At 48.3% G+C, this 143,090-nt stretch overlaps 2 protein-coding genes across 3 annotated transcripts in view; one reads left to right on the top strand and one right to left on the bottom strand.

The window, feature by feature from the left end:
* The first annotated feature begins 38,388 nt into the window (after positions 1-38,388).
* On the top strand, positions 38,389-133,703 carry CLCN2 (chloride voltage-gated channel 2). Of its 2 annotated transcripts, XM_054983982.1 has the most exons (24): positions 38,389-38,456; positions 74,241-74,397; positions 91,585-91,716; positions 92,871-92,999; positions 94,247-94,380; positions 94,610-94,687; positions 96,115-96,193; positions 99,285-99,410; positions 100,431-100,515; positions 101,992-102,093; positions 103,528-103,612; positions 104,036-104,191; positions 105,038-105,107; positions 106,464-106,574; positions 108,576-108,789; positions 110,663-110,796; positions 115,677-115,858; positions 117,686-117,791; positions 118,240-118,316; positions 118,493-118,552; positions 123,773-123,811; positions 129,444-129,548; positions 130,956-131,042; positions 132,736-133,703. In XM_054983982.1, exons 1-24 carry the CDS (start codon positions 38,403-38,405, stop codon positions 132,928-132,930), a joined length of 2,697 nt encoding a protein of 898 aa, XP_054839957.1. In that variant the 5' UTR covers positions 38,389-38,402; the 3' UTR covers positions 132,931-133,703. The 2 variants fall into 2 exon arrangements, with proteins under 2 accessions (XP_054839957.1, XP_054839958.1); XM_054983983.1 differs by lacking the exon at positions 118,493-118,552.
* Positions 133,704-142,019: 8,316 nt separating this feature from the next.
* Positions 142,020-143,090, bottom strand: part of LOC129331814 (heat shock protein beta-7-like) — a 3,239-nt gene continuing 2,168 nt past the window's right edge. Inside the window, exons 2-3 of the mRNA XM_054982369.1 lie at positions 142,839-142,993; positions 142,020-142,193 (exon numbers count right to left, since the gene is read on the bottom strand). Coding sequence (XP_054838344.1) covers positions 142,020-142,193; positions 142,839-142,993 — 329 coding nt within the window. The remainder of the gene's footprint in view (positions 142,194-142,838; positions 142,994-143,090) is intronic.

Genomic DNA, 143,090 nt, shown 5'->3' with positions numbered 1-143,090 from the left:
TGGAATCAAGGGCTAAACTAGGGGTGCTGCTTTTAGAAGGGCTGGGTCTGGATTGCCTGGGCCCAACACAGCCATGCAGCAGCTGCAGGGAACATTTGTTAAAAAATAAAGGAGAGCCCTGAGCATGGAAAGCTGCTCTATGCGGCGCATTCTCTGCGCATGGAACAGCAAAATTTCCCCCCAGCACCATTTCCATTAGGGGGAAATTGCTGGGGTGAGCAAGGCAGGAACTCGTCTTCTCAAAAAAATAGGTGTTCCCTGCAGGTGTCACTGGACTCGAATTCTGCCCTTCTTTATTTATTATTTATTTATTATATTAGATTTTTAGTCCGCCCTCCCCGCCAGGCAAGCTCAGGGCGGAGTACGACATTTCAATGTACATAAATAACAGTTAAAAACAGATAAAACATTATACAAATAACATTAATACAACTTTATACAATAAATACAATACAGCTTCTCTTCAGACGGCGACAATAAAGTACTACATTTCAGGGCCTAGCTCATATATAGGCTCATCTATAGGGTGGTGGACAGGTCTTTAGTGTGGCCGGTGGGGGCCCACCCTAGCCTCCACCATTTGCCTGGCGGAACATCTCTGTCTTACAGGCCCGGCGGAACAATAACAAATCCTGCTGGGCCCTGGTTTCCTTAGACAGTTCCACCAGGTCGGTGCCAGGACCGAAAAGGCCCTGTCTCTGGTCGAGGCTAGGGCCTTCACTAGGTCCCATTCATGCCACATCCCCAAAGTCCAGATCTGTTCTCTGTTCCTCGAATTCATCCGGCCTTCTTAGCCTTTGTTGTTTCAATAGCATGTAGCCTCAATCGTTAAATAGAGCCTGCAGGTACAGAGGCAGTGTACCTCTGGATGCCAGTTGCAGGGGGGAGATAAAGAACAGAAGAGCTTTCTTGCTTTCATGCTCTGCTTCTTGAAGGTATCTGGCCACTGTTCGAGACGGGATGCTGGTCTAGAGACGCACTTTTGGTTGTGATGTTCAGTAAACTTTACAACAGGCAGCTTCTTTTTTTCCAGTAATAACAACAATAATAATAACCGTGTGCTTATATACTGCCTTCTGGACAGATTAATGTCCCACTCAGAGCAGAGAACGAGATCGGTGCTGTTATCCTCACAATACAGCTGGGGAGCTGGGCTCGTCGTAGGGTTGTGTAGGAAAATATAGCAGAGTTGGTGCAAAGATTGTGCATTGGAAGTAATGAGAATAGACTCACGCACTCCAGTGCAGCTCTGTAAGAATACTTTACTAAAGGATAAAAATAGGGTTACATTTGGAGAAAATAATAAATTGCTAAGCTGACAACATCTTGCATGAGAAGTAACTGAGAGAAGACAGAGAGAGAGAGCAGTAGAGAGTAGACAAAGAGCAATAAAACTTCTGTATATAGGACCACTTAATTGCCCTCCCCAATAAACAAGCTGCCAGATAGAAAATCCTAATTCTACTTCATTATGCTTAGAGACTCCCATCTCTAGGGAATCCAACTTGGAGGCCTAAGTGGTTACATGCAAATAAGTGTACTAATTAAGTAAGTAACACGAATAGTTTAACTCTTTCATGACTGAAACGAAAACACTTGCTAAATCCCAACAGGTTGCCAACCTCCAGGCAGGGTCCAGAGAGCTGGAATTCCAGCTGATCTCCAGACTACAGGGATCCATTCCCCTGGAGAAAATGGCCACTTTGGAGAGTAGTTATTAATAATAATATCAACAACATTCAATTTATATACCGCCCTTCAGGACAACTTAACGCCCACTCAGAGCGGTTTACAAAGTATGCCATTATTATCCCCACAACAAAACACCCTGTGAGGTGGGTGGGGCTGAGAGAGCTCTGAGAGAGCTGTGACTAGCCCAAGGCCACCCAGCTGGCTTCAAGTGGAGGAGCGGGGAATCAAACCCAGCTCTCCAGATTACAGTCCTGCGCTCTTAACCACTACACCAAGATGGCTCTCACACCAAACTGGCTCTCGGTTTGGTGTGATTTTACGGCCTTATACCCTACTGACGTCTCTCCTTCCCCAGGCTCCACCCCCACATCTCCAGGAATTCCCAAACTGGAGTTGGCAACCCCATGCACTTGCATTAAGAGCTGAGGAGTACAGCCGGGGAAGAAAGTTGGCAAGCGCACTCACTCCGCTTGAGCTGGTATAAAAAGGACAGCAGGCCTATCCCAGAGAACTGACAAGCTGGCTTTGTACCCTTGCAGAGGTCTTTCCCCCACCCCACCCGGCGGGATGAGCATCCCAGACTGATGTCAAGGGCACAGCTGCGCAAGCTGGCAAAGTCTGGCAAGGGGGATGAAGAAGTCTCGAATGAATGGAAAACATTATTCAGCTCATTGGGATGATTGCAAAAAGTCTGGCCAAGGCTCCAGTGAAACCACCTGCGCTGGCTGCAAACTTCCCCCTCCCCAACCTCTCTCTTTTCCCGACATGTCCGAACCACAGCCCGACTGTCCCTTCCTACCACAAGAGGGAGCCAAAGACCAGCAGATGGCGGAGAATCCTACAAAAGGATGCAGTAAACAGAGCCTCAGAGCCAAGCTACAAGTGATGAATGACACTTGAATGGCAAGTGAACAGACTCACGTGTATTCCTCCCTGTTCATTTGCCATTCACTTGCGCTCCGCTTGACCACATAGTGATCAAGTGGAGCGCAAATGAATGGCAAGTGAACAGGGAATACACGCAAGTCTGTTCACTTGCCATTCAAGTGTCATTCGTCACTTGTAGCTTGGCTCTCAGAGTCTCTCTACACAAGATATCTTGCATGGGGTGAGGGGGGCTCAAGTGTAGGGAGATGCAATATTAGCTGGGAAGTGTAGTTTAAAAAGAAAGAGCCAGTGGAGATCACTCCTCGGAGGGTTTGTTAATTTCATCTTTGCCTCCTTGTAAGGAAAGTGAAATTGACAGAGCCTTCTGAGAGGCAAAGATGAAATTAACAAACCCTCTGAGGAGCAATGCCACCTGCTATGTCTTTTAAAACTACCATAGTGTAGGGAGAGAAGTGAAATTGACAGAGCCTTTGAGATTTCTTTCTCACCACAGAAGTTAAATGTCTGTAGCAAAGATAGGCAGGTGTTTTAATCGCCAGCTGCCTCTGCTGTGAATGGCCTTATCTTGGGTACATTGAGCTTTGCATAGAGATGGCATGGACGCCTACGGTGATTCTTGTATTAGCCCCGCTGCCCATCATCTCCCTTTCCCTCCTTTGCATCTTGGTCTGCCAACTGGGCTTAACATGGCATTTGAAAAAGCAGGTTTTAGTCAAGCTGTTGGTGCCCCCAAACTCAAAACTCTGGAGACTTTGCAACCTGCATCTGTGCCATTCCTTTCTGCCGACAGATAAGCTTTCCTTGCCTGCCCAGGCCGTTCAGCTTTACTGCAGGGGAACCCATCTAGGAACTGCTGGGCTGGGCAGAATATCACGCTTATTGCAGTCATTCATGAGTACTGGGTAAATTTACTCTACCATTTCCAAACACGGAGAGTACAATACTTGGTTTGTGCCCACTGACAAACGGTGCAGCGTAGAGAGAGTTTTATTGTGGACTGTTGACTTAAAGGCACGCAACCTGGAAGCAGAAAATTAGGAAACCAGGTTGGATTACAAGGTTCTTGCTAGAAATTGGGTCCTATATATTTATTTACTTCACTTACTTATTTAAGCATTTATACCCCATTTTTCCACATAGTTCAAGGCAGCTCACAAAACAGTTAAAAAGTTCCAAGTTAAAACCTAGATAGAAAATTAAAACCAAGAGTCCAGTAGCACATATAAGACTAACAAAATTTGTGGTAGGGTATTTTTATTTATTTATAGTCCGCCTTTCTCACTGAGACTCAAGGTGGATTGCATAATGTGAGATTAGTACAATCAGTGTCAAGGACATTTCCATAAGCAATGTCATAGGCTAAATAAATACAAGTTTACAAAGACATAGCATTATCAGGATCCAATACGAAGTTGAAGAATTGCTGAAACAGAACATAATCAATTCTAGGACTGACATTGGACAACATGAAGCACAGGTAGTATATCGGAGTACATATTTAAAGCAACAGATAATATGTAAGGCAACATAGTGGTGACATCTATGGTCCCTAACTCAATAGTGATGCATCTAAGACCCCCCCTCCCTACAATCCAGCCCTCCTATCTGAGTAAAGCCTTTTTGAATAATTCGGTTCTGCATCGTTTGCCGAAAGCCAGGAGGGTGGGGTCTCTCCTGACCTCCTCAGGCAGGCTGTTCCACAGGTTAGGGGCCACCACAGAGAAAGCCCGTGTACGGGCTGCTGTTGATTTCACTCATGTGCAAGCTGGCACCTGCAGGAGACCCTGTTCGGATGAGCGAAGCTGCCATGGAGGGACATGGGGAGGGAGGCGTTCCCATAGGTATTCCGAGCCAAGGCCATGAAGAGCTTTGTATGTAATAACCAATACCTTGAATTGAGCATGGTAGCTGATGGGTAGCCAATGGAGCGACTGTAGGATGGGGGTGATGTTCATGCTCCTGCTCACTCCTGCTAACAGTCGGGATGCAGCATTTTGCACCAATTGGAGCCTCCTAGTTAACTTAGCTGGGAGACCAACGTATAATGCATTACAATAGTCAAATGTTGATGTTACCATAGCATGGATCCGGGCGGCCAGGTCAGCTGTGTCGAGGTAAGAGCCAGGCTAGAGTGAGATTGTAGAAAGCATTTTTTGCAGCTGCCTTCACTTGTTTCTCTAGTAGTAGCGCTGGATCCAGTATAACCCCTAGGCTCTTAACCGAGTCGACGAGGGTCAAACGAACTCCATCGAAAGTGTGGAGTACAATGTCTTTCAAGATCTCTGCATTCCCAACAAGCATCACTTGATGTACCTGAAGAAGTGAGCTGTATTTAGTTGTATCTGAAGAAGGGAGCTGTGACTCATGAAAGCTCATACCCTGCCACAAATTTTGTTAGTTTTATAGGTGCTACTGGACTCTTGCTCTTTTCTACTGCTACAGACAGACTAACACGGCTACCCACCTTGATCTAAAACCAGGAAAAACGTTTTAAAAGCTTCAACCCACTGAGGCAGGATGCAGCCACCTCAAGTTTCGTCCTCTGCCTTCTGTCCTTACAACAACCCTGAGGTCACCCAGTAATCTTCCACAACAGAACGGGGATTCGAACCTGGGTCTGAGCTCCTTGGAAGAAGGGTGGGATAAAAGTACACTAAACAGATGTTAACCACTACCTTAGAAAAACTAGGAAATTGGATTATCTCCAATTACTGTGACTGTGAATGCTCTCTGTACCTTTTCCCCTGTTACATTTGAATTTTACAAAATCACATGCAGTCCTGTTTGGAGGCAAGACCTGTAATTCGACTGGTTGGAAAACATCTATGTCATTTACTCTCTCAGCTCTTTCGCTCTCTCCTCTGTCCTGCTGGCCTTATCTAACTGAAAAGTGTCATCAAGGTGTTAGAACAGTAAGGATGAATGACTTTTCCCAATTATTTCTGAAGTCTGCTCTTTTTTGGAAGTTGGATTAGTTTTTTTGTAAGTATTTTAAGGAGCTGAGTTCAATTTCAAGGCATATCACAAAGGCAAACAATTGCCGAGCCTCTCTAGATTGCACAGAAGAGCAACAAGCAAGGTCTGGATTTTGCCTTCTCGCTGTTTTTGCCCTGATGAGTTGCGTGGTTCTAAAACAAGCATCCCGAGGGAAACCGCAGTAAAGCTCTTGAACTCTGAACTGTTGCTGTTCAAGATGCAAATTCTACGCATGTAGAAGAAGAAGCATTCCCCAATGAATGCTGCCAGGGCTAATGCACCCGTGCTCAAATTTATGCAAACTTGTTGTGTAGTTCACTGCAGCGAGAAGGTTCCCCATCTAGATGCCTACTTTTTAATTCCGTTTTTAACCCCACCTGTTCTCCCCAGAGCAGAAAGCAATACCCACAGGATATGTTTAAATCAAGTCTTAAACACGGAGAGCCACGTTATCTCCGTTAAAACATGTTTCCAAACCAATGTTCGCTGTGAAAACAGGAAGCCTTTGTAGGGGAACGGGCAGGCAGCAGAGGTGGATTGGGGCCGTAAAACAGTACATCTACCCAATTCCACTCCAGAAACCTCGGACCCCTCCACCTCAGTTTCCCCACTTGCAGCCTTACTTCTGGTCTGCCCTGCCCACCTGGTCTGCCCTGCCCACCTGACTCTTGGCCGTTTGGGGCCTGTTTCGTCCTGGACTGGGGCCGAAACGGCCCGGATCGGGCCTCTGACGGGTTGTAGATCACTCTCCTGTTCAGCAGCGGCCCAATCCTGACCTTTTTGGGGCCCTTTTCAGCTATTTTCAGTCCCTTTTTGCCATTTTGGGCCCAATTTCGGCCCTGAATGGCCAGGATTGGGTCCAAAACAGCCAGGATAGGTGATGTCAGGGGGTGTGGCACATGCAAATCAGTTATGCCGATGACACATTTCCGGTGATGACAAGGGGTGTGGCATATGCTAATGAGTTGTGCTAATGAGTTCCTCCAGCTCTTTTTCTATGAAATGATCTCTGCTCAGGTCAGGTGACTCTTCTCGGGTTCTCGGTTTTCCTTGGGGGCAAGAAAGCCAGAGAGGGGTGCTCTCTTCCTACCAATTGGTTTATGCTGATGAAGTATTAAGGGGAGCAGAAGCAGGCAGCTTGGGCGTGGGCTTGTCCCACAGTAAGGACAGCTCCTTGCCCCTCGAAATACCAGCCCGTTGGAGCAACAAGACAGTCACCTCTGTCATTCCCCTTTTCGCAATTTTGCCCTTTCTGTTCTCTTCCAGGGATGAGTGAGAGTTCTTTGAGAAATACCAGGCCCATTCTGGTTCTCTTCCAGGGGCCTGCCAATTGCGAGTATCCAGTTATAGCTGTTTGCACAATTCTCTCCCAGCCGTCCACCCCAGCGCCTGGAAAGTTCAACCAGACCCCTGGGAGAGAGGAAGTGGGCAATCGGTCCACTTCGCATGACAGAACAGGCATGCCTCTCTCAGCCCCAGGGGTGGCCCACGCACCTGGCCGTGCCCCACATTCTTCCCCACCTCACCTGTCTAATATGCAAGGCTTGCTAATGAATTTCAAGGCAATGATGTTGTAGTTGGCTGATCCTGCCTTTGTTACGCTAATGGCCAAGGACAATCCATGAAAGCCAAGGGGTGGGAGAATATGGTCTGATAGGGAAGGAATTTGTGTTGTATGTGGCCGGCTCATCAGACTTGGAGAAAGTGGCCACCCACCCCATGTGGCTGGGAGGTGTGCACCCCCCCACACACACACACATGCTCCAACTTTGAGCTTGCTAGCAGCCTTGCATAAATGCTATGATGACCATGCGTACATCCTGCATGTATCTGTTTCTCAAGAGTCAATGCATGAAGACTTTGGGAAGGAAACCAGCGTCCAGTGTTGGCGGAAAGTGCCATCAAGTTACAGCCGACTTACGGTGACCCTGTAGGGCTTTCAAGGCAGGAAAGGAGCAGGGATGTTTTGCCATTGCCGGCCTCTGCCTAGAGACCCTGGACTTCCTTTCCGGCCTCCCAAGGATGAGCCAGTTTGGTGTAGCAGTTGAGCAGCAGGACTCTAACCTAGAGGGTTTGATTCCCCAGTCCCCACTCCTCCGGTCCCGCCCCTGTGTAATGATGTCACTTCTGGTGATGTCACTTCTGGGCAATGTCATCACGCGGGTGCAGCAGCACACTTTGCAATGAGCTGATTTGGGCCTCAAGCGGGCCAAATTCAGCCTGTTTGGGACCCAAATCAGCTTACTACAAAGCGTGTGCATGTTCTCAGAGCAGCACAATGACGTCACTCCCGGGAGCGACGTTGGCACACACCCCAGGAGGGTGCCCGGGAGGCCTGTTCCTGCGCCTTTCTCTCCCGCTTGCCAGCTGAGTAGTGGCGGGGGGTGGAGGGTCAAAGCAGAGGATCCCCCACCACCACTGGGGGAATGGGACCCCACCCCACCCATCTCGCAAGGTGATCGTCATGAGGATAATGATAGCACTTTGTACACAGCTCTGAGTGGGCGTTAAGTTGTCCTGAAGAGTGGCATATAAATCAAATGTTATCATTATTCTCCAAGGACTAACACGAAGACTTTGGAAAGGAAACGAGGCTCCAGTGTTGGTGGGAAGTGCCATCAAGTTACAGCCGACTTACAGTGACCCTGTTAGGGTTTTCAAGGCAAGAAAGGGACAGGGTTTTTTTTGCCATTGCCTGCCTCTGCCTAGCGACCCTGGACTTCCTTCATGGCCTCCCATCCAAGGACTAACCAAGGCCGCCCCTGCTTAGCTTGCAAGAGCTGATGAGGTCAGGGCAGGAACCAGTACCCAATAAACGTGGGTTTTAAACTGCATATTCAGCTGGACCCATGTTAAGTGTAAGAGAAGAATGTTGCAGTGCATGAGTAAAGAAAAATCATGCATACCACTGCACATGGTTGGTATGCGGCTGCACTATAATGTGTGCGCAGGGAGTGATGCTAGTCCTGTGCAGACAACCTGTCTTGTGTTGTCCCACTGCGTGGGGAAGGAAAGCAGGCAGGAGTAACCTGGTCCCAGCCCCTGCCTCGGTGCAATTATACAAACATGCACAGGAAGTGCCCTTGCGCACGACTCCTTCCTGTGATCAGCAACCATTAAATACTGCAAAGGTCCACGTAAGGTTCTGCTGCTCTTCTACCTGGAAGGAACCAAACTCGGTGGTGCTGCTCCTGGAACATATCTCAGTTCTGGAAAGCACAAAATGTATAACCTTCTTCTTCTTGGGCTTACAGCGAAGGGGTCCCCTGCTTCGAGAGACGGATATGTTCAAATGACTTAAAATTGGTATTTAGTACATTTCCCCCCCCCTTCCTCCAAACAGCTCAGGGTGTTCTACACTGGCCTCCTCCAATTTATGTCGATAATAACTCTGTAAGGTCAGCGAGCAAGCAGAGTGGGGATTCGAACCTGGGTCCCTCAGATCTTAGTCTGAAACTCTAACCTCTACGCCATGCTGGCTGTCAAAGAAATGTAATAGATGCAGAGGAATTAGCCGTGTTAGTCTGTGGTAGCAAAATCAAAAAGAGTCCAGTAGCACCTTTAAGACTAACCAATTTTATTGTAGCATAAGCTTTTGAGAATCAAGTTCTCTTCGTCAGATGCATGGTACAGAAACTGGTCAAATATAGAAGAGGAGGGGGGAGGAGGGAAGGAGAGAGAAATGTAATGGAACTGAACTAGCTCTCGATGCAGGCAGATGCCCTGCAGGACTCAGGTGTCAGAACCAGTGCTGTCAAGCAGGGAGGAACTGAAAGAGGAGGAAGCAAAATTCTGTGCTTGCTGCCATTTCAGGATGCTCCGAGAATTTGCCACTGCACGGGGAAATGGAGAGCATGTAAGAGTATTGGGCAGTCTTGGTAGGGTTGCCAACTCCGTGTTGGGAAATTCCTGGAGATTTGGGGGCAGATCCTGAGGATGGTGGAGTTTGTTGAAGGGGGAGATCTTAGCAAGTTATAATGCCCTCGAGTCCACCCTCCAAAGGAGCTGTTTTCTCCTGCAGAACTGATCTCTGATGTCTGGAGATCAGTTGTAATTCTGGGAGACCTCCATGCTCCAGCTGGCAGGTGCCAGCCTTAAGCTGGAGCCCCGTTTGTGGAGGCACAGGAGACACGAAGGTTGGAACCAAGATATGTTATCTGCAAGGAATGGAGCTGGGAACGTCTCAGCCAGCTGAAATGGTCCCAGGCTGAGCGTTCCCCCAGCCTCCCCCTTTTGCAGGTAACAAAGCCAGCTCTTAGCACGTGGCTTGTTTAGGCAGTAGAAGTTTCACCGTGTGGTTCATCCCCTCTTTTAAGTTTGATTGGGCGGATCTGTCAGGCTGAACGTTAAGATTTCTGTCGTTCCTCTGTCTTGGCCATTTTAAGTCTGTCAGAAAAGTGGGGTACAAACTTTTAAATATGTAAATCAAATACTAAATCTCAGTGCACAGCCACTATTTTTAAAAGCTGTGTATTATATTTACTCCCACAAAACGTTGCCTAAGTGGAGATCTGCAGTCTGGGACAGAATAAGCTGATTTTGTAACAAGAGGACTATCGCAAACTTAGCCCTAAACGACACACATTCTCTGACTTCAAATCCCAATGTGTAGTCCTCCCTAAAAAACAGCTTGGGAGATTAATATGGACCAGGTCAACGATGGTGGACAAGAGGGGAATTAATGCTGTGTACCCCATTACAGTTTTCCTGATCTAAATCACCCCCCTCCCCACACAGCTTTAGTAATAAAGACGGCCTTTTCCTTGGCCAGGTTTAAAGCAGTCCTGAAAACTGAGCAGGGGGAGGCTTTAGCTTCCATGCTCTTTCTGGTGGCCTTTTGGGGCAGCTGGTTGCCACCTAGGAAACAGGTTGCTGGAGCAGGTGACACTGTGTGGGTCTACTGCAGAACAGCAGGATCTGAGTCCAGTGGCACCTAAGAGACCAACAAGATTTTCCAGGTTTAAGCTTTCAAGAGTCAGAGCTCCCTTCCTCAGATACAAGGAGATTTGACTCTGGAACACTTATACCCTAAAAATCCTGTTGGTTTCTAAGGTGCCACTGGACTCCGATCCTGCTGTTCTGAATATGAAGGTTCCCTTTAGTCACCATGGCTAGATATTTATTTATTTGATTTGATTTATACCCCGCCCTCCCCACAAATGGGCTCAAGGGGGCTAACAACATTCATAAAACACAGTGAATTAATTATAAAATCAATAATAATCATTAAAAATTCATTAAAATAGTCCAGGTGCAGGCTATTTAAATAAATATTTGAGAGTCCATATATGGGCAGAGTAGATGGCCGAGGGCAGCCCCAGAACAAGTGGCGGTCTCCACCAAAGGCCCGGTGGAACATCTCCATTTTACAGGCTCTGCGGAACTGTAACAGGTCCCGCACGGCCCGGATCTCCAGCGGGAGAGGGTTCCACCAGGATAGATTTCTCCTCCACGAATCCGTCTAATCCCCCTTTAAAGTCATCTGTGCCTATGCCCAATACTACCTCTTTTGGCTGTGAAGTTCACATTTTAATCATTCGTGTAAAGATGTGTTCCCTTTTGTCCCTCCTAAATCTCCTTCCCATCAAAGTCATTGGATGCCCTCGAGTCCTAGTGTTTTGGGAGACGCTCTCTGTGCAGGGGCCAGGCCCTGTGGACGTGCACTTCAGCCTCACCCAATGACACTTTTCCGGCAGGACTCTGTGCCCCTAATGCCAAAGGCCTTCCCTGACCAAGAGGAGGAGGATTGTATGCCAGAGTGACTGCAGCCAACCCAGGCCGGTGCAAATGGAAAAGCAAGCAGGCGTTTCTGTTGCGGCTGAGGCCGTACCCGGAGGACAAGTCTTCCCCTTGTAGGAGGGCGGCTGTTGGGTACCAAGGAAGAGATGCCCACAGAGATAAAAGCTGGAACAGAGAGGCCATTTGTGTGCTGGGAAAGGAGCAGAGGTGGCTTGAATGGGCCGGGGCAGGCTGCAGAGGTCAGGACAAATTCCAGGCTCCTGTGGGAGGTAATTGGCATTCTCTGGACCAGGCTTGTGGGGTGGGGGCAGAAGGAAGAGCCCAGGGGACTGATCAACAACCCAGCATGTGAGGGGAGGATCACAGCTAGAAACTCTACAAGCCACAAGTAGCTCTTGTGTCTCGGAGGTAGAGCGGCGTTTATTACCCCCCTACACACCAAATGCGCCCCACCTCCAAGCCATGTGCTGTACTCTGCCTGGGAATAAGCAATTCTCTGTGTACTTTCTGGGCACAGAGCAGCAAAAATCAGGGGGAGCAGAATTCTGGGGGCCCAGGGAACTTGCAGGCGCCATCCTGCACGGGTGAAATCGACAGCTGCCCGTACAAGTGGTGGCCCCTGTCCTATGGAACAGCCTGCTCGAGGAGGTCAAGAGAGCCCCCAATCTCCTGGCCTTCCGCATACAATGCAAAACGGAATTATTCAAAAGGGCTTTTTACACGGAGAGGAGGGCTGTATTGTAGGAAGATGATCTCCAAGAGATGCTTTACTAACAAGTTAGGGACCGTAGACTTCACCGCTATGTTCCCTTTCGTCCTATCTGTTGCTTTAAGTATGACCCTACTGGGTAGTTCTATGTTGTCTAATGTCAGCCCCAGAATTGCTTATGTTCTGTTTCAGCATTTCTTCAACTCCGTATTGGATCCTTGCTAATGCTCTGTCTTTGTAAACTTGCATTTATTTACCCTATGGCATTGTGTATTGAAATGTCCTAGATCCTGACTGTGCTAATCTCACTCTAAGTAATCCGCCTTGAGTCTCAGTGAGAAACTATAATGACATAAACAAATAATAAATAAATTGTGCAGTGGAGGGATTGTAGCAATATGCCTCGTGCCATCCCAAACAGTCGCTTGGGTGGCTTGGGTGGAGTACTGGCTCTAAATATCCGTCACCGTCCCGGATTCTGCCTACCTGTGAAAATACTTGGGACGGAATGTCTCTCTACCTGCTATCTAAGGATCTCCATTGGTTGATGCTGGGTGGGGAAGCGGTCCCATGAAATCAGAGGTGTCCACAAAGGAAGGAATGGCCGGGGGGGGGAGGCTATCCCCCCAGGGCTGCATTCTCCACCCTGGAGGGGTATCTGGAGCACGGCCCATTCCAAAGAGGCAACAGGGGACCTTTTCTCCTTTCTCTCATGCCGCAAGTGTATCAGGAATGTAAGTTAGTCAAAGGCATTGATTTGGCGCCGATGGATGCGAAGATTACGCAAGACCACCGGCTGAAAAGGTCCCCAGGACACTCAGTTCTGGGCATGGCAATTCTCAAAAGGTGCTGATAAAACCAGTGGGGGAGAGAGGAGAAAGAAAGCAACAATACTGTTAAGGTCTTGGGGTCATGTGAAAAAATTAAAATCAAGTCGATCTAGCCCGGCTGAACAATGGCTAGAAGTGAGGAATGCGGCTGCTGGGCGCGACCTGAAAAGGTATTGAGCCAAGGAAGGGGAGATGACAAGCCCTTGTGACTGTGTTCCAACAGGTCTCTTTGTCGATAGCATTTTTTTATCCCCTTTTTTCTCCAAGGAGCTTTTGTGCATGCATATGTGCCATCAAGTCGCAATCGACTTATGGCGATCCCAGCAAGGGGCTCTCAAGACAGAAGTGGTCTGCCCTTGTCTTCCTCTGTAGCGTCTTCCTTGGTGGTCGCCCATCCAAGCACGGGGCCTGCTTAGCTTCCGAGATCTGACGAGATCAGGCTATACCATGCTGTCGATATACCTCTCCCCTGCCCTCACAACAACCCTATGAGGTAGGCTAGGTTGAGGAAGAGCAATTCACCCAAGATAAGTCAGCAAAACTTCATGGGTGAATAGATCTTCTTAATCTGGCATCCTCCAAGCTATACCATGCTGTTCAACATTGGTGCGGGTGGGAAGGTGTGAAACAAGACGGTCAACTGAGTCGGGTCCAGTGGGCTGCAGAGCACCCTATTGCAAAAGAAAGAAAGAAGGTTAACTCCTTAGTTGTTGTGGATTTTCCGGGCTGTATAGCCGTGGTCTTGGCATTATAGTTCCTGACGTTTCGCCAGCAGCTGTGGCTGACATCTTCAGAGGTGTAGCACCAAAAGACAGAGATCCACAACGACCATTGTTCTCTGGCCGTGAAATCCTTCGACAATATATCGTTGACTCCTTAGTTTCCGGCTGCGCTCTTGTGCCTTCAGCAACTGCAGCAGCCAGGAGAAAGTGAAATATTTTCCCTGGCATGGAGATGAAAGAGAAAGGGGAAACGGGTTTAAAACAACAACACCCCCAAGCTTCTCAAAGATCACTCCGGTCTCCTGTTCATGTTATACTCTGATAGTAAGTGTGGGTTGCTAGTAAGGTTGCCACATGTCCATTGCAAAACTAATGGCAAAGCAGTAAGCATCAAAGGTGTACCATGCAGTAGGTTGGTTGCAAGGATGGCCAAGATAATGCGTAATGAAAGAGAAGCCAAAGGGCAGCTGAAAGACTCGCCATATTTATTGCAGCATGAGCTTTCTTGAGTTGGAGCCCACTTTGTTGGACACAAGAAATGTATATTGTACATTCTGTGTACCAATGTGCAAAGGGAAATAGTCTCAGACAGGCAGGGTGTGAATGCGTTGTGATGCGACGTCCCCCCATGGGTCAGTAATGACTCGGTGCTTGCCCAGGGGACTACCTTTAGGAGGAAGAGAAGAGGAAATAGCCGGGAAAGGGATACAGGAGGAAATGAAATGACTCCTGCAAGTCTTAGCAGATCCCCCAGTTGTATTACTTATTTGCCTGCAAGCAAGTAATAAAATAACACACAAAATGTCTTTGCCTTGCAGGAGCTACAGTCAGCATACGTGGCTCTCCTCTCCCACGCTGTATCTTCAAAACAGCCTCGTTTGGCTGTGAGAGAATGACTGGCCCCGGCTCACCCGGCTTCATGTTGGAATGGAGCATTGAATCTGGATTTCCCCAGTCCTCCTCTAACCATTGCTCCATGCTGCCTATAAGTCTCGCCATAAGCCCCGAACACCCAGGCCCTTCCCTTAAGCTTTTCCCCAAGGGATGTCCAGTAGAGGAAAAGCCCTGGCTGTAATGCTGTGCACATTTACTGGAGAGTAAGCAAGCCCCATTCAGTGCAGCAGGACTGTCTTTCAAGCAGAGTCCTGCTCTCTGAATGTGATGAATGGAAATTTGGAAGAGATTGCGCAGGAGGGTGTCGGTGCAGAGAAGCACCAGTTCTGGCAAGTTCCAGAGGGGCAGACGGTCGCTTTCCTGTTCTAAATCCATTATGTTTATGGTGCCAGAGTGTAAAGAGGTAAAGTCCATCTGGAGTGATGAGAGATACACTTCAGGTTCCAGCCAGCTGGATGGAGGACACAAATACGCAGCTGTACAAAGGTGAATTGTGCCCAATGGCTGGAATGCAGGAAAAGGGAGGTGTGCAGATGCCCCTCTGAAAGGCCACTGCCCCCACCCCACCTCCCAAAAGGCCAATGGCCACTTAACCCTCTCTCTCTCTCTCTCTCTCTCTCTCTCTCTCTCTCTCTCTCCATTCATGGTGCTAGTTAGTGCTGGTTTTTAAAAAATCATTAAGTTGGTGACCAACTCTCTTGCCCTTTCTGGGATTGGAATAAAATGGTAGAGATGAGCATACTTTGGTCTGCTTGCAACTCCGCCCCTCCCAGCTTGTTTTCACTTGGTTATTTTAGTTTAGAATTGTCTATTTTTCTCATAGAATAATTCCCAAATTGTGGGCTGGAATGTGTTGTGAGAGCACATGCCATGAGAAGCAAATGACTGAAACTCTCCTGGAAGGCCAAATAAGCACAGAAGAGGCTGCCTGCTGCATCTCTGAATGACCTGCTGTTCTGCTGTTTCTGCATTTCAAACAGCCTCTACTGGAGTTAGGTGAGGAATTCATGCTCTGCTCTACCTGGATCATGCAATTTCTCCCAAAACAAAATGAGCCCACCTCAGAGGAGTCTCCCTGTTGTGTCTCTGCCTCTCAAAGCCCAAGGGCACGTGTACATGAAACACAAGGTGTGTCCTTTTTCTCTTCTGTAGCTTGAAAACTAACCTCCTGAAGTGTAAGAATGGAACTGCGCCTCCCATTGTAGTTCAGCAAAAGCTGCCTTAGAAGTTTGGGGAAATTGTTCTAATGTTTTGCAGCTACTGAAACCAGCTTCTGTACTAATAATATACAACCCTTCCACATGGCAAACGGTTGTTAGTCTTTAATGTGCCCCTGGACCTTTGTTATATTTTACCTCCTTGTGTGCAATTTCAGCTCACCTTTGTCCTGGTCCCTGTACTAATTTCTAACAATATTGTCTCCACCCAGAATTGCAGCCTCTGAGTTTATTTTGAGGCTTGTTCGTTCATGAGAGCAAGTTTGGTGTAGTGGTTAAGACAGCGAGACTCTAATCTGGAGAGGCGGGTTTGATTCCCCACTTGAAGCCAGCTGGGTGACCTTGGGTCAGTCACAGCTCTCTCAGAGCTCTCTCAGCCCCACCCACCTCACAGGGTGTTTTGTTGTGGGGATAATAATGACATACTTTGTAAACCGCTCTGAGTGGGCATTAAGTTGTCCTGAAGGGCAGTATATAAATCGAATGTTATTAATGTTATCGTTTCTGCCTGCCTGCCTGCCGAACTGGTATAATTGCACCCTAAGAAGTTTGATGCAATTTACCCAAGACCAAAAAAGGAAGGAAACCCCAAGCGACTATGAAGTCAACGTCAGCGTCTGCTAAAAGAAAGATTAGGTTCCTCCTCCTCCTTTTAAAAAACAAAAGATGTTCCTGTTCCCGGAAGGTGCAATCTGAAATAAAGATAAGCTTGCCAACCTCCAGTGAGATCTACCTGAAACATATAACAGAGGCAGGCAATTCTTTACTAGAGTATCTGCCAGATAAGAAACGGATAAGAGCCTCCTTCCTGCTTTGTTTACAGATTGCAGCTTATAAGGTTTCATTTCATTTTTTAAAAAAGCAACTCCTTTTGACTGAACGCTCCTGATACCAAGCCAGGCCATTGGTCTAGCAAGAGCAGCCCGGCCTGCTGTGGATAGCCACAGCTCGCCAGGGTCCCGGAGAGACGCCTGTCCCACCTCTTACTACCCGGTCCTTTATTTAAACTGGAGTTGACGGGGATCAAACCTGGGACCTTAGATGCTTGAGCACGGACCCACATCCCCCCTCCTCAGGAGTAGTTTAACCCCAGGTTGGGTTGCCAAGAGGTCTGGATAAAAAAAATATCCCACTCCTTTAATGTGTGGAAAGGAACAGCTGGAGCTTTTCATGGCACTGAGGTCAATAAGTCACCTGGGAGATAACCACCCTATTAAGTCTCTACTAAAGGGACAGGGCATTTTTTCTCTCCAGGCTGTTGGCAACCCTTGCTGCAACTATCATTTTCATCTGTCCAAGAGGGGCAGCCCAAGAAATGTCTGCACCTTAGAGGAAAATGGAAGCGGTGCCGCCCTCACTTAAAAATCTAATTGATAACTGATAACGCCACCCCTTTCATGGCAAACAAACTCAGCTGTTTCCTGCAATGGTCTCAGAGCCAAGCTACAAGTGACAAATGACACTTGCCTGGCAAGTGAACAGACTCAGGGCCAAGCTACACATGACGAATGACACTTGAACGGCAAGTGTATTTCTCCCTGTTCGCTTGCCCTCCACTCAATCCACTTGCCGTTCAAGTGTCATTTGTCATGTGTAGCTTGGCCCTCACGTGTATTCCTCCCTGTTCACTTGCCATTCACTTGCGCTCCACTTGATCAAGTAGAGCACAAGTGAATAGCATGTGAACAGGGAGGAATACACCTGAGGCTGTTCACTTGCCATTCAAGTGTCATTCGTCACTTGTAGCTTGGCTCTCACTTGCAGCAGAGAGAGACCTTAGGGTTGCAGTAGATAAACTGATCCATGAAATTTTTCAAGAAAGTATGCAGCAGTGGCGAAAAAGGACAATTTAAATTATTAGGAAAGGGATTGCAAATTCAATGGCCGCTATTGTCATGCTCTTGTGTAGATTGGTAGCATTGCCACATTTTCGAATCACCTCCGCACCTCTGTTGGATGCGTCTCAAAAAGAATTCATGGAACTGGGGAAAGTGCGGAAGGAGGTAACCAAAATGACGAAGGGTTTAGAGTACTTTCCCTAAAAGAAAAGGCTAAAGAGGCAGGATGTTGTAACATTAAAAAGATTACCAAAGCAGGGGACATCATGGAAGCTTATAAAACACTGTATGGTTTAGAGGAACTGGACTGAAGACGTCTGTCTCCCTTTCGCCCTGCTAACAATAGAATTTGGAATTACCCAGTGAAACCAACATACATTAGACTCAGGACAGAAAAGGGAAGTTTATTTATTCATTCTTTACCTCTTAAAAAGAATTCTATGTCACGATCTCCAAGAAAAATTGGTGACAGCCAGGTGCACCAGCGAACAGATAGGATAATAAAAACCACACGTTAAAATCATAAAAACTGGTTTTCCAACAAGTATCATAAAAGAGAGATTAAAATGAGCCACTCGACTTAAAACTCAGCATGAAAGAGAACTGTTAAAGAATACCCGAGCCAACACAGAATACAGGTCAGTGGGGTATAAAATCACAATTCAAACGCCAGGGAAATAAAAAAACATTGGTTTGATGCCAGGAAATAGACAAGCTGAAATAGTCAGGTAAATCAAGATGGGTGGCCATGTTAGTCTGTCTGTAGCAGTAGAAAAGAGCAAGAGTCCAGTAGCACCTATAAGACTAACAAAATTTGTGGTAGTGGAAAAGAGCAAGCGTCCAGTAGCACCTATAAAACTTACAAAATTAGTGGTAGGGTATCAGCTTTCGTGAGCCACAGATCACTTCTTCAGATCTGAAGATCTGAGCTGCACTTCAGATCTTGCTCTGGTCAGGTAAAGTGATAGAGGAAAGGTGCGTCATAAACAAAGGGCCACGATTCTCTTGCGACACCCCCCCCCCCCCCGATCTCAGTAAATGGGGATGTATGTGAAGGGATGAAGTCTGTGATGTTGAACCCAATGCTCAGGCAGGGTCATGTGGTGCTCTTGTTACATCTCTCAGTCCAACACATAGGATCCCAGTTAAGTATTATTTGCCAGCTAGCATCTCTGCTAAGGTCTTGGTGGAAAAATGATCATTTGTAGGGTCTAAGAGAACACAGATGAGCTAACAATATCTCTTTGCTGTTAATTTGGCAGAAACCTCAAAGGTCTCCTGAGAAGCAGGAAGCTGCACTTCCATAGTTCTTCCCACTCCTGTAAACCCCTGTCTAAAGGCACACCCAAAGGCCACCCAAAATGTTACATCCAGGGATAGCCTGGCATGTTTAAAAAAAATCCCTGCATCTTGCTGTCTTTCCACGGTCATTGAATTGGGCCTCTGTAGCTATAAGACGGAGAGTCTCCCTACACACCTCTTACATAGGGACGCTCAAGTTAAAGCACTTGTTCTCCCATTGTGGATACACATGCACTGCTAGGGACAAAGTACATTTGATTTAGGGTTTCCAGTCCCTCTTAACCTCCCGGGGGGGGGCGGGGGACTGGCTCCTTGTATTTACCTCCTGTGGTGGTGGTGGTGGGTGCGCGCACAAAGCGTGATATCGTCATGTCTGGGAAGTGATGTCATCATGTGGCCCCTGGGAGCATGCCCACGCTCCGCAGGGGCTTGGATTGGGGCTGCTGCAGAGCGCAGGAGCACTGCACTCCGCAGCGGCCCAAAATGGGCCCTTTTCGGCCCAAATTGGGCTCATTTGGGGGCTGTTTTGGCTCAGATCGGGGCCGCTGCAGAGCACAGGAGCGATCCTGTGCTCCACAGTGGCCCAAAACAGGTCAATTTTGGCCCAAATTGGGCTCGTTTCAGGCCCGTTTGGGCCTGGATCAGGGCCACTGCAGAGCACGGGAGCGCTCCTGCACTCCACAGTGGCCCAATACGGGCTCGATCCATGCCAAAACAGACCCGAAACAAGCTGATTGGGGCCGAAATGGGCTTGTTTTGGGCCACTGCGGAGCACAGGAGTGCTCTTACGCTCTGTAGTGGCCCCAATCCGGGCCAAAACAGGCCCGATCCAGGCGGCTGCTGTGCACAGGAGTGCACAGTGCCGCAGGGGAGCACGCACGGAAGGTGAGTGCCCCCCCGCTGGCCAGGTCAATGGGGGCGGGGTGTGGGGGACGGGGGATACCCCGCCCCTGCCAGTGATCTGGCATCCATAACTTGAATATAAGACCACCCAGAAGGTATGCCACTTGAGCTTCCCCGTGCAAGATGTCTTGTATAGAGAGATTCTGAGCCCTCTCCATAGGACATCAGGTACCCAATGTTTTCCTCACCCCGTCTGAGTAGGCAGAAGGCACACCAAAAGTGCAGAGTTTCTGGAGCAGAGATCCCCAACATGACGCCCATGTGCGCCTAATGACACTTTTGGTAGAAAGTAGGCGGGGCCAGATGGGGATTTTGCCTAGCAGGGCTTCTGATTGCCCCCTGGATATCTTATGGGCTGTGCAGATTTTTAAAAAGTTTCTTTGACAGCAGTTGCCACCACAGCAGAAAGATATTCACTGCATTACTGTAGATAAGCTGTGTGTAAGCCAGAAAATATCTTTAAACACTGTTTTCAGTTTAAAGGCACCCTGTTAAACAGAGCTCCGGCCTGAAATGCCAAAGAGTTACCGGGAGAGTTATGTAGGACCTTACTTTCTGACATGTTGTGGTTGGCTCCACTTCCTGTGGCAGCCATTTTTTGGTTGCGCCCACCACCCTGTATCAGAATTCCATAGGTGTTTGCAGGCTCAAAAAGATTGGGGACCCCCAGGGTTGCCAGGTCTGGGTAGGGAAATTCCTGGCGATTTGGGGGGTGGAACCTGGAGAGAGAAAAGGATGAGAAGGGAAGAAACCTCAGCTGGTATAATGCCAGAGAGTCCACTGGGGCTCTTTTTCAGCGGGAATGTGGTGGAATGGAGTTCCGGCACCTCTTGAAAATACTCATCAATAGGGCGTGAAAATAATATTATTTCAAAGAATCCCGTGTGTTTCTTCCTCATTTCCCTCTTGAGAGTTCCACCACCTCTTTCCCCTGAAAAAAACCCCTGGAGTCCACCTTCCAAGGCAGCCATTTTATCTGGGGGAACTTATCTCTGTCACCTGGAGATCAGTTGTAATTCTGGGTGATCTCCAGCTGCCACCTGGATGTTGGCAAATCCACCTGTATTGGAGAATGAAACACTCAGCTGGGACTCTATTATTTACATCACTCTCAATGGGTGGGCTTAGTGGAATTAGTAGGTCTCGCACTTAAGGGCTCAGTTTTGCCACTGATGGAGCAACATCTGTGCATGAAGCACCATGTTTTGCTGCTCCATCTGGCACATTTTTATCCCACCTTCCTCCAGCCTAATGCTTACAATTCCTTTGTAATCCGCACAACAACCCCATCAGGTAGACTAGGCTGAAAGAGAGTGATCACCCAGTGAGCTTTGTGGCAGAACAGGCATTTGAACTCCACTCTCCATCATCCTAGTCCGATGCTGTTACCGCTGCGCTGCGCTGCCTCACCGCAGAGGCTGTTTTGGACTTTTTAATAAAGACTGCCAAAGCATGTGGCTCTTGGGTCATCATCCAGCACAAATCTATGGGCTCAGCTGGACACCGCACTTTCCTAAACTGGAAGCTTTCGTCAGACTGAGCTGAAGCATTGCCCAGTTCTTACAAACATTTTTTAAAAAGAGAAAACAAGGCTACGATCTGCAGACACCCTTAGCCCCGTAGAGCTCTCAGCTAGGTGAGGGTTAGTATAAAATCGTTTTAAGGCACGAAGAAAGAGTGATTTCTTCAGGGAAACTCTCTGCTTGACCTTGATGTTTGACAAGGCTGTTTGGCAGGGAGTTGGCTGACGCTTAATTTTCATTGAAGCCTTGAGTACTTTTCTCCCATACCTGTGACAGTGATTCTGGGACCAAAATGGGCCACGCAGGGTGCATGTCAGGTATCGCACAATGACTCTACAAAAAGGGTGCGTCTGCCACCTACTCTTCCAGCTCAGCTCACAAACAGGAACCTAAATGTAGCGTTTTTGCACGTTAGCCAGCTTGCGTAATTCAAATTACACAACTGGGGTTTTCGGTTGGGTTGCAGAATTCCCAGAGCCCCAGATTTGGGCTTGCTGAATGACAGTTTCTCTATCCACTCCCCATATCCACTCTCTTCCCACTCGCCCATTCTTTCTGTGCCTGCCGAGATGACTAGATTGACCCAGGCTCTCTGAGTCGAAATTCCCTGGATGTTGACACTCGAGACACAGCATTCGGCCGAACTAATTTACAAACCAAACAGGAACTGAAAAAAACAGAGGGAGTCTGAAGAAAGAAGTGCTTAGGAAATACTGAATCAGTTTGAACTAGAAACCCAGGTTAAAAAGCATTTGCCCCTACCTTGCTTAGTTGAGATCAATTCAGAATGGCAAACCCTCCACCCCTCCCGCCCAGTTTCTAGCTATCAATCGCACTGTTATCCTCTGGATTGCTCAGGGCAGAATGGATGGGTCTTCATTCCCCAGGGGGAAAGCCCAGTCCAAATCCCTACCCACTATGGAAACTTACCAGGTGACCTTGGACCGGTCACCTCTGAGAGCCTAAACTACCTCACAGGGTTGTTGTAAGGGTCAACGAGATCCATCAGTAAAGGGATAAGAGCCATAAACTTCATTACTGTGTACTGTCTGTTATTGTGGTCTTGCTGGATGGTTTCTGTGTCGTTTAATAGTCAGTCTTAGAATTGCTTATGCTCTATATATCATCGAAGGCTTTCACGGCCGGAGAGCGATGGTTGTTGTGGATTTTCCAGGCTGTATAGCCGTGGTCTTGGCATTGTAGTTCCTGACGTTTCGCCAGCAGCTATGGCTGGCATCTTCAGAGGTGTAGCACCAAAAGACAGAGGTCATTCAGTGACACTGAGAGATCTCTGTCTTTTGGTGCTACACCTCTGAAGATGCCAGCCACAGCTGCTGGCGAAACGTCAGGAACTACAATGTCAAGACCATGGCTATACAGCCCGGAAAATCCACAACAACCATGCTTATGCTGTTTAGCAATTTTTTTTCAATTCTGTTTTCGTTTTATAGCTCTGAAAATTTGCATTTATATACTTTTTTGCACGGTTTCTTGAAATGACTTTGAAATTGACTGTACTGACTCACAGAGTGTAATCTGCCTTGAATCTCAGTAAGAAAGGAGGACTATAAATAAGGTAAATAAAGTAAGTAAATGAATAAATTTATATACCACTTTTTCCCAATGGGAACACAAAGCGGCTTACAACATCACCTTCCTCTCTTCTGTTTTATTTAGTTTTACAACAATCCTGTAAGTTGGCTTAGAGAGAGAGAGAGAGAGAGGGAGGGAGGGAGAGAGAGTGGCCTCAATGTTACTTGGCAAATTGCCCTGGTTGAGCGGAGATTCAAACCTGGATCTTCCAGGACCTCATCCTAACTGCTGTGCTATGCTGTCATGAAGTGGGCTGTCCTAATCCCCTTGACTGAATGTCTTCCAGATTCACAAAAGTAGAATATGAGGATTTAAGAAGAGAGCAAGGATGATTTATCTATTTGTAGTGCACCTCTCTAACACATTCCTAGGGTTGCCATCCTCCAGGTGAATCCTGGAGATCTCCTGGAATTACAACTGAACTCCAGACTACAGTGATCAGTTCTCCTGGAGGAAATGGGCATTTTGGAGGCTGGACTGTACGGCGTTATACCTGTTGAGGTCCCTCCCCTTTGCAAATCCCACCCTCTTTAGGCGCTACCCCCAAATCTCCAGGGATTTCCCAACCTGGAGTTGGCAATCCTTAGTCCCCTGCTAAATTCCAGTATTCTGATATAGGTGATAGTCTAAGTATCTGTAGGATGGAAATCTACCAAAATGACTCAGGGGTGTAGATGGAATATTGGATCAGGAAGAACCTGACTCAAAGTTCTGCTCAGCCTCACATCCCACTGGGAGACTGTGGGCTGGCAGCCGCACTAAGCTAAGCCTACCTCGAAGAGATGTTGTGTGGTTAAAATGGCATCAACCCATCGATAGACGGTCCATGAGGCAGCCATGGTTGTGCTGGAAAGGCAATGGGTTGAATATGGCAGCAATTTCCCTCCAATGGAAGTGGGATGATTTACAGCAGACCAAATGCTTTCTCATGCCATTCCTAGGGGTCCTCTGTCCCTGTAGGAGAAGTATTGGGGGGCATTTTGGGCTGCAGCTGGAGGACGTGGGAAAATCCCTCTCTGCTAATGGCAGTTCCTTCCCTCAGTGGAGATTCTGAGCGGGATCCAACCCAGTACTTTTCCGCAACCGTTGCAGCAACAGAATCGTATCCCGTTCAGTTATTTAGGAGGACCGTGCAGCTATTGACTCTCGGGCGGAGTCCTAAAGCGAGAAGGAAGGAATTACCTCTTCGCTGTGATCGTTTTGCACAATTCTTTGCTGATAAAATCTCTCAGAGCTGCTGCAGCGTGGACACCCTCTGCAGAACAGGGCAGTTTGCTGAGGTGTCCGTTGGACCATCCGGCCTGTTTTGGGATAGCTGCATCTTGGTACCCTTAAACAATGTTGGTAAGATCCTGGGTGCTGTGAAAATCACCACAGCCCTCCTGGCCATCTTGGCTAATAAAATCTTGTCACGACAAGATGAGAGAGCCGCAGATGGCCATTAGTAGAGGGGGAGATCCAGTTTGACCAGAGGAGGTAGTAATTTGTCCACTTTTAAAGAAGCCTTCTTTGGGCAAGAAGGATGCACCCGATTACAGAGTTTCAGATCCAAACTATCCCTTCTTTGGAAGGATAATTGGGGCAGGATTTGCTGGGTGACATCTTCTCTTGACTCATTCCAACCTTGCTTCGGGCTTGGCTATGGTGCAGAAATACCTTTGGTTGTTCTCATACAACCAATTGCGAGTGGATAGGAGTTATTTATCTGTTAATATTATTGGGTTTTTCCATAGCCTTTGACTCAGTGAACTGCTCAGCTTTGTGGAGGCCTTTGGATTTGGGTTTAGAGGAAGAGCGCTTCGGTGATTTAGATCCTATTTATCAGACTGTGTTCCGAAGGTTCTTGTTGTTGATCCTGGTTTTTCCCCCCTAGGAATCTACCCTGCAGCGTCCTACAAGGATCTGTGCTATTTCTCATGCTTTCTAATTTGAATGTAAAGCTATTAAATGAAATTGCATAGCATTGGGATTGGGGGGCCATCAATATGCTGATGACACCCACCTATATATCTCTTTATCTAAGCCCACAGGTGCAGCCATCGGTGTTGTGGGTTAGTACCTGGATGCCGCGTACAAGTTGAACAAGCTGAAGCTGAACCCCGACAAGATGAAGATGATACTGATTGGTGGGATTCATGCTTTGGAGCGGGTGAAGCTCCATACTCTTGATGGAGTTGAGTAACCTTATCTTTTGCTGATTCAGTAAAGAACTTGGGGTTCTATCAGAGTTTGCTGTTCTGTTGGAATAGCAGATGAATGGATTAGTAAGAAGGGTGTTTTTTCAGCTTTATCTAACATGGAAGTTGCCCCTCCCATGACTCAACTGGCCTGAATACCCTGACCATAGTAACCTTGAGACTAGGGGCCAAGCTACACATGACAAATGACACTTGAATGGCAAGTGGATTGAGTGGAGGGCAAGCGAACAGGGAGAAATACACTTGCCATTCAAGTAGTGTCATTCGTCATGTGTAGCTTGGCCCTATACTACTGTAATGCATGTTGCATGGAGCTGCCCTTGAAGACAATTCAGAAACTGTAGCAAGAACAAAATGCAGCTGCTCTCCAGCGGACAAAAGTGAGTCATTCACCACATTTCACCTACCTGAAGATACCTCCACTGGCTGCCTATTTGTTTCCAGGACAAATTCAAGAGTTGGTGTTTACCTTAAAGCCCTTCATGGCCTGGGATTCACTTTTTTACCGGGCCAATTTCAGGGATTGCGATTACAGAGCCCTGTCCTATCTTAGCCCAGCAACACACCATCCTGGGATAGCTGTCCAGGTTGTCCATCCTTCAGAATGATATTCCTGCTTCAAGGTTTCAGCCCCTGGACAACATTAGATTCAAAGCTCAGCAATTTTGTGGGGGAAAGTTTATGAATCCTGTAAATGAATGCTATGCAGCCACGAACAATGCTCCCTACTACATTTACCTGTTACACTCTCAAGAATGTAAGATTCAGGTCCAGTAGCACCTTAAAGACCAACTAGATTTCCAGGGTAGGAGCTTTCGAGAATCAGAGCTCCCTTCGTCAGATAACTTCATATTTGATTAAGGGTGCTCTGACTCTCAAAAACTCCTACTCTGGAAATCTAGTTGATCTTTTATTTAAAAAAAATTCACTTAATAATCATCTGCTATTACTATCATCGATAATCATTTAGATCATATATAAAATCTAAACACATCATCTGAATCATATATTTAAAAACGTCTATACCTATAAAAAGGGAGCCATGTTCCAGAGGACTCACATCTTATCCCAGAGTGCAGGCGTACCAGCACGACCCTAGCAGGGATAAGAGGGGAGTGGCTCCCCACCTACAGCAACCTGATCCAGCACCAATGGGGCCTGCTAGGGCGCTGCCCCCCCCCCCTGTGGCACTTCCCACCTGTGGTGACCGAATCTGGTCCCGGGCTCCTGGTGCCACCCTCCAGTGGTGCTCTCCACCTATGGTGGGCCAATCTGGTGCTGATGGGGCCAGAACAGGCCACTGCTGAGCACACGAGCCTGCCAGGGTGCCTGCCCCCCCATTGTGGCACTGGGGAAGGGGTGATGCTAGGCCTGGCCTTCCTGCCTCCCCCCGCCCCAATCAGGGGGAAATGTCCGGCCCAGCCTCCTGCCTTCCCCTTGATCGGGGTGCTGGGGAGGGGGCAATGCCAGACCCAGCTGCCTTGCCCTCTCCCCGACCAGATCAGGGCGTGGCAGCGGTCGCAATGCCTGGCCCACCTTCCCTACCTTTTCTAGAGCCCATTGTATTTCCCCCCCATAACCGGCTTTGTTACTAGTAATGAATAATCTACTCTCATTTAAATCATATTGTCACCAGTTAAATCAGAACTTTCTTATATATGTTATTTTTTCACTTATATAAAAATTTCTTTCTGTCTGTCTTCATATCTAATAAAAATTGTTCTTAATTATTCTTAATTTTCAACTACGTAATCAAAACTACTTCCCATTTTTTTAAAAAATTCTGAAATTGGGCTGTTGTGTATATAAGATGTTGATTTTGCCCTTGACACATATTTATATAGCTTATTCTTCCATTCCATCAGATCTGGACCGCTTTCTGCCTTCCATTTTGCGGCAAATACTACTCTTGCCGCAGACCAACATGGCTGCCCCTCTGAAATTTCTCCGGAATGTTTGACTGTCTGCTTTATATCTATCTCTTTGTCAGCTACCCTTTATCCCTTGTGTCCTCTAAGAAGCTTAGGACAGTATACATGGTAATCCCCACAACAACCCTGTGAGGTTGAGAAAGGGTGGCTGTGCCAGGACTCCCAATAAGCTTCATGGCCACGTGGGGATTTAACCCCCGGTTCATGGCCACGTGGGGATTTAACCCCCGGTTCATGGCCAAGTGGGGATTTAACCCCCGGTTCATGGCCAAGTGGGGATTTATCCCCTGGTTCAGGGCCACGTGGGGATTTAACCCCCGGTTCATGGCCAAGTGGGGATTTAACCCCCGGTTCATGGCCACGTGGGGATTTAACCCCTGGTTCATGGCCACGTGGGGATTTAACCCCTGGTTCATGGCCAAGTGGGGATTTAACCCCTGGTTCATGGCCACGTGAGGATTTAACGTCTAGTTCATGGCCACGTAGGGATTTAACCCCTGGTTCATGGCCACGTGGGGATTTAACCCCCGGTTCATGGCCAAGTGGGGATTTAACCCCTGGTTCATGGCCAAGTGGGGATTTAACCCCTGATTCATGGCCACGTGGGGATTTAACCCCCGGTTCATGGCCACGTGGGGATTTAACCCCCGGTTCATGGCCACGTGGGGATTTAACCCCCGGTTCATGGCCACGTGGGGATTTAACCCCTGGTTCATGGCCACGTGGGGATTTAACCCCCGGTTCATGGCCACGTGGGGATTTAACCCCCGGTTCATGGCCAAGTGGGGATTTAACCCCCGGTTCATGGCCAAGTGGGGATTTAACCCCTGGTTCATGGCCACGTGGGGATTTAACCCCTGATTCATGGCCACGTGGGGATTTAACCCCCGGTTCATGGCCAAGTGGGGATTTAACCCCCGGTTCATGGCCAAGTGGGGATTTAACCCCTGGTTCATGGCCAAGTGGGGATTTAACCCCTGGTTCATGGCCAAGTGGGGATTTAACCCCTGGTTCATGGCCACGTGGGGATTTAACCCCTGGTTCATGGCCACGTGGGGATTTAACCCCCGGTTCATGGCCAAGTGGGGATTTAACCCCTGGTTCATGGCCAAGTGGGGATTTAACCCCTGGTTCATGGCCACGTGGGGATTTAACCCCTGGTTCATGGCCACGTGGGGATTTAACCCCCGGTTCATGGCCAAGTGGGGATTTAACCCCCGGTTCATGGCCAAGTGGGGATTTAACCCCTGGTTCATGGCCAAGTGGGGATTTAACCCCTGGCCTTCCCATTCCTGGTCTGCCGTGCTTGCCGCTACACCAGACTGACTCTCTCCTCTCGTACAGATTAATCCTCACTGGCATATCTGCGTCAGTCAAGTAGGCCATGGTTCAGGACAGCCATAGAACAATTTGTTTCTTCAAGTGTTGTTCCTGTTTGTGCCTGTACAGCATCCTTTGTTAGCTTTGTGAATTGCATGCCATTTACGGGACAGAGGCGAGGGTTATTTTTCCCACGGGGCAGGGAGGAGGGGGCTGCTTTGAACCTCATATCAGGCCCGTCCCAGACTGCATATCTGAGAGCGAAACTCAGGCATTTTTCTTTACTTTACATTCTAAAGAGCTCATAGCCTGGGGGAGCGGCTAATTTTAATATCAAATGACGTGCCTGGCCAAGGGAAGCTGAACTCCCATCCCATCTTGCCAGAGCCAGCCTAGATAGAATGCAAGTGTGATTCCGATCCAGTAGCCCCTTAAAGACCAACTAGATTTCCAGGGAATGAGCTTTCCAGAGTCCAAGCTCCCTTCATCAGACAGAACGACTGTCTCTAGAAAGATAAGGTGGGAGCTCTTCTCACCTGCATCCCCTTTTAATACTGAAATCAGACACCACGCCCACTTCATACACAAATGGGGCAAATGCACAATTAAACAAAAACAGCTGCCAACATCACATCTAATTTTAGCTTTCCAAGAATGCCTCTCTCCATATGCAATATTCATGTCCAGTCGGATCTTACAGAAATCTTGTTCATCTTTAATGTGCTACTGGACTCGAATCTTGCTGTTCTGCTACACACCAACACGGCTATCCATCTGAAACTATCTTCCCTTATGAGTTCCAGTGCCTGTTAAGATCATATGGAGAGGAATTATAATAGGATCATTCATATCCTGAAAACGGAAACTGCTGCATAGACTTATCAGGAGCAAAAAGGATCGCTAGATAACAACAGAACGCTTCCCTCGCTAGGGCCACAGAATTTAACCTTTGCTGTGGTTTTAGGCACAGCCTGTATGGTGTAGTGGTTAGACTGCCGGACTAAGATCTGGGAGACCCAGGTTCGAATCCCCATTGTGCCCACTGGGTGACCTTAGGCCAGCCACACCATCTTAGCCTAACCTATCTCACAAGGTTGTTGTGAGGATAAATTGGAGGAGAATATTGTAAACCTCTTTGGGGAGAAAGGTGGGGTATAAATGAAGTAATAAAAATAAATAAATGTAAAATAAATAAATAAATAAAAATAACTAAAATAAATAAAAAATAACTAAAGTAATAAAAAATAACTAAATAACTAAATAACTCCATAACTAAATGAGAGAAACCATTTTTCACAACTAAATGAAACCTCCATGCTCAGGGGCAATATACCTTCTCATAGTAGATGCTGGGGACAGAAGGCTGGGAGGGCTTTTGCCTTTTTGTGCTGCTTATGAGCTGACCAGTGCTGGAGACAGGATATTGTGTGACACAATTTGCTTAAGCAAGGCTCTTCTTATTTTATTAATGCTCTGATTAAAACACCATATGCAATAATTAAAATGATACTCATGAGTCATAAGACATGCCCGGTGGCAACAAATTCCTAGATGTTGTACCTGTTTTGTGTGATTGTCTACCTAGACTGTTTAGAACTGTCACCTTGAAAGGTGGCCTTTTGATGCCCTTGGAAAGTATTGCAGAGACCCTTCTTTGATAGCCTTTTACTTCCGTGGGACATACCATATTAGGCCATGGCTGCCATTGCCTTAACTGGGACGCTCTTTCAACGTTTATGGTTTTACTGTGTTTTTCATGAAGGGTGAGCTGCCTTTCGCATGTGAAAAGGCAGGGAAGAAGTTCATCAAATAAATCAAAAATGATTTGCATTGGGAAGCTAGGCTGAATGTATTTTTTTAAATTGCCATATACCCAGATCCGCATCCCTTTCTCATGTCAACTGTCCTCTCTTTGCTACCCACCTCTTTCTGTCACTTGCCAAATGCATTCCACTCGAAACAATGGGTTTAAACTACAGGAGGGAAGGTACCGGCTGGACGTTAGGAAAAACTTCTTGACGTTAAGAGTAATTCAGCAATGGAATGGGCTGCCTAGGGATGTGGTGGGTGTCAGTCTTCACAGAACGGCCCGACGAATCCTCCTCAGGGATGGTTTTGGTTGTTCCTGCATTGAGCAGGGGGTTGGACTAGATGACCCGTAAGACCCCTTCCAACTCTAGGATTCTATGTGTGGGAGAAGTCGAAACAGGCTCAATGGCTCTCTACATACTCTTGTCTAGCCCACCTCTGCTGTCACCTTCTCCAAGCTCTGATGGGTCCTGGAATGAGAAGATGTGTAGGTCACCTCCTTCCTCCCTTGGAGGAAACATTTACAGCCTTTCAGGAACATTAGTTCCCATTTCCCATCGTGTGCTACTTTAGGCAAACCCGTGAGACTCTCATTTGCCGTACTCTGATAGCAATCTCACATTAGGACTATGACATGGAGCCCGGATCAGTAACTACTGCTGCTATTTTGAGAATGGGATGAGATGGGGGGGGTAATACCCCAACCCCCAACAATTTGAAGGTCTGCAGAAACTCGAGTTGCTTGTAGGCCCAATTCAAGGTTCTGGTATTGACCTTTAAATTCCCGTACAGCTTGGACCCAGCATACTTTAAGGACCACTTTCTCTGATATGTTAACTCTGGTCATCTTTGAAGGCCCTACTTCGGGTGCTTTGGCCATCTGAGGTTACATGGGTGGCAACCCGGGAAAGGGACTTCTCTGTCGTGGCACCAAAACTTCGGAACTCCTTCCCCAAAGAGAATTGCCTGTCTCCCTCTGTGTGTTTTTACTGAATTGCCTTAATACTATTTTAAATGTTTTACAATTAAATTTTTCTTTTTATGTTCACCACCTCAGGAATCCTTGGGTAGAAACATTTTAAATTAAGTAACAAATAAATAAACTCCTGATCTCCATTTTAGGAAAACTATAAACTCCAGACCTTAATCTCGTCCAGCATGCTGAGAAACATCTCTTTTGTAGCTATTTCCTTCCCTTTTATACTTAACATCCAATCTGATTAAGAGTTCTAGGGAACATAGTTATCTAACTGAAAGGGGGGTTGTCCAACCAGAAGAGTTAGCCATTTTTTCTTCTCAAATGAGATCACCCAGATTGACATTTCCGTGCATTGATTCCAGTTTACTGGTTATTGCAGTGTCACAGGTGTTGGGAGGACTTTGTCATTCTACAAATATCACTATTACACCTTTTTCTCACACTCCCAGTCAGACATGCAGGGCACCATTCATGGTTCTCTGCATCTCCTTTTTACACTTACAACCACATGAGGCAGTTTACACTGGAAGAGAGTGTTTAATTCAATGTAATCTAATTAGCTTCATGGCTCAGTGGGAATTTGAACCTGCAATCAGTACTCAAGCCAGTGGGGTGTAGAGATTCTGGGAGATTAGGGTTCGAATCCCCTCTCTGCCATGGAAGCGTGCTAAGTGACCTTGGGTCAGTCACACACACTCTCAGAATAATGAAGAGGGAATTCACAGGAGAGAAAGGTGGGGCATACATGAATAAAAATAAATGAATACTTCCCACGGGGTTCTGGCGAAGAAGGGGAAAGCTCCAATTTGTCCCCTTTAGGCAAGTGAAAATTTGAATTGCCTGTAGGCCAGGGTCAGTTTCTCCTATCTGTCTAAAATCTGGAAGAAAGTATCTTTTGCATGAAGGAAATTATCTCTGAAAATTGCATCTATCCGCATTAAGTGAAGAGGGGAGTTATACCTGGCTCGCCACTGAAATGGATAGAGAGAGTTTCCTAATACAACTACCTTTAATCCAGATATTAAAAGAGCCCAGCATGCAATCTTAAATGGACAAAAGAACCAATCTGGAATCTGTTTCTGCCTGCCCTCTCGTTGAGTCTCTCTGCACTAGACGTCTTGGCAAGTGTAGGGAGACACAATGTTAGCCGGGAAGCACAGTTTAAAAAGACAAAGCTGGCAGAGACAGCTTCTCTGAGAGTTTGTTAATTTCAACTTTGCCTCCCTAAGGCTTTGTCAATTTCACCTCTCCAGTCTAAAACTGTGCGGAATCTCAAGAGGGCAGCGAGGAATGGAAACGGGCTGGAGCTGCCTTCCAGAACCTGCCTTGGACCTGGAGAGGTTATAATGGGCTGAAGTTCTGTTCTGGCATTTCACAGCCCCTTCACACAGCTCCAGCCTTTGCCCAGCCACCAGCTCTGTCTTTTTAAACTACCCTTCCTGGCTAACATTTCGTCTCCTGACAAGTGTTCTTCAGGTGTCATATTTTTCATGTAGAGAGATTTAGAAGTTTCAACGCACCCTTCAACACTGCTTTTTGAACAGAGGGAAATGTTCCTGGTTTGCCAACGGCTCCCCTCCCATGTTCCCGCACAACCGAGAAGAACTCCGAAGAGAGCTTGCCGGGCAGACAGTTGCAGCCCTTGATTTGCGGTCAAAGGAAGCAAGAATACAGCATCTACTAAAAGACCTGCCATGTTTCTGCCCACCAGCCCCAGGAGGGAGAAAGTGCTTCTGCCAAAAGGCCCCACGCTGCTCCCTGATTCTGTAACCCGGGAAGGACGGAGAGTGAGAAGGACACACGGCTTTTTGTTCTGCAGACCACCTCCTGCCAAACAGCTGTGCCCGCTTCCAGGAATTCCGCCTCCCGCAAAAACTGCCAGCCACGTGATGCATTGTTGATGTTCTGCTTTTACCCGAGTTGGTCCAAATCAGATGGCAGGATCCTTCTGATGCCCTCCGATAAAGAAGAGTACAGGAAGACTTCTTTAAAGAGTCACTTATGCAACTGGTCCAGCAGGCGAGATTTCCTGACCGTTGGCTCTGAGTATCTTTTTTTTTTTAAACATCCCTTTTTATTGCAATAAATTTGGCATATCAAAGCTAAATGACGCAGCAAAAACTCACCGGATGGGAAACGGGAAGGGGTGGAAATCCACTGAGGATGTACATTAGACACTTAGAAAATGAAATCAGACAAATGACCATAAAAATACAAATTACAAATTAGCGTAAAACACCGCATTTAAGCAGCCCTAAGCCATCGGGATCCTTTGCAATATAATCAATGCAAAGATGTCACTGAGCAAAAAAAAAAATGATTAGAATTAACTAGGCCTCGTGATAGAAGAATCTGAAAACCCGCTCCTCCATGAATGTCTCGTCTCATGCCCAAATATTATCACAGGCTGCTGCGACAGGCGGAAGGGGGACTTCCAGTACTTGGGCAGTAATTTCGGAGGCACATTAAAGGATGCGATTTGCCAAGGCCAGTTTACGATCGGATCTCGTGCCTTGTTCTCTCATTCCCCCAGCTTTGCGGAAAGAACGCCACTCCAGAAATTAGGGGCTGCGTCACGTCGCCACCACATGTGAGAAAGGAGGCCTCAAATATCACACACACACACCAGGCGTTTTCTTGAAGTGGTATTCAGATGTGGCGGCCTGTTAATGTCAGCAACTCAGCGCCTCTAAGGATGCGTTCAAACTGCCGAGAGACCTCTGGGCATTGACCTGGTGTGCTGGGTCCATCCAGATAAAGATCTGCCTGTGGTGGCCTGGTGAAGGCTGGGTCTTTGTTAGTAGCATGACCTTAGTGAAAGCAGGTCAATAGCCCAAGGAGCTGAGTTCGAGAGACACTTTGCTGATCTTGCATGGCCATCTGCTAAGCTGCATCCCAACAATTACGAGAAACTGCAGCGACTGAAGGCCTTCAGTGCTCTCAGCCTAACATACCTCAAAGGGGTGTAATGAGGATAAATTGGACGAGATGATAATGTAAACCAACCTGGTTCCCCACTAAGGAGAAAGGTGGGGTATTAATGAAGTCAATAAATAAAAATAACCATCAGGCTGCCTTATACAGGATCCATCCGTTGCTTCAGCAGCAACCACGTCAACCCAGAGCAGAAGCATAGGGTCAAACTAAGAGCCTGTTTGGTGTAGTGGTTAAGAGCGGCAGGACTCTAATCTGGAGAACTGGGTTTGATTCCCCACTCCTCCACTTGAAGCCAGCGGGGTGACCTTGGCTCAATCACAGCTCTCTCTGAGCTCTCAGCCCCACCCACCTCACAGGGTGATTGTTGTGGGGATAATAACAACACGCTTTGTAAACCACTCTGAGTAGGCATTAAGTTGTCCTGAAGGGCAGTATATAAATGTTATTATTGTTATTATTAGATTCTCGGATTCTGGAAGCACTTGACAAAAAGCTTAACCGACGAACCTTCTTTGGCTGGAAGAGACACGGCACAGCACCACGGAAACAAGAGATCTCTGGCAGCCCACCCGTGTCTCTTGGATGCTCCATGCGCAGTGTAAATGGCGATGGTATTAGGGCAAAGAGGTACCCTGCAAACTCCTGATCTTGCCACTCCAGTTCTGGGGAGCAGCAGGTTTGAATCCTTACTCCGTGCTGTACGTTTTGCTGGGTGATCTTGGGCCCGTCACCCTCTCTCATGCTAGTTTATCGCACAGAGTTGATGTCATGAAGGTAAAAATGTAGTCATGCGAGATGTAAATATCTAAATATATAAATCTGGGACCTAGGCAGGTGCTCTGCTACAGAAAAGGCAGGTTCTTAGGGATGCCAGAAAAGACAGGTTATTAGGGATGCCAACTCTGGCTCGGGAAATTCCTGGAGATCTGGGAAGAGAGCCTGGGAAAGGCAGAGTTTGGGCAGGTGAAGGAGCTCAGTGGAGATATGATCCACAGAATCTACTCTCCAAAGTGGCCATTTCCTCCAGGGGCAGTGATCTCTGTCTCCTGGAGAGCAGCTGTCATTCCAGGAGATCTCTAAGATCCACCTGGAGGATGGCAACCCGACAGGCTATAGATAAGACACACAACCCAAACAGAAGGCCGCTGTTCACATTCCCAAAGGGACTGTCAGCTTCCAAAATCTCGCTGGGTTTCAGAAGCAGAAATCTTTTTGCCGCACTGACTCGCGTTCATGACAGCTGTGTTGGTCTGCAGTAGAAGAGCAAGATTTGGACCCAGTGGTGCTACTGGACCTAAATCTTGCTCTCTGAACTGAGTCACTCATTCCAGAACGGCAATCCCTTCCAGGGCGCCTTGAAAACTTACGTTTCTGCAACTGGCCTCAGTATCCCCATGGGATACTGTTTCGACAATAACATTTGATTTATGTACCGCCCTTCAGGACAACTTAACGCCCACTCAGAGCAGTTTATAAAGGGTGTTATTATTATCCCCACAACAATCACCTTGTGAGGTGGGTGGGGCCGAGAGAGCTCTAGAAGAGCTGTGATTGACCCCAGGTCACCCAGCTGGCTTCAAGTGGAGGAGTGGGGAATCAAACCTGGCTCTCCAGATTAGAGTCCTGCTGCTCTTTTTAAAAACACTTTATTTTCCATTTATAATATCTTTAACAACATAAACAATAACATTTTAATCAACGTCAACAATTAAATATCTGCAGAAGTATTCCAATGCAGTCTACAAACAAGATAAGATGCTGCATCATAAACAGACCATACCAACAGGTATCCTAGATCACGTGTTAAGATAAGATTCCAAGCAGTTTATAGTTATAGGTCAGTATACTTCTGAGAATAGCAATAAAGCTGTATTTGAGTGGTTCTATAGTGCTAGATTGGTCGTTGCAGGAAATAAATTCTAGAAATGGGAACCACGTTTCTAGGAATGAAGACTGATAATTACAGTTTTTCTTGTATTTTAATTGATCCACTATCTTCTCCATAATAATAATAATTTTAAAATCCCACACTTTGTTAAACCAGTTGGTACGCTCTTAACCACTACACCAAACTCAATCCTGTTTCAAGTGGGGACTGGTGCAAACTTTTCTTCTGAGTTAGGGATAACTAGTCTCTCCCCATGAAGTCCTTCTTCTACATCTAGGGTTGTCAATGCCTCCTGGTAGGGCCTGGGGATTTTCCATAATTACAACTAATCTCCAGCCTACAGAGATCAGTTCCCCTGGAGAAAACAGCTGCTCTGGAGGGACAACTTGATTCAAGGTTTTGGTATTAACCTATAAAGCCCTATGCGGACTGGGACCGGTGTATCTGCGGGACCGCCTCTCCCTATATGAGCCCGGGAGGATGCTTCGATCCAGTGACAAGCAGCCGTTAATGGTCCCTGGCCGCAGGGAGGCCCGCCTAGCATCGACCAGAGCCAGGGCCTTTTCGGTCCTGGCTCCAACCTGGTGGAACGCTCTGTCTAAAGAGACCAGGGCCCGGCTGGATTTGTTATCCTTTCGCCGGGCCTGCAAGACGGAGCTGTTCCACCAGGCATATGGTTGATGTTGGTTGGGCCTCCCCGCCAGCCAACTAGCGGAAAACATTCTCCCCTACTAGAAATATCTACCACCCAGCCTGTTAAATACTTTTGAAGATGGTTGGGTGGTGGTTTTTGGAGAAGTCTGCTGTTGTTCGTTTTAAATATTTATGTGGTTTTATTGGTTTTAAAGCTATATGTATTTTAAATTACTATACCGATTGTAATCCGCCCTGAGCCTGCTGATGAGGGAAGGGCGGAATAGAAATCGAATTAAATAAATAAATAAATGACATTTTTTATTTTTATTTATGTCATTCATAAGTCCGCCTTTTTCACTGGGACTCAAGGCGGATTACATAGAACAAGATTAGTACAATCAATATCAAGGCCATTTCCATAAACAATGGGCCAAGCTACAGGTGAGGAATGACACTTGAATGGCAAGTGAACAGACTCACGTGTATTCCTCCCTGTTCAATTGCACTCCACGTGCACTCCACTCGATCATTGAGTGGAGTGCAAGTGGAGTGCAATTGAACAGGGAGGAATACATGCGAGTCTGTTCACTTGCCATTCAAGTGTCATTCGTCACTTGTAGCTTGGCCCAAAGCCATAGAGTAAATAGGTACAAGTTTACAAAGACATAGCTTTAGCAAGAATCCAATACAGAGTTGAAGAAATGCTGAAACAGAATATAAGCAATTCTAGGACTGCAATTAGACAACACAGAACTACCCAGTAGGGTCATACTTGAGGCACAGGTAGCCCATAGGAGCACATAATTAAAGCAACAGATAAGATGAAAGGCAACATAGTGGTGAAATCTAGGGCCCCTAACTCATTAGTGAAGCATCTGAGACCCCCTCCCTACAATATAGCCCTCCTATCGGAGTAAAAAGCATTTTTGAGTAATTCGGCTTTTCATTGTTTGTGGAAAGCTAGGAGAGTGGGGGCTCTGAGTCCTCCTGACCTCTTCAGGCAGGCTGTTCCACAGGGTAGGGGCCACCACAGAGGAAGCTGTGTAGGGGCTGCTGTTGATTTCACCCATGTGCAGGCTGGCATCTGCAGGAGACCCTGTTCAGATGAGCGAAGCTGCCCTGGAGGGATCTAGTAGGGTTGCCAGCCTCCAGGTAGTGGCTGGAGATCCCCCAGAATTACAACTGGTCTCCAGGCCACAGAGATCAGTTCACCAGGAGAAAATAGCTACTTTGGGGGGTGGGCTCTGTAGAATTATGCCATGCCAAGGTCCTTCCCCTCCCAAACCCACTTTCTCCAGGTTTCACCCTGTAAATCTCCAGGAATTTCCCAACTTCGAGCGGGCAACCCTAGGACCCAGGGAGGGAGGCGGTCCTGTAGGTATGCCTGGCCGAGGTATGTGATAACCAATACCTTGAACTGAGCCCCAGGGTACCCTCTCCCCAAACCCTGCTCGGCCCAGGCTTCGCTCCCAGGAGTTGGCAACCCTCTCCTCGCTTCCCCGGGACGGCGCCCCACTGCAAGAACGAGGCCTGCTCGCGAGAAGCAGCGGTCGCCCCCCCGGGGCACTTCCCCTCCGCCAGCCCCCTGCCTCATTCCGGTTCCAGCCGGGCTGGGGCGCGGGAGCCCGGGGGGCGGGCGAGGAGGGGCGGGGCGGACGGGCCAGCCCCCGGGCCCGGCGCCTTTAGCCGGTGCCCCCGCCCGCCGTGCCGCAGAGCCGGCGCCTTGCCTCCCTTCGCTTCCCTTCGCAGGCGGAGCGCCCGTCCCGGGACCTCCTCCCCGGCCCGCCCCGTGCGGGAGGCGTGGGGAAAGGCGGCGGAGGCCGGAGGGCAGCGGCAGAAGGCGAGGCGGCCGCCCGAGCGCGGGGACTGGCGGCCGGGATGGCGGCGGACGGCGGCCTGGAGCAGCGGGCGCTGCAGTACGAGCAGACGCTGGTGAGCGGGCCGGGGGCCGGGCGGGCATGTGGGCGGGTCGGACCGGGCAGGCGTCCCTCCTTCCTTCCCTTTGCAGCCGCCCTGCGACGGGCACCTGTTTTCGGCCTCAGCGAGCTTCCCGGGGCTCTCCCAAGCTGACACCCTGGGAGTCGAGTTGGCGCTTCTGGACCCCGATCTTGCCCTTCTGCAAGAGAGCGCCTCTGGCCATGTGCAGAGTGCCACTCCCGGGCGGGCATCCACGTGTGCGTCCGAGGCAAAGAGTGGTTGGGTGAAGGGACGAGCCAGGAGGCGTGCTGTGCGCGCCAGGCAGGGAGAGTCCGTCAGTTCTTCCGTCCCTCTGCCGCTACCCTGCGATGGGATCTCGTTTTCAGCGCCAGGGTTGCAAAAAGGGGGCCGTGCCTCTGGTCATGTGCAGAGTGCCGCTCCCGAGCCCTTATTAGCAGGGTTGCAGGGCGTCCACGCGTGCGTCCGTGGCAGAGGGTGGTTGGGAGAAGGGACGAACCGGGAGGCGTGCCGCGGGGGCCGGCAGCCTGCCGGGGAGGGTCCATCCGCCCGTCCCTCCTACTGCCTTGCGCCGGGCACCTGTTTTCAGCGCCTGGATTGCAAGAAGGGGAGAGTGCCTCTGGTCATGTGCAGAGTGCCGCTCCCGCATTCCCCGGGCTGCGGGGCGTCCACGCCTGCTTCCCAGGCAGAGGGTGGTGGGGAGAAGAGGCGAACCAGGCGGCTTTGCAGCTCAGAATCCCCGGATCGCTTTTGCGGAACCTCTTGGGGAGAATCCCGAGAGTGCCTCTGAGCATGTGCAGCGTTTTTTCTTTCGCCACCGGGGGAGAGGCGGGTGGGGAGTCCTCTAACCCTGCCAGGGGCACTTGCATGAGGAGCAGTTGGTGTCAAGAGGGCACGGAAGGGAACCAGCTAAAGGGCTTTTTTGGTGCTACTTATAAATGTGCCCGGCCCAGAGCCATTGGCACAGGCTTTGGCTATGGCAAGGGAAAGCAAGAATCCCGGAGACTCTGGGAATAGGAGCCTCCCAGGAGGGCATCTGGCAGCCGGCTGTTCCCTGTGGGCACTTCCAGGATGGCTGGTGCTGCCTGTAGGAGTCTCTGGAGAAGGGTCGGTTTGGGATGGGGGCAGCAAAAGCACGCCAAGAAAGGGTTAAAGATCTTGAGTAGAACCAGAGAGGTCAGACTAGAATCTGAGAGAGCCGGGTTCAAATCTCCACCCTCTGGGTGACCTGGGGTCCATTGCGCTCTCTCTCTCCGCTTTAGCTGTTTGTTTATTTAGAACATTTTAATGCCGCCTCTCCGGGAACCTGCCCAAGGCAGTTTACGAAATAAGCAACCTCGCAGGGTTGTTGTGGAGGGGGGAGAACTCTGTCCACTGCCCTCAGCTCCTTGTAAGAAGAGCTGGATAAATGTACAAAAATAAATACACCGTCAAGATGGGTTGAGGGAGGTGGAAGGGAGAATCTCACGGCCCAGTGGTGAGTGAACGATGCCAGAGGGAGTCAGTCCATTGGGCTGCTGTGAACACCACATATTGAGTGTCTGCACACTTACTGTGGGTCAATGCCTCTCTTTGAACGCAGCGCTTGGATGGGGTAGCGAAATCGTTCAGTGTGTCTTAGTCCCTCTGTAATGTGTTATGGTGGGGGAAGAGCTGGTGACAGAGACCTTCTGGAAGTAGGCATGGATCCAGAGACTGCAAATGTTGAAGCTGGAGGACCTTTGAACGGACCACGCTCTCAGCCTAACCTACCTCACAAGGATGTTGTGAGGATAAAATGGAGGAGAGGACAATGTAAGCTGCTTTGGGTCCCTGTGGGCAGGATGCAAGTGACCTAATAAATAATAAATAAAGTTGTGGCTGGCTATTTTTTATTTATTTATTTAACTTCATTTATACCCTGCCTTTCTCCCCAGTGGGCATAGAGCAGCTTATGTCATTCTTCTCTCCTCATTTTTATCCTCACACCAACAGCCCTGTGAGGTAGGTTAGGCTGAGAGTATGTGACTGGCCTCAGGTCTCTCAGAAAGCTTCCATGGCAGAGCAGGGAATCAAACCTCGATCCAACACTACACTCAGAGGAGTTAGCCATGTGAGTCTGTAGTTGCAAACATAGTAAAGAGTCTAGTAGCACCTTTAAGACTAACTAGCTTTATTGTAGCTTAAGCTTTTCGGCAACCACGGCTGCATCTGATGAAGAGAGCTGTGGCTCTCGGAAGCTTATGCTACAATAAAGTTGGTTAGTCTTAAAGGTGCTACTGGACTCTTTACTATTTTAACCACTACACGACGCTGGCTCTCAAACCACAAATGTTAATAATTCCATATACAACAGTTGCAGAGTTCATAATATACACGCATGCAGGTTTTTTAATTCCGCACCTACTACTTTTGCATTATTTGGGGCAGAATTATTTTGACAGTACACTTTCATCATAAAAGAACTGCATATGGGCTAGATGGCAGGCGGTAGGGAACATGCCTGGAGGGGGGGGGGTGTCAGTGGGGAATGGGGTCTTGGGTGAGCCCCCAAATGGTAGATTCTGCTACTGGGGGCCGACTTCTCAGGGCATTGCCAAGAGACTGTGTATGCTGAAGCGGGCATAACTGGTTGGTAGGACGACCAAAAGTGGGCACTGCCGAAGGGTAAATTTTGTTTTACGGCCGCTTTCGATGGAAGAGGTGGTGGTGCTCTTAACAGGTGACAATTTATAGGTGCTATTGTCACCATCTATATAAAACTCAGAAGGGGGGCATAGCTTAGCGGTAGGTCATGTGTTTGGCATGCATGAAGTTTCAGGTTCAATCGCTGGCATTGCCACTGTGAAAGAACTTGGGCAGAAAGACTGGGCAGGAGCCTCTGCTAAAGACCTTGGTGAGCCGCTCCCACTTGGAGCAGATGGCGTTGGGCCTGAAGCAGCATAAGACAGCTCTGTATGTTCATTAACTTGTGTGTCCTGGTCACGTGGGGCTTACCGTTTGTGGTGCTCTTTCAAAGGTGCATATGCTCTGAAAGCCCACACTCACCAAGAGACTGAGAGGCACTGGGAGATCGGAGGATCAATGGATAAGGAATAGTGTCATATATATATATATCCCCCCTTCCAATGTTTGAATCAAAATCAGCACTGTAAGCTGCGTTGTTGAGTGGAAGATGGAGGGAGAGGGGATGCTTAACCTCTTTCCCTTCTCTTTATTCTTTCCCCAAGCTTTTTTTGCCCTGTTGGAAAGAAGGCGCCAAGATCTTCTCTCCCGTGTCTTCAAAACTGTAGGACCTCTCTGGTCCTGACGGAAAAAAGGATCTCCATGTTACGTGGTAGAACCGCAGACTGTATCGCTTCAGTAGAAAAGAGCAAGAGTCCAGTAGCACCTATAAGACTAGCAAAATTTGAGGTAGGGTAAGAGCTTCCGTGAGCCACAGCTCGCTTCGTCAGATGCCATCTGACGAAGTGAGCTGTGACTCACGAAAGCTGCTACCCTACCTCAAATTTTGCTAGTCTTATAGGTGCTACTGGACTCTTGCTCTTTTCTACTGCTACAAACAGACGAACGTGACTACCCCATCTTGTACTATAAATGGTAGAATCGTCTTTTGGAACGGTCCCCAATGCAACAAATTCCTTCCATGAATAAACGAACTCATTGAAGACTGAGCCACCTGAAAGTTTTCTTCCTGAAGGTGGTAGCTTATGGGGGGGGGGGTTGTTTGCAGTGAGGAAGGCTCACCCCCCCCACCCATATGCTCCCCTCCCATTCTTGATTCTCCCTCATTTTGCATTGGGTCCTGTCGGGTCCACCTCTCTGTTGGGACAAAATAGGTGTCATTGAGGCAGCTTTCCCAGCTAGGCTTCCCCCTCCCTCCTGCTTCGAACTTGCTTGCTGAATTCCTTTGCCCGCAAATGAAACTTTTTGCATTGCTGGGCTTATTTCCATCCCTCCCAGCTGTTTGTGCTTCCTTCGCCTTTCCGTTTAAACCCCCCCCCCCCATTAACTGACTTCTGATGTTTTTCTGGCAGTTTTCCACAGGAGCACATGGCCCGAGACCCCTCCACAGGCAGACAGAAGAATCTCCCTTAATCTCCTTCCCTGCCATCATGCCTTGACCTCCTTTTCTTCTGTTCTCTTCTGCGCCTCCCCTCCCGCCGCTGCCCCCACTCTCACAACCACACATTGGGACCCCTTTCCTAGTAAATGGCTGAAGCTTGTTTCTTGCTGGTGATCCCAACTTCCTGGCAAGTGCTTGATGGGGCGACTGTATAAAGTAGAGTCAATGATAACATTTGTCTTGCGCATGATCCGGGTCCAGGAGCACCTTAAAGACCAACTAGATTTCCAGGGATGTAGATCAAGATGGGTAGCCGTGCTAGTCTGGCTGCAGCTGTAGAAAAGAGCAACAATCCAGTAGCACCGACACACAAAATTTGTGGTGGGGTATGAGCTTTCGTGAGTCATGAGCTTTCAAAAGCTCATACCCTACCACAAATTTTGTTAGACCTGTAGGTGCTCCTGAACGCTTGCTCTTTTCTAGATTACCAGGGTATGAGCTTTCGAGAGTCGACGCTGATTTAATTTGTCCTGACACTCTGTTTTGCAATACCCTTCCCACCCTTTGCCTAGGTTATAAAGACTCCTACCTTTTCCACTCTATGAATGTGACAGAGAGCTCATTCCTTGGAAATCTAAGGTGCTTCTGGACTTACGTCCTGCTTTTCTACTACAGACCAACACGGCTGCCCTCCTGAAACTATTTTTCTTGGGCTGCTGCTTCTTTGGCTACTGCATGGCAGAGGGGGGAAACTTCTAAAGTGTTTATTCACTTTATCTCTGCTTTATTACAACCTCTAAAAAGAGCCAGTATTTACCCAAAAGCGAAATGACCCTGAATGTAAGAGAGCCCCACCCTTTAACAAGTTACACGCTTGTATGCCAATGTAAGACAACCTCTTCTTTTTGACTACCCATTGTGGAGGGGGGGACACCCCAGTTTCCCTTTTACATTAATACAGTAAAATGAGGCTAGGCCGAACACAAGAGCCCCTTCACAAAGACAAGCTATCGTTTGATGGGTGAAGCAGACTGCAGGGCTGGAAAAATAAGATTCCTCAAGATACCTCTTCAGTTTCTAGGATATCCGGTTCCCCCAGCGCCCAGGTCTGATTCCCCCATGAACAGCTATCTCTCAGTGACTGCAATAACAGATGATGGCTTGCATGTGTGAATGGACCATCAGCTATAAAATGTCAAATCCCCTGTAGCACTCAGGTGCAGGAGTGCTTGGACTGAGGTGGACTGAAGACTCCCTGGGTTCGATTCCCCACTGAACCAAGATGCTGACCTGGAGCCGGCTGTTCTCTCTCTCTTAACCTAACCTACTTGGCAAAATTTTGGAGAGGGTAAAATGGGGGTGAATGTAAGAAGAGGCCTGCTGCATCAGACCGGTGGTCCCTCTAGTCTAGTCATATATATGGGGTATAAAGGTGATAATTCCCCTTCTGTTAAACATTTCCGTCAATGAATGTCTGATTAACCTGCCAGGTCCTATGTAACTTTCTTTTTTATTTAATTGATTTTTTTATTTTAATAGAAAGATTAAAATTCCATTAAAAGGAAAAGGAAAAAGGAAGTATATATAAGAAGAAAGAAAAAAAGGAAAGAAACAGAAAATAAGTTTTAAAAAGAGAAGAAATACATTTTCAAAAGGCCATTTTCAATTGGTCTTTTACATCAGGGTGTATTTATGTGGCCAGTGAGAAACAGAAAATGTTTTTTGAAAATGCTTGAAGAGATAGAGTGGTGGATCAAGAGAGATCTGATTATGATTGGGACTTTCAATGCGGGGTGGTGAGTGATTCTGCACACGTTGGATAATGCACTTCCAGTCCTCTTTATAGATCATTTGGAATGGATTTTTTTTGTGTGCGGAACAAAAAATCCACCTCAAACGATTGATAAAGTGCACTGAAAGTGCATTATCCAACATGTGCGGAATCAGCCTATATCTAGTTCTTAGCGGGCCAACGGCAGGGCATAGATGCGGAGGCCTTCCCTCAATGTTGCTTTCTGGCATGGGTGGAGAGTTCGTCAAGCCATAGCTGACTTATGGCAACCCCTGGTGGGCTTTTCATGGCAAGAGACTATCAGAGGTGGTTTGCCATTGCCTGTCTCTGCAAACCTGGTCTTCGTTGGAGGTCTCCCATCCAATTACTAACCAAGATCGACCCTGCTTAGCTTCTGAAATCGGTCTTCAGAAGTTTATTGCCTTTGAATATGGAGGTGGGAGAGGGCTGTGTAGCTCCATAATGGATAAAAATAATCTGAGCGGGTGGGGTGAGTTTTCCTTGCCTTGAGGAGCAGGCAAGCTAAATTTCAGCAGTGGGAGGGCTAAGTAGGGGGAGGCTGAAGAGACTGACGCGCGTCACGCGCCAAGGCACACCTCACATGTAGAGGAAGACGGCATTTAACTTTTTGCCTGCTAGCCATTTGCCTGGTTATAATTGCTTCAGGTACCCCCTCTCCACTGAACTTGACATCAGCGGCAGTGCCTTTCTGTGGGGAATAAAAGCTCAGGGTGGGGTAGGGTGGTAGAGCTGTTTGAAACACACAATGTTGTTTGTTTTCACCTCGGAGTTGAAACTGAGAGGCTCCTGTTTATTTTTCTGTTTATTTATTTATTACCCTTTAGTCCCACCCTTTTTATAAGCAGCTCAGAACGCCAGGCATTGTTTTCTGCTCTTTCCTTTTTTGTCACAACAGCCCTGCGAGGTAGATGAAGCTGAGAGACAATGACTGGTCCAAAGGCCAGTCATGGCGAGTGAGGATTCAAACCCAGGTTTCCCCAGCACTAACTTGGGCATACGTCCCCCAATCCACCACATGGGTATGGCACCATTTTAGGAGGGGAAAAAAGCCACAGGGTCCCAATTCTGCTGGGGACTGCGGCAAGGGACAGGCAAGAAGCTCTTAATAATAAGAACAATAATAACATTCGATTTATATACTGCCCTTCGGAACAACTTAATGCCCACTCAGAGCAGTTAATACAGTATGTCATTATTATCCCCACAACAAAACACCCTGTGAGGTGGATGGGGCTGAGAGAGCTCTGAGAGAGCTGTGACTGACCCAAGGTCATCCAGCTGGCTTCAAGTGGAGGAGTGGGGAATCAAACCCGGTTCTCCAGATCAGAGTCCTGCCCTCTTAACCACTACACCAAACTAGCTCTTGTCTCTCCCTTCTCCCCAAAAGATTTCCAGAGATGAAATGGCTGCTGTGATGGACTCAGGGACATGGCGTCATCTAGTTTGATCCACAGACTGCAGTTGGGTGGCTCACCTCTCTGACTGCTCCTCCATACCAAAAAAATTCCATCCAAGTAGAAAGCTAGCCTTTCAAGGGGAAGGCTAGATTAGAACTCTCCTCCACCACTCATGTCATTTTCAGTCTGTAATTCATGGAAGAGGGGGATGGATGGAATTGAAAGGAGGCAGAAGTCGTGCTAGAGAGGGTTTCTCTCCCAGTTGCTGGAAGACCTGGATAAAGGAAGGGTCTGGAAGCCATAGGGGAGGTCAAGGGGAGGGGCTGTGGCTTGGTGGCAGAGCCTCTGCTTGGCATGCTGAAGGTACCGGGTTCAATTCCCAGCATCTCCAGTTAAAATGCTCTGTTGGGAGGTGATGCAAAAGACCTCTACCTGAGACCCCGGATAGCAGTTGCCAGTCTGAATGGACAAGACCTTGCTAGACCAAAGGATCAGTTCTACTCAGAAGCAAGCATTGTGTTATTCCATGGGGCTTACTCCCAGGAAAGTGTCCTTAAGCGTGAAAACCAAAACTATTCTTCGCTCTAAGGCAGCTTTCTGCTTGTCCGAAATGGAAGCCCTGATCGGTGTTTTTCCTCCCGCTCTTTGCAAAAAGCCTTGTGGGATTTAAGCAAGCGCCCCGGTGCCTGGAGGTTCCAGAGGCAAAACTACAAAAAAAAAAATTAGCTTGGCTTCTTAGCAGGGGAACAAGCTGTTTAGGGGATAAAATGTACCTGCTGAGGCCAAAGTCCCAGGACTGTGATGGAGAAGGGACAGCATGGTTTATCGCTCTTTTGGCCGCCTTAGGGAGGATTACCACAGTCTGGGGTTAACTGACGCTACCCTTTCTCTCCTCCCCCCCCCTGTTCCTTTTCACCCCTGCTCCTGTCCACTTTTCTAACAAAAGGGTGGGCTGCCAATGATGCACTTTTTGTTCTTCTACTGGGGGAAAATGCCTTAGGGCTGTCCCGTGTGCAAGCAGGGAAGGCACCGGGCCTCGGAAGAGAGTCGTGCAGTGGTTCGCGTTGGACTAAGATCTGGGAGAGATGGGTTCAAATTCCGCCAGAACCATGAATCTCACTTTGGGCTGGTCATTCTCTCTCTGCCTAACCTACCCCCAGGATTGTAGTGAGGACGAAAGGGGGGTGGGATGCAGCCGCCTTGAGAGTCTGAGAGGGATAGCAACGGAGAAAGAGATACGGCGCTTTGCAGGTGGAAAGTCCCAGTTCTGCCCCTGGGGTCTCCAATTCAAAGGCTACGGTGAGCGGCTGACAGTCATCATGGACAAGACTGGGTTGAAATGCCCGACGATCTGTTTCAGGAAAAAGGCATATTCATATGCTCGCATTCCTTGCTTTGGCAGTTATGGTCCAAAATCATGGAATTTGGGATCGGGCATCGAATGCACCATTATTTCTCTCAACCATAGATTAAATCAGATATTTTGCTACCGTTCCCATGAGGTCATATTGAAGTGAAGGCACTATTTGACTTTATCCTGCTAACCAGGGCTTTTTTTTCTGGGAAAAGAGGTGGTGGAACTCAGTGGTGGAACTCAAGACCGCACAATGGCGTCACTTTGGGTCAGCTGGAACAGGGGGGAGTTTTTTAAAGTTTAAACGGCCCTCGGTGAAAATGGTCACATGGCTGGTGGTCCCGCCCCCTGATCTCCAGACAGAGGGGAGTTTAGATTGTCCTCCGTGCTGCTGTGCGGAGGGCAATCTAAACTTCCCTCTGTCTAGAGATCAGGGGGTGGGGCCACCGACCATGTGACCATTTTTAAGAGGTGCCAGAACTCCGTTCCACCGCATTCCAGCTGAGAAAAAGCCCTGCTGCTAACAGGCATTGGTAAACCTCCACGAATGCATCCGAAATCCTTTTAGAAAGCCATGTTTTCACAAAGAGATGACTGGAAAAGGCTTTGCTTTTTTCCTTCTGTGTATCGCTGCCTATGTAGGGGGGTTGCTTAGCTTGGGGGTGCCCCAGAAAACTTTCTGCTGCTGTGATGTTCAAAAACATCCCCCCTTCCAATGGAATGTGTAACTGTTTAGGAGGAGATGCCGTTGGTGTGCACACTGCTGCCGTTGGCTAACACCAAAGGGGCTTGGAAGATCACGGCAATAGGTGAATGCTGAGTGGGGGAACAGCCACAGCGAGAGAAAAACCTGGAGTATTCACATGCCCCTTAGTTTCCAGTTTGGTCTGGGATGCCCGTCAATCTCTGCTGCTCTGCCTACTGGGTGGGAGGCAGCCCTGGCCGTAGAAGAAAAAACAGGTTGAGAGGAAGAAGGTTGCATAATATGGTGGGCGCACGTTGTGGGTTGGTGGCACATGATGTCAGCTTGATGGTGCAGTGGCACTGCCGCACACTTGTGATGCGATGCCTGTGTCTGGCGAACTGAGAGGCTCTGCTTCAAATATTTGCATACACGTTTGCAAAGAACCACAGTAATTGGATGGGAGTCCTCCAACGAAGACCAGGGCTGCTAAGGCAGCCGATGGCAAACCACCTCTGTTAGTCTCTTGCCATGAAAACAACAACAACATTCGACATATATACCGCCCTTCAGGACAACTTAATGCCCGCTCAGAGCAGTTAACAAATATGTTATTATTATCCTCACGACAATCGCCTTGTGAGGTGGGTGGGGCTGAGACAGCTTTGAGAGAGCTGTAACTGGCCCAAGGTCACCCAGCTGGCTTCGAGCGGGGGAGTGGGGAATCAAACCTGGCTCTCCAGATTAGAGTCCTGCCGCTCTTAACCACTACACCAAACTGGCTCACTAGGGGGTCGCCATAAGTCAGCTGTGACTTGACGCTGTTCTCCTCCACCACCGCTTACCGAATGACCAATGGCAAGTGGAAATGGACGGGTGGGATGGGAACAGTGAAATTTTTCAGGTGATTATTTTTTCTGGTTTGGAGAAGCTTATACGTTGTCCTTCTGTCCCCCCACTATGATGTTTCTAAACCCCTGTTATTGTGGCCGCAAAAGATCTATCTGCTCAAACCTTTTATGCTAAGGACGAGAGCTCCATGGCTGTTGCCCTCCTCCTTGATGTAGTTAATCCAGGGAATATAGCCATAATAAAGGCATGCTTCCTGCCCCCTCCAACCGTGCTTTCTCACTGGACTAAGTCCCTGGGGAATGGAGCAGCTGTTGCTCTGCCCCCTTCCTGCCCCCAGCTATGGCTTTGTCAACTGTCTAAAAGAAGCCTCTCCCTTTCTGGATCTTCTCCCTCCTTCCCAGGGGGCAGAAATGGCACCCCTCTTCATTTTCTGTCTTCTGTCCCATCAATCTTGGCTTTTGAAAGCCATCTTTCCAAGTCACTTCAAAAGGATCTGACAGACAGGCCTTTGTCAGAGTTCTTTGAGCAGCGCTTGGGGGGTGATTTCTCACATTATGAAGCAACTTCCACTCACCCCCTCGCAGTGGGGCAGAGTCTTGATGGAGCTCGACTTGGCTGGTTTGAGCTGGGAACTGATCTTCATTCCAACGTCCCGCTCTTCTGGGGCAATGAGCACCAACGCTGAGGCAACCGGATGCTTTCTGGAGTCCTGTAGGTAGAGCACATGATCTTTTGGCAGACATTTTGGGATTCTGTCCCTACCGTTAATGGACCGTGGGAAGAAGAGCTAGGAGATGCCTCTACCTGGGACCCGAGAGAGCCTGTACCGGTTTTGAGGAGACAGTCTGAGATGGACCAATGAGATGACCTGATCTAAGAGAGCTTCCTGCACCCCTCACTTAAGCCCTTGAGTATGAACAAGTAGAAGGGATTGGCTTATCTATCCATCCATCAATTTTTATCCCACCCTTTCCCCAAAGGTGTTAGCGCAGGGGGTCTGGTTTCTCCCTTCACAACAGCCCTGTGAAGTAGTTTAAGCTCAGAGGGAGCCACTGGCCCAAGATCAGCCAGTTTGCCCTGTGGGGATTTGAACCCAGGTCCTTCTCCAACGCTATGCCACACAGACTCTCTTCCGTATCCAGTTAGACCAAGGCGCATCCCTTTTGAGCTGCTGTAGCATAGCGGCTAAGTGGTTGGGCTGCGAATCAGCAGTCTGCTAGTTCGACTCAAACTACTGTCATGAGCTCTGCAGGTGGCCTTGGGTGAGCTGCTTCTCTCAGCCAAGCTCCCCAGCGGTATTGTGGGAATAATAATAACACTGACTTTGTTCATTGCTCTGAGTGGGGCACTGATCTGTCTAGAAGAGCTGTATATAAGCACACTGACGGTTGTTATTATTACTGTTCTTATGAGATTCTTAAGGGGGGGGTCTGTGTACATCCTGCTGTGGTCTGAAAGATCAATAAGCAGTTACTGCTCGATGTTACTGTTATGCTTTGATGGGTTTGCACTGGAGCTTCTATTTTTTATTGATTAATCAGTATATTCACGAGCATTCTGTTTCCTGTTAATTTCCTCGAGGCTTTCGAGGACTCTACCATACTGCATGTCGGAGAATAATTAAGGCACCTTTTCATATTTCACCTGGTGATTTGTATCCATATCTGATTTGTGTGCGAAGGTTAGAAAACTGTAAATTATTTCACACGAAAAAGATGCCGTTGTCTTCCTTTGGGGCCTTTGAAAACTGCCGTGAAACGTAACTGGCATTTAATTGGGTCATTCAGAGAAGCCAGAAGTTTAAACCAAGTTCAAGATGTTTGCGTGGCGGAGTGCCTAAATAAGTATAGGTGTATTTTTAAACAATGCCTTGCCCTTTGGAATGGATTGAGCCACACATTTGAATATAGGATTTCGGTATCCACATTTGCTCTTTTGCAGACTCTGATATAGCCTCTTTTGCCGTTCATATGAGCAGGAGCTTTTGGGTCAAGTCTCTTACATGGGAGAAAGTATGTGTGTGGTGCCCTCAAGTCATAGCTTACTTATGGCAACCCCTGGAGGGGGTTTCATGGCAAGAGACTATCAGGTGTGGTTTGCCATTGCTTGCCTCTGCAACCCTGGTCTTCCTTGGAGGTCTCCCATCCAATTACTAACCAAGGCTGACCCTGCTTAGCTTCTGAGATCTAACGAGATCAGGCTCACCTGGGCTATCCAGGTCAAGGTGGGAGAAAGTGGGAGGGGCCAAATCTAAGCATGACACAGAAGGCTTTACCTGTGGGACTTCACAGTTCCATGGCCTCTCATTGAAACCAGACTATCACCTGTTGGAAGCCAGACAGCTGGTTAGCGTGGCTGGCAGCCCACCTTGGGTCAGACTCCATGCAACCACAAAGTCCCACAGGTGGGACCTTTTGCTTCCCCAGTGCCATGTTTAAATTGAGCTCGCAGTGCACAAAAGGAGAGGTGATGCTGGAGCTGTTCTGGGGGCCAGATGGGAAGCCCCCGGTGTGTTGCTGACCCTTTCATTTCCTGTCCCTGCTAAGAAACGAGTATGCAAGTGACTGGCATTGCAAAGATGCCAAAACATGTATTTCCGTTAAACTTCAGTGAGTCGGCTCTCTTTCTCTTTAGCTACATGCTTCGACCAGCTCGCCTGCCTCATTTTCTTCCCGGATTCTGCTTGCTTTTCTGCACATTCCCTTTCGCATACACACCCCTTCTTTGTGACACCCACCCTGTGCAAGTCTGCCTGATTCTTCTTGCCAGGTCCAGTTTTGCCACTTGCTAACCTTGATCTTTTCCCAGCTGGCCACCTTATCTCCAGCAAATAATCTACAACCTAATCCCTTTTTACAACAGGGTTTTATGCTCTCTTGTAGTCAATATGCTGGCCTGATTGCCAGGATTGTGTAATATTTTCCAGGGAACAGCGACTTTGGGTTCTCTCCCCCCCCTCCCCCCTCCCCACGCACTGCCAGCCAGGGCTGCCTCAAGGTTTGTGTTGCGGTGAAGGCAGCACAGCGGAGAATGGGACAGAGAGTCAAGATAGCTGAACCCCAAGCAGGGATTAAAGGCTCCTGCTGTTCCTTGCGTGGAACCCTGGCATGGAGCTTTCTCACATAGCGCCACTTTTTCACAGAGGACAACAGGGACGCTGGGGCATTTGTTACAATACTGCTCACAGCTATGTTGAAATATGTGACAGTTGCGCGCCAAGCATTCTATCTTGTGTGGTGGTAGAGAGGGCCATCAAGTCATAGCTGACTTATGGTGCCCCCTGGTGGGGATTTCATGGCAAGAGACTAACAGAGGTGGTTTGCCCTTGCCTGCCTCTGCAACTCTGGTCTTCCTCGGAGGTCTCCCATGCTTAGCTTCTGAGATCTGACAAGATCAGGCTGTCCTGGGCTATTCAGGTCAGGGCTCTATATTATGTATTCTATATTAATTTACCCGCAAGGTGTCTACTGAAGAATGGTGGGGTCCGTCCCTTAATCAGAAGTTTCCTTTTTTAAAATGTAGGAATGTTTAATAAGTATATTTTTTCTCATGCATCTACCCTCTGACGGTAATAAAAGTGCCAAGTTTCAAGGTAGGCGAGGCTGGCATAGCGTGACTGGCCCAAGGTCACCAGCAAGTGCCATGGCAGAGCAGGGGTTCATAGAAGGGTCCCCCAAATCCTAGTCCCAGTACCCTAACCACTACACACTACTGCCTTCCTTAAATATCTGTCTATCCGCTCTGAGCCTGCTTGCGGGGAGAGTGGATTACAAATTGAATAAATAATATCTATCTATCTATCTATCTATCTATCTATCTATCTATCTATCTATCTATCTATCTATCTATCTATCTATCTATCTATCTATCTATCTATCTATCTATCTATCTGCTACATTTTTATCCTGTCTAAAAAGTGCAGAGCAGCGTACAAGGTTCTTTCTGCTTTTTATCCTCACCGTAACCCTGCGAGGTAGATTTGGCTGAGAGAACGGGACTGCCACAAGAGCCCCCAGCAAGCTTTTTTGGCCGAGCGGGGATTCGAACTGGAGCCCTTCAGATATTCGTCCGGTGCTCTAACCATTACACAACCCTGGCTCAAATCTCACAAAGGAACCAGAGGTGATCATTACGGAAGAGTTACACCTCGTTCACCTCATTTGGCTATGCCTGCATGAAGCTGCTTAATACCTTGTCATCACACAGTCCAGTACAGTCGTTCCAGAGGGGCGGCTGTGTTCGTCTGTTGTACCAAATCAAAGAAGTGTCCAGTAGCGCTTGGAAGACTAACATGATTTGTTCCAGTGTAAGCGTTTGTGAGCCGGAAGTCAATTCGTCAAACTGTGAGGGCGTCCAATCCAAGTTTCTATGTTGGAGTTCGTGGCACTGAAATTGATGGGTGAGTAGGGAGGCCGGTGAAAAGCAAGAACCATTCAAAGAGCAATCAGTCCTTTCAGAACAGATGACAGCCACTCCCAAACTGATAGAAAGGCAGGGTAGGGTTAGTATCGAATCTGATCATGGAAAATACAGTGTTAAGCAGGCTCAGTACGGAGACCGTACGGCAGAATCTGTATGTGTGTAAAAGGTGGCCGATGCTGAGATATCGGCACCTATACACTAAGTGAAGAAACCAAGATCCACGCGGCAGGGAGAACGGTGTTAAACTTCTTGATAAACCCAAATTCAGCACTTTCTCAGAGGATTTTTGTCCAGCGTGAAAGTGCTGAATTCTTCAGGAAAGCACCAAATTAGAATCGATCAGGAAGTATTAATTGGCACTATTGATTCTGCGGTACAATTATACGGTCTCCATATTGCGTTATTGAATCTGTTTGGCCTATCTCACGCTGTATTTCTATCAGAAGTTTGTATGTCAGTCCTACCCTGCCTATACGCCACAGATGGGAGTGGCTCTCACCCACCCTGAATGGATTAATTATTCTTTGATGGCCTCTTGTTTTCACTGTAACTTTACCCCACTTTTCCCGCCTTTTTCTGTTGCATGAACTCTCAAGCATTAATTTAGCTGATTTGAATAGATGTTCTAATGCATCTGACAAAGTGAACTCTGACTCACAAAAGCTTACGTGGGGATAAAACTGGTTAGTCTTTACCGTTCCGCGGAACCTTTTGTTTCTTTAACATTTAATTTCGCCTAATACTGCAGTTTCGGGTGGCTGTCCCAAGTTTTGCCTGTTGTGTCTCTGTGCGAGTTTCTGCTCTGGGACTGCATCCTTCTACTCGGGAGGCAAATCAGAGACCATAGAGAACAGTTCCTCTGAGAATGGAGAGACTTACCACCTTGCAGGGGGGAGTGTCAAAGTGAGCCCTTCCTCCATTCTTAAATCCTCAGTCCAAAGTTTGAAAAATGCTGCCTGAGTTTCTTGTAGGAACCCTGTCATGGAGGCCAGATGAGGTCCTTTATGCGCTTCTTGCTGCTGACAGACCGGGTTATTAAGAGTCTGGCCTGCTCCTCTTTGCGTAGGACTTCATTTGCGGCTTTCTGGGTTCTGTCTTTTGGCCACTCTGGAGTGTGACGGGAAGTTGTGACCTGGCTTTTTGATAGGTAGACTCAATAATCCTTATAAAAATTGAGCCACGGGGACTGACAGTAACCATCATACCGCCATCATGTGCCAGAGAGCGCCATTTACCTCTGGACTGTCTCTATAGGGCATAAATCAGACATTTAAAAAGAGTAATATCCAGAATCCAGTAAGAGATAGATTTCAGTCTTTGCAGAACAGGACATCCCCAACTGTTTGGGCCCACCGAGAACCCCCAAGTTGTGTTCCTGAGCATCGGCAGATATTCCCGAGTATCCATATAGCTGGCAGAGCAGTAGGGAGGAGTCAACAGAAATAGCTGTCCCTTCTTTTACAAACCCTAGCCAGGAAAGAAAGCCTACACAGGAGTAATAGGATCGGCGTGTGTTCATCTTCCATTCCCCTTGTATGCTTTTCTTTCCCCCCCTCTCCCTCCCTCCTGCTTTTGGCATTTAAATTGCAGAGTCTCTGGGGCAGAGACCTGTTTTTATGACACATGCAACTGCCTTATGCTGAATCAGACCTCTGGTACATCGAAGTTGGTATTGTTTGCTCAGACTGGCAACAGCTCTCTGGGGTCCCAGACTGAGGTCTTTCACATCACATGCTATCTCACCATCTTAAGTGGACATAGTTTCACATGTTGGTCTGTAGTAGAAGAGCAAGTTTCAGGTCCAGTAGCACCTTGAAGACCAACTGGATTTCCAGGGAGTCAGAGAGTCTCTTCATCAGATGTTAACTGGACATGTTGGGGATTGAACTCAGGACTTTCTGCATGCCAAGCGGATGCGCTACCACTGAGCCATGAGTTCTCCCCTGGCTGTGACTCTGCCAAGCTCCAGATATACTGCAGAGACTACAGCCGTTTTCACACCTCTTACCGGCTCCGGTACGTCGTGCAAAGCTCCCACAAGGACAGCGTCTTCCTGGTGTGATTTCCCAGTTCTTGTGCGAAATCGCGCCAGGAAGACACTGACCTTGCGGGAGCTTTGTGCGACGTACCGGAGCCGGTAAGACGTGTAAAAACGGCCCACCACCAGTGCTGATTTCACACATTCTTCACAGACGTGTTTTTCAGTGGAAGGAAGCCCCAGTGTGTGACTGTGCTTTGAGCAGCATCCGTGGTGTAGAATCATAGGGTTGGAAGGGACCTCCAGGATCATCTAGTCCAACCCCTGCACAGTGCAGGAAATTCACAACTACCCCCCCCCCACACACACACACATTCCCAGTGACTCCTGCTCCACGCCCAGAAGATGGCAAAACACCATCAGGATCCCTCGCCAAATTGGCCTGGAGAAAATTGCTTCCTAACCCCAAAGTGTCGATCGGCATTACCCTGGGCATGTAAGAAGGGGCCACGAGAACTAAGCACTAATGCAACCCTTCCTGCCCCCCCCTCATGATCTGCCCAGGTTCACAGAATCAGCATTGCTGTCAGAGGGCCATCTAGCCTCTGCTTAAAAACCTCCAAAGAAGAACAGCCCACCACCTCCCGAGGAAGCCTGTTCCTCTGAGGGACCGTTCTGTCAGGAATTTCTTCCTAACGTTTAGCCAAAACATTTCCCACGAGGATTTTACTGTTGCTGTTTTACTACGATGTTGCCCCCTTCTGCAGCCCCTCTGGGTGGGGTGGGGGTTTAGAGCGTCAAGAAAGCGATCTGTTCTACCCGGTTAGACATCCGTACCATCCCGATCCCTGACTTTTTTGAGAAATTCTTACTTTCCTAAAAAGTTTAGCTGATTGTCGAAACGGGGTATGCTGTTGGTTTCCAGACCGCGTTCAGGGCAGCCCTGCAGAACTTAACATGAAAATATCAGTAATGGCCGATAATCTTTACCCCCCCCCCGCCACTCCGGCGGATGCTTCCTTGTGATGGACAGCCCCAGTGTCCGGTGTTGTGCAAGTCGAGCATGCACCCTAAAACAAACAAGAGACAATGTGGTGGGGGGGGGGGCGCTATGAGTCCGGCCAGATCATATCCTAAGTGTGGCCCTTCTCCCCTGTTCCCACAATCTTACGCAACATCCATAGCAAGCGCTCAAGATTCTTGTCCAGTGTTGTGACGTAGGGAATCTGCTCTCAGGACCCAAAGCTGGAAAACTGCTGACTCGGGCAACAAAAGTGCTCCTGGACACTTCCGCCACAAAGGCTTTCCTGCAGCCTTTCTTAGGCCAACAGAGTTCCAGGACGGAGGGTCCTTTGGGATTAAACTTCACAAGCTCCCGTTGTTCCCCGTGCAGCCGATCGGGACTGATTAGAGCGGCCGGGGAGAGATTTGTTGAATAAATTCAGCGTGACACAGATTTCTGCCGCTGTTCCCATTGTATCCAACGCTCTTGGCACCCAGGGGCAGACCGGGAAACTGTGCCAGGGAGAAGAAAGGCTTTCTCCCCTGCCCTCTTTTTTGTCCTCGAAACTGTGAATGGCTGAATCGGGCAACCTAGAAAGAGGGCAGTACGGTTTCTCAGCAGTTCCAAATTACCTTGCTGACAATTTGAAACCAAGCATGCTGCAAATTCTCCCTCCACATACACACCTGAGCGCCTTCAGCCTCCCACCCAAGCCAGGAATTTTCTCTAGAGCTTTTCCTGTGGTCTGCAGCCTTAAAAGTATTTCCAGTTTTAGCACTGGGGCAGTCAGCTTTCTGCTACTGGAGACCCAAATGGTGCCGTGCCGCCGCCGTATAGCTGAGTCACCAGCGATGCAAATTGGCATCTGATTTCCTTTGGTTTGCTTGTTTGAGGCTCATAGCCCACCTTTTCATGGGGCTGCAGGCTTCAAAATCAACAGTTAAGTTAGGCAGTTTAAATATCTGCTGTCCTCCCTGCTCCCTCCCTACTCTGATAAACTTTAAGACACAAGAAGGACATTTTGGCCTGGGGGTCACAGCTGGCTCTGGGGTGCTTTTCATCTGCCCGTTTTGCTGTTTAACAATTCGTCTGGAGTAGGGTTGCCAGCTCCAGGTTGGGAAATTCCTGGAGATTGGGAGTGTGGGACCTCGGGATAGCAGGATTTGCAGAGGGGAGGAACCTCATTGAGGTATAGTGCCGTAGAGTCTACCCTTCAAAGCAGCCATTTTCTCCAGAAGAGCTGATCTCTGTAGCCTGGAGATTATTGTAATTCTGGGAAATTTCCAGCCACCACCTGGAGGTTGGTAACCGTAGTTACTCCTTGTTCCCTCAGTGGCCAACTCAGAGCTCTGCAAAGTAGGTGGAGATTGAGATGCGTGGCCTTCATGCTGAAAATTGTGTCCCCCTCTGCTTAACGGGCTACTCTGAACTCTCCCCTCACTGCAGGCAAAGCCCGTTGCCACCCAGGTGTCAGTGGGAGCTGCTTCACCCCCTGGCAAACAGATGCCAGCGCCAGGTTTCAAGCACCATCAGCAGCTGTTCGCACGTGTTTGTGGTGGGATGCAGAATGCACAGTCTTGCGTCGATGCGCAGTGCTGTTTCTGTGAACCTAGGTAGATCGTGAGAGGGAGGGCAGGAAAGGTTGCATCGGTGCTTCGTTATTGTGGCCCCTTCTTACATGCCCAGGGTAATGCCAATTGCCACCTTGGGGTCAAGAAGCAATTTCCCCCAGGCCAGTTTGGCCAGGGATCCTGGTGATTGTTTGCCATCTTCTAGGCATGGAGGAGGGGTCACCAGGTGTGTGTGTGCGGGAGAAGGTCATTGTGAATTTTCTGCATTGTGCATGGGGTTGGACTAGATGACCGTGGAGGTCCCTTCCAGCTATTGAGGTGGCTTGGAGTGGAATCTTAAGAAGAACCCCTTTCTAAGCCTGTTGACATCAGTGAACTTGGGAAGAACTCCACTTAGGTTTGCAGCATTAGGCTTTTCATGCAGCGGCTGCATGCATTGATGGTCTTGCGCTTAGAGGAATAATTCCCAAATTGTTTGACGGTTCTCCAATATTCTGCAAGATGCTGAAGTGTGCCTGGGAAAATGGAGCCGTCGTTTTCTCGCCGTGTGAAGGTCCCATGGTGCACTGAAACACTTCAGTCTTCTTGCCAGTACTGTATGTGGGCAGTGACAGACTCCCAAGGGAGGGAACATCAATGCACCCGGCCGGTGCAACAGCTGATGGAAGTTGGGGGGCAGGATTCCAGCAGCACCCCCAAATCAATGGGTAAACGGGGAGCGCAAGATGCCTAGAGGCCGTTTTAATGTAATGAGGACACCTGCCTATTATTCTCTTTTTGACAAACGAATAATGCGTCTGAAAAATCCAAATACCGAAACTTTGGGAAATGCTGAACTCGCCCCTTAGTCTGTTTCTGAAACCTTGCTTGGGCTCACTCATTTGACCCTCCTCTGAGGAAAGGAATTCCGGAAATGTGGAAGGGAGCCTGCAAATGTCTCTCCTGCCACAGGAACGTGCAGGGACGTGGCAGCTCGCAAGGCCCTGTCTTTCGATCCCACTGTTAATTGGCAAGCCGCATTAAATGGAGTTGCGACACTCAAGTGCGATAAGGCGAGGCCTTGGGCAGATTCTCGTCGATGCATTCCTGTAGGGCAAGCCTTCGGAGGCAGCCACCAGTTTCTCAGGGCACGGCTCCGCGCCTTGCTAATCAGCCCACCAAAGTGACAGCTAGGATGAGTTCCAGATCAGTCTGTCGAATCCAAATGAAAGAGCACTCCAGGGGCACCTTTGAGGTGAACATCATTTATTCCGGTAGAAGCGTTTGTGAGTCAGAGCTCACTTGCGTCTGACGAAGTGAGCTCTGATTCATAGAAGCTTCTGCAGCAATAAATTTTTGTAAGTTTGTAAGGGTGCCCTGGGGACTTCTGTTTAATTTTGCCTAGGGATGCGCTCACTAAACTGCCTGCCTTAAATAGATAACTTTGGTGGCCTTGAAAAAGAAAAAGGAAAGGAACTCACTCTCAGCGTACCAGAGTTTTTGGGTCCCCATTTGTCAGGTTTTATTCACCACGTGTGACTGTCCACGTGCTTGCAATCCTGTGGCCCAGCAGTGCGCTCCTCGGTTGTACAGGACTGGGCACAAATGCCCGGGCATCAGTGCAGAATTCGCGGCTTGGTGCCACAGTGGCTGGTCCTGTTGACGCTGCTGCATTGGTGGTTGACCCACCAGCTTATACCAAGTGAAGGGCATTACAGCACTGCTCTCCCTCCCCTGGCACACAAATGTAGACTCTTGCAGATTCGACCCAATGGGGCAGCCACGGGTATCCGTGTGTCATCAGCTCCCCTAGTGATTGCTTGCGGCGATGGCTGGCTTTGGTGGCATTTCGATGATCAATTGAACCAACTTGGGGGCAGATGTTTTCCTCCCAGTGACTTCTTCTTCCACCTCTGCTTCTTCCATCTATCAGTTTGTTTGTTTTTTGCTTTTACTTTTTTATTATTATTTTTTAAATTCTTATTATTTTAAATTAACTGTTATTAATATCTTGCATCATACAGAAAAAGCGAGTGTAAATTACAAATATAACATATCGATCTAACATATCAACAGACATGAACAACAACAATTAAGAAATGTCAATAACAGATAACAAGTTTTCGCAGTTAGAACCTTCATACAGTTATCGTTTCTGTGAAATGATTCAAGAAATGAGGTTTGAACAATTCTGAATTGGGTTGTGAATTATTCTTTTCTGTATAGTCAATGAATGGAGATCATTTCACTAAAAAATTAGTTTCATTTGGAAAATGTTCAAACGGATAGATTTTATCATGCAATAAAGGGGAGGGGGGAGCCTGCGCCCTTTAACTGAGAGATGGCACTTAACCTTAGAAAAATCCCATCTCTCAGTTAAAGGGTACAGCCCCCCCTCCCTTTATCAACCTGCCTTTGGGAACCATCCCCTTTTTGGAAGGCTGCAGGCTGTGTGGGGGTTGCTGATTTGTACTTCCCCAACTCAAAAGAGGGTGAAACACGTGGATTTCGTTCAGGATCCCCCACCTCTACCTGTGCCCTGACCTGAATAGCCCAGGCAAACTGATCTTATCAGATCTCAGAAGCTAAGCAGGGTTGGCCGCAGTTAGTAATTGGATGGGAGACCTCCAAGGAAGACCGGGGTCGTTATGCAGAGGCAAGCAATGGCAAACCACCTCTGTTAATCTCTGTTAGTCGCCATAAGTCGGCTATGACTTGACAGCACTTTCCACTGCCGCCTCTACCCAGTAATTCAAGCAGCGGCTCCGTAAAAGCCAGCATGGTGTAGTGGTTAGAGTGTCTGACTAGCATCTGGGAGACCCAGGTTCAATTCCCCACTCTGCCATGGAAGCTTTGTGGGCCAGTCGCACACGCTCAGCCTAACCTACCTCACAAAGTTGTTGTGAGGATAAAATGTATTTGTTTGTTGACTTCCTTTCTGTCCCGACTTTCTCCCCAAAGGGGCACCCAAAGTGGCTTACGTCATTCTCCTCCTCCATTGTCCCTTGCAACAACCCTGTGAGGTAGGTTAGGCTGAGTGTGCGTATGATTGGCTCAAGGTCACCCTCACAAAGCTTCCATGGCAGAACCTGCATCTCCCAGATCCTAGTAACAATTACACCACACAATGGACAAGGGGTAAACCACTCTGAGTCCCTATTAGGGAGACAAATGAAGCAAATAAATACATATGGGAGGAAGTGAGACTTGGTGGAAGAAGGAAAGCCGCATCCTAGCTGCTTCCCACTGTCCCTCTTGGACTACAGCATGCTTGGTACCCGAAAGTACAAACCTTTGAACTGCTTGACATTTACTGTCCCCCATTTCCATATGGCCAAAACAGAGAGACTGATTTGGGGGGGGGGTCCCAAGGTGCCACTCTAGCCCAAAAAGAGCCCTCTGTGCTTTCTCCCTCTCAGAGATTTTTCCCAGGCAGGTATAGGGTGCAGCATGGCAGGTATGCAAGCAGACAGGTAGTGCAGGCTGCATAGGTAACAATCCTGCACGCAGGCAGCTTTAATCCCTATGAGATCGAAGGGATTTTGGAAGGCTTGCAGCCTACGGCCTCCCCAGGATGCACAACAATTGTTGCACCCATTTTTTTGTGCAACACCTTATTGTCAGGCAAATTGTTCGCTTTCAAGCAATTGTTTTGGCTTGGTTCCAGCGATGCAGAAGTGGAAACATAAATGGACTTGGTACATTTGTGTTTGCGTAAGAGCTTGTCCAATGCCTAGTGCATTCCTTCCTGTATCTTATGGTGCCTAGAAATTGCTTGCACAATGCCTTGTGCGAGGGGAAATGCAGTTTGGTCCAGTGTGTTTAACTTGGCCCAAGCGGCTAGCGTGATTCCCCCCCCCACCCCACTTGCACTAGGATGCTAGCGTGTGCAAAAATCTTCAGGCAGATCCAGACTGCTTTCTTTTGATAAGTTGGCCAGCTGCTGAGAGGATGGTAGTTGACTCATCACCATGTTTGAGTTTTGCTTTGAAAAAAAAATCTTAAAATGTAAAGAGCAAACCGTCATAAGAACGTGCCGTCTTGGAGCTGACCAAGTTCCATGTGCTTTGAGATTCCACTTTCGACAGCGGAAGGAAGTTTGGGAGCTGTAGAACAGAAATGTTGTCTTCGGGGTTCCTTGGAGGCAGGAATCACATTTATATGTGTATTTATGACACTGCATGCCCTTCTGTACTTTGCACATTTGTCGAACAGACTCTTTGAAGTTAATTGAATATTTATGGCAATGATTGAGTGTGGGAGAATTTTTGTTTAGCAGGAGGCAGGGAATAAGACTAGGCAAAGTATCCCAAATGGATCAGTTTAAATTCCTGCCCACTCCAATATGTCAAAAGGAAGTCCTGTTGTATTCAGCGTGACTCCTGATTAAGCAGATATTTCAGCTCTAATTGCATTAAATATTTGGAAAGTGATATAATGTAATTTAACTGCTGTCAATGCTGGACATTTGTTAGCGCTTTGGGGTAGGCACATGGGAGATGGCAAATTTACTTCTTATTGAACATTGGGTAGAATACCGCTTTGATAAGGAAAAGGACTAGAGCCTTGATTTTGCAAACAAATGTGGGTTTTTTCCCTATGTTTATTTAAGTGGAACAAGATAGTTGTTGTGGGTTTTCCGGGCTGTATTGCCGTGGTCTTGGCATTGTAGTTCCTGACGTTTCGCCAGCAGCTGTGGCTGGCATCTTCAGAGGTGTAGCACCAAAAGACAGAGATCTCTCAGTGTCACAGTGTGGACTGATCTCTCAGTGTCACAGTGTGGATCTCTTTTCCACACTGTGACACTGAGAGATCTCTGTCTTTTGGTGCTACACCTCTGAAGATGCCAGCCACAGCTGCTGGCGAAACGTCAGGAACTACAATGCCAAGACCACGGCAATACAGCCCGGAAAACCCACAACAACCATCGTTCTCCGGCCGTGAAAGCCTTCGACAATACATGGAACAAGATACTCACTGTTCTATCTTTTCCCCTGTTTCTGGCCCTCAAGGCTGTCTTCTGGAAGACAGGCAAGTTCAGACTGGCAAATCTTCTGGAGACAGAAAGTCCAAATGTGGGGGCAGCTACTGAGAATACAGTTGTTACTTGGTAAAGAGCGTAACATAAATTTAGAGAGTCTGTGATGGAACAACCTGGGGGGGGGTCAATCTTTTAAGCTGCTGGGCTCAGGAAAGCCAGCATTTGCATTTATTTAGTGCCATTTTTGTCCCACCTTTCCTCCAGGGATCTCAGATAAAAATAGAGGGATCTCCTTTTCGTCCTCACAGCAACCCTGTGAGGTAGGCGAGGCTGACAGAGAATGACTAGCCCAAGGCCATGCAGTTTCATGGCAAGTGGAGATTTGAATCCGAGTCTCCCTGATCCTATTCTGACCCCAACCACTGCAATGGCTACAGCTCTGTGGTGGAAGAATACATTTTTTTTAGACTAAGAAGAAAGACGTGTTTGAGAATGTGAGTGAAATTCTTTTGATTTGGGGAATGTCTAATCCCAGCTGATGTCTGGCGCCGAGTTACTCGACAGTCAGCCTTTTTTGGGGGGGAAATCCCCGCCTTTGTCGCCAATGCGTGATCCTGGGACCCACCTTTTCAGGTCTGGATTTGTGTGCAGGCAGAAAGGACCCTCCCTCAAAGCCGAATGGAAGGGCTCAGCGAAGGAGGGAAGCGAGCTCCCTTTCACCTTCCCCAGCTCCCCTACACCTTACTTGCCCATCTCCCATGCTGTGATTGTTCAGCAGACTTCTCCCTCAAAGTTCCAGATTTGTTGCTGTTTGTTCTACAGTGATTCTTGCTGGAAAGCTTTTCTCTTCCACTGAGCAAGGAGGGATCACGGACGCTGCGTCCAAACTCCTCCTGGGAGCTCAGAGCCAAGCTACAAGTGACGCCTGACACAGGTTGGACACTTGTCAGCTTCCCTCAAGTTTTGATGGGAAATGTAGGCATCCTGGTCTTGCAGCTGTAATGGAGAGCCAAGCTGTAAAACTAGGACACCTACATTTCCCATCAAAACTTGAGGGAAGCTGACAAGTGTCCAACCTGTGTCAGGCGTCACTTGTAGCTTGGCTCTCACAGAGTGCCTGGCCTTTGGAAGGGTGAGCGGGGCTGTTGGAAACATTTTGCGCTGCCACGGATGTGGTGGTAAAGCATTGGTCTCAAGGCAAGCAAGGAAGATAAGAACTACATCACTGGATTCAACCACATTCCATCAAACCAAAGAGGCAGTATTGCACAGTGGTTAGACTGGGATTTGAGAGACCCAGGTTCAAATCCGTGCTCTGCCATGGTATCTTGCTGGGCCAGGCACTCACTCTCAGCCTAACCTACTCCACAGGGTTGTTGTGTGGATAAACTGGAGGAGAGGAGAATGGTGTTAGCTGTTCTGGGTCTCCAGATTGGGAAGAAAAGCGAGGTATAAATGAAGGACCATAAATCTAGTGTTTGGATTTTCTTTTCCAGTGCAGCCATTCAGGTAGTTCTAAGAAGCTCACAGACAGGATGCCCAGGGGATACTTTCCCCTTAACCCTGATATCTAGCATTCAAAGGTAGACTGCCACTGGATAAGGAGATTCTGTTTGACAATCATTTACTTACACAAGCTGAGGGGCTTGCAAGGAATTGCAGGTGGAGGATATAATTTGGACCTCCCCTTCTCTCCTATGCAGGATTCTATACCCTTTCAGGGGCTTGAGCTAAGCACACCCCCCCCCCCCGCATCTTTCCCTTTTATAACTTCACTCGGCGTACTCACAACACACTTCTGGAGCATGTTAAGTCCTCACCAGGAATGGGAGGGAGTCCTTTTCTTTCCATTAATATTCAACGACGGTCGGTCTTCTGAGAGAATTTCCCAAGTATGTGAAGATTGCATATTTGTTTGCCGATGGCCAGATTTTCCAATTACTACGTGGGCTAGCCACCTTCCTCTTAAATATAACAAGTAACTAGTAACAAAGCCCGTCGTGGGGAAAAATACAACGGGCTGTAGAAAGGGGGGTGGGTGGGCAAGCGGGCATTGCCTCCTCCTCCATGCCTGATCCTGGCCGGGTGAAGGGGGAGTGGGCATTGCCTCATGTTCCACTCCTAATCCCAGCCAGTGAAGGGAGGGCGGGCGTTGCCTCCTGCTCTGCACCTGATTCCAGCCAGCTGAAGGCAGGGGGCGGGCATTGCCACCTGCTCCACTCCTGATCCCAGCTGGACGAAGGGGGGCGGGCATTGCCACCTGCTTCATGCCTGATCCCAGCCAGGTGAAGGAGGTGGGCATTGCCACCTGCTCCGCTCCTGATCCCAGCTGCTTGAAGGCAAGACTCAGGCCTTACCGCCTGTTCCGTGCCTGATCCCAGCCTGGGCTTCCTGCCATGGCGCGTTCTCTGGAGGAACGGGCTGCCTCATCTGGTCTTCCCTCCATGGCAGCACCCTGTGGTGACACACCGGGGTAGAAAGTGAGTTGTCTGGAACACGCTTAGCCTTTTATATAGTAGGATTATCTCGTCTTTCTGCCATGGTGAACCTCAAGGGGGTTTACATAGGGTCCCTATGACATCTCCCAGCTGGGCGCCGACCTGATAGGCTGATGGTATGCGATTGGTCCAAGGTCATCCAACTGTTTGCCATGGCACAGTGGTTAAGTAGTTAGGTTGCAAATCAGCACTCTGCTGGTTCGAATCTCACTACTGCCATGAGCTCAGCAGGTGGCCTTGGGCAAGCCACTCCTCTCAGCCCAGCTCCTCAGCTGCATTTTGGGGATAATAATAACACTAACTTGTTCACCGCTCAGGGTGAGGCACTAAACTGTCTAGAAGAGTGATGTATAAGTGCAGTTATTATTATTGTTGCTCTGGAGTTTTTTCTGGGAAAAGAGGTGGTGGAACTCTCAAGAGGGAAATGAGGAAGAAACACACGGGATTCTTTGAAATAATATTATTTTCTCTCACTATTGCTGAGTATTTTCAAGAGGTGCCGGAACTCCGTTCCACCGTGTTCCTGCTGAAAAAAAACCCTGTTGTTGTTAATTAAACCTGGGTCACCCTGATCCTAAGCCATCACTTTAGCCACTACACCACACTGCCTCTCTTGGGACCCCTGTGGATCTGTCTTGGGACTCCTGGTGATGTGACAGGACACCACATTTATTCATTGGGTCTCTTTAGATGTTCATCCACGAGATGTGACGCTAAGTACTGGGGAGTGCGTGCATCTTGCCGCATGACAATGGTATCAGCACGGAAAATTCCAGCTGTCAACGGGACAGAAATTGTGATATCGATCAGAAGTGCACCTCTGAGTTTTGAAGCAACTGAAAAGTATTTCCATTTGCCATCCCATCAACTGAAGCTACAGAGAGTTGGGAGTAGCATTGTTCAGACAAATTCCCTTAATTCCTCTTTACTCAGTTTCTTCTTGAAATTCAGCAGTCTCTTTCTTTCCCTCTTTTTAGAGATTTGGATTCTTTCAAATCAATTCTGTTTTAGTCAATAGAGAAATTCAAAAAAAAAAAAGAGGAGGGGCAGGAAGGGAGGTTCTTCAGAATTTCACTCTGTACATGCACAGAGATAGGCAGTGTCTTCCCAGACCTGCTGCAGCACCACCCCGTGGTGCGCAATGTCAAAACCAACCCCTGCAAGGAATGAAATTGCAAAAGGGGACATAGAGGTGGAATGGGAAAACTAAAAAGAGAAATGAAAGAGAAATTCCTCTTCTGAAAATCGGGTTACCGGTTCCCCGGTTGGGGCGGAGAATGACGCCATTCCCGGCATGACAAGGAAGTGCTCCAGAATGCACACACATGAGGTGAATACTCCCAGGATGCACACCCCACCCCATCCACTTGTCCCCTGGTTTGGGCACCCTATTTGAAAACGAGAGTACCAGGAAATAATAACTATATCTGAAAGAGTGAACTTTGGAAAAATTCCACTCCCTATTGCAAAATAGGAAAGAGCCCAGTAGCACTTTTAAGACTAACCAACTTTACTGTAGCATAAGTTTTCGAGAACCACAGCTCTCTTTGTCAGATGCATCTGCCAAAGAGAACTGTGGTTCTTGAAAGCTTATGCTACAGTAAAGTTGGTTAGTCTCAGAGCTCATTTTGAGGGGGAACGCACAGGAACGCAGTTCCGGCAGTTCCCCCAAAAGGTAACGTCAGGTGGCCCTGCCCACCTGACTCTCGGACATTTTGGGCCCATTTCAGCCTGGGTTGGGGCTGAAACGGCCCGGACCAGACCTCTAACTGGTGGTGGATCACTCTCCTGCTCATCAGTGGCCTGATCCTGACCATTTTGGGCCCCTTTTCGGCCATTTTCAGCCCCTTTTTGCCATTTTGGGCCCAATATCGGCCCTGAATGGCCAGAATTGGGTCCAAAACAGCCAGCATAGGTGATGTCAGGGGGTGTGGCATATGCAAATCAGTTACACTAATGACACACTTCCGGCAATGGCAAGAGGCGTGGCATATGCTAATGAGTTATGCTAATGAGTTCCTCCAGCGCTTTTTCTACAAAATGACCCCTGGTTAGTCTTAAAGGTGCGACTGGAGTCTACTATTTTGCTACTACAGACTAACACAGCTAACTCCTCTGAATCTACTCCCTATTGCAATGCTAGTTGAAAGGCTTTGGAGAGAGGGTTCTCTTTCCAGGGTGAGCACACTCCTTTCTTTGAAACGGGGGTTACAGGTTTTTGAAATGCACCAGAAACCTGCAAAAACTGTTTGCCAGAACTGAAAGTGGGGTGCCCATTTGCAGCCGGAGCAGTGCACCCTCTTCCAAACTGCCTTGAACACTCCCTGGTCTGTCTCCTGCCCTCTTGGGCAGGAAATCCTTAATTTGCTCCCTGCTTAGTAGAAAGGGCCAGAAAGCTTTGGCTGCAGCAACTGCCAAGAAACAAAGTTGGTTCAAGCCTGTAATGGTTATCTGAGCCAGCCAGCTGGGCCCTGAGCTCAGGAGCAAGCCCTGTGCCTTGATTGCTTGGTTTATTTCATTTATAGCCTGCCTTTCTCCCTGAAACAGAAGATGGATTGCAAAATATTACAAATTTCAATCAAACAGCAGGAGACTGGGACTAGTGTTGCCAATCTCCAGGTGGTGGCTGGAGATCTCCCAGAATTACAACTGATTTCAAGTCCATAAAGATCAGTTCTCCTGGAGAAAATGGCTGCCTTGGAGGGTGGACCCAGCTGAGGCTCCTCCCCTCCTCAAACTCCACCCTCTCCAGGCTCCACCCCCACAAATCTCCTGGAATTTCCCAACCTGGAGTTGTCAACCCTATATTATGACATTAGGAAACGGTGCAAACGTGCAGGCAAAAACCTGGCCAAGGCATGACAAACCAGAATGCAGAAAGATAGAAGACAATAAAGGCAAGTGATAGTTACTTTAAACATAGCCAGGGCTTTTTTTTCAGCGGGAACACGGCGAAATGGAGTTCCGGCACCTCTTAAAAATGGTCACATGGCCGGTGGCCCTGCCCCCTGATCTCCAGGCAGAGGGGAGTTGAGTGGTGCGGAGGGCAATCTAAACTCCCCTCTGTCTGGAGATCAGGGGGCGGGGCCACCAGCCATGTGACCATTTTTGCCAAGGGCAATTTCAACTTTAAAAAACTCCCCCCTTGTTCCAGCTGACCCAAAGTGACGTCATTGTGCAGTCTTGAGTTCCACCACTGAGTTCCGCCACCTCTTTTCCCAGAAAAAAGCCCTGAAAATAGCAAAAGACAACAATCAGCTTGCCTTATAAAAGTACCCTCCTGAGCCGTTCCATTCTCCTATAGTTCTAATTCGTTCATAAAAATGCCCTACTGAACACTTCTTTTTCACATTCCATGAAATGACAGATGCCTTTGGGGTTAAACTTCCGTGGCCCTTGCATCTCCCCCCTTGCTAAGGTGGAAGTGTTCCTGCAGCCAAAACGGTCAGACTTTTCGGCTTTTCCTTCGCACGAGACATCTCTCCTCCTCCCGATTAAGCCTCCGTTGTTTCTTCCTTCTCCCCTTCTTCCCCCAGCTAAATTCTCCTGGCTCTTTGATATTCTGGGCCTCGTGGGGAAAGCGAGGGACCGAGGCCAGGCAGTTAAAGCCTTGGCAGGGCCTAAAAGGGCAGGATGAATGCAGCCACTGACCTTGCAGCATTTCTTTCCTGTTTGGAGGGTCTTAAGGCAGGGCAGGGACTTCTGGAGGCCATCCAGTCCAGCCCCCAACTGAGACTGAATCCTCTGTCCCCAAAGCTCTTCCAAAATTCAGCCACATAATTAAAGAGTAATAGCCTCTGACAGTTAGAACTACCATATAAAAATATGCACGAGTCCCTTTCCTCTCCTCTGTGGAAGAGAGTGACAAAAGTACTGCAAATGTGCCTTTAAAAAAAGAAGAATCAAAGTCTTTGTTAAAACAGAAGACTCACAGGGCCATATCAACAACATTCAATTTATATACCCCCCCTCAGGACAACTTAATGTCCACTCAGAGCGGTTTACAAAGTGTGTCATTATTATCTCCACCATAATCACCCTGTGAGGTGATTGTTGTGGGCGCATTGGAGCGCCAGTGTGGCCTAGAGGTTTGAGTCCCAGACTAGAACCTGGGAGAAGCTCATGGGACTGTCCACCCTCTTTCAGTTTGACCTACCTTACAGGGTTGTTGTGGGGATAACGTATGTTATCCCCACAACAACCCTGTAAGGTAGGTCAAACTGAAAGAGGGTGGACAGTCCCTGGAGGAAGGGCAGAAGTATAATAAATAGCCAACATTCAGCATAGAATATGTGGTTCAGACCTCTTAGACTCCACCATCTCAGAACGCATGTGGATTCAGATCTGAGAGCAACCTGTTCCCAGAACTTCCCGACCTACAGAAAATTTGCACGCCCTTCCTGCCCTCTCCTATAGGCTGAGGAGCATTTATGCCAGGCACTAAATACCACTTGGCTTTCGGAAATGCAGTGCATATCATGAGATGGGTACTTCTGTTTCCCAGAATGCACTGGCTGAGAAGATTAGTGGGTCCTCGGACCCCTCCACAGGGTACTCAGTCCCTGCCTAAGGTAGCAGAGGCAACAAGTTGCCCTGCTCCACGTTTTTCTGTCGTCCGGTAGGCAGGAGTGCGAACGCTCCAGCTAAATCGCTTAGAATTCATTTGCAGTCTTTGAGCATTCCAAGTATTTCATGTATGCGATCTCAGTCACCTTTACAACACCCCTGCGAGGTGGGCCAGCACAGCAGTATAGCCAAGGGGTCAGCAAAAGGCCGAGTGTAACTGGCCTAATGAGTTTGTAACAGAGGTGAGATCTGAACTGGGGGCGCCCAGTTTTACACTCTCTGCTGCTATGCTATGCCAGTTCTCGGTGTGGCCCAGCCTGACCCGACTGGGTCATGCTGAGCCATATGGCTATCAGTGATGTCAGGATGGTTGGAGCAGTACAGCTCGCCTAGTGCCAGCCAGACCCAGCTGGGAGCGCCGGCCCGTTTCCGGCATCAGTGCTGGGAGAAGCATAGCACCGGGGAAACAATTGCTATTGATGAAACGCCTCCTTATCTGCCTAGCATTGTTTGGGCTGGAACGCCATGCTCAGGGCCGAGGTGTCTCTACTGCGGCTCAGATTTTCCTTTGCCTTGACCCAGCCTTAAAGAATCGATCAGTTTCCAGGAAGGTAGATTATGAAAAGGACAGGGAACGGTGGCCCAAGAAAGGCAGGGCTGCATGTAGGAGCAGGCTGGCCCTCCCAGAGATATTCTGCATCTTTCTCTGAATTTACAGGGTTTCGGGGTGGGGGGGGGGATAAATGCCAAGTTTCCAGTCGTTTTACTCATAGAAAGAGAAAGGAAAGCATGCAAGCTGGGTTCTTTGAAGTTCCTTAGAAAAAAGGAAATCTTTCCCCACCTCACAGGGTGATTGTTGTGGGGATAATAATAACATACTTTGTAAACTGCTCTGAGTGGGTGTTAAGTTGTCCTGAAGGGCGGTATAGAAATTGATTGTTGTTGTTGTTGTTGTTGTTGTTATTTATTACATTTCTAATTTGCCCTTCCTGCAAGTGGGCTCAGGGCGAGGTACAGCAGTTATGAAAATATAATACAAATATTAAAAACAATTCATAAAACAACAGTTCATCATAAAATCAACAAACAGATAATAACTGTCCCAAGATGGGGTCAATTCCAGATTCTTGCCCATCAACATACAGGGGGAGGGAAGCGGACGGATAATGTACTGCAACCAGAGCTCATTGAGTCCAAAACTGCCAGAATAGGTGATGTCAGGGGGTGTGGCATATGCAAATCAGCCATACTAATGACACTTCTGGTGATGGCAAGAGGTGTGGCATATGCTAATGAGTTATGCTAATGAGTTCCTGCAGCTCTTTTTCTACGAAATGACCCCTGACAGCAACCCATACGTGGGTCAGCAAACAAATGGGCACTACATAGCCCCATGCTGTACCCATATGTTGGGCAGCCGGCCGGTGGACAATGTATAACCCAAACTTAGTGGGAGGCTGGTGGGAGCCTGGTGGAACATCTCCGTCTTACAGGCCCGCCAAAGTGCTAGAAGATCCTGACGTGTCCAGGTGTCCTCAAACAGAGAGTTCCACCAGGTTGGGGCCAGGACTGAAAAGGCCTTGGCCCTGGTTGAAGTCAACTGAGCTTCCCTAGGGCCAGGGACCACCAGCAGATGTTTTCCAGCTGATCGGCGCATTCTCCGAGGCACATACAGGGCACATGTTGTTGTTATTGGTTAATGAGTACAAAGACCTGTGATTGATAAAACGTTGGCCGCTTGGCAATTATTTTTCATTGGTTGAAATTTTTAAATAAATCTCTCGTGCATGGTCTGACTATTGATGAGGTCTTGTCTTTTGCTGTTATGCAGTTAATCACACCCATACCTACATATGCGCTTATGGGCCCTCCTCTCCTCCTTTCTGCTCCCCAGGACCTTTTCAGAGTCTATGATCCCCATTGAAACATTGTTTGCTGTGGTTCTGGGATGGATCCAGTGGGTGGAACCGGAGAGAAGTCACAGCTGCATGTGACCTAGTAGGCCGCAGCTGAGCTCACCAGCCAGATTCCATGTTGGGCATGTGCAGGTTATCCTGTTCAAGCATGCGCACTAAATCGAAATGATACAGCTGACCTGGACTCTGGTTTCTAGGCAAAAGAGCCTGGAAACTGGCCCAAAGGATTAACCTCTACCCCAGCCATATTTTTTTTCCTGATGCTTGTCAGATTTTGATTAAAAGGATCTGGGTGGTTCTCTTAAGAGAGATTCCTGGAAACTGCGCCCCGTGACTTGGGAGACCTTCCCCTAATCACAGATGTGGAGTAGTGGGCTATGGCTATTCAATGGCACTCTGTGTATGCTTCGTGTGATACCCTTCTAATTAAGTCCCTTTTTCCCTGGCTGAATTGTGCAGTGGTACAATGCCTATGTGTGCAGTTAAGAACCCCCTCCAGCTTGCTTGCTTCCTTGCTTATGTCATTTATAGTCCGCCTTTCTCACTGAGACTCAAGGCGGATTACACAGTGTGAGATTAGTACAATTGGTAGCAAGGACAAGAGCAGGCACTTCCATACAGGGTCAAGAACATTTCCATAAACAATGTCATAGGGTAAATGAATGCAAGTTTAAAAAGACATAGCATTAGCAAGGATCCAATATGGGGTTGAAGAATTGCTTAAAAAGAATATAATCAATTCTGGGACTGACATTAGACAACATGAAGCGCAGGTAATATATAGGAGTGCACAGGGATTTTTTTCTGGGAAAAGAGGTGGCGGAACTCTCAAGAGGAAAATGAGGAAGAATCACATGGGATTCTTTGAAATCATATTATTTTCAAGCACTATTGCCGAGTATTTTCAAGAGGTGCCGGAACTTCATTCCCCCGTGTTCCCCCTGAAAAAAAGCCCTGGGAGTACATATTTAAAGCAACAGATAATATGTAAGGCAACGTAGTGGTGAAGTCTATGGTCCCAAACTCATTAGTGAAACGTCTGAGACCCCCTCCTACAATACCACCCTCCTATCTGAGTAAAAAGCCTTTTTGAATAATTCGTTTTTTCATTGTTTGTGGAAAGCCAGGGGCATGAGGGCTCTCCTGACCTCCTCAGGCAGGCCGTTCCACAGGGTAGGGGCCGCCACAGAGAAAGCCATGTATGGGCTGCTGTTGATTTCGCCCATGTGCAGGCTGGCACTTGCAAGATACCCTGTTAAGATGAGCGAAGCTGCCGTGGAGGAACATGGGGAGGGAGGTGGTCAGGCCAAGGCCGTGAAGAGCTTTGTATGTAATAATCAATACCTTGAACTGAGCATGATTATTGATTTGATTTGATTTGATTTGATTTGATTTGATTTGATTTGATTTGATTTGATTTGATTTGATTTGATTTGATTTGATTTGATTTGTACCCCGCCCTCCCCACAGATGGGCTCAAGGTGGCTAACAACAATCAAAAAATACATGAAAAGTCAAAAAACCATAAAATCAATAATAATTTTTTAAAAGTCATTAAAATATTCCAGGAGCAGGCTATTTAAACAAATATTGGGAGTCCGTATATGGGTGTAGCAGATGGCCGAGGGCAGCCCCAGAAAAAAGTGGTGGTCTTAGATGGAAGAAGGAGGACACCCTCTGGCACTCAGCCAAAGGCCCAGTGGAACATGTCCGTTTTACAGGCTCTGCGAAACTGTAACAGGTCCTGCAGGGCCCGGATCTCCAGTGGGAGAGCGTTCCACCAGGCTGGGGCCAGGGCAGAAAAGGCCCTGTTCTGTAGTCTTCCCCCCACCCAAGGTTTTTAAAGGATAAGTTATCTTCCCTTTTGCTTCTGGAGTGTTTGTGTGGCATCCTAGGCCAAGTCAACACATCATCATTTGGATGATGGTTTCAGGTGTAGGGTCCGTCCCTGCCGGAGCTTCCAGTAACACTCTTAAGTCACTTTGAGTTATGCGATCTGCAGCCCAGCAGCCTGGGTTGAGGGTCTTGGCATTTTGAGAAGCGATTCGGTTGATTTGGCCCAGGGAGTGGAGCCAGAAGACCATCTGCTGAGGCTAATTTTCAAAGACTCTGCTAGCTGGGGTCTAATTGAGGCCTTACAAGACCTCATTTCTGCCAGGGTTCAGCCCTTGACCCTCAGAGCATCAGATCAGCCAGCGAGCACGTGAAATACAAAAGACATGAAGCTCTGGGCATATGCAGAGTGCATATCTGGGGCTAGGAGGCAGGAGGTGTAAGTCAAGACATTGCGACTCCCAGGAAGTCTTGAGCCCTCAGTTGTCTTAAACTACACAGTGTCATCAGGGGCTTAACCTCAGAGTCTGTTTGGTGCCAAGGAACATTACAAATAATGGTAAAGAAGAGCATGTGCAGAGTGCATTTCCTGCACTTCTGGGCAGTATTCTGGGATTTCAGAGGGGGTAAGTGTCTAGGGCACGCTTTCCAATCACTGATGTCCCACTTCCCATTCCTCCCACCCCCCTGCACTCCAAGCTGTTCGCCCCATAATGCTGGACTACCTTCGTCCTCTGGCTATGTTTGGGAAAAGTCTTATCCCTCAAAGGGAAACAGACCTATAGACCTCAACGGCAGGATGTTGCTCCCGGGTCCCACGTTGAGCCAATCCCTGGTCTTCTTACCTGCCTAGCTGTGTCCTTGACCCTTCACTTTTTATTCCCCCATCAGATGTATGGCCGCTACACACAGGACCTAGGAGCCTTCGCCAAAGATGAAGCCGCACGCATCCGGCTGCAACAGGAACGCTGGAAAGGGTCCCCGAAGGAACGCCTGCGCCCTTCGGAGCTGCTGGAATATGACCAGAGTCGCTGCGCACGGTGCCGAAGTAAGGAGCTTGCTGTTGGGTTTTGGATCGGGGACACCCCTGGGCTCCCAGTTCATTTGGGTGCAGTTTAGCATACGTAGTCCAAAGGTACATACAAACGCGTGCGCCGCTAACATGGAAAATGAAAGAAAGCACAGTGCTCAGTTTCGGATTTGGGTGGATAAACTTCAGCCTTTGGGTGCTTTCGGACTTGTGCGTGCTCAGGACAGGGTTCATGCTGATGGCGGTGAACGGGGGCAGGACTTGTGGTGCACTGTTTCCTTACTTTACGGCAGTCTCAGTCCAGATGTGCAGAGCACATCACTCGTGTGTGTTCCCTGGCCCCAGCACTGAGCCGATATGCACCAGGCCGTCTGTGCTGATTACGGGTGTGCGTTTAGATATTCCTCATCCAAAAGTCTCTGTTTCCTTTCAGACCAAGTATTTCCAGTCCAAAACAAAACAGGGAATGTTCGGCACTGTTTGGGAGACAGTTTGGTGTAGTGGTTAAGAGCGGCAGGACTCTAATCTGGAGAGCCGGGTTTCATTCCCCACTCCTCCGGTTGAAGCCAGCTGGGTGACCTTGGGTCAGTCACAGCTTCTAGGAGCTCTCTCAGCCCCACCCAGGGTGATTGTTGCAAGGATAATCATAACACAATTTGTAAACCGCTCTGAGTGGGCATTAAGTTGTCCTGAAGGGTGGTATATAAATCAAACATTATTATTATTAAATATCCAATTGCTGATCCCACTTTCTGATTCCATACAGTCACTGTGGGGGTGTACTGGGGAAGGAAGGAAGTCCCTTCCCCATGCCATTTCCTGTCTTCCACTTCCATGCCATGATGCTGAGTCAGAAACACAGGAATCCATGCACCTTTTGCACGAGCTTTTGTTCCCGTTCCCAACTGCAAGTCGCTTCGTATAAGCATTGCTGCACGCTCAGTCTTTTCTTTCTCAGGCGTGCCTTTTGAAAGAACTCAGGTACAGCTGTGCATTTAAGCTCTTTCTTGAAACATTTTCCATTTTTTTGTGAATCGGACCTGGGTTTTCCCAGACGGTTGCATGTGCACCCGTTGCATGTGCAACATGTGCTCCATGCGCAACGATTCTGGCAGCACCGCAGTTGCACATGCTGCCACATTTGCGGCCTTGTTCTTCCTGTGCAAACTTGAATTTTTCCTTGCACAGGCGAAAGGCCACCTGCCCCTCCTGTGCCCTTCCCGGCCTCTCCTTTCTCTCTCTTTCTCCTTCCTGTCTCCCTCGGCTATCTCTGTCTTCTGGAACGAGACAGCTCCCAGCAACCTCTAACAATAGGCAAAGTATTCATGACCTCAGCCGGACGAGTGCAGGGCCTCTGGCTGCATCCTTGGCAAATGTGGGGCAAACAAATGCGTTGGAGATAAAATTTCATGCCACTCTTTATTGAGTAGTCAGCACGCAAGGTCAGAGAGCTTTCACAATCTCTCCAGTTGCTGAAGCTTCCCCCGAAAAGCTTCCAGGGCCCTGATTTTGGGAAGAGGGGTGTGCTCTCTTTTTATATCGGCGTGAAAATTTTAAGGTTTTTATTTTATTTTAGTGCATTTTAATCTTTCCTGTTCTCCAAAGAGTTCTGGGAAGCCTATGTGGATCTCCCCTCCTCCACTGCAGCCTCGAAACAACCTTGGGAATTAGCTTAGGCGGAGAAAGAGGGACTGGCTGAAGGTCACCCAGCCGGCTGTCCCTCGCCCAAGGAGAGATGGAGGGTTAGTTAGACAGAAACCAGCAACGGGACTTTCTAATTCAGCCCCCCCTCCCTGTGATCCAGGCCATAGTGCACCATGAGCAGAGAGCAGGTGCACGGCAGATGTTCAGGCGCATCAGCGCACGAGCTGGCTGTGCAAATTGTGTCAGAGAGCAGGTGGATAAAGGGAGATTTGCAATGTGGACAAAACGAGTCCCGATCTCGGAGTCTCGAGTGATTCCGCACACGTTGGATAATGCACTTCCAATCCTCTTTATAGATCATTTGGAACGGATTTTTCTGTGTGCGGAACGAAAGATCCAACTCAAATGATTGATAAAGTGCATTGAAAGTGCATTATCCAACGGGTGCGGAATCAGCCACAGACTTTCTCCTTGCAAACCTCAAGTCTCCATTCCTTCATGGAATTAAGTCCGGTTTGTAGAGCGGAGCTGAATACACGTTGTCTTCCCACTCTTGTTTATCCTCACCTCTGTCTTCCTCTTACCCTTTGTTAATCTCTCTCTACATCACATTTTAGGTTCTGCACCCCTCAGAGTAGAGACCCATCTTGGGAGACCCAGGTTCAAATCCCCACTCTGCCATGGAAGTTCGCTGGGTAACCTTGGGCCGCTCACATTCTCTCTCTCTCAGCCTAACCTTCCTCACAGGGTTGTTGTGAGGATAAATGGTTGAGAGGAGGACAATAGCATGTGCTTCTGGGCAGGGTAGAAACGGAGTAAATAAGTAAATCTTGATGTGACTTTGCCAGGTGTGCTGCACATTGGTACATGTTGGGTAGGCAACGGAAGGTGGTGGAGCCAAATCTGGATCACAGAGTCTTTCCCTCTGGCCCCTAGCATAACCCCTGATCCCAAGAACTCTCCTGCAGGTTCACGCGTTCACACACCCACAGGCATCCGAGCTACTTCCTTCCAAGCAGCAAAGGGTTCCCAAAAACCCTTCTTGCAGTGAGAACAGCAAGAGAGACTTGGGCCAGAGCCCTTCCTTTGGAAGCACATTGGTTCCTCCCTCTTGCGCACAAACCAAGACGTGGGAAGTAGGGAAGGAGCACCAGAGGTGTGGCAACTGGGGTGTTGCTGGTCACACTGGATTAGAGGGGTTTTGGCCTCTGACTTGGCTCTGTGAGAGTGAAATATCAGGAGCTGATTTAGCCAGGCAGCTCCCTGCTTCTGTACCCTTGATATTAGACTACTGCAATGCACTCTGCACAGGGCTGCCCTTGAAGTCAATCCAGACGCTGCAGTCAGTACAAAATGCAGCAGCCTGTTTGTTGCGTGGCTCTAGTCATCTTGGTCATGTTCAATTGAAAGTCAAAGGTATGATTTGGAAGACCTGGGTTTGAATCCTCACCCAGCCTTAAAACTCACTGGGTGGCCTTGGACAAGTCTCTCTCTTTCATTCGTTGAGCCTGAGTCTACCCCGCAGGGTTGTTGTGAGGATAAAAAGAAAGGGAGAACCATATATGCTGTCCTGAGTTTCTTGGAAAGAAGAAGGGATAGAGATATGGCAGACATGAGATGAACTTTATTAGTTGCCAGCGTGATTGGGAATTCAAGGTGACTGGAAACCCTTCATGGCCTGAATAAAAAAGCCCTCTTGAATAATTCAGTTTTGCATCGCTTGAAAACCGCTTTGAGCTGTACAGAAAAGGCGGTCTGCCAATGTCTCAAATAAATTTGACTATCACTGGGGTGGATCCTATCTCTATCCTACCACCGCCCCATGCAAAGTTTATTCCTTTATTTATTAACGTATTTATACCCCACCTTTCCTTTTGGCTTCAGTTCGAAGTCTGTTGGGGAAAGAGCCACTTTAGTTGGAGGAAGAGGCACTTAAGGTGGAGGAAGACTACTTAGAGGATAGTTGGAGCCACCTCACTGTTGCTGGCCACTCAGTCCTTACTCTGTTGGGGGAAAATGCTCCCTGTTGAAACCAGCAGTGCCTGTACATGAACATCAGCATACTTACATTCACAGTGTGTGCATTCTGCAGAACAGGAATACTTAATATAATTTTTTTTGTCACTGTATTACAGGAAGCACACTCTGAGATGAAAGCCAGTAGACTGGCATAGATAGCGATGTAAATGGGCGGCTCTTCAAATGTGATCCAGTTACCCACTTTGAAAGCACTTCCATGTAGGAATCAATGTATGCCTTATGTTTCATCTTTGACTTGCAAAGAAGTGCTTGTGTAATTTTTTCCCCCTAAGTGAGTGTGAGTGAGGAGGTGAATGGTAAAGCAGGAGTCCGTTGAGGCAGCATTTTAAAAAATCCTATGTAAATAAATGGCTGTACTGTGGCCGTTTGTCCCACGGGTTATACATGCTGTTAACTAGCTTCACACACACACTGCTTCATTAATTCTAATCTGTTTGTACCCAGCCCTTTCTTCTGGGAGCAGATTCAGGGTTATCCGATGTTTAATAATAATAATAACTGTGCTTATATGCCACTCGTCTAGATAGATTAGTGCTCCACTCAGAGCGGTGAACGAAGTGTTATTATTATCCCCACAATACAGCTGAGGAGCGGGGCTGAGTGGAGTGGCTTACCCAAGGCCACCTACGGAGCTGATGACAGTAGTTGGATGCAAACCGGCAGAGCATCTATTTGCCGATTTGTATCACTTAACCACTGTGCTACAGTTGCTCTCAAAACTAATAATAACGGCACTTATATAACACTCTTCTAGACAGATTAGGGCCCTACTCAGAGTAACGAACAAGGTCAGTGTTATTATTATCTCCACAATAAAGCTGGGGAGCTGGGGCTGAGTGGAGTGGCTTACCCAAGGCCACCTACTGAGCTCATGGCAACAGTGGGATGCAAACTGGCAGAGTTCTATTTCACATCCCAACCACTTAACTATTATGTTACAGCAGCTCATAATAATAACAGCACTTATATACCACTCTTCTTGACACATTAGTGCCCCACTCAGAGCAGCAAATAAGGTCATTGTTGTTGTTATCCCCACAATACAGCTGGGGAGCTGGGGCTGAGTGGAGTGGCTGACCCAAGGCCACCTACTGAGCGCATGGCAACAGTGGGATGCAAACCGGCAGAGCATCGATTTGCCGATTTGTATCACTTAACCACTATGCTACAGCAGCTGTTGCTTAGTCCAAGACTGAATAAACTCCATGTTGAAGAGCTCTGGACTAATCAACTTTCAGGAGAAGCAAACTAATTTAGAATCTTCCCGTGTTAAGAAGGCTCTTATGGTCAGGTGAGAAATGATGGGATTTCCTTAATATTTTAATACTGGTTACATTTGCCCACTTGTGTTTCTATACAATGGAAAGGTCTAGTAGGATAGTTTCAGGTGGGGCTTTTTTTCTGGGAAAGGAGGTGGTGGAACTCAGTGGGTTGCCCTCGATGAAAATGGTCACATGGCTGGTGGCCCTACCCCCTGATCTCCAGACAGAGGGGAGTTGAGATTGCCCTCCAGGGCAATCTAAACTCCCCTCTGTCTGGAGATCAGGGGGCGGGGCCACCAGCCATGTGACCATTTTCAAGAGGTTCTGGAACTCCATTCCCCCGCGTTCCCCCTGAAAAAAAGTCCTGGTTTCAGGTGGAAAAAGAGATGGCGGAACTCAGTGATGGAACACAGGACTGCACAATGACGTCACTTTGGGTCAGCTGGAACAAGGGGAGAGTTTTTAAAAGTTTAAATCACCCTCGGTGAAAATGGTAGGTGGCCCTGCCCCCTGATCTCTAGGCAGAGGGGAGTTTAGATTGCCCTCCGCACCACTGAGCAGTGCAGAGGGCAATCTGTACTCCCCTCTGTCTGGAGATCAGGAGGCGGGGCCACCAACCATGTGTCCATTTTCAAGAGGTGCCGGAACTCCGTTTCACCACGTTCCAGCTGAAAAAAAGCCCTGGTAATAATAATAATATCATAATAACAGAGTGCATACATACCGCCCTTCTGGACAGATGAGTGCCCCACTCACAGTGGAGAACAAAGTCAGTGTTATCATCATCCCCACAATACAAGTGGGGAGCTGGACTGAGAGGAGGGGCTTACCCAAGGCCACCTGCTGAGCTCATGGCAGCAGTGGGAGTCAAACCAGCAGGGTACTGATTCGCAGCCCAACCACTTAACCATTATGCAACCCTGTGAGGCAAGTTGGGCCAAGGTCACTCTCCGAACTTCCTGGCTCTAGTCCGCCCTGTGCATTACCCCATGTCAACAATGCTTTGTCAGATTTCATCCAGAGCAGCCCTTTAGTCTCATATGTGGGAATCAGAGTTCAGACCTCTGCAATGTCCTTGAAACATAGAACTGGAAAGGTCCCCGAAGGGTCATCTAGTCAAGCCCCCTGCACAATGCAGGAAATTCACAGATATATCCCCCACTCCTGCTGTCACCTCTGCTCAATGCCCAGAGGGCAAAAAAAACTCCAGGATCCCCAGCCAATCTGGCCTGGAGGAAAATTCCTAACCCCGAAGTGGCGATCGGCATTACCCTGGGCATGTAAAAAAGGGCCACGAGAGCCCAGCGCCGTCTCTTCCTGCCCTCCTCCTCCCGATCTGCGTGCCATCATATTGAGTCGCAGACTCATCATTGCTGTCAGGTGGCCATCGATTTATTTTATTTCAAATTTGTATTCCGCCCTCCCTGCGAGCAGGCTCATGGCGATAACAACATATTAAAAATACAATTAAAAAATCATGTTCATTAAAAACAACACATTTAAAACAGGATGGTGGACAGCCTTCACAGGGAGGGTTAAGATTTATACGCCCCTTTTTTCCAGGCCGGCAGAGGCCCAGCCTCAGCCATATGCCTGGCGGGACAACTCTGTCTTGCAGGCCCAGCGGAAAGATAGTAGGTCCTGCTGGGCCCTGATTTCAGCAGACAGAGCGTTCCACCAGGTGGGAGCCAGGACCGAGAAGGCCCTGGCTCTAGTCGAGGCTAGGCGGGCCTCCTTGGGGCCAGGAGCCACCAACAGCTGTTTGTCTCCTGATTGGAGTGCCCTCCGGGGAATATATGGGGAGAGACAGTCCTGTAGACACGCTGGTCCCAGTCCACACAGGGCCTTATAGGTCAATACCAGAACCTTGAATCTGATCCGGTACTCCACTGGCAACCGATGCAGCTCACATAAGAACGGTGTTATATGCGCCTTATTTGGCACTCTCGTAATAACACACGCCGCTGCATTTTGTACCAGCTGTAATCTCCCGGTCAGGCTCAAGGGCCTTGGCTGAGTCCTTGCCTCTCAGCCTGGGATTTCTTTCTTTTAAACAAACAGTGTAAAGTACTCGACCTCTCTGTATTTTATTCCAAGTCCGACTATGATACTTGCAGAATACATCCGTGCATGTTCATGGGCAAAGTAGTTCCCTGGGGATTGGGCCCCAGGTGCGAAACAGCCTGCATAGAAGTCAACTGAGTGTACACCCCTAGGAGTGCAGAGGAGCTTGTGCGCAAGAGGGACCCAGATACACACACAGCTGTGCGCGGGGCTGGCAGTGCAGAAGGAACCAGTCAGCATAGGGGGACAATGCCTTAGCTGTGCCCGGCCTTTTGTTTATAAATGTTTAACTGTTTTAGCCCGCCCCAGGGATAAGCTATCTTGTTGGCCTGACTGGCGAAAAACCCCACCATGTCTTCCTGTAAAGATGCCGGTAGGCTAGCAAAGGAACAGGGGGAGAAGACGTGTGAGTCCAGTCCCAGAGGCGCTGCCAGCAACTCTGTGGCTCTGTGGCCCCTGCAGGTTGAACAAAATGTAGTGGTGTGTTGTCGTTCAACATGGATGCTAGGGTCCCCTACCCGCGGTCTAACTTTTTCCCTCCGACTTCAAAAGGTTGCATTTTTTGCACAGTTGAGCCAGCTCTGCGCAAAAGGAGGTCTGAAAAGTCGTTCTCTGCTTTTATATTATCTCTCTTGATTTTTTTAAAATGAAGAATGGGAGGAGGAGGACTGACGGAAAAGCATCTTCGGCTGCAAAAAATCTTAGGGCTCCATAATAATCCGAGATCTGCCTTATCCGGAGGGCCCCAATTCTCTGGCTGAAGAACTCCCCCCTGTTGTTCGCAGGATCTGGTTGTTCCCGAAGCCTTAAAATAGTTCCCCTAGCAACTGCGGAGACTTCGGCTCGCATTGTTCTCGAGGCAAATGCTCTTGTTAAATGTCGCCAGCTCCCCGGGGCAGCAGCGTGAGCCAGAACAACTGAAAGCTCCACTGTCCCTGCTTGGCCCCGGGCGTGGCGTCCGTCTTCCCACCTACTCGAGTTGCTGTCCTGTGTTGACGGATGCAGCCAAGAGTGTTGCTGTAACGTGACAACATGTTTTCCTAACTCGATGTGTGTCCGTTCCTCGCTGCTTCCCTTCGGGCCCAGCTGTCAGCCACCTGTGGCTAAGAAAGCAACGGGCGGCAGGATGGCACGCTGCATGCCCACCTTACAAAGCCTGCGCTGAGGGTGGGTCCCTCTGCTCACCCCAGGCGTTGCGGGTGGAGGAGTCTCGTGCAAGGGAGGGCGCCCTCGCTTTGTTCCCTCAGCTGTTCCCATTAAAACTAGCAAACTGGTCAGTCAGCAGAAATCTCCTTCTTGTGGGCTTGTTCGGCTTGGAACGGAGCGCCAGAAAGTCAGCTTGTCCCCTGGCCTCTTGCTTCCCCGTGCTGTCCCTATTTATATTGCTCATGTCCCATTTGCATGCACTTTCCGGGCATGTATCTTGTACCTCCTTTTCACCCCAGCGTGAGCTCATGTTCCCCACGGTCTTCCCTTTTTGGAGCGCATTCTTCCAAACAACGCACACCGCACCAAGCCGAACAGCTCCCCAATCCGAGCCCATGTGCTTTCTTCTGCAGGAGTGAATCTGAAGAGACTGCCGTTCCCTAACATAATCCCTGGGATTAAAAGCTCTGTGCCTACCCAATTATGAAAGTCCAAAAAAGAAAGATCGCCTTGTTTCTCCCTTTCCCCTCCCAAAGTCTCAACCCTGCCATTCCAAACAATGCCACTGCTTCGCTTATAAAACTATGGGTCTGTTCTGACATAACATGAAACCAAGGTTTATTTTAACTGTGGTTGATTTATGAAACTAGCTCACAAACCTTTGTAACTAATTCTTGCCGCAGCATCTATCTATCTATCTATCTATCTATCTATCTATCTATCTATCTATCTATCTATCTATCTATCTATCTATCTATCTATCTATCTATCTATCTATCTATCTATCTATCTATCTATCTATCTATCTATCTATCTATCTATCTATCTATCTATCTATCTATCTATAGTCCACCTTTCTCACTGAGACTCAAGGTGGATTAGACAGTGTGAGATTGGTACAGTCAATTTTAAAGAGATTTCCATAAACAGTGCCGTAAGGTAAATAAACACAATTTTACAAAAACATAGCATTAGCAAGAATCCAATACAGAGTTGAAGAAATGCTGAAACAGAACGTAAGGAATTCTGGGGCTGACATTAAAACCACAAGGAGCTCACAGGAGTGCGTATTTAAGACAACAGTTAGTACATAAGGCAACATAGTGGTGAAGTCTATGGTCCCTAACTTCTTAGTGACGCATCTGAGAGCCCCTCCCTACAATACAAAAGCCTTTTTGAATAGTTCGGCTTTGCATCGTTTGTGGAAAGCTAGGAGACTGGGGCTCTCCTGACCTCCTCTGGCAAGCCGTTTCACAGGGTAGGGGCCACCACAGAGAAAGCTGTGTACGGGCTACTGTTGATTTTGCCCATGTGCAGGGTGGCACCTGCAGGAGACCCTGTTCAGATTATCGAAGCTGCCGTGGAGGGAGGCGGTCCTGTAGGTATGCCGGGCCAAGGCCGTGAAGAGCTTTCTATGTAATAACCAGTACCTTGAGCTGAGCTTGGTAGCTGATACATAGCCAATGGAGTGACTAGAGAATGGGAGTGATGTTCGTGCTCCTGATCGCTCCTGAAAGCAGTCATGCCACAGCATTTTGCACCAGTTGGAGCCTCCTGGTTAATTTGGATGGGAGACCTATGTATAGTGCATTACAATAGTTACATCTTGATGTTACCATAGCATGGATCCAGGGGGCCAGGTCAGCCATGCCGAGGTAAGAAGCCATCTCCCGGGCTACAGTGAGGTTTTAAAAGGTGTTTTTCAGCTAGGATATCCATGTTCTTACATCGTGGATGCAGGAAGGGCATTCTGCATTCTGGGGGCCACACCAGAGAAGGCCCTGACTCTTGCGGTCTCCCATATCACTTCGGAAGGTGTTCAAGGCCCTTCGAGGAAGATCAAGGCTGCTGGGCCTGTTGATTATGGGTGCAAGCAGCATAGATATGCTTCTGGCTTCCCTCTTCCTAAGAAGCCATTGCCTTTTCCTCCCTGACCTGGTTGATTTGAGAGCAGTGAAATCCGAATTCCGAGCAATGAACTGAAGAACGATCTTCTCCTTTTATCAGTAGATAAGGGGGATCCTGACCATAAATATCGCAGCTTTAATAATTTCTGCAGGGCTTTTGAAGGTACAGAAAGCTTTATGGCTCCTTATCTTTCTTATCTTCCAAGCAACCTTGCTGTGGTAGGTTTGGCAGAGGGAAATGTGCAGGCACGCACACTCGTACACGCGCACGCAGGAATTCCTCAAGGCCGCCCAATGAGCACGTTGCAGCAGTGCAGAGGTTTGTAGCTGCCCTCGACTAAATGCAGCCCTTGAGCCTCTGCAGACCTACGTAAGTGCTGTCAAGTCACAGCTGTCTCAAGGCAAATGAGAAGCAGAGCTGGTTTGCTATTGCTTTCCTCTGTAGAGCCTTCCTTGCAAGTCCCACATTCAAGTACTGACTAGGGTTGCGAGCTCCAAGTTGGGAAATTCCTGGAGACCTGGGGGGTGAAACATGGAGAAAGTGGGGTTAGGGGAGGAAAAGACCTTGGCATGGCTTAATTCCATAAGTCTACCCCCCAAAGTAGTCATTTTCTCCAGGTGAACTGATCTCTGTGGCCTGGAGACCAGTTGTAGTTCTGGGAGATCTCCAGCCACTACCTGGAGGCTGGCAACCCTAGTCCTGACCCTGCTTTGCTTCCAAGATTTGATCAGATCGGGCTATCCCATGCCACCTTCCCTCCGAGCCACTACATGGGACTAGCTAAAAGCTGTACCAGCTTCACAGCCCAATGCAGGTTCAGGATTGCGTGCTGTGTTATTCCAGCGTCAGCTTTCATGATGGCAAAATGATGGCATAGCAATGCAAACGGGGGCTCTAGGGATGCCACCAATTCAGTGGTGAAAACGTTTGATAGATGAACTCCATGTGTTCAACTGTGTCGATGAGGTGTGAGCCTCTGGTTTGTTCCAAACGACTCCAATGCCTGCTGAACAGGTTTGCATTGAATTTTTGCAACACTGCACATGCGTTAAACTGCTGCTGATCCAAGCAGATTGATCGGCAGTCGCTAAAGTTGCTAATGATTACTTCGATGAAGAGCGAACTGTAGGATTTTTTTTAAACACAGCATTTGTTTATGATTTATTTATATGATTTGTGACAGATGTAACTGACTGTTTAAACAGTTGTCTGCTGTGCAGTACAGCAACACAGCAAGAGTGGGGAGTAAAACTCAGTCGAGCTGTATGTGAGAAGGTGCATGTGTAACAAGCTGATCGCTCGTGCTGTGAGGAAGGAATTGTTGAAGCAACCTGCCCAACAGGCCAAAATGGATTGACGAGCAGGTGAATTGTGTGATGAAAAGTCTGCTCCCTTTGTGCATCTGGCAAGCAGGACATCAGCTGAACTGGCGGGCGCTGGTGTTCTTGCTCAGACTAAGAAACAACCAGGTGCAAGGTGGAAGAGTTTATTTATTTATTATCCCTGTGCGTTTCACCTTGAGCTTCTTCAGGGATCTATTATAAAATGACATGAGAACAAAGTATGTCAACTAAAACAATAATTAATAAAATTGAAAACATTAAAATATAGCACAAAAAAGCCCATCCGAGCACGTTATAAATGCACCTAAAAAAAAATCTGCTTTAACAATATCCAAGGCTCTAACAATTAGTTATTTCCAAAATAAAGAGAGCCCGAAATATTTATGTGCGTGATTCAAAATAGAGCACAGGGAGACAACATGGTAATGTACCTTCTATGCAATGTCTCAAACTTAAGCAAAAATAACTTTAAGATACACGAATACCCCTCAGAGCATATCCCAAATTCTTCTTTAGTAACATCCCAAACTGGATCAGTTTATTATATTCAAAGTGGAACGAATACAAAAATATTTACATGTATGATTCAAGATAGTATTCTAGAAGCCAACATGATAACATACCTCCTATGGAGTATTTCACCCTGACCTGGATAGCCCAGGTGAGCCTGGTCTCATCCTATCTCAGAAGCTAAGCAGGGTCGGCTCTTGGTTAGTAATTGGATGGGAGACCTCCAACGAAGACCAGGTTGGAGAGGCAGGCAATGGCAAACCACCTCTGTTAGTCTCTTGCCATGGAATCCCCACCAGGGGTCGCCATAAGTCACCTCTGACTTGAGGGGCTCTCTCCACCACCACCAGGCAGTACTTCACATTTCAACTTGAGCAATGGAATGAAAAAGGTGAAGCTGCCTGTATCTTTATAACCAGCTATGATGCACTGGGAAGCAACAAAATTAAAATCCGACTCCAAGAAAACTCAAGTTGTGTGTTGAATGCCGGACATATCTAGAAATGGCTATGATTTCATCTTTTGGGCAAACTGGATGTGAGAGGGGACGCATGTGCTTCATACACATGTTCATCAAGAATCAATCAAAGGACAGGGACCTATCGGCTTTACTGAAAACAGAACACTAATATGAGGGGCACTAAACCCCTCCTCTCCCTCTTTTTACTTTACTTTGTTCTGGCCTGATTCAATACTGGAAGTGATTTCCCCCTGATCGTGCCAACTTGGCCCTCTCTTTACATCCAGTGCCATGCAGGGCTTTTTTTCTGGGAAAAGAGGTGGTGGAACTCAGTGGGTTGCCAGCACAGGGCCAAACCTTGGTGGGAGGTGATGCCCAGGTAGCACATGTGCGCGCACAAAGTACATGCATGCTCCCAGGGCCAATGACATCACTTTGGATCAGCTGGAACAAGGGGGGAGTTTTTAAAAGTTTAAATCGCCCTTGGCGAAAATGGTCACATGGCTGGTGGCCCCGCCCCCTGATTTCCAGACAGAGGGGAGTTTAGATTGCCCTCCATGTCACTTGTCTGAAGATCAGGGGTGGGGCCACCAACCATGTGACCATTTTCAAGAGGTTCCAGAACTCTGTTCCACCGTGTTCCAGCTGAAAAAAAGCCCTGGTGCCATGTATGCCCCACAGTTCAGTAGGGAAAGCAAAGAGTGTATTGGTTACAAAATCTACTTTCCTGAGACTCTCAGCAAGTTTCTAGACTTTCTGGCTATGAAAAGATACTTGGGAAGCTGAATTCCGCAATCAGTATACCAGCCTACCTAATATAGTGCTGCACAATATATCAGTGTACATAAGGACTAGACGCTTGTCGTAAGTTTCAGATATGCATGCAGTGCTCGATGAAATCTCAGAAGCCAGAGGAATGGGTCTGAATAGCATTTCCAAAAGTTGAGGGCAGGGCTTTGATACTTCGTACAGCTTCTTCTCCCTCCCTGCAGAGGCAAAATAAATTATGCAAAATAGTAAAAAGAAAAATCACACTGTAAGTTATGCAAAAGAACAAAATTGGCTTAATTGGCACAAATTATTGCAGCTGCTGGATCCAGCTAGCCTTGACACAAAAGTTTGGGCTGCCGTGACTTGGAATTTTAATCGACTTTATCACGCAGCCGTTTTATGTTAGAGCAGAGGCCATGACATCGGGGACAGCGCAGGGCTTGCCTGCAGAGAGTTCAGTCCTTGGCATTTCTTGGGATTATATCTTGGGTAGAGAAAAATCTTTTCCTGAAACCTTAGAAACAGCGACCAGTTGGAGTAGACCCTATTGACTGCTGCATGTGTTTGTAACAGATAATAGTGCTTATTGCCCCCAATTCAGCTAATGAACACTCAGCGGTTCTTAGCATCAAGGAATGGTTTGCGCATGCATCTTCCTATTGTCTGTGTATAGTTTCTCCTGAACAGAACAGGGGATGGGAGACCCCACATGTGTCCTGGAACCCCTTGATCCAGGATAATTTCTCACCCACGTTACTGATGCAGCCATTTCTCAATGATGCAAGCCTTCTTTTCATGAGTCAAGTTGGCAGGCTGTAAATCCCCCCAATAAATTAATTCAGTTCCAAGTTTGATAATTGGGACGCGGTTTTGTCGCTCGCCTGGATGCAGTTCAGAAAGGGAACGCAGCAATTGATCGAATTTGTAACAAATTATTCAGAGACAAGGGGTTCAGTGCTTCGGAAAATCTTGTGAATAGTATTTGCGTTGTCTCAAAAGACGCGTTCCGCGCCCCTTCCATGTCCCGCTTCAACATTCCTCTTCTTTATTAAAGATGTTATCTTTAACACGGCATAAAAAGGAAGACTGTAGCATGCAGCTGCATTCAGGGCATACATTAAATCTCAGCTTGGGGGAGAGCTGTTGAATCTTGATGGATTGTGAACGGTCCTGGAGAAACGGCCTTGTGCTTGTGCCCAAAGTAATATATCGGATTTACACGGCATAATGAACAAAGCCTCCTCATACAGTCAAGGTTGCATAAGGATGGAGGTGCCTGTGTGCATATTGATGTAAGCTTATGCAACAGCTTTTTTGTGCATGAAATTCAAAGTTCTGCTGCACAGATCTGGTTTTTCTGTTGTTGGGGTGCATCGTTCAGGCTGATCCAAAGCTTTGTTTTGAGGCTGAAAAACGGATCAGAATGCAGACACACACGCACTGCTGAGGCAAGCACTCCTCCTTCATGAGTTTTGGACTGATAACAGTGCTTCAAGCAGGGCAGTTTTTGTTTCATGGAAATTCCTAAACGCATAAATTTGAAATCTGTGTGTATGTGACAGACAGACAGACAGACAGACAGACAGACAGACAGATGGGAGAGGGGGAAAATAAGAAACAGGAGCTGCAGCAATGTGCCAACCTGAGGATTACAAATGTACACCATGTTCCATGCATGAAATGCAATCATGTTTGCAAAGTATCAGTGTTTTACTATGTTAGCGCATCTTACGTGCCATGACTTGGATAGCCCAGGTGAGCCTGACGTTGTCAGATCTCAGAAGCTAAGCAGGGTCAGCCTTGGTTAGTAATTGGATGGGAGACCTCCAAGGAAGACCAGGGTTGCAGAGGCAGGCAAGAGCAAACCACCTCTGTTAGTCTCTTACCATGAAAGCCCCAGCAGGGGTCACCATAAGTCAGGGGCACTCTCCACCACCACATATTATGCACGTGCCAAAGCTTGGTAGCCAGATGTCGCTCCCTGCTGCACATTTGCACCTGGAAATAGGTTTTTACAGCTGCTTTGCATTTGACCATGTACCTGCATGTGTATGTTGAACCTTTGCATGTGACCTAAATATTGGGATCTCCGCATCAGTCTTTAACTCTGGGGCACTGGGTGTATAGAGCTAATGAGCTAATGGGGGAAGTCTCAGAGTTCTTGCCATCTTCCTTAGAGCCAAGGTGATTCAGTGGGCCAGGGACCAGGGTTGGGGAGACCTCAGTTCAAATCTAACCAGTGGACTTGTGGCTCTGCCTCAAAGGGCCGTTTCAAGGATGCCTCCATCCTGTTAATCTGAACGGGGTTGGAGCCTTTTCTTTTCTTACCGGCAATGCTCAAGAGATCCAAAACGGAGCAGGGTGGAGGGAAGGCGAATGGTTTTCAAACTGTGTTCCTAGCTCAGTGAGAAGAGCAATAACATGAGGTTCGCTTCTTTCATTTCCGGGGTGCCTCTGCGATCGTAGATGCTCACAGGCGCTCCGGGCAGCACACTCAGGGGCTCAGTTTGTGCGGGGCAACAGTGAGGTGAAACAGACCCAAGAACCCCCCCCCCCCAAAAACCCTGCAGCTTCCTGGGCCAAAGGTCCCACTGCAGGAACCTTCTAGAACACTTCAACACACTGTTCAAAGGGAAGAGGGTTCCTGCATGTGGGAAGCTTGAAAATCCTGCCCTGGAGGAGGGAAGTGTTGTCCTTTTTGTGGCTGTTGTGGAAGGAGAACTCATATCATGCTTCTCCAGTCTTGGGCACTTCTGGTTCCTGCCACTGTGAAGTGCTATGTGGAAGGGACACGACTCAGAGCCAAGCTACAAGTGACACTTTACACAGGTTGGACACTTGTCAGCTTCCCTCAGGTTTTGATGGGAAATGTAGGCATCCTGGTCTTGCAGCTGTAATGGAGAGCCCAGCTGTAAAACCAGGACGCCTACATTTCCCATCAAAACTTGAGGGAAGTTGACAAGCGTCCAACCTGTGTAAGGTGTCACTTGTAGCTTGGTTATCAGTAGCAATGCATTATGCAGAAGTTCCCCCCGGTTTAAACTCTGGTATCTCCAGTTGAAAGGACCAGGCAGTAGGCTATTTATTTATTTTTATTTTATTTATTTATGTCATTTATAGTCTGTCTTTCTCACCGAGACTCAAGGCGGATTACACAGAGGGAGATTGGTGCAGTCAGTATCAAGGACATTTCAATAAACGATGCCATAGGGTAAAAAAATTGCAAGTTTACAAAGACATAACGTTGGCAAAAATACAAGACAGAGTTGAAGAAATGCTGAAGCAGAGCCTAATGAATTCTAGTACTGACATTAGACAATATAGAACTACCCAGTAGGGTCTTCGCACAGGTAGCACATACTTAAAGCAACAGATAGGACAAAAGGGAACATAGGGGTAAAGTCTATGGTCCCTAACACATTAGTGAAGCATTTGAGACCCCCTCCCTACAATACAGCCCTCCTATCTGAGTAAAAAGCCTTTTTGAATAATTCAGTTTTGCATCTTTGCTGAATGCTAGGAGCGTGGGGGCTCTCCTGACCTCTTCAGGCAGGCCGTTCCACAGGGTAGGGGCCACCACAGAGAAAGCCCATGTACAGGCTGTTGGGTTTGCCCATGTGCAGGGTGGTGCCTGCAGGAGATCCTGTTCAGATGGGCAAAGCTGCCATGCAGGGACATAGGGAGGGAGGCGGTCCTGTAGTTATGCCAGGCCAAGGCCGTGAAGAGCTTTGTATGTGACAACAAATACCTTGAACTGAGCAGGGTAACGGATAGGTACTCAGTGGAGTGACTGCAAGATGGGAGTGATATTCGTGATGTGAAAGACTTCTGCCTGAGACCCTGGAACGCTGTTGCTACTCTGAGTAGACAATTCTGATCTAGGTAGACCAAGCGTCTGATTCATAGAAGGCAGCTTCGTCTGTGTTCATGCAGAACTGTTTCTGAAATGTTGCCGCGTGACAGGGCACCTCTCCGCAACTCCCACTTGCCTTGCTGTGCCCACAGATATTTGTGTGTTCCTGATGTCCGTCCCTAATGTGTCCCCTTCTCCCCGCAGTCTGCACTGTGAGGTGCCAGAAGTTCCTCATCTCCAAGGTGGGCGAAGACTGGATCTTCCTCATCCTCTTGGGCTTGGTGATGGCCTTGGTGAGTTGGGGCATGGACTTCACAATAGCGACCTGCCTGCAAGGTAAGGACGGTACAAGGTTCGCGGGCTCCTCTGCTGAGTTGGGCGGTTTGGCTGACTTCCTGATCCCACAGGACTGTGTGACTGGCTTTACCCACAGAGCTCCGGCACCTGGAAGTCACCTGCCAGTCATGTGGAAGGAGACTGCGCTTGGAATGGTGGCTTTTGAGGGTAGCGAGCCCAGCCTCATAAACAGGAACTTTATAATAGAAAAGAGCAAGAGTCCAGTAGTGCATATACAACTAACAAAGTTTGTGGTAGAGTTACAGCTCACGATGGACTCGCATTCTAGCTGTATTTGAAGAAGGGAGCTGTGACTCACAAAGGCACATACCCTACCACAAATGTTGTTAGTCTTATAGGTGCTACTGGACTCTTGCTCTTTTCTGTTGCTACAGATAGACTAACACGGCTACCCATCTTGATCTACCAGGAATTTTAGAGTCAGGAAAGGAGATCAAGGGTTGGGTATCGATAGCTCCCTGGCAGAGGTGGGATTTGCGGAGGCATTTCAAGAGATGTGGGACCAGGGAGGGGTTGTAGACGGGAGGGGTGGCAGGGGAGAAAGGGGGCGTAGATTATGGAAATGAATGGAGGGTGGCAGAGAAGCAGAAGTCACAGAGGTAAATGAAAATGAGAAACACACGTTCACAAAGGTGGGTTGGTTGAAATCACATACCCTCCCCCTTTCTATGTTGATGGCAGCCACTGGAGGAATTCTGTATTTTCCCATTCATTTTCGGGATGGTTCATTCTCTTGGCAATCTGTTCTTTTCTGAGAGACCCACTAGCGTGAATTAGAAGACAGTCCTGTAGTTTTTCTGAGCAGGCTTATTCCAGGCACATTTTGCCAATGTTCATCCACTGTGAGTCTGGGTGGCAGAAGCAATGAGGGGGCAACCCACAGGACTGTCTTTGCTGCTTAAAGAACCAAGAGGTGGTAGTGGTTAGCGTTTGATCCCATTCAGCCCTGAACCTCAGCCTTGGGCCAGTCACTCTGTCATCCTCACCTACCTCACAAGGTTGTTGTGAAGACAACATTTGCGGGGTGGGAAGTAGAGAACCACAACTGCTGCAATGAAGTCCCTGGAGGAAGGCCAAGATAAAAACCCGGTAGGTTGTACATGCCAGTGTGTGTGTGTTTTGTCTCTGCACAGCCCAGAAGTGGATGTATGGAGGGCTGGACGCCAACATCTTCTTACAGTACATGGCCTGGGTGACTTACCCGGTGGTGCTAATCACCTTCTCTGCCGGCTTCACTCAGATCTTGGCTCCTCAGGCTGTTGGTGAGTCCTGGGAAAAGGAATGCCCATGGGTGTGTGTTTGTGTGTGTGTTCCTTTCCTCGCAGCCTTCCAGGAGAAAGCCCTGGAGGAGAACTCGTTGTGTATTGGAAAATGCAGAGGGCATGTGTGCTAGACACCCACTCCTTCCTTCCGTCCGACAAGTTGTGAGAATTCACTGAGACAAGCGTTCTGAGACTGTTCTAAGACCACAAAAAAGCACCAGGGAAATCTTCGACATGGCCATAAAATCCAGCCTTCTGAGAATCTCTGAAAATTTGCCTCCCAGGGCTGTCTGAGCAGACCCACACCCTTCTAAGTCAGTTGACTTCAATGGACTTAGAACGGTGGAACTCTGCTTAGAACTTAAAGAAGCAAGCTCCTACCGAGCCTTTGAGACAGACTTGAAAGTGGAAAAAGTACATTCCCGGGGCCGACTAGCGTTTCTAGTCCTCCAGGAGGCATCTGGTACTCCCCAAAGTTATTCCTCATCCTTCCTCATAATTAGCTTTAAAGGCAGAGGCCTGCTACCACCTTTGCACGGCTGGGATGCCGCGTGGAACTGCAAGAGGGGCGTGACCCCCAAGCACGCCTGAGCACCCGATCGAGAAGCATTTATTTATTTATTTTGCTCAGCGCATCCTCTGTCTTTGGCAAGCAGATGCTTCACTTTTCTCTTGCGTTCCACCCCCTCTTCTGAAGTCACAAGGTGTCTTCTGATACTAGTATCTATCTGGAGAGAGAGATGCGGGGGCGTGAGGGGGCGTGGTGGTGTCACCCTAATGGAACGGCCTACCTTAAGAGGTCTGGAAAGCTCCCACTTGGCTGGCTTTGTGCAAACCACGCAAAATTGAATTATTCAAGATGGCCTCGAAGAGATGTGTCAGGAAAGAGACAGGGAACGTAGACTTTTCTACTGTGTACTATCTGTTGCTTTAAGTATGATCCTACTGGGTAGTTCTGTGTTGTTTAGTATGTCAGTTTTAGAATTGCTTATGCCCTTTCAGCCTTCCTTCAACTCTGTATTGGATTTCTGCCGGTTTTAAATCTTGGCAAATTTGCATTTATAGACCCTCTTACATTGTTTATTGGAAGGCCCTTGAAACTGACTGTACTAACTCACACTGTGTAATCTGCCGTGAGTCTCCGTGAGAAAGGTGGACCGTAAATAAAGTAAATCAAATGCAGCATATCCCCCGCCCCTCCTTTTGTGTCTCACGCTTTGCCCGTTCTTCCCTCCCTCCCTCGCCAGGCTCGGGCATTCCCGAGATGAAGACCATTCTACGGGGCGTGGTACTGAAGGAATACTTGACCCTCAAGACCTTTGTGGCCAAGGTGCTGGGCCTGACGTGCGCGCTGGGCAGTGGGATGCCTTTGGGCAAAGAGGTGAGACGATCCGGTGGCCCTGCTGATTTGCAGGCGCATTGGGCTTTTTCCTGCTTCGGAACGCAGGAGGAGTCTTTGGGGCTGGAAAACCTCCGGGCGGAGGAAGTGTGGTGGGAGGTGGGCTGTCTATTCCCCTGTCTCCAAGGCTGTTTGCTCCGGCTTCCAGGAGTTGAGGGTGCAGTCCCCCCCCTCCAAGCTTGCTAACGTCCCCCCCTTCTTTCCACTGCAGGGGCCGTTCGTCCACATAGCCAGTATGTGTGCTGCCATCCTTAGCAAATTCCTTTCACTCTTTGGCGGGATCTACGAGGTGAGAAGCTGATCTGGGTGGCTAGGAACCGCCTGGCCCAGTCAGGGAGATGCCCAGTGGCTAGCAGAGCTAAGCAAGTGGGAAATTCGAGGTGGCAGGTTCTGAGTTCAAATCTCAGCTCAGCAGATAGCCTCCTCTCCTGGCCTTAGACCGCCCCTCCCATCTGCAGTGTAGGGAGAATCATGTGGATCTGTGGCTTTGCAGATTGCAGCAATACTATATGCGATGCCCTTTAGCACTTTATAAAAGAGCTGCATATGTGTTATTATGTTGATGATGATAATTTACTACTATTTGCCTTGGCCTGGATCTTAATTAGTTCATCCGAACTGCTGTTTGCTCCCGTAGGGGAAAAAGTGAGAGTCACAAATGGCTACAGTCTTTATTTTCCCCATGAGAGCTAACACCAAATTGGGGGGGGTCCCCCCTCCCTCAGCACTACGGCCCCCATTCAAATTGCCACCACATGATGATTTTATTTTTTGCAGTTCCCCCATGGCAGGCAGGGAGGTAAGGGGTGGCAGAAATTTCCAGGAATCAGGAGATGTGGTTTAATTGCCCTGCACAGGTATTCATTCCACCTGCACAGTTCCCACCAATCCTGGATGCTGCTGTGACAAGAGGCTGTTTCTGTAGCCTAGATCTAAAGGCCTGCCCCTGCTGCCCCTTTCTTGTGAACCTTGAGGATGGCAAGAGGAAGCGGGGAGGTCTCTGAGCTAGGGCCGGTGGCATTGAGGGCTCTGAGCCATCATCTGGAGCCCAGCAGGATCGGTTCAGAACGGGCCTGCTTTATTTATATTAATGTAGCCTGTTGAAAGAACATGTTTACGCCCGATTCAATGGCTTGTTCAGATCAGGTGAGGATAGGGTTGGCATAAGTCCACTGGGGGTGAGAGATGTCCCTCCCCCAGTGGCTCTTGCCCACCAGCTCTTCCAACAGTCAGCAGGAGAAAAAAAAATGGCTTTAGCAATGTCATATCACTTCCAGGGGAAAAAAACACAAGTTACATCAGTCCTCTCTAAGAATCTCCAGAAACTCTATGGTTAAACCATAGAGTTTTTGGTGAATCCTAGAGGGGCATGACATCACTTCCAAGAAAACCATAGATTTACTATAGAGTTTCCAGTGATTCCTAGAGAGGACTGACATCACTTTTGGATTTTTACCCATATAAGGGCTTTGCTAATAGAGCCCTCCCCATATCTCCACTCCCCTGGACTTCTGCTGTTTGCTAGACATGGCCTAGCAACCCTAAATGAGGAAGGGGCTGCCCCCATGCAGCAGCAGGAATGCATTTGGCTATTCTTGGGGGGGGGGGAGTCCCTTCCATGCTGCCTTCTGCTGTTGCTCCCCAATGCCATGTGGGTCCCCCAACATAACTCTCAATACCCCTCCTACCTTTCATGCCTCCTTGTTGCCCTTGCAGAATGAATCTCGCAACACGGAGATGCTGGCAGCTGCTTGTGCGGTGGGAGTTGGATGTTGCTTCGCTGCTCCCATTGGAGGTAAGGCCCCATCTAAGGCCTGCTCTTGCCAGTACACTGGTACCTGCCCAGTGACCCCTCCCAGCAGCTGAGAGCAATTCCTGCTGCCCCATCTTTCCTGAACTTTGAAGGCAAGGCCAGTGATAGGAAAGCTCCAGGGAAGGAGCCATAGGGCAGGGGAGACCCACGTTGCATGGAGAAGGTCTCTGGTCCGATCCAAAGAGTTTTGGATAGCAGGGCAGGGAAAGCATTGAGACTTAGGAAAGCCACTGTCAAGTGGAGCAGACAATGCAGGAGCTAACAGGGTAAGGCAGGGCTGGGGAAACTATGGGCTGCACAGCTGCTCCAGTGCGACGATGCATTTCCAACCCACAGTGCTTGGTAGCTCCTGCCCTCTTGACCCTGAGAATGGCTTCAGATGCTGCAGAGAAGCAGCCGCTGGGAGGGAACGCCCCCATCTGCCATTCACACTTCAGATATAAAGGCCAGAGGGGTGGCTCGTGGTTTTTTCCAGTAGTGAGGAGTGCAGGTGATGAACCACTGCCAAATTGCAAGCCTAACTGGCAGTGAGTTTAGGGGCTCGTGCTCAGCCCACGGCACATTTCAGTGAAAGCCAAAACGAAGGCTCCAGCCTGGAGGCAAAGTGAAGTGGCTCCTCCTTGCCTGGAGTGCCTCACCTGGACCACTTCTTCTTCTCCTCCCTGGCCAGCTTCTGGGATGGATTTGTGTATAAATCTGCAGCTCCATCCCGAGGTCATGATGTAGTCCAGCTCCCCTGGGGCTTAGCTTCTCTCCTTCCTGCTAGAAGTCCTGGGACGGCATGCCAGGTATCCATTTGCCCACCAACCCAAGCTCCATCAAGTTCAGAGCTGCTCCAAAGGAGGCATTCCTGAGAGGAAGAAGCCAAAAGATGCATTCCTCTTGTCCGTAATCCCTGGACTCTTTCCAGGTGTTGTAATCCACCACAGAGTGCAGTATAAAAAAACAAAGTTAAGAGGAACTCTGGGATGCCGCCTTAAAACTTCACCGTCTATAACAAAATTATGATGCTGGTGGAAAAGAAGCATTGAGCACTCTTGCCCTTAAAACCGGTGTGAGCAGCATAGACATCAGACATAACTAACTGCTTCGAGAAACCTGCTGCCTCATTTTTCCCTTCTGGCTTCCGAGCGAACCCAACAAGAGGTTCTGTCCCACTTGTCCGTGTCCTGTAGCCAACATTCCCCCAAAGGCAGAAACCCCCATAAGGCTTGTTCCTGACGGTGGAGGGAGTGTTGTGCGAATCTGGCAACCTCTTTCCATTACCAAGGAAACAAAGCAGGGGGCTTACTTGGAGATGCCTGCTCTGCAGGGATTTGGATGGGGGCAGCCTGATTGCTCACTTTGCCTAGCGCTAGAGGCTACCAGTGATTCCTTGAGGTTGAATGCAAAATTCCATCCCTCTCTGTGAGTGATTCCGCACACGTTGGATAATGCACTTCCAATCCTCTTTATAGATCATTTGGAACGGGTTTTTTTGTGTGCGGAACAAATAACCCACCTCAGACGATTGATAAAGTGCATTGAAAGTGCATTATCTGACACATGCGGAATTAGCCTGAGAACATTTTTGCTCCTCCTGAGCATAAAGGTCAAATTTAACTGGACCTCCTGCCCTATTACTCCGGGTGTATGGGAGCTGGCCGTGGTAAGCAGTGACTCCACAGAAAAACCACGTTGTGTTGCCATGCCATCCTAAGTGTTGTGGGTTTCAGATGTTGCATGGGGCGGGGGACAAGATTGGGGGGGGGACCTGTTTTACCAGCATAATGTCGTCTCCTCCTTTCCCCCCCTCACAACACGCTCCGCCAGGCAGGCCTCCTGCGCAGCCTGATTGCCTCGCTGCCTTGCGCTCCTAGGTTGGTGACCCCTCTAACTCTTTTCCTTGTTGACCGTGGTGCTGAGCAGGGTCTCCCAATGTGTCTCCTTTGTGTCGCCTTCGTGGTGTGTGTCTTTGCCCCCGACTGGTCCAGGACTTGCTAACTTTCCTAAAGAAAATGTTGCTGGGGGGGGCGGGGCGGGGCAGACTGTTTCTCATTCATCTCAATTAATTCAGACTATGATAAAGCAAATATAAAATTGGCCATCATCCGGTGGGGAGGCAGTGAGTTAAAAACCACCATGGGAATAAAGCACGTCTGCATGTCACTTATAATGTATGGAGGGCATATCTGGATGATAGAAGTGCCTAGGGACACACTGCCATTCCCAGTCGGGAATTCCTTTAAACTGTACCATGGGGGGCCCATTTCTGGTCAGGACCACCACAGTGTAAGGACAAGAAGGGATCCATTCTCCCCTCCCCCCATGCTGTTTTTTCTTCCCAAAATGGCACCTACGAGACTTGCGAGCAAATAACAACAACATTCGATTTATATACCGTCCTTCAGGACAACTTAATGCCCACTTAGAGCAGTTTACAAAGTTTGTTGTTAGCTTCCTCATGACAATCACCCTGTGAGGTGGGTGGGGCTGAGAGAGGTCTGAGAGAGCTGTGACTAGCCTGAGGTCCCCCAGCTAGCTTCAAGCAGAGGAGTGGGGAATCAAACACGGTTCTCCAGATTAGAACCCCATCGCCCTTAACTATTGTACCAAACTTGCTTCCAGCCCTGTTTTAAGGAGGGAAAACAGCATGCAGGGAAAGTGGTATCCCTGCTTTCCTGCCCCCCCCCTCACCACCACCACAGTGGTCCTAACCAGAACTGCTCCTTCCCCCCGCCCCTATCACCCATGGCACAGTTTAAAGTATCTGCCAGCTTGGAACTAAAAATGGTGGCATGTCCCTGGGACAAACCTTCCCTATAAAAGTATTTCAGTGATATTAATCCATGTTTCTGTCTTGATGAATGCAAGGTTGGGTTTTTTTGCCAAGAAAATCCCTGCTTCAGGCCCCTTTAAAAGGATCAGGTGATGTGAAAGACCTCTCCCTGAGAGCTTGGAGAACTACTGGATTCAGACCCAAGCTCTGAATTCATAGAAGGCAGCTTTGTGCGTTCATGTGGCAGTACGGGGAAGGACAAGCACTCCTCCGGTGGCTGCCAGACCCTCCCCTCTTCTCTTCCCTCCCGCCCAGGCGTCCTCTTCAGCATCGAAGTCACCTCCACCTTCTTCGCCGTCCGCAACTACTGGCGCGGCTTCTTTGCAGCAACCTTCAGCGCTTTTATCTTCCGGGTCCTTGCTGTGTGGAACAAGGATGAAGGTACCCTCCCTATTTCTTCTCTACCCACCTAACAAAGTTGCATATTCTGTAGGGATGTCCTCTGACCAGGGCAATTCGGATGGAGCAGTGAACCCAGTATTGGGTCAAGGGACTTCAGTGGCTTCCAGGACGTTAGCTAGCAGAAAAACTGTGTGCAGAGTGTTTGGGTTACCAACCATTCCCCGCTGTCAAGAATTTTGAACTAAGGGCGCTCCTGTTCGTTGAGCCAGCATAGTGTAGTGTTTGGAATATCAGGCTGGGATCGTCCATGCATTAAGTCCAATTGTAACAGATCGATGCACGGCCCTTTGCAAGAGAAATAATTTGCATGCATTGTAAGAATCTGCAGTGTCGCAGATTCCCTTCTCGCTGGGAAGGGAATTGCATAATATTGGAGCCACCACCACTGAAAAGACCCTGCTTTGACTTTTGAATGATGGCATAGTTTTGATCTGGGCTTCCCCCAAAGAACTTTATATGGAGAGAGGTACTCCCTAAAACTACCGATATGTAGGTTTTCAAATAATTTGGGGTATTAGGATTTTGGATAGGAAGGGTTGTATGGGCAGGGAGTGATAACATTGGAGTTGTTGCTCCACCTATTTCCTGGCTCCTGAAATTTCACCTGCATTTTCAAGCTTTCCTTGGCTGCCTCGAAGGCTACAAACTTGTTTTCCTTTTAAAATCAAAGGCAAATATTGGATGGACTTTTGCAACATGCACAAATGTGTGCTGTTGTGCACTAATCCTGCAAACATGCAAAGTACCTTGGCTTACAGGCCAGGAAAAGGCCATCAGTAGAATGCGAGATCCAGAGCTGGAACTCTACCACTGACTCTTAATAATGGAGCTTGGACAGGGGACACAACCACACTGGATGTGTGGAGCGAATCACTAGGACGAACAGGCTCTGATTTATATGGCAGCTCCTAAGTTTATGAGGCAAGGTGATCTCTAGGGTTTCTGTCAACAGATTTGTTTGTACAAGCCATTCATTCATTCATTCTGTGTCCCCCTCAGAGACTATCACAGCTCTTTTCAAAACCCGCTTCCGATTGGATTTCCCTTTCGACTTGCAGGAGCTGCCAGCGTTCGCGGTTATTGGGTGAGTTGGAGAATTCTGTGGACCTTTTTTGACACTGTATAGGGAGATGTCTTAATAGAAGCTTTCCTCCTCTGATTGGAAACCTGAAGTCCCAGGGGAAAAAATGGAAGAATTCAGAGCAGACATTTTTTCCCATTACTTTTTACTCCCCTCACCTCATGTTTCTGATGGAAAAATTGAGAAGTTTGGGGGAGCACTGAAAAAAAACCTCCTATGAAATATTTTCTTTTAATTAATAATTAAGTGCCATCAAGTCGCAACTGACTTATCGCGTCCCCTCAAAGGGTTTTCAAGGCAAGAGACGAGCAGAGATGGTTTGCTGTTGCTTTCCTCTGCAAAGATACCGTTTTTCTTGGCGGTAGATCCAGAGGAGTTAGCCGTGTTAGTCTGCAGTCGCAAAATAGCAGTCCAGTAGCACCTTTAAGACTAACCAACTTTATTGTTGCATAAGCTTTCAAGAACCACAGCTCTCTTCATCAGATGCATCTGATGAAGAGAGCTGTGGCTCTTGAAAGCTTACACTACAATAAAGTTGGTTAGTCTTAAAGGAGCTACTGGACTCGTTACCATTTTTCATGGTGGGCTCCCATCCTAAGAATAACCATAGCTGACCTTGCTTAGCTTCCCAGATTAGATGATCTTGGGGTAATCTGGGCTTTGTAAGGCAACATTTTTCACACTGAGAATGTATAGTATGAAAAAGTGTGAGGACTTTTTAAATCTTTCCAGGGGACAAATTGGGAAATCCGAGGGAGTGCAGAACAAAAAAAGTTCCTTTGAAATATTTTTTCCCCATTTTACTGAAAAACCTCTTGTCTTACACACATTTTGCTCATTCCAAATGTACCATCGTGAAAAAATTTGAGGACTTTCTCAATTTTTCCATTGGAAAAACTAGAACATTTGGGGGAGCATTGGAAAAAGCTTCTTATAGATTAGGCAAACGCAATATTTTCCATTTTTTCGTTTAATCATAAATACATTATTAAAGAGTTGGCAGTCCTTCCTATTATGACCCTATCAGAGAGTTTCTGTTCAATTAATATACTTTCTTCGAATTTCTATACAAACTTGTTTTCTACCTTTAACTTTTATTTTTCCTACCTCTTAGATGGCATGCATATACAAAATAAATATGCTATGGTAGCAGAACGTTCAGTCAATTTCCAGTTTTTTTCCTCATGTATTCAGTTCACTTGCCATTTTTCTGACAGAAAATGAAGATATTTACAGCTCTGTACTCCATAAATATAGCAAATGGTAAAAGTTTATACCCTAACCAAGTTATCATTAATGCATTTCGCGTTCAATCCGTAGAAGACGTTTAGGTTTATAGGAAAGTATTTCGTATCTTTCCGTTTGCCCTCAGTTTTTTTCTCCCTCCAAACATGGAAAAGAAAAAAAAACACGTTTTTTCTTTGGCTTCCAAATTTCCTTGAAATTTTACATCTCTGCCCCCGACTTCTCCCCATGCAGGATCGCCAGTGGCTTCGGTGGGGCGCTGTTCGTATTCTTCAACCGCAAGATTGTCCAGTTTATACGCAAACAGAAGACTATTAACCGCTTCTTGATGAAAAAGTAAGATGTATCAAGATGGGGTGGAGGAGAGAGGAAAAGGCCCCCTTGATTATTATTATTATTATTATTATTTATTATATTTGTATCCCGCCCTCCCCACAAGCGGGCTCAGGGCGGGCCACAACAGAACAATATACAAATATACAAAATATACAAAACAACATCACAATCAATTACCACAGCTTTCTAATAAAACACCTGCTCACCGTATAAAAACCATAGAGCATCTGATGGAGGTGGAGGTGCGGCTTAACCATGCGTGGTTGCTCATACATGGGGGGGGTAGAGGGTCAACACCCCCTACAGACATAGAGGAGACCGGGAGAGAGGCTCATTTGGTGGGAACCCGGATGGCCTCAACCATACGCCTGGCGGAACATCTCCGTCTTACAGGCCCGCCTGAAGGAGACGAGATCTTGGCGGGCCCGGGTGTCCTCAGACAGAGAGTTCCACCAGGTCGGGGCCAGGACCGAAAAGGCCCCGGCCCTGGTTGAGGCCAATTGAGCCTCCCTGGGGCCAGGGACCACCAGTAGGTGCTTACCAGCTGATCTTAGCACCTTCCGGGGAGTATATGGGAAGAGACGGTCCCTCAGGTCCCGTCTCACTCCTCGGGGAGATATTGCCATTATTTCCTCTCTGCTCTGACTCCCTGCCTGCTCCAATAATCCTTATCTCCTTTTGATATAAACAGGCCTGTCTAGAACTAATCAGATGGATTCCATCCAGGGTTGCTTTAGCAAAATCAACCTTCTGCCATCAGAAAACATTAACTTTGAAACGGGGAGAAATTATGGACCTTACATATAATTTATTCTGCACGTCCACAGAAGAAGATATTAATGATTCCTGCCAGACCGCACTTTTTTGTAAACGCTCCCAAGCCCCGTCGTGGCTTCTGAGATTTCAGCCTCCACCATCCATTTAAGAATCTCAGCTTGAAGAAATGCAGGAGGGGGAGCCGCAATTCAAAGGCTGCTCAGCTCTGTGCCCTCCCTGCCCCTGAAACTTGGAATGGGTGTATTTGCAGTGTGCGGTCGGAGAGTGTAGCCGGTGTGGTGTAGAGGTTGGGCAGATCTGGGAGACCCAGGTTCGAATCCCCGTTCTGCCATGGAAGCTCAGTGGGTGATCTTGGGTCAGGCATACACTCTCAGCCTAACCTACCTCCAAGGGTTGTTGTGAGGATAAAACGGAGAATAATGTAAGCCACTTTGGGCCTCCGTTGGAGAGAAAGGCTGGATATAAAAGAAGTAAAAATAAAAATAGTCCCAGCCCTTGCTTTTTTGCAGGCCTTCTGATCCATCATGGAACAGCCTGCAGTTTTTTTCTGCATCAAATGTAATGAGTGTATTGAAGTATGGGCTGGAAGTGGCGGGATCTGCAGTTTGGAGTGGCCACAAAAAACCTCCAACTCTTTGTTTGTGTTCTTTTTTTCAGACGCCTGCTCTTCCCTGCCCTCGTCACGCTTCTTATAGCAACACTGACCTTCCCGCCCGGGTTTGGGCAGTTCATGGCTGGCCAGGTATGTGTAGGCCTTCTCAGAAGTCACCCACCCCTCAGAGCTGGGTCTACCATCTGGGCACGCTTGGCATTGCACTGACACACTGACATCACTTCCAGTTTTCACCGGAAGTGACATCATGACCTTGGAGGTTACTCTAGGATTTGTGGAAACTCTACGGCGAATCCTAGAGTGCCTCCACTCACACATCATTATGTCACTTCTAGTTTCTACCCCAAATGTTCCAGTGTGTTGCAGGCTGTGGCCTGGCAACTCTGAGTGCCCCATGTGCCAGAAACAATGGGGTGGGTGGGTTATGTGTTCCTCCATGCAGTCTATGGCTCCCTAGGCTCAGTGCATCTTACATTCAGTGCCATGAACCCACCCAGAGTTAGGACCTGGGTGGACACTGCTGCCCCTGATTCACTGTGATTTCCCTGGTAGCTCACACAGAAGGAGACCTTGGTAACCTTATTCGACAACCGCACCTGGGCCAAGCAGGGCCTAGCCGAAGAATTCGAATATGTCGGCGTCTCCGAGGCCTGGAAGCACCCGCGTGCCAACGTTTTTGTCACCCTGGTTATCTTTATCGTTATGAAGGTGAGCCAGGTGGGGGCGCTCTCTGCATGTTTCTTTGCTGCCAAAACTGGTGCTTTCCATCTGTCCATCTTCTGCTTGGTAATCCTCGTCATCCCAGGACCATCCTGCATGCTGACCGAATGAAAAACTCTGCAGTCTGCTATGTGCTGAACCACTAGGCAGTCTTGTCAACGGGATGGCTTCTTCCCCTGCCCTCTTTCCAAGGCTCAAAGCAGTTGGCAAATGGCGGAAGTAAAGCCAGGGGTCTTCGAGCCCCTTCATGTTGGCCTGCTGCAGTGGGTTGTGGAACTGCATGCTTGAAAATGCTCCCTGCTCTTAGAAGTCTAAGGCATCAGAGAGAAATCTCTAGCTTGGGGAGAAGAAATCTAGCCCTGATGTGCTAATTTTCTAGGCACAGGGTTTTCCCCCTGTTTGGAAGCATTCAGCTGCTTGCGCACACTGGCATGACTCAGGTAGTAGACCACTGTCTACCACCTCAGTGACAACTAGATTTTTCTCACAATAAGAAAGCTGAGGATGGGGTGAAAGTGCCCCAGTCCAGGCAATCCAAATAGTTGGAGACCCATTGGGCCCTCTGCTATTTTTGCTCCATCTACGACCACCTGTCTCTTCCTGCCCCATGTCCTCTGAAAACCAGGCAGTGCCTCCTTAATTCTACCTTCTTTTTCTGTCCTCCTCCCTTGCTTCTCTGATGCAGTCCTCTAGGCCTTGCATCCCTCTCTTCCTCTGCCCCACCAACCCTCCCCATACTGCGGCAGAAACGGGCCTCTCGATTTCCTTGCAATTCCAAGGGCATGGTGTTACAAGCCCCACCTTCTCATGAATGTCTCTCTGCCCTCTCCCCAGTTCTGGATGTCGGCCTTGGCCACCACCATCCCCGTGCCCTGTGGAGCCTTCATGCCTGTCTTCGTCATTGGTGAGTAGCAGCCGCGTGCTTCTTTATCCTGGCCACAACCGCAAGCAGGTATGAACCCAGGCTTAGAGCCAAGCTACAAGTGACCCCTGACACAGGTTGGACCCTTGTCAGCTTCCCTCAAGTTTTGATGGGAAATGTAGGCATCCTGGTATTGCAGCTGTAATGGAGAGCCAAGCTGTAAAACCAGGATGCCAACATTTCCCATCAAAACTTGAGGGAAGCTGACAAGTGCCCAACCTGTGTAAGGCATCACTTGTAGCTTGGCTTTAAGTCAGGGTGCATTAGCACCGAGGTTGACTTTTACTCGTAATTTCTTTGTGGAATAGGTAGCCAGGGCTTTCCTTCTTTCTGCTCCATAACAAAAAACCACCACCCCTCCCTCCATTTTTATCCTTTCCCTTTTTTGGTACTTGACTGAGATGCAGTTTTTCTTTATGCAAACCTCAGGAGCCAGGAAGGGGGAGATCTTTATTTCCTGACCTCTTTAACCAATCACTTGTCAGACTCAAATGTTTCAGTGCCAATGGCTACCTGGCACCTAAATTTTGCAAGAGTGACATAGAGTCTAAGAGCCAAACTACAAGTGACGCCTGACAAAGGTTGGACACTTGTCAGCCTCCCTCAAGTTTTGATGGGAAATGTAGGCATCCTGGTCTTGCAGCTTGGCTCTCCAACTGCTGTCCAATGGACTTTTCAACTGTCACTTGTACAACATTCCGTCAAGCTGCCTACATTTCCCATCAAAACCTGAGGGAAGCTGACAAGTGTCCAACTAGTATCAGGCGTCACTTGTAGTTTGGCACTAAGGGTCTCTCTAGACGTGCAGGTTTTTAAAGAGCTGGGTCTGAGTTTCCCAGACCCAACTCGGGTTTCTGCAGCCATATAGTGGTTAGGAAGTAATTGGCTGTTAAAAAATAAAGGAGTCCCCAGATGGTCTCAGAATGCTTCTCCCTCCTCTCTCAAGCCATTTCCCTGTGTCATAATAGCATGGGGGAAGCTTTCCTCCCCCTGTTTTTTTTGCTCCATATGCACAGAATATTCCACATGGAGCAGAAAAAACAGGGGGGGGGAACCTCCCTCTTGTGTTCCTCCCCTCCATACAGGCATTCTGAGGCTGTTTGGGCTCTCCTTTATTTTTTATCAGCTATTCTCCAAAGCTGCTGTGTAGCTGCGAAGAACTCGAGTTCGGTCTGGGTTCCCAACTCTTTAAAAACCTGCATGTCTAGCTTGACCCAGAGGCAGCCATCTTTGCCACGAGCAATGGCCACCATTGAGACAGATTTCTGCTTGGGAACCATGGAGTGCATCTCTGCTTTCCCGCACACCCTGCCCACTCCACCCTTTCTCTTCCTGCAGGGGCAGCATTCGGGCGGCTTGTGGGTGAAAGCATGGCGGCTTGGTTCCCAGATGGCATCCACACCGACAGCAACGTCTACCGCATTGTGCCAGGGGGCTACGCAGTGGTGGGTAAGACACAGCCTCTCTCATACCATTTCCAAACCCTGGGGTGTTCAGAGGGGGGCCAGCCCCATTGTGGGGTAGGAGCGATTGGGCCCAGGCAGCGTGTTAAGGACAGCCCCCCAAACACACACATCGTTGCTCAGTGGCCCTGCGATACAAGTGCTACTGGGAAAAGAGGAGAAGTCAGGGCAGTTGCAACTAGGGGTGTGCACTCAAGAAAGATTCGGGTTTCGAGTAAACCCAAAGTGGGAAAACAATTTGGGAATAACAGTTAGAAAAGTGCTGTGGCTGCTGCCACTTTGCCTGGAGCTTCCCGAAGTGGTACGAATCACTTCGGAAAGCTTTGCTTCGGGATTCCTGAATCGGCTCAGCAATGCTGGATCCAATTCGGGAATCCCGAATCTTTCCAAATCGGGCCCAATTCAGGTTAAAAACTGAATCAGAGATCCAACTCGCACATCCCTAGTTGCAACACCCCAGATACACACCATAAGCCAAAATTTTCAAGATTTCATCTCTCAGGGAACCTTCTTCTCACTGTCTTCTCTGGTAAAAAACCTCTCTGTGGTGGAGGATTGCAGCAGGGCAGGTTGACCGTTGAAGCCAGTGAGAAAACATCCCAGGAAAGTGTCGGCCTGGGGAACCTCCCTGGCCTTGAGGGAGGCGGGTGAGAGCCAGCGCCACTGCACACCATCAGCTTGCATGGCTTGGGCAGACACAAATGGGCAGCCCCTACTCTGTGCATGGCGAGTGTCCTGCCCTTTCTTCCTCCTTCCCTCGCTCCATTGGGGGCAGGGCCAGGGCCCTTGCCCAGGGCTGCTTTTGCCTCTCCATCGGCCTTCAGGTAGGAAGCCTTCTGGATTGCGGTGGAGGTAGAAAGTACCCCCATTGGGTTTCTGAGGCAAGACAAGGTGCTCTGCCGTTGCTTGCCTCCATGTAGCTATCCCAGTCTTCCATGGTGGCCTTCCATCCAAACACTAACCAGGGCCACCCCTCTGATGCAGCTTCTTGCTGAGTCAGACCAAGGTCAACCTTGCCTGCTCTGACCGGCAGCAGCTTTCGAGGATCAAAGTTTTTCACATCACCTGCTACCTGATCCTTTTAAGTGGAAATGCTGGGGATTGAACCTGGGACCTTCTGCATGCCAAGCAGATGCTCTTAGCTGAATCATGCCCACTGCCCACTCATCAGGAATACGTGTCTATCACAACTACCGCACCAAACCCCGCTCTCCTCCTCCCATTGGTGATGGGTGAAGCCGTTTCTTTGCTCGGGATCCTAAGGCGATACCGACACCCAACACTGGGGCTCTGGTGGCTGTCAGGCACCGTTATTCCTGCCGGATGCCCCGTGAGACCTGCAGTAAAGTTGTTCTGTGGAGCCTGAGCCACTAGAAGATGACATTCCTGTGTGTTTCCTGGCCCCCTTGAGCTATCCTGGGGGCTAAGCTAGGTTTGGCTTATCAGATCGGCCCTTCTTTTTGGATATGCCCTGCTTTGTAGGAAGGTCAGCTGCTGTGCGGGTGCTCATGAGCCGTGCTTCCATGAGACTGCCTCTCCGCAGTAACCGGAAAAATGGCCCCACAGAAAAACCCCACAGTCATAAATGCTCACAAGAAAAAAAGCCCACGTGGAAAGATGCCCACGTGGAAAAAAGCTCATACAGAAAAAAACCCATACAGAAAAAACCGACACGGAAAGAATCCCACGTGGAAATAACCTTTTTATTAATGACACCTTTTAAAAATTGAATTGCGGAGCTTTGGGGATATACACGGGCGCAGCAACAAACTGTTTAATTTGCACACGTGGAAAAATTCCCACATATTGTAATTTCTGCACACTCAGAAAAATGCCCACATATTGTATTCTTCATGTCATTGTACTTCAGACCGTGAGGTTTTTCCTGTGGGCTTTTTTCACGGAACCCCTCTCCGCAGGGGTCAAAATAATTGGCCACCCGGCAGGGCATTTCTCTGACCTGTTTCACCCCCACTGCCAACACTAGGTGCGGCTGCGCTCTCTGGCGCTGTCACCCACACCGTATCCACGGCTGTCATCGTCTTCGAGCTGACCGGCCAGATCTCGCACATCCTGCCGGTCATGATCGCGGTGATCCTGGCCAACGCTGTGGCGCAGAGCTTGCAGCCGTCGCTGTACGACAGCATCATCCGGATCAAGAAGCTGCCGTACTTGCCTGAATTGGGCTGGGGACATCAGGAGTAAGTGTGCATGCGCGCGCGTGTGTGTGCATATGTGCCTGTGCGCTTGGTGACCTCTTCCTCCTCCTCTCCCTCTGCTAGAGTGCTGCAGAGAGCAGAGGGCCAAGATTGATGCCAGTCTGGTGTAATGGTTAAGAGCAGCAGGACTCTAATCTGGAGAGCCAGGTTTGATTCCCCACTCCTCCGCTTGAAGCCAGCTGGGTGACCTTGGCTCAGGGCCAAGCTACAAGTGACAAATGACACTTCAATGGCAAGTGTATTTCTCCCTGTTCACTTGCCCTCCACTCAATCCACTTGCCATTCAAGTGTCATTCATCACTTGTAGCTTGGCCCTCAGTCACAGCTCTCTCAGAGCTCTCTCAGCTCCACCTACTTCACAGGGGATAATAATGACATTGACTTTGTAAGCTGCTCTGAGTGTGGTGTTAAATTGTCCTGAAGAGCGGTATATAAGCACAAGGTTGTTATTATTATTTATCAGCAGGTCTCTAGGCCTGGAGGGTGGAAATGGATTTTAGGTGCCCTAGGGTACCACCAGCTGTACAACTTATTTTGGGAATCAGGAGGGTGTGTCTCTTGCAAAATGTCTCTCGAATATAAACAGCGATTGTATTGTCGTGATGTTAGAGCATTGTACAGGGACCTGAGAGGCCCGAGTTCGAATGATGCTCACTGAGTAGCCTTGGTTTAGCTGCTCACTGCCCACCTCACAGGGATCTTTGTCCTTCCATTCCTCTAAGGTGTACAAGGCTCTCTGTTTCTCCATTTTTTCCTCACAACAACCTTGTAAGGCGGGTCAGATAGAGAGCATGACTGGCCTAAGTCACTCGGTGAGGACCAAACTAAACGTGCCCTGAAAGTTCCATGTGTGGAATTCTTGGTGATTTTTTAAAACTCAGTTCTCAGGCAATTGAGATTGGGGCGATCGTGTGAGGAAATGGGTCTTTGGTACCCTTCAATTGACCCCAGGAGGTAAATGTACCCTAGTGAATCCAAGGGACACTCTCTAAGGCCATTTCTGGGACTGCAACTTGGAGCAAATCAACTCCCCCACCCAAGCCGGTGCTTGAGCTGTGTTCACAATCTGGATCAGGCCACCATGTGTTGGATAACTGAGTTTCTGAAATTTCTGGGTTCGTTGCACATGGAAATCCCAGTAGCACCTATAAAACTAACAAAATTTGTGGTAGGGTGTGAGCTTTCGCGAGCCACAACTCCGGGTTGGCCCTGCATCACATGCAGAGTGGAGATTTGAACCCGGATCTGCAGGGTCCTGAGGCAACCTTTACACCAACCACTGAACCCCAGTGGGGTGGATCTGGCCCAATCCTACCACTCCACAGAGCAAAGTATATTAATTTAAATATTTGTACTTGACTTCCTTTTGGGCTCAAATCTGAAGCCTTCCTCCAGCCTAAGGACCCTTCCTCCGCATGAAGAACTGAGCTGTGACTCACGAAAGCTCATACCCTACCACAAATTTTATTAGTTTTATAGGTGCTACTGGACTCTTACTCTTTCCTTCCGCATTAAGTCCTTCTTCCACTGGAAAAAAAGCCGCTGAAGTTGGCGGAAGGCTCCTTAGGCTGACGGAAGGCTACGTGAAGGACAGTTGGACTGTCTCCCCAGATTCCCGCCAGCTTGTTGCGGCCTCTCTCCACCGAGAATCTTGGGAAACGCAGTTTGGCGAAGGCACAGAGGGTTGAGTTTGGAAGCTTCCTCTCCCTCTGGGTTTTCGTCTGTGTGTGTCTTGTGCTGCCGAGTCACTTCCGACTTACAGCGATTTCCTGGGGACAGCAGATGACCCCCTTTGCAGATTTTGTGCAGATTTGCCCTCCAGGAGAGGATCTCTGAACCTGAGTTGCACTTTCAGGAAGTACAACATCCGAGTGGAGGACATCATGGTGCGGGATGTGCGCTACATCACCCTGAACTGCCGATACCGTGACCTTCAGGACGTGCTTCATAGCACCAAGATGAAAATCCTGGCTCTGGTGGAATCCGCCGGTGAGAGGGGGGGGGCTAGAAATGAAGGCCCTGGATAAGACTTACAGGGGAGAGGGGAGGTGGCTGAACCTGCCCAGGTGGTTTTTCTTTGTTTGTTTGCATGATGCAGCTGTAGGGTTGCGTGATGCAAATCGGGGTCCCCCCAGACGCCATCCTAGGACCGTGGCCAAGTCATCTCGGAGGTAATGAAGCTCTGCCTGGGGAGTCCTGCTTCCGGCGCTTGGGTGTCACGGAGAAAGCTAGGCTTGTACAGATCGGGTGTATTCTGTACCCCACCCACAGACTGCTTTCGTGCAGCCCAGACACGTTCGCTGCCATAGCGAAGCCACTCTGTTGCCCTCACGCTTGGGGGCAGTGTGGGTGCTTCTCATCTTTCAAGGAAATCTGCAGGTTCATTAGAGATTCTACTCTGTGTAACAGATTACAAGCATGGAACTAAATTGTGGCAGTTACTCCAGATTTTATCATGGCGATTGAATATAGGGCCCGGGAGGGCTTCTCTGCCCTCTTCTTTACACATCCGGTTGTTATATGTTTTGCTTGGAGAGGAGGTGGAATCACAATTCTGCTTCCTGTAGTTCATTAAATGTTTTACATGCACACAGTATATATATAAAAAGACACATACATATGTATAGGCAGGGCTTTTTTTCAGCAGGAACGCGGTGGAACGGAGTGCCGGCACCTCTTGAAAATGGTCACATGGCTGGTGGCCCTGCCCCTGATCTCCAGATAGAGGGGAGTTTAGATTGCCCTCTGCACCGTGGCACGGAGGGCAATCTAAACTCCCCTCTGTCTGGAGATCAGGGGGCGGGGCCACCAGCCATGTGACCATTTTCTCCTAGGGCAACCCACTGAGTTCCACCACCTCTTTTCCCAGAAAAAAAGCTCTGTATATAGGATGTCGCCAGTATAGGATGACAGGTTGTTTTCCATGATGCCCAAAGGGAACCTCCATGTTCAGAGACAGTATACCTCAGAATGCTGGTTGCTAGGGGAAATATTAAAAAGGAGAGGGCTGTTGGCACCACACTTGTGGGCTTCCTGACATCCATCCATCCATCTACTTACCTATCTACCTATCTATGCTGTTTATATACCAGTGTTTCTCCTGAGCATCTGAGGACCCAAGGTGGAGATCAACACTATAAACACAATTAAATTAACACTAAATATTAAAGAGATAGAAAATGCATTAAAACCATATTAAAAACCAAGCTAAAAATGATTATTGTTGAGGATTTTCCGGGCTGTATAGCCATGGTCTTGGCATTGTAGTTCCTGACGTTTCGCCAGCAGCTGTGGCTGGCATCTTCAGAGGTGTAGCACCAAAAGACAGAGATCTCTCAGTGTCAAACTGTGGAGAAGATGTTAGCAGGTCATTTATATCTACTCAGGAAGGTGGGGTTGGGCTGAGTCATCCTGTAAGAGTTTCCCAGGGTGTGGAATGCTAATGATGGGAGGCTTCACTGTATCCTGAGGAGGTTCTTTTGCATATGGATTGGTGCTTGATATGCTAATCTTATCGTCAGGAACTACAATGCCATGACCACGGCGAAACAGCCTGGAAAATCCACAACAACCATCGTTCTCCGGCCATGAAAGCCTTCAACAATATATCAAGCTAAAAATGCCTTATGCTCTGCTAGCTGGATATTCCCCCCTTGTCCTAGTTTAGGTTGCCTGTAAAGCTCTCTGGAGTAACCCCGACTTTCAGCCTCTCTAGAAAGCCAAAAGCCTCCCACCCTATTCCACAAGCGTGGGGCGGCCACTGGTACCTGGTTAGCCCCAGGGACCTGGTTGAAAACAGAATGCTGGACTGGATGGAAATCGGTCTGATTTGGTCAGACTGCTCGTACAATCTCCTGTTCAAGGGTACCACAATGGCTGAAGAAGAGGAGGCAGTTTGTGTTTCAGACATATTGTTAGGTCTGCCACAGGGTGCAGACATGTCATCTTGCGGCCCCACAGAAGCCTGGTTGTAGCTTGCTGTCTGTGTGAGTAAATCTTAACTTCTGCATAAAATACACACCCATCCTTGCTTCTGGAACTTGCAATTTCAGAGCAGAAATTTCTGTTAACCTGGGCGGGGGTACGATACATTGGGAAGGGAGGGCTCCAAGAATCAGTTCCAAATTACTCGACCGAGTTGGACCCTTGAGGAGAAGCGTGACAAGTGAAGTCAGTAGATCCGCTTTCTTTGTTTCTGAAATCCTTTCATTAGTGCAGGTAAATACTCAGCCAGGCACGTTAACAATGGCGTGTTTATTGATTATGTTCTGGAAACTCCTGAGTGACCAATTTAGACCTCCCTGTCCCAACGCCTTTTGCAAAGCAGAGTTGGCGTAATTGGCTAATTTCCGACGCTGATCAATTTGGTGAGTCACCAACACGACCGCCGATGTAATTGGGCCTGTAATGCAGCAGAACAATCAGAGCTGGATTGGCAGTGGAGCCAGACCCGAAACGTTTACCGATTTGCTTTCGCTTCCTGAGATATCAAGTTTAAAAGTATTTTTTGCATCCAGCGAAGAGCTGGGGGCAGGGAGAGCTCTGGGTGGGGATTTCTGCATCTTCAGCCCCAGACTTTGAGCTCGCAGGGGTCTTCTGTGTGTGTGTTGGAGGTGTGTGTGTGTGTTAACCTTTTAGTTGTTGTACTCTTGATACACCCAGGAATTCTGGAAATGTGCAAGGCACTTCCTGGTGCTGTAAAGCACAAAATTCAGTGTTAAAAACATACAAAGAGCCCTCTTAGGTCAGTCCTGTTAGATCCAGTCTGTCTAGTCCAGGCCCTTATTTTCACAGTGGGCAACCAGCCACTCTGGAGGGCTAACAGGCAGGGCATGGAGGCCAATACCTTTCCCCTTGGTGTTGCTTCCTAGCGCTGTTATTCAGAGCTTGACTGCCTCTAGAGGCGGGGCTTCCCTTAAGACATCATGGAAAGTTGGCTTCAATGGACCTCCACAAGAATGGATAAGAATCGACACCTGTCTCATCAGCAGGTTCTATATAATCCATTTTTATTATTATTATTATTATTATTATTATTATTATTAATTTTAAATGAGATAATAAAAAGAAAAAAGGGGGAAAGATATGAAAAAAGAAAAAAAATGGAATAAGTACCCATTTTCTCTGTAAAAAGATATATAAGTATTACATATTATTCCCTAACTCTAAAATTACCATGAGTAAGTATTTCTCCTTTCCCTCTAAACATTCTTTTTCTACCTCCTAATCTTCCAAAGGCACAAACCATCGCTTCTTTCTGTTTCTCTCAACAAGTATATAAGGGCCTTCCAGGTAATCATGTATTCGTCTCATGTCCTTTCCCTGACCAAAGTCATCAGTTTAGCCATCTCAGCATAACCTATCATCTTCTCCAGCCATGCCTCTGCCGTACTTAATGTCAAAGCTTTCCATTTTTGAGGATATAACAGTCTCGCTGCTGTTATCATGTGCAAAAAGAGTGTACCATGTGAAACTTCCAAACGTTTGTCCATTAGTCCCAACGAAAGCACCCAGCTTCATTTGGTGAAAATCTGTGGGAGCTCGTTTTTGACGAATTTGGTTTTTAGTGTGGTTCGTTTGGTTTGTATTTCGGTTCATCACTGCGGACAGCCTAGCACTGATCAATCAGTTTCCTAGGCAACAGGGGGATGGGCTCTCTGCAGACCTTCTGCTGGCCTGGAAGTGACGTTTTCGTGAACCAAACAAACCAGGCAATTTCATGCCCGTTTGTGGTTCGTGAAATGCTACAAACCACGAACTGCAACAAACCAACATTTTTTCGGTCCATGCCCGTCTCTGCTTCCAGGCCTTCACATCTAACAATGAGTGATTCCACACACGTTGGATAATGCACTTCCAATCTTCTTTATAGATATTTGGAATGGATTTTTTCGTGTGCGGAACAAAAAATCCACCTCAAACGATTGATAAAGTGCATTGAAAGTGCATTATCCAACATGTGCGGAATCAGCCAATGCCTCATGTGTAGCTCCAGGATCACGGGAAACTGTCAGTGCCATCCTAGGCAGAGTTACCCCCTTCTAAGTCCATAGAACCAGGTAGGACTACACTGGTACATACCAGGTAAAAAATACTAAACCGTGAATGTTAGTAAACAGCAACGGCTGTTGTTGAATTGTAGAGAAAAAAAATTTTAAGAGCAAAATGACTTGAGTCTCCAGTCTTATGAAGAGGTCCGTGCGCTTCTGAGAATTTGTGTAGTAATGCTCACAAGCAATGCCCAGTACAGCACAGTTCGGGGAGCGGTATGTTGGAATAGCCCCTTCAGAGGTCACAGAACCACAGTCTGTGGAAAGCTAGAACCTCAGGGAGAATGGTACTAGCCTAGATTTTCCCCTAGTGTGATAGTTTTCTCAATGCAGGGAAACACTCAATATTGAATCTCTCCCTGCCTGCATTCGAAAATGGTGCAGTCCAAGGAGGTCTGTACTGTGTGTGGGATCGTATCGACTGACGTTGAGCCGCTTCAGATGGGAGGGTGTTGTGGGGCCAATAGGAAGGTTAGTGGGTCACTTTCCTGTTCCTTCTCAATGCAAGAAGTGGTGTGTGAACTACCATGTTTCTGTCCAATCCCACATGTGTCAGGGAAGTTGCAAAAGTTGTCTTTCGGATGAAGCGAAGATGCAGCAATGTGTTGTGGGGTTGTGCTTCTTGTTTACTCTGCCATAGTGTTGCACCCAAAGCCGCTTTTGACCTCTCTTTCCTGTGCGTCGATAGAGACAAGTGATTCAAAAATTCAGATTTGCCTTCACGGTATAAATGATATCTGACTTCAGCCACTTTTTTTCTACAGCCACGAGACACGTGACTTTGTTAAACAGCTATTTGTTTTTCTCGCTTCCCTGCAGAATCCATGATCCTTCTGGGGTCTATCGAGCGGGCTCAGATTGTGGCCCTCCTGAGCGAGCAGTTGAGCTTTGCACGCCGCCTGCAGTATATGCGGGAGAAAGCCCAGGCGGAACGCAGGGCAGCCGAGAAGAGCCAGGAAAACGAAGGGCAGCCCCCGTCAGACACGGGCGTGCGCTTCCAGGTGAGGAGGACGAGGTCTAGAAAGACTGTTGTCCGTAGGCAAAGAGCTAAACTACAAGAGACGAATTACATGAAGAGGAGCACGCGAAGGGAGTCGCAATGTTAGCTGGGAAGCTGAGTTTTAAAAGAGATCGGAAGGCTTTGTTAATTTCCCCTCTCTACAGAGCCAGGGGAGATCACTCCTCAGAGGGTTTGTTTCTTTCCTCTTTGCCACTTAGAAGGGGAGGTGAAACTGACAGAAGGTTTGTTTCTTTCCTCTTTGCCTCTTAAAAGGGGAAGTGAAACTGGCAGAGCCTTCCTGTAATTTGTCTCTTGCAGCTTGGCTCTAAGATATCAAGGGGGTCCTGGGATAATTTGAAGAGGGAAGGAGAAGAGACCTGCTGAAGCAGCAGGGGGAAACACAGCTGGAAATGGGGCCTTGACCTGATCCTTTTGTAGCCAGAGTGGATATCTGTCAGTGAGATTGGACTAAGTCAGCTGTGGCTGAAAATGTTCCCCCAAATGCTGCTCTTGGGGGACAGGAGACCCCTCCTCCAAGAACAACAGCATAAGGGGGTGAGTGTTAGGTTGCCAACTCTAGGTTGGGAAATTCCTGGAGATTGGGGGGCATGCCTGAGGAAGGCAGAATTTGAGGAGCAGAGGGACATCCATGGGATATAATGCCATACAGTCCACCCTTCAAAGCAGCCGTTTCCTCCAGGGAGCTGATCTCTGTAGCCTGTAGTTGTAGTTTTGGGAGGTATCCAGGCCCTACCTGGAGGTTGGCAACCCGAAGTGGGACAGAGGTCGGCAGTGGGAAAAGGAGAATAGCGGAAATCACTTTCCCCTTTTCCATTAGCAGAAATGTACTACTGAATCCAACCGCAGTATCCAACCACAATATTTTTCTAGAAGTTTCAACTTATAATTTCTTCTGACTAAATTTATGACTCGCTTGCAGAAGGTTCCTTACACTGATATCTTCCCTAGAGATATGTTTTTACCCTGCCCTTCCTCCAAGGAACTTGGGCTGGCATGCCCCCGTCCTCATTTTGCCTTCACAACAGTCCTGTGGGGTAGGCTAGGCTAGGCAGAGCTTCTGTGACTGGTCCAAGGCCACCATTTTCCTCCAGGCCCTAGTCCAACTCTAATCTGACCACTACACCGCACTACAAAGAAGTGGGGGAAACATTTTGTTAATCTGTCACAAGGCCACAATCATGCAGGTTTTGTCTTGATAGTGTGTGGGGGGGGCGGCATGCGGCTGCAGGTCAGGTAGAATTTTGCTCCTGTTTCATAGCACTCGCCTGATCTATGTAATTTTCTCAGCACCGCAATTTATAAATATCAGCCAAAGAACGTGGACATTTAGCTTCCATCTCAAGGAGAGAATCGATCTGCCAAGTCACCGCTACCAGCCCTTGCTTTGTAATGAGATTATTTACTTTTGTGAGGTGGGGCAGAGCAGTTAAGATGACAAAGAAGAAGGGTCCGATCGAAGCAGACAAAAGAGGCATTTTCTCGTGTAGATTCCAGCCGTCTCCCATCTCCAAAAACGCGTCACGGCTGCAGCATCTTCAAAGAGGCTCCCTCTTTGGGGACCATGAAAATAAGCCATGTGCCCGTATATAATTTTGTACACCAGGAAAGGGAAATATTTCAGCAATGGATAGTGTACCCTCTGAAAGGATGAGAAAGGCTCTCTCCAGTTTCAGATCAAACTTTTACAGCTGTCGCAACCGTTGAACACACACTTCTGTTTAAATAATACATGGGAAATCTTGATTTGGGTCATCAGGTTAAAATCAGCCCACCCTGTCTATAGCCTCTTCCCTTTCCCTTCACCCAGATAACCACAGAGGAATCCTCGTTTGTCCCGACACGGAGCGAGTCCCACAAACCCCTGAAGCCGGCTCTGAAACGAGTCTCCAGCAGTTTATCCGAGAGCCCTGCGAGTGAGTCCGCTGACCCCTTTCTCCCTCTCGACCCTTCAGACCACTGGGGGCTGCCTTCAGACATCATGATAAACAGCAGATTGATCAAAGCCCACTTGGTTGCGATGTGCAATTGTAGTCCCTGCAGCAAAGTGGGGTTTCTCAGTTGGCTTCAAATTCCACAATTTTACCCGGTTTGGTACTCATGCTTTGTACCAATTATGGCTTGCCATTATGGTGGGGTTGTTAGTTGAGTAACACCGCTTCTTGCAGCTTTCTGGCTACAGAGGCAGGAGTGCGGGGATGTCTGTTCCTCTTGCCAAGATGGGTTGAAAAGAGGGTTTATGTGCAAACTAGAATTTGTTACCCAATTCGGGAATACTAGGGTTTGTTGCACAAAGCATCGTTTTAAACAAACCTCGGGTTGCTGCAATGTCTGAATTCCATTTGTGTCTCTCTTTGTGGGCAGCTGGGACCATGGATCCACCGGGCATTGCTCTGAGGAGCCTCTTCTGTGCCAATGCCACAACAGCAGAGCCAAACGAGGTGAGGCCTCTTTTCCTTCCTCCCACCCAATCCTAACCCAAACTGTTGGAGCTATTCCTGGGCAAAGCCCTTCAGTGCCCCATTTGTTCCTCACTGTTTTGTGAGCACACATCTCCCATAATCCTCTCTTCCCTGTTTTTCTTTTCTCCTGGTTAAAAAAAAATTGAAATAAAAAGGATGAGAATTCGGGCCAGTCTGAAAAGCGCAAGTCGAAGCGCGTCCGCATTTCTGTAGTGGTAAGTGTGGGCCATGCCACTCCTGCCGGACAATCATGGGGCAGGAAACTTGAATCTGTCCATTGAGGTCTCGGACCTTGCTGAAGGTTTTTATGGTGCCTGGGCTATGCTACCCGAACCTACCCTGGATATTGTGGTGTAAGTACATTCACGTGCAAATCACGTGTAATTCGTCTCGTGTAGTTTGGCTCTAAGACTGAAAGTCAAAATGGCAACACCCTCCCATGCACACCCATAAGACATTAAATTAGATTGGAACAATTCTGTCATTATCGACAGGAAGAGGACTTGTGCAAGTGTCTTCAGACTCTTCCAATATTACAGCTTGGACAGTAGCTTAGGAGAGACAAAGGGAAGTGTTCTTTCACAAAACCCATAATTAACTTGTGGAACTCACCTCCCCAAGGTGGGGTGATCGTTGCTAGCTTAGATGGCTTTTTAAAAAGTTCACTTTTCCCCACTACAAATAACCTAAATATATGCTTACACAAGACATACCTGTTAAGTTTTAAGGACTGCTTTTCAAAGGATTAGACGGATTCAAATGTCTGAATCTTCAGATGTTGGAGAGAGATAATAGCAGGGTGCTTTGCCTTCTTGCCTTGCTCCTGATTTTCCCAGAAGCCTCTGCTTGGCCTCTGTTGGCATCAGAAAGCTGGAACTGGGGTCTGAACAGCCAAAACGTGAAAACGAGTCAGCATTGATCCAAGAGAGGACCCTGGACTTCGCCAGCTGTTCCTATGAAGATAGATTGAGACTGTTTCCTCCTTTCTGAGACAGGCCATGACGGCTTCCCACTTGACCCCCTACAATGCCAGGGCGGGGCACCCTCCAAGCCTTCAGCACCGGTCAACCTCATGTTTGATTAATCTTTCTTAGTGGCAGCCAAAAAGAAAAAAAAATCTTCCCCTTTTTATAAACTAACCAATTATAAAGTGATCTCTTTTGGAACAGCCAATCAGAAATTTTCATTTCCTTCACTCCTGCCTCTCTTCCTTGTTTCCTCGGCTAATTTTCTCCTGTCCCATCTCCTGGGGTGGAAGCCTGCAACAGGAAATTGGTATCCTCTGTCAGCATCGAGAAAAGCGGGGATTTGATGGGGGTTAAAATGGTTCTAATGGTTCTTTCCACTGCTTTACAGAGTTTTTTCTGTCCTAGGCTGATTCCACACAGAGGTTTTTTCCCCTGTTTCAGCAGCTTGGGTTGTGTGTCTTCTGTTTGTTTGTTTCCTCACGATGTTGTCCTCCATTCATGTTCAAATCATGAACAGGGCCTGGTTTTTTTCTGATAAAAACTCGCGGTTTTTAAAACCCGAAAAAAGATGATCTCTCCTGGCTTGGTATTGCTGGGATAATCTTTACTATGTTTCTGGAAGGGAAAGTATGCACTTTTTTAAAATAGAAGAAATGCCCCGTCCTCTGCATTTCCACAGAAGACTGCCTGGTGTATTAGCTGACACCAACTAAACTGAGATTTTGGGTGGGGTGAGATACGGGCAACTGGTAATGCTTAAGTTTGGTGTAGTGGTTAAGAGCGTGGGACTCTAATCTGGAGAACTGGCTTTGACTCCCCACTCCTCCGTTTGAAGCCAGCTGGGAGACTTTGGGTCAGTCACAGCTTCTCGGAGCTCTCTCAGCCCCACCCACCTCACAGGGTGATTGTCGTGAGGATAATAACACACTTTGTAAACCACTCTGAGTGGGGATTAAGTTGTCCTGAAGGGCAGTATATAAATCTAACGTTGTTGTTGTTGTTATTAAGTATTTTTTCTCTGTTGTCTTGAGATTAGCTTCTGAAAAGTCCCTGATGTGTTCTCTCCCTTCCCCCAAGCAGCAGGGACCAGTTAATCTTTCCAATGCAGATGAGCATAATGGGGCCACCCACTATCTTCCTTACCAAAAGATTCGATAATTGTGTAATCTTGGAGCAGCGCCATGCATGCACCGAAAATTATTTTAAACATTGGTGGAGAATCATGGCAGCAGCATGACAATGGGGGGGGGGGGATACAATCCACATTGAGTGTGAAAGGTTAACAACGGCTAACAAGGGTAAAAGAAAATGGATAACCCCGTGCTGTGAGGAAACCCCATTGCGAGTGTGAATTGAACAATTGTGTTAGCACCATGACCATCACGGAAAAAAACCATTTGTGTGGAATCAGCCCTCGTTCGACTTCTGATGATCGGTTGTGTGGAAAGAAACCTCCGCTCTGTGGTCTGTGTTTCATTAAGAACTGGTGTGCCAGAACCTGTTTTACTTCCAAGAGAAGAGAAACCCGTTCTGTCGATGCCCAAATTTGCAGTTAAATCTGTGCAGGCATGTCGACTGTCGCAGAGGAGCCAGACTGTCAGAAGGGTATCAGGCTGTCTTGGGCTGTCTTAATCTGATCTGAAAACTGCATCTGTGCCACGGAATCAAAAGTGCATCAGTGGCCCGTCCTTCATCCAAAAGAGCTTCAAGAATTGCTGTTCTGTTCAGCAGCACTGGGCATCTCGGGCAATATTCTCAGCGCCTCCCTGCGTGACAGTGCCCATATTCCTTTGGAGGAAGTCGAAGCCATATCATACAGATGGCAGTTTTGTATAGCAGAAAAGAGCCAAATCTGCCTCTTCTGATCCTAAAGAGGAACTGAGCAGGCAGCAGACCCTAGGAAAGATCAAAGAATCAGGGGCGTAGGAAGGGGAGGCTAGAAGAGAGAGTGGTCCTGAGGAAGGAGAGAAGAGGGGAAAGGAAGAAGGGGTGAGCAGAGAGAGGAGAGCTGCACCCAGATGGCCGAAGTCCACATATTATTTTGAAGCAACCGGCCAGACCTTGTTCCTTAGTCTGCTATTACAGTATCTTCGGTCTTTCCAGGTATAGGACATGCCAAGCCACAAGGTCATTGCAGGACCATATGTGACTTCAGAGTCATGTGACAGGAAGAGGGGGGCAGGGTTATGATCTCACCAACGTCAAGGTCAAGGCCAAGGGTAGAGAACCAAAAGAGATGGGGATGGCAAGTATGAACTGAAAGGGAAAGCAAGACTCCCTTGTTCTCAAAGTAGTAGGTCCATACAAAGGGCAGCAAAAATGCAAAGCTGCTCAACAGGGGCACTGTGATCCACTGGCGAGTCCCAACTCAGGCCTCGAAGACCACGGCTCTAGAGTAAGATTTGGGTCCAGTGGCACCTTTGAGACCAACTAGATTTCCAGGGTGTGAGCTTTTGAGGGTCAGAGCTCCCTCCAAGGTGTCATGCCATGAGTTCAGAGCCAGGGTGTGTCCAACAGTTGGCCAAGGGGATGCTGCCCCAAACCGCATCTTACTAGAGAAACAGTGTTGTGTAGTGGTTAGAACATTGGATTAGGATCCGGGCGCCCCAGGTTTGAATCCCCAATCCGCCATGGAAGCCTCAGGCAGTCATACAAACTCAGCCTAGCCCATTTTACAGCCTAATTCACCACATCTGGTCAAATAGGTTTCGGGAATAAAACCTGCAACACCTGTTTAATCAGAGGCAACAGTGGCATAGGAATACACATTTCTCACTTACAAGCTCCAATCCCCTTTGCCTTTAGTTCTCTGGGGGTGAAATATAGTTTCTGTTGTAAGGTAGAGCTCTGTGGGTGAACTCAGGCTTATAAAAGGCTATCTGAGCTAGTCACTTCCATAGATTTATTGTATGGTGTAGTGGTAGGAGTGCTGGACTACGGTTCGAATCACCGCTTTGCTCTGGAAGCTTGCCAGGCGACTTCAAGTCAGTCACTCTTTCAGCTTAGCCTACCTCACAGGGTTGTTGTGGTGATGAGAAAAAGGAGGAGAGAAGAACGACATAAGCCACTTTGGGTCCCCATTGCGGGGAAAGGAGGTATATAAATGAAGTAAATAACATCAAAAGCGTTCCTTTGGTTTGGCTGCAAGGTAGGGAATGACAAATTATATGAATCTCTGCTGTCACCTTGGGAATCTCCCTGATGCTACTGGTGATTGTCAGAAACACAGAGGAGTCAGATGCGACGTGCAATTTGTGTGGGACCCTCGCAATGACACCGAATTCCATGCGCCAGCTTCATAGAGAATGCCTGACTGTTGTGCCTGCAGTAAGGAAACGGGTTTTCTGGAAAGGGCTTGTCACACATCGTGTCTTTTTTGGTGTACCCCCATGACTTTTTCAACATGCACCATTAAAACATTAGGCATGTGTCAGACAAATGCATGTGTGGAAGCAATGCATCAGACACATGTGCTCCTCAGAGAGCTGGGATTGGCTGCAGCTCTTGGTGGAAGGCTCACTGCATGGCAAACTAAGGGCAGTTGACCTGGAACGCCTGCCAAGGCCTGAGCCCCAGGTGCCCTCGGACAAGCGTCATAAGCAGGCTGCCCTTGCGAGGCCTGAACAGGAAACCACCTCTCTGGTGGTTTTCTTCCTGACTTCCCTCTATGGGAGGGAAAGCAGGAAGGGTTACATCTGTGCTTAGTTCTCGTGGCCCCTTCTTACATGCCCAGGGTTATGCCGATTACCACTTTGGGGCCAGGAAGGAATTTCCCCCAGGCCAGCTTGGCTAGGGATCCTGACAGTGTTTTGCCATCTTTTGGACACAGAGTAGAAGTCACGGGGTGGGTGGAGGGAGGTAGTTGTGAATTTCCTGCCTTCTGCAGGGGGTTGGTCTAGATGACCCTAGAAGTCCCTTCCAACCCTGTGTTTCTATGATTCTATGGGAAATGAATTCTCAGACGTGCGACTGCAGAAATGTGGCTCGTGCTGCTTCTTGTCTGTTTCCCAAGTGACAGCAATTCCTTGGAGTCTAGTTTAGTCCAGCATAGAATATACCACCGTTTGCCACAGGAGGGCATATTTGGGCAATATATACTCTCACCTTGCAGCGTCCACATGGTAAAAATTACCATGTGGTGACCTGTCCATGTCGAGAAAGTCATGCCTGAAGAGAACCAAAGTGTGCCCACGAGCCTTCAGCCCATCTTCCTTTCGCCCTCGCAAACCTGGAACTCGCAGCCCTCTTTTCCTTCTTATTCCCTTGGTTGTTTTGGATGCACCTCTTTCTCTGTTACAAATTGTGATTCCTCACCTTTTTTGCACAGCCTGGTTGTGGGGGGGGGGGGGAAACACACACACTCTGCTCCTTTCCCATCAGTCGTATTTATTTTTTGCCCACTCAGCCCCTCTCCAATTCTTTCCTTGCACTAGTGTGGAAATCACAGCCTGTTTTTTTCTCTTGCAGGAGGAATATGAAGCTGTTGCTGAGATGTCCCCTGCAGAGGTGAGTGTCTGTCCTGCGTAGAATCCAGGTGACATCCGGCGGTGATGGGATTCACTGCTGGTAGTAGCATAAGCCAGTGTCGAGTGTCAGACTTGGATCTGGGCGACTCAGGTTCGAATCCCCACTCTGCCATGGAAGCTTGCTGGGTGACCTTGGGCCAGTCACACACTCTCAGGCTAACCTACCTCACAGGGTTGTTGTGAGAATAAACTGGAGGTGGGGGGAACAATGTTGGCCTCTTTGGGTCCCCAGTAATGAAAAAGGTAGGGTATAATAAATCTTGTAAATAAAGAAGAATATAACAGTAGGCCATGTTGGATCAGGCCAACAATCCATCTAGTTCAGCATCCAGTTTTTCAACAGTGGCTAGTTAGATGCCATGGGGAAGCCCACACGCCGGGCCTGCCGGAATTGTCAGTCCCCTGCAGATTGTTGTCTGGCATCTCATAATCAGAAACAGAATGCCCAGGGCCAATTCGGCTATCATAGCTCATAGTCATCCACAAACCTCTCCTCCTTAGATTTGTTCAGTCTCCTTTTCAATCCATGAAACCACATCTTGTGGGCTTTTTTTCAGCAGGAACACTGTGGAACGGCGTTCCGGCACCTCTTGAAAGTAATCACATGTCCTGTGGCCCCTCCTCTTTCCTCCCCGATCAGCCCAAGTGTTTCTGATTTCAAAGCCAGCAGGTTTTTTCCACTGACAGGAGGGGGATTCCCCTCTCATCAGCTTAAAAAAAGCTGTTTTAAAATGCCAGCAGCTTTTCAGTGGAGGGGAGGAAGAACCCTCTCCTCCTCCTCCACCACCCCTCAGCTGAAAAAAGCTGTGGGGCATTTGATAGCAGTAATATTTTTCTTGCCTCGCAAGAAAACTGTTGCTGCTTTCAAAGCCTGCAGCTTTTTTCAACTGACAGGAGGGGGATTCCCCTCTCATCAGCTGAAAAAAGCTGTTTTAAAATGCCGGCAGCTTTTCAGCAGAGGGGAGGAAGGACCCCCTCCTCCTCCACCACCCCTCAGCTGAAAAAAGCTGTGGGGCATTTGATAGCAGTAATATTTTTCTTGCCTTGCAAGAAAACTGTTGCTGCTTTCAAAGCCTGCAGCTTTTTTCAACTGACAGGAGGGGGATTACCCTCCCATCAGCTGAAAAGCGGCTTGCTTTTGAAAACAACACTTTTGCTGCCGTTTGGAAATGGCAAGAAAAGTGCTGCTTTGAGCTTTGGTGTGCTCTGTAAAGATTCCCGAATCATTAAGGAGCATACTGAAGTGTTTAAATACCTGAATCCCGAAGCAGCTTGCTGCATGTCGCTTGAGAGTTCCAACACCTCTTTTCCCAGAAAAAATGCCCTGTGGCTATGAGTTCCGCAAGACAACTGCCCATTGCACAAAGTAGTACTTCCTTTTCTGTGTCTCAAATCTACTTCACTTACTGTAGACATGATCCCCCCCAAAATGTTTTGTGCGGGTCCACTGGAGCAGTTGACCTATACTTCCTGTTTGCCGTACTTTCTGGGACCCGATTTGATGTTGCGCATCACCCAAGAGGGAATATGCACAAACCCTTACATACAGGAAAAGCTTCCACATCCCTTTTCACCCACCACTGAAAAGGCTGTTGGAGGGAGGGTAGGAAGCTGTCAGGCTCCTCTCTTCTGTTGTTCCTACTGAACCCTTGGCTTGCCAACTCCAGTGGTAAAACTAAAGAAGAGAAAACCGGAGCGCCCCTCCATCGTGCCTGTATCTGCTCTGCTGAGAATCCACCCCCCCCCCCGCCCAAAACTAGAAAATCTCTGTTGAATTTTTATGTCATTTGTATTGGATTTTTATTTCTGTGATTTGGTTTGGGGCCAATCTTGGCTGGAAAGCGGGATATAATAAATGAATCTCTCTGCTGGGGGGAAAAAATGACAAAATCGATTTTGGATGCAGCAGGGCACAGAAAGCAGAGGCTTCTGTTTTGTTGGAAGGTCCAAAGCTGGAGCATCTCCTCGGTACGGATTCAGAGATGTTTGTGTTCATATTTTGCGATGAGCTTTTAGAAAGAGAAACTAGCTAATGAATGAAAATGTGCCATCGAGTCACAACCAACCCCAGCCATGGGGTGTTGAAGGCAAAGACAGTTTGCTATCGCCTTCCTCTGCCGAGCCACCACAGTCAGCTAATTCATGTGCCCGTTATTCTAAAATCTAACCAAAGAAGTGGCCTTGAGAATCCTTCATTTGTAAAGGAGGAGTTGAGATTGCGGACAACGTTTGTGGAAGAAAAATTGAAATGACCTCCTGCCAGCCAAGGATGGCAACCTAAACAGATTCTGAGTGCAGCCTGGCCATGAGGCTACATCTGCAGAATAAGAACGTGCAAAATTGGGGATGCCGAGGGCTTTTTTCCAGCTGGAACGTGGTGGAATGGAGTTCCGGAACCTCTTGAAAATGGTCACATGGCTGGTGGCCCCGCCCCCTGATCTCCAGACAGAGGAGAGTTTAGATTGCCCTCCGCGCCACTCAGTGGCGGGGAGGGCAATTTAAACTCCCCTCTGTCTGGAGATCAGGGGGTGGGGCCACCAGCCATGTGACCATTTTCTCCGAGGGCAACCCACTGAGTTCCACCACCTCTTTTCCCAGAAAAAAAGCCCTGGGGACGCCGCTATATTTCCCATAGAATATTCAGGCAGGGGTTTGTGCCACTCTTGTTTCAGTCCAGTTTAAACCGAAGGCTTAAGTTTCCTGTGCAACTATGCACAGACTCTGGGTTTTATTCAAACTCTGCCACGTTTCGTGCAAAGCAGCTGTGTGCATGCTTACTTTGCTCACTGGCACAATATTTGCAAATGCTGCACATCTCTGGTGTTTTTACTAAACATCGCTTGAATTGCAGCAAGGTTTAAATAAGACACTGAGACTGTGCAAAATTGCTCTAGGATGCTTTTGTGCCTCACCTGTAAATCAGGCTTTACATGCGCCACAGGGGAGGAGATGCCCGTATTGTGAGGAGAGCATGATTCTCACGACATGGAAATAGTGATGGCCCCTGGGTACATGGTGCCCGTCTCTGTGGCCAAGAGCTGGTGCAGGACTTTAAAAAAAATTATATTTGATTAGAAATGTTGCACGCTTAAAATAATACAGTATCTATGGACAGAGCAGTATAAAAAATGATACCTAGGCCAGTTCCAGACGGCTTACCTGGCTCCAGAACGTTGCGCCATCTTGCGGGGAAAACGCGAAATATCGCGTTTTCTCGCACAAGTTTTGCGCAACGTCATGTGACGTCGCGCAAAACTCACGCGAGAAAACGCGATATTTCGCGTTTTCCCCGCAAGATGGCGCAACGTTCCAGAGCCAGGTAAGCCGTCTGGAAATGGCCCTAGTTTCATCAAAAGAGGTTTGTTATCTCCCTAACAGTGATCAAAATTCCTAGTCCAGAAGACTTCTTGCAGTCAAAGGGTTAGATCCTATAGATAGTCCGGAAGACTTCTTGCAGTCAAAGGGTTAGATTCTATAGATAGTCCGGAAGACTTCTTGCAGTCAAAGGGTTAGGTCCGATAGATAGGAGGTACCGATGGTGGCTCTTTCCTCTGGCATAATGAGGGTTCCTTTGGTGCAAGAGAAGAGCCTCTGCTTGGCATGCAGAAAGTCCCAAGTTCAGTCCCTGTTATCTCCAGTTAAAAAGGACCAGGCGGTAGGTGATGTGAAAGATCTGTGCCTGCGACCCTGGAGAGCCGCTGCCAGTCCCGGTAGACAATACTGATCTTGATGGACCGATGGTCTGATTCCATATTCAGATGTGTTCAGCTTCTTGCATCAGGGGATAAACATATCAAGGTGCCTCTTACGGAGTCGGACCCTTGGTCTATCAAGACCAGTGTTGCCTACTCTGACTGGCAGCCGCTCTCTAGGGTGTCTGGTAAAGGTGTTTTTTTTTTAACTTACTGCCCGGTCCTTTTTATCTGGAGATGCCAAGGATTGAACCTGGGATGTTCTGCATGCCAAGCAGATGCTTGACTGCTGAGCCATGGTCCCTCCCATAGAGCTCCATGCCCGAGAGGAAAGCGTCAGTGGAACAGATCCACAAGATCCTGTTGGAAATTGCAATGTCTGGTGTACTGCAGCAGCCAGAAGGGAAGATGAGCCTTCTGTGCAGGGGGCAGCAAGGATCACTTAGTTAGGACCGTGAGAGCAGCATCTCTCTTGTTTCCTGGGGGGTCATTTCCTTGTCTTGTCTCCTATGGGGCTAAACAGGGCAATATCCTGCTTCTTCTCTCTCCTGCCTTATCACTCTTCTCCAAGATGTAGTCAGATAGTCAGGACTCTATCTCTGTCTCTCTTCTTCACTCTTTATTTCTTAAATAAACGTTTAGCCTCTTTAATCAGCACAGCGTAACTTCTCTGCTTTATTTGAACTCTGCCAACAGATCCAACCCTACTCAGTTGCTGTTTGATTAAGGTAGTGGTGGAGAGTGCCGTCAAGTCATAGTTGACTTACGGCAACCCCTGGTGGGGCCTTCATGGCAAGCGATGAACAGAGGAGGTTTGCCATTGCCTGCCTCTGCAACCCTGGTCTTCGTTGGAGGTCTCCCATCCAATTACTAACCAAGGCCAACCCTGATTAACTTTTGAGATCTAATGAGATCAGGCTCACCTGGGCTATCCCGGTCAGGGCTGCTATTTGAATAAGACAGGTTATTAAAGTTCAAGGGTTGCCAACTGCCTGGTCCATTACTTGAAGACACATGAAGTGCCTGCTGTGTGCCACCTGGGATCTCCCACCTGTCCCTCCCTTTGGTTTTGGCCTGGCCCTTGGCCTCGAGGAAGATGGGACCCACCTTCTATGAACTGAGTGTTTGGTTGTTGCGGATTTTCCGGGCTGTATAGCCGTGGTCTTGGCATTGTAGTTCCTGACGTTTTGCCAGCAGCTGGAATGCTGTGGAACGGTGTTTTGTTAGCCTGGTGTTTTTCAGGACTGGAAACCATGCTCTATTCATTCTTAAAGTCTCTTCTTTCCTGTTGAAATTGTGCTTATGCTTATGAATTTCAATGGCTTCCCTGTACAGTCTGACAAAGTAGTTGGAAGTGTTGTCAAGTATTTTAGTGTCCTGGAATAGGATACTGTGTCCTGTTTGAGTTAGGCTATGTTCAGCCACTGCTGATTTTTCAGGATGGCCAAGTCTGCAGTGTCTTTCATGTTCTTTAAGAGACTTTAAGAATGAATAGAGCATGGTTTCCAGTCCTGAAAAACACCAGGCTAACAAAACACTCTATACCCAACTATAGCCGTGCAGAGAAGATTAGCACATCAAGCACCAATCCATATGCAAAAGAACCTCCTCAGGATACAGTGAAGCCTTCCGCCATTAGCATTCCACACCCTGGGAAACTCTTACAGGATGACTCAGCCCAACCCCACCCCTCCTGAGTAGATATACATGACCTGCCAACATCTTTTCCACACTGTGACTCTGAGAGATCTCTGTCTTTTGCATGCTACACCTCTGAAGATGCCAGCCACAGCTGCTGGCGAAACGTCAGGAACTACAATGCCAAGACCACGTCTATACAGCCCAGAAAATCCGCAACAACCATCGTTCTCCGGCCTTGAAAGCCTTTGACAATATAACTGAGTGTTTCTCCACTTTTAGATCCTGGAATGGGAGGAGCAGCAGCTCGATCAGTTTGTCAACTTCAACAACAGCAAGATTGACCCAGCCCCTTTCCAGCTGGTCGAACGCACTTCTTTGCACAAGGTAGGAGGGCTGCGGGGTTTAGGCAGGGCTGTGTGTGACTTCCAGTTCTCCAGTGAGTGCCACATGAGCCCTAAATGCAACGGACGCAGACTTTTTTGAGCTGCGGGGGCCTTTGAAATTTTAAGATGGGGTGGTGAGCACCACTCCAAAATGGCTGCAGCAGGAGGCGGAGCCAAACCCAAAATGGCTGCCCACCAACAGAATATCACCCTGCTCACACCTCCTGGGAAGAAAGAGGTCCTGAAGGGGGAATGTAGCCATACATTGACTTACCAGTTCTCTTCTAGTGGAAAACCTTTTCATTTGAATTAGGGCAGCCAATAAGAAGACCTGTCTTGCAGTAGCCTCACCCATGGTCTGAAAAGCTTGGTGAGGAGCAAGTAGGGTTGCCAGCTCCAAGTTGGGAAATTCCTGGAGATCTGGGGGGTGAAACCTGGAGAAAGTGGGGTTTGGGGAGGAAAAGGACCTTGGCATGGCATAATTCCATAGAGCCCACCCCCCAAAGTAGCCATTTTCTCCAGGTGAACTGATCTCTGTGGCCTGGAGACCAGTTGTGATTCCGGGAGATCTCCAGACACTACCTGGAGGCTCGCCTAGTAGAAAGAGTCACGTAAAGCAATAACAATCCAAAGGAAAACGTGACTAACTAAAGAAAAACTCAGTTAAAGTATTACAAACACACTCACAGAAATGTACAAAAACAGTGAATTTATATTGAAAGGTGCATTAAAGAAATAAATTGAAACTCTTAAGTGGAAACCTAGGCAAAAGCCTGATGGCCCATAGCAACGCGAGCTCCTACAAAGAGGTAGCAACGTGCAAGAAAAAGGGAGGGGGCCAAAAGGAAACCACAGAGTTAAAGCGGTTGCTCTTAGCCAAGGGAACTTTAAATGTGAAAGCTGATTCCAAAATAAATTCAAACATCCATTCAACAAAGCATTATTCAGGAAACAAAGATGCTTGTATAACAATAACAAAGATTACAAGCTGCCATAAAACTGGTCTATCTCACTGAATGGAATACATGAAACAGTAACATTCAAATATAACCGCAACGGGTTAGCTAGCAAATGACCATCCCGGCTTCCCCTTCTTCCAAGCGGTTACAAAACAGATGAATCAGCTCTAATCCCAATCAAGAAAACATGCATAGCAGCGGCTCGCCTGAGAGTTGAATATTAGCATAAAATTGGAGCTGCCGTGCATCGGGCCATCGGGCCATCAGTCTTGTGTACTCAGATTGACGGTAGTTCTCCAGAGTCTCAGGTGGAAGGGGTAGTGAGTTCAGGAGGATGCACATCCTTGCCGCTGGCCCAGCAGGTATGTAGCATGGTTTGGTGAGGATCCTACGTGCTTGCAAAAGCCAGGAATTTGATGCGGATCCTGCCTTTTGTTAATCTTTCCTAGACACACACCATCTTCTCGCTCCTGGGGGTGGACCACGCTTACGTCACCAGCATCGGGCGCCTGATTGGCATGGTGTCGCTCAAGGAGGTGAGTGTGCCACCGCTCCCGAGAGGGCTCCCCGCCAGCTCCTAGCATGTGTGCGCCTTGCTCAGGGTGGCAGGATTTGAGTCCAGTGGCACCTTAGAGACCAACAAGATTGTCAGAGCTCCCTAAGGCTTGCACCCTGATAATCTTGTTAGTCTCAAAGGTGCCACTGGACTCAAATCCTGCTGTTTTACTGCAGACCAACCTAAAACTTGCTCAGAGTGAAGAAGGATTGAGCATCAACCCAGATGTCTGGGATCCAAATTGGCCCACTTGGTTGGGTTTGGAGAAGGAAAATAGAGTCAGAATCTCTACCTCCTGTGTGTGTTATGTGCCATCAAGTAGCCTCCGATCTATGGCGACCTTATGAATGAAAGACCTCCAAAACTTCCTATCATTAACAGCCTTGCTCAGATCCTGCAAACTGGAGGACGTGGCTTCCTTTATTGGGGCAATCCATCCCGTTTTAGGTCTTTTCCTACTGCCTTCCACCTTTCCTAGCATTATTGACTTTTCCTGACAATCTTGTCTTCTCATGATGTGACCGAAGTACGATAACCTCGGGTTTTGTCATTTTAGCTTCTAGCAAGAATTCAGGCTTGATTTCTCCTTAGGATGACCTTTCTCCATATCCTCTACCCCAATCCCACCCTGAAAACGATAAAGAAGGGTCTTTTCTGTTGAACTGGTGGCACATGATACAAGAGAGACTTGGCTGTACATCCACAAGCCCGTGGTTCAAATCTTGCATGTGCTATTGGTGCCAGCATGATTTGGTGGACAGAGTTTTGGGCTAGGAAGACCCTGGTTTGATTCCCCTCTCTGCCAGGGAAGCTTGCTGAGTGACCTGGAGCCAATCACATGCTCTCAGCCTAATCTGCTCCACAGGGTTGTTGTAGGGACGAAATCAGGAGAGGAGAATGTTGTAAACTGCTTTGGGTCCTCATTGAGAAAAGTAGACTCTCTGGATCTAAATAGATAATAATATAATAACAATAATAACATTTGATTTATATATCACCCTTCAGGACAACTTAATGCCCACTCAGAGCGGTTTACAGAGCATGTTGTTGTTATCCTCACGACAATCACCCTGTGAGGTGGATGGGGCTGAGAGAGCTGTGACTGACCCAAGGTCACCCAGCTGGCTTCAAGCAGAGAAGTGGGGTGTCAAACCTGGCTGTCCAGATTAGAGTCCTGCCGCTCTTAACCATGACAACAAACTGGCTATAATGAATAGAGTCTCAGGAAAGTGGATCTCAGCCACACACATATGGGAGTAATAAAACTGATTTCCCTTTCAGAGCTACTGCAAGATCACTCTTGGAAATTCTTTGAACAGTCAAGAACCATATGACTGCAAAGAGATATTAATATCTCCATAATTGCTGCATGGCTACATATATGCTTGTGTTAATTAGCATTGTTTCAAATTTAGCTTTGCATCTGCCTGTTTTTCTCCAGCCTTGCTGTAACGGCAGGCAGTGAAGAGTTGCCTGTGTTTTAGTCAAGGGGAGTATGCCAGTGAAAAAGGGTCCATCCGTCCCCCTTTTGGGAGAAGCATCCACCCTAGCTTTGCACAAACCACATGCAGCCTGTGCAAGTGGGCGCATGAATGTCCACGCACTTGTGTTCCATGCGTAGCAGAAGAATCAATGCGGTTCTTTCACGCGATCCCTTTTTCTCTCCCTTCTAGTTGCGGAAGGCCATAGAGGGCTCGGTCACTGCCAAGGGGGTGAAGGTGCGGCCCCCGTTGGCCAGCTTCCGGGAGAGCACAACCAGCAGCAGCGAGACGGAGGCCACGGAGATCCACCAGCTGTGGGACCGGCGGCACCGGCACTCCATCCCCCGTGAATCCAGCCCTTCCGAGAGCGATGATAAATGTCAATGATGGCAGGAGGACAGCCACAAACTACCCCGTGGACGTGACGCAGGGGCTGCAGCCAAAGCCTCTCCGGTGCCCTCCTTGCCCAGCCTGTCCACCCAAGGAAGGGCATAAGGGCCCGGGTGCAAGAATTGCCATCCGCTAGAATATCCATCCTCGAGGCTTCAGGGACAACCGCTGAAGCCCAGCCCAATGCTGGAGGAGAGGACGACATGAAAGAACTCCTGGAGAGAGAAACCTGGCCCTCTTGTCCCTGCTTCCCGGGATGACCAAGCCCCGTGCTCCACCAGGACACAACCTTAAGATCTGGCCGGTGCCTCTGGGCCGCACGCCACTCCCGTTCCTCTTACCCAGCTCTTGGGCTCCAGTATGGCTCTGGATTTTTGCCTGCCCCTGGACAAGAGGCGTCCAGGTTTTACCGTAACCTCCCTCTGTCTTGTAACAGGAGGCCATCATTTGAATGCAAAGAGCCTGGGTGGGGTGGGGTGGGGTGGGCTGGGGTCAGCCGGTCCTGGCCCTCTGGCTTAAGGGAAGCCTGACTGGGGGAACTCTTTGCTGGCCTTCTGAGTGGAGGCAGAAGCCAGGAGGACACTGGATCTCTGAGCTACTGAGCCCTGGGGAGACTTTTCTTCCCTCGCCAGAGCCCTTCCCTGCACAGGGACTCTTTGCTGCCCTGCCCCAGCCCCCTCATCAGAGCCCCTTCCAGATTCCAGGGGGGAGGGAGGGGCCGGGACCTGGGATGTAAATAGAAGAGATTGGTTTTTTTATATTAATTTAATAAAAAGACTATGCCTAGAGCTCTAAAACGAGCTGACTCCTGAGTGACTGTGGCTAAGCGTCTCTGCAATCTGCGTCACCCGAATGGACGGAAGGACTCAGCAAGTCCAAGAGTGCAGTGGGAGAGGGTGGCACCCAGAGATCTGAATCTCACAAATTGCTTTGAAGCCGGCCCTCTTTATAGTCTCTACACGAGGCATCTGACACGTGAAGAACTCGTGTCGGGAGATGCAATGTTAGCTGGGAAGGGTAGTTTAAAAAGACACAGCTGGCGGTAGGGCAAAGGCTTTGCTGTACACTGGAGCTGTGTGAAGGGGCTGTGAAATGCCAGAAGGGAAACTTCAGCCCATTATAACTTCTCCAGGCCCAAACCCGGCTCTGGAAGGCAGCTCCAGCCCATTTCAATTCCTCACTGCCCTCTGGTTGCAATCTCACACAGTTTTAGCCTGGAGAAGTGAAATTGACAGAGCCTTCAGGGAGGCGAAGATGAAATTAACAAACCCTCTGAGGAGCGATCTCTGCCAGATCTTCTTTTTAAACTACGCTTCCCGGCTAACGTTGCATCTCCCTACACTTGACAAACATGCGCCGAGGCATCTTGTGTAGACAGACTCTTAGTTTCCAGTGGTGGGTATTTGAATAACGGTTGTTGCTCGCCTTGCTCCTCTCAGCTGTGAGCTGTCTGTGTTTCCTAAGTGAAGTGTCCAAGACACCTGGTGTTTTTTCTTTAAAAAAATCTAGCAACCCACGTAGCAAGGTCTCAGATGCCCAGTCCTTGTTGCAAGATGTTCCTGCTCTGCCGAGAGGGAATCCAGTTCCTGATTTTGGTCTCAGCTAGGTGGTTGGTGCCAGGTGGAGCCTTAACAACGATCATCCATCAGGCGGTGTGAAGTGTAAGATAGGGAAAACCTAGCAAAGGGCCAGAGGTGCACTTATGCATGAAGGGCATTGGTCCATCCTGCTAACTGTTCGCTCTGGCAGAATTGTGGCATCTCTGCTCCCCGGTGGTCCACTTGCCACCCCCTTTGCCCACTTTTGAGAACAGCAGCCTCATCCAGCCACGGATCTTTGTTCGGCCTGCCCTGGTGCCGATGCTCTTTCCCTCTCCTTCCCTGGGGTTTCTCCCTTTTCTCTCCACCAACACGGAAGGTGAATCTTTCCCTCAGGCTGAAGCTGCATGCGGGACAGCCAGGCAGGCGCTCTCTGGCGCGTCATCATCATTAACCTACCCGGAGCCACGGTTTACCAAGCGGCTGGCAGCTCTGACCCCAGTTGCCTTCAGGGCTCGCTCTCCTGACTGGCTGCAGCTGGCTCCCTCCCCCACACCTGCTGTGTGGGCCTCAGCTCAACCCCGAGAAGGACTTTTCGGTGACTTTGCTGCTTAACAAGCAGCGCATAGCAGGAGAGAGGCAGGCAGATGGACCGAAGCTCCTGAAGGTTAACTGGCGAGCGTGCACGGCGCAGTCCACACATGCCCGCTGCGGCTGTGCTTTCTATAGAAGAGGAAAAAGGGGGACTGTTTCCAAGTGACTCAAAAGGACTGGGACAATCTTGGAGCCTCAGCTTCCCCGTAAGGTTACTAACCTCCAGGTGGTGGCTGAAGATCTGGAATTACAACTTATCTCCAGGCCACAAAGATCAGTTCCCCTGGAGAAAACAACTGCTTTGGATTCTATGGCGTTATACCTCGCTGAGGGCCTTATCCTCCCCAAACCCTGCCCTCTCCAGGTTCCATGCCCCAAATCTCCAGGAATTTCCCATCCTGGAGCTGGCAACCCTACCCATGAGTCCCAGAAGGAAATCCGGATTTGAGCCCGGTAGCGCCTTAAAGACCCACAAGATTTCCGTGGTATAAGCTCTCCAAGAGTCAAGCTCCCTTTCGTCGGATCTGACAAAGGGAGCTTCGACTCGCAAAAGCTTATACCCTGGAAATCTTGGGGTCTTTCAGGTGCTACTGGGCTCAGACCTTGCTTTTCTACTGCAGTACAATGCCAGGAGAAAGAAATCTAGAATCAAAGGGGCAGGTGTTTTTAAATCAAGAAGCTTTGCGGTGGGGTGCGGGGGTGGGTCAGGCCTTCCTCGAAGGCAGACCTGGAATGGTGAGCTCTGTGTATTAGAATAGTCTGTAAAGGGTTTGGAGCAATGCCGAGTGAAACTGCTGATGTCAGAAGCGAGACGCGGCAGCGCGGACAGCCCCCCTCAACATTCCATATGTACAGGTTCAGTGGAAACCACGGGACACTCGGCACATGTTCAAAAGCGCTCTGTGCGTCCCAGGCCTCACAAAAGAAAACAGAAAGAGCGGCGGAATTCTTGCTAACTTGGATCAATTTACTGGCGCATTCTCTGGCCAGCTTTGGATAGATCCCAATGACCTCCCCCTGCCCCACCACTGATCCTCGATAGAACGTGTGCCTTATAAACACAGATGATTAGTTTTATCCAAGCGAACGGTATCCTTTGCCATTTATGCTGACTTGTTTGCAATACAATCACACTTAAAATGGAGATTTTGGAATGAAATTTGGTGCATGTTTTCAGGACAATAGTAGCCCCCCCTGACCCAGCTACTATGGACCAGCCCTCCATATTTGCTGAGTCCTTTTGAGCAGGGTTTTTTTTTTCTGGGAAAAGAGGTGGTGGAACTCTCAAGAGGGAAAAGAGGAAGAAACACACGGGTTTCTTTGAAATATTATTTTCGAGCACTATTGCCAAGTATTTTCAAGAGGTGCCGGAACTCCGTTCCACCGTGTTCCCCCTGAAAAAAAAGCCCTGCTTTTGAGGAAGTTTGCCCCCATGCATATTATTGGTGAGGAAACACTGCGATGGGAAAGTGAAATGTTGGCCCCGTTAATAATGAGAATCTGTGGTGGAGCTTTTGCTAATGCAGCAGATCATGGGATGGTCTAGTCAGCCCCACAATTTGAGTATTTCTGTCCTTTGAATGGGAGGGACCACAGCTAGGCTTGGAAGGGACCACCAGGTCATCTAGTCCAACCCGCTGCACAATGCAAGAAATTCACAACTATGCTTTCTACTGAAGAGAACCCAGATTTAATCTCTGGCATTTCCCAAGCCAGCCACACTGTTTTAAAACCCTTTTTATGCCCCTCTGGAGGCTTGCTTTTTCCCCATAAAGCGAAACCCAGGTTTCTCCACACCTCCTCTTAAAGACAAGTTCCGTACTGCACAGAGAGGAACGCGGTGTGCCCAAACGGGCCTAGTATCACCACAGGATCGACCCCCAAGCCCAGCTCGTACACTTCTTTCTTTTCTCCTTGGTTTTGGGGTGTAATTTCCTTTTCCGGAGTTCTCTTTACTGAGTCAGCTGCGAAAGAGAAGGCTGGAGTCCTGTGGACAGGAAGCAGGAGAGAGTGGGAAATAGCGACGAGGGAGGCTAGTGCGGGCCAGAGATGGAAGGAGCAGCTGGCATCTCCGCAGGCAGGATCTGATAAGGCGTTTAGCCAAGGCCCGCCTCCTCGGCTGCCAAAATTACCAAGATCTTCAAGAAGAGCTTTCACTGGGGCCTGATACAGTTGCAAGAATGGCGTGCATACAGACAAGCTGCTGGGCGTAGAGAAGTTGTTAGAGTGTTGGACTGGGACCCAGGTTCAAATCCCTACTTTGCTGTGGGGTAGAGTTGCCAACTCCAGGTTGGAAAATATCTGGAGATTTTGAGGTTAAGCCTGGAGAGTGCTGGTTTTGGGAAGGGAAGGGAGCTCAGCATGGTGTAATTCCATAGAATCTACCCCCCAAAGCAGCCCTTTTCTCCAGGTGAACTGATCTCTTTGGCCTGGAGATTAGTTGTAATTCCAGGAGATCTCCAGCCACCACCTGGAGGCTACAGAAACCGGAGAGTCCTGACAGAGTAAGTTAACAAAAGAATTCAGGACCACCTAACGACACCCACTTCAAAAGTGAACACTCATATATTCAATACAATTACAATTTGCCAGATTACATGCAATTCATACAATATTCAAAATCCATTCACAATGCAAAGTTCTATTAATACATACAGTCTTTCTGACAAGACCCAAAAGTGCTCAGTGCTGGTATAACAAATAGTCCATAACCACAGCTATACAGCTAAATACATGAATCCATAAACAGAATAACTCGGTCCAATGCAATTCAATGCAACAATATAGCTGGCCAGGAAGGCACTATAGGTCATAAATCATGTAGACTTTTGTTAACCACCTGGAGGCTGGCAATCCTACTGTGGGGCTTGATGGGTAACCCTGGACCAGTCACACAAACTCAGCCTCCCCTATTACCCAGGATAATCTGATGCAAGGGGCCTCCGGTGAGGTGAAGAATGATGGAAATTGCTCCAGGTCCCCTGGAGAGAGAAAAGCAGGGGATAAATTATTTAAATAAATAAATGGGCCGTGGAAGTGGCTGCTTGGATCAGGGGGAGGAGAAGGGCGCCTGTCCGCCCCAGGGGCTTGGCTCCCTCCCAGCCCCCAGCTGTATGGATGGTGAGCAGAATTGCCTACTGGGCCTGTGACACTACCAGCCAAGCCACAGGCCCTGCAGGTAGGGTTGCCAGCTCCAAGTTGGGAAATTCCTGGAGATCTGGCGGGCGAAACCTGGAGAAAGTAGGGTTTGGGGAGGGAAAGGACCTGGACATGGCAAAATTCCATAGAGTCCACCCCCCAAAGTAGCCATTTTCTCCAGGTGAACTGATCTCTGTGGCCTGGAGACCAGTTGTAATTCCAGGAGATCTCCAGCCACTACCTGGAGGCTGGCAACCCTACCCGCAGGTGCTGGACATATCTCGCTTGGGATAGGGCTACCACCCTCCAGGTGGCCGTACCAAAGAAAGGAGAAAATTCCACCAGAGACTAAAGCAGTACAACTAAACGATTTCCCCCCACCCCAAATTTATAAAGTGCAAATGCTATAAGTGTAAATCACAAAACTAGTGCAAATTAGTGCAGTGCAGTGTTTACAATGACCATTATATCCTTCTTTGAACATACATCCCTAGACTTTAATACAATCAGAATTAATTATTTCATACTCAACACGTAATCCCTAATCATAATTTTTTACAGGGTACTCATTTAGTGATACGCACTTATAGCACTTGCACTTTATAAATTTGAAAAAAAAGGCATTTAGTTGCACTGTTTAGTCTCCAGTGGGGTTTTCTCCTTTCTTTGATACAGCTTTACTCGGAGACAGCCCCTTTGTGGCTTGGGTATTCACCCTCCAGGTGGTGGCCGGAGATTTCCTGGAATCCCAACTGATCTCCAGGTAAAAGAGATCACTTCCTCTGGAGAAAACAGCTGCTTTGGAGGGTACACTCTGTGGCGCTATACCCCATTGAGGTCCCTCCCCTCCCCAAACGCTGACCTCTCCAGGCTCCACCCCCACCCCCCAAATTTCCAGGAATTTCCCGACCTGGCAATCCTAACTTGGGGTGACAAAGTGCCCGAAACCAGCCCCCATGTCCGTTTATTGCAACCGACTCCATCTCAGTAGCACAATGCCAACAAGCGTTTGCTGAGCTGTCACATACTCTCCCTCTGGTGCTATGTGCTAGGAATGCAATTCAATACCTGTGATCCAGCTTTGGGAAAGGGGGTCGAGAGGAATCCCTTCTGTGCCCCCCCCCGAGAGGATGCGCTTGGACTGGGTCCCTGAGTGGCTGCAGAGCCCTGTTTCCTTCACACCCTGAGTCATCAGGTGGTCCTTCATGTAGCTGCAGTCAGCTGCACAATCAACTACATGCTCCCCCTTCTACTTTTGTGACTAAGCACTGTGCCTTTCGGAGGGCGATGGACACGGTCGGGGTTTAGCTCCAGCTCATTTGGTGCTTTGGGAATGTTATTGATCCGGGACATTTTTCTCCTGCCGTTCATCCAAGGAGTTCATTCGTTCGTTCGTTTGTTCGTTCGTTCAAACCATGCCTTTCTCCCCAACGGGAACACAACGCGGCTTACATCATTCTTCTCGCCTCCGTCCCATCTTCACAACCCTGTGAGGTAGCTCAGGCTAAGAGTACATGGCTGGCCCAAGAGCACCCAGCAAGCTCCTATAGCGAAGTGAGGATTCGAACCCACGTCTCCCAGATGCTACTCCAGCATCCAACCACTACACCACGCTGACTCTGTGGCTTGTGTATGGCCATTGGAAGCCCATAATTGCTTCAAATAAGGCAGAAATTAGTTCATCATCACCAGACGTGGCTTTTAAACTTCATTCTTCCCTCCTTCGTTTTTGTCGTCCTTCAAGGGGAGGGGCCCTGGCTCACTGGGAGGGCATCTCCTTGGCATGCAGAAGGGCCCAGGATCGATCCTTGGCACCGCCAGCTTAAAAAAGGATCAGGTAGTAGGCTACGCGAAAGGCCCTGGCTGGAGCCCCTGCAGAGCTACTGCCAGTCAGAGTACACAGTACCAAGCTTGTTAAACTGACTCGGTGTAAGATGGGAGCAAGAGTCCAGCAGCACCTATAAGACAAGCAAAATTTGTGGTAGGGTAGGAGCTTTTGTGAGACACAGTTAACTTCTTCAGCTCTTGTATCTGGTATCTGAAGAAGTGAGCTGTGGCTCATGAAAGCTTATACCTACCACAAATTTTGTTCGTCTTAAAGCTAAGCTACAAGTGACGCCTGACGCAGGTTGGACACTTGTCAGCTTCCCTCAAGTTTTGATGGGAAATGTAGGCGTCCTGGTCTTGCAGCTGTAATGGAGAGCCAAGCTGTAAAACCAGGACGCCTACATTTCCCATCAAAACTTGAGGGAAGCTGAGAAGTGTCCAACCTGTGTCAGACCTCACTTGTAACTTGGCTCTCAGAGGTGCTACTTGACTCTTGCTCTTTTCTACTGTGACAGACGGACTAACATGGCTACCCATCTTGATCTATCTCAGTGTAAGATGGTTTACCATGGCTGATGTAGGATTGCCAGCCTCCAGGTGGAGCCTGGAGTTCTCCTAGAATTACAACTGATCTCCAGACCACCAAGATCTAGTCCCCTGGAGAAAATGGCAGCTCCAGGCAGTAGACTCTATAGCCTCAATCCCGCTGAGCTCCATCCCTTCCCCAAACTCTGTCCTTGCTAGGCTCCACCTCAGCCTGGAGTTGACAACTCTAATCCGATCCTGTGAGGTAGCGTAGGCTGAACTGACCCAAGGTCACCCATTGACATTCATGACCACATGGAGATTGGAACCTGGGTTTCCTAGATCCACGTCCAACACTCTAACAGCTGGAAAATATCTGCTGGTGGTCCCTGGCCCCAGGGAGGCTCGGTTGCCTCAACCAGGGCCAGGGCCTTTTTGGTCCTGGCCCCAACCTGGTAGAACTCTCTGTCTGAGGACACCCTGGCCCGTCAGGATCTTCTATCATTTCGGCGGGCCTGTAAGACGGAGATGTTCCACCAGGCATATGGTTGAGGCCAGCATGAGATCCTCACCGAGCCTCCCACCAGCCTCCCACTAAGTGTGGGGTTATGCAGTGTCCACCGGCCGGCTGCCCAACATATGGGTACAGCACGGGGCTATGTAGTGCCCATTTGTTTGCTGACCCACGTATAGGTTGCAGTACATTATCTGTCCGCTTCCCTCCCCCTGTATGCTGATGGGCAGGAATCTGGAATTGACCCCATCTTGGGACAGTCATTATCTGTTTGTTGATTTTATGATGAACTGTCGTTTTATGAATTGTTTTCAATATCTGTATTTTTATAACTGCTGTACCTCGCCCTGAGCCCGCTTGCGGGAACGGCGGGTTAGAAATGTAAATAACATCATCATCATCAACAACAACAATAATAATAACCACTACACTGCACTGACTCTGCACATTTCCAGAAAGCCTTTTTCCATAAAAGACACACCTTGCGTTCTTTACCAGTTGCAAGAGGACAGAGAGAAATAGCTAGGGAAAGTGACTAGAAATAATGGAGCGGAAGCAAGTCCTTGAAATCTTGTGAAAGTAGAATCTTTATTGCAAACAGGGAGTATGTGAGCAAACTCTAGGATCCCCCCAGACCTTGGTTAAGGCTTCCATGTCTAGGACAATGAGAGGGCATCTCATGGCAAGCCCCAAGGAAGGGCAGACTCCAGATTTTTCATCCCTACCTCAACCACAGGTAGCCCTTCTTCATAGGTGGTTTAAAAAAGTTTCCAAGGAAGTATCACCCACCACGCACTGCTTCCAGAAGTTCCAATGTGCCTCAGTAGAGCATGATGGACTGTGCTGTTAATGAGCGCCACCCGCCCACAGGGGAAACAGCCGCCGGATCACCCAATTCCTCTCCAAGTGAGGGGGCATTGGGGCAAAGTGTCTTCCCATTGAGGGGAAGCTTAGAGCTTGACCTCAGTGCGGTAGAAAGGGGGTGGTGTCAGGACTCGCCGTTTGGCCGTGATGACCAACATGCCAGAGTCGTTCAGGGTGCAGCTGATAGACAAGGGATCCATGTCTGCCGGGAACTGGCACTTATGGGTGAAGGTGTTGGAGACGGTGCCATCTTCTGCCACCTGTAGGGCAAGCAAACAAAATCTAGTTGGCCTTTAAGGTGCTACCGCCCCCTAATCTTGCTCTTCTGCCCACCTGAAACCAGATACCGATATCAATATAATCCAATTCTCAACGTGGCCCTATCTGTGGAGGAGGAGGGAATTGCAACATAAAAAATGGAGGGGGTGTTGTTGTGGTGGTGGTTGTTATTCCCTTCCCCACACCACTTCTCTTGAAAATTTCAGGTTGCAGGCTGTGCATTCGCAGAGTGTGTATTTCGGCTCTTAACATGGGCAATGAATGAAAAACAGGAAAACAGACATCATGCTGAAATAATAATAATAACAACATTTGATTTATATACCACCCTTCAGGACAACTTAATGCCACACTCAGAGTGGTTTACAAAGTGTGTTATTATTTTCCCCACAACAGTCACACTGTGAGGTGGGTGGGGCTCAGAGAGCTCCAGAGAGCTGTGACTAGCCCAACACCCAACTGGCTTCAAGTGGAGGAATGGGGAATCAAATCTGGCTCTCCTGATTACAGTCCTGCCGCTCTTAACCACTACACCAGCCAGCTTCATCACCTTCTGGTTGAACTTGGGGGGGGGGGTCCGATTTCTCTGAATAAAACCTCACCTGGCTCTGCCTGGGCTTTCTTACCTTCTCTGCCTGGATGACAATGCAGTAGTTGTATGTGGTCAGCACAATGTCGTGGGGCTCAAACTGGCTGACGTCGGCCAGGACCTGGTACTTGTCTCCAGTGGCCACCACGTTGCTGCTCCCTAGAGGGGACGGATGCACAGCTGAAGGTGAGCCTGTGTGGGGGAGAGTCAGAGGGGTAAAGAGGACACCAGGATTAGAGTTGCCAACCTCCAGACTGAGATGTCACGGAATGACAAATGATCTCCAGAC

The sequence above is a fragment of the Eublepharis macularius genome, chromosome 6, assembly GCF_028583425.1.
Source record: "Eublepharis macularius isolate TG4126 chromosome 6, MPM_Emac_v1.0, whole genome shotgun sequence".
Taxonomy (NCBI): Eukaryota; Metazoa; Chordata; class Lepidosauria; order Squamata; family Eublepharidae; genus Eublepharis; species Eublepharis macularius.
The sequence above is the reverse complement of the archived record's forward strand: the minus strand, read 5'-3'. Positions and strand labels throughout refer to the sequence as shown.

What these genes read in the sequence shown, in the direction of transcription:
- CLCN2 (XM_054983982.1), top strand. Translation starts at nt 38,403, where the DNA reads ATGGCGGCGGACGGCGGCCTGGAGCAGCGGGCGCTGCAGTACGAGCAG. An exon ending in CCAGCGTTCGCGGTTATTGG is followed by an intron (nt 100,516 to 101,991) that starts GTGAGTTGGAGA and finishes CTCCCCATGCAG; the next exon opens with GATCGCCAGTGGCTTCGGTG. An exon ending in TTGGGCTGGGGACATCAGGA is followed by an intron (nt 108,790 to 110,662) that starts GTAAGTGTGCAT and finishes TTGCACTTTCAG; the next exon opens with GAAGTACAACATCCGAGTGG.